The sequence below is a fragment of the Salvia splendens genome, chromosome 18 (genome assembly GCF_004379255.2).
Source record: "Salvia splendens isolate huo1 chromosome 18, SspV2, whole genome shotgun sequence".
NCBI classification, from domain to species: Eukaryota; Viridiplantae; Streptophyta; class Magnoliopsida; order Lamiales; family Lamiaceae; genus Salvia; species Salvia splendens.
Genome location: NC_056049.1, coordinates 21200273 through 21341398, shown reverse-complemented (window position 1 = coordinate 21341398; position 141126 = coordinate 21200273). Strand labels below are relative to the sequence as shown.

At 39.8% G+C, this 141126-nt stretch overlaps 18 protein-coding genes and 6 non-coding genes across 30 annotated transcripts; 14 read left to right on the top strand and 10 right to left on the bottom strand.

Annotated features, from left to right (window-relative positions):
• The first annotated feature begins 4957 nt into the window (after positions 1–4957).
• On the top strand, positions 4958–6002 carry LOC121776912 (aspartic proteinase CDR1-like). Its single transcript, XM_042174062.1, has 2 exons — positions 4958–5700; positions 5846–6002. Exons 1-2 carry the CDS (start codon positions 4958–4960, stop codon positions 6000–6002), a joined length of 900 nt encoding a protein of 299 aa, XP_042029996.1.
• A 2156-nt stretch (positions 6003–8158) lies between these two features.
• Positions 8159–9434, bottom strand: LOC121776911 (aspartic proteinase CDR1-like). Its single transcript, XM_042174061.1, has 2 exons — positions 8877–9434; positions 8159–8218 (listed from the first exon to the last, which is right to left on the bottom strand). Exons 1-2 carry the CDS (start codon positions 9432–9434, stop codon positions 8159–8161), a joined length of 618 nt encoding a protein of 205 aa, XP_042029995.1.
• A 2914-nt stretch (positions 9435–12348) lies between these two features.
• LOC121778041 lies at positions 12349–12509 on the top strand. Its single transcript, XR_006045610.1, has one exon. It is a non-coding gene; the product is annotated as a U1 spliceosomal RNA (small nuclear RNA).
• A 926-nt stretch (positions 12510–13435) lies between these two features.
• Positions 13436–13596, top strand: LOC121778005. Its single transcript, XR_006045580.1, has one exon. It is a non-coding gene; the product is annotated as a U1 spliceosomal RNA (small nuclear RNA).
• A 21135-nt stretch (positions 13597–34731) lies between these two features.
• LOC121776910 lies at positions 34732–35243 on the top strand. Its single transcript, XM_042174060.1, has 2 exons — positions 34732–35008; positions 35100–35243. The coding sequence occupies exons 1-2, from the start codon at positions 34736–34738 to the stop codon at positions 35241–35243; spliced, it is 417 nt and encodes a 138-aa protein (XP_042029994.1). The 5' UTR covers positions 34732–34735.
• Positions 35244–39144: 3901 nt separating this feature from the next.
• On the top strand, positions 39145–40599 carry LOC121776909 (aspartic proteinase CDR1-like). Its single transcript, XM_042174059.1, has 2 exons — positions 39145–39887; positions 40032–40599. The coding sequence occupies exons 1-2, from the start codon at positions 39145–39147 to the stop codon at positions 40597–40599; spliced, it is 1311 nt and encodes a 436-aa protein (XP_042029993.1).
• A 545-nt stretch (positions 40600–41144) lies between these two features.
• Positions 41145–44247, bottom strand: LOC121776908 (aspartic proteinase CDR1-like). Its single transcript, XM_042174058.1, has 3 exons — positions 43838–44247; positions 42358–42801; positions 41145–41970 (listed from the first exon to the last, which is right to left on the bottom strand). The coding sequence occupies exons 1-3, from the start codon at positions 44245–44247 to the stop codon at positions 41145–41147; spliced, it is 1680 nt and encodes a 559-aa protein (XP_042029992.1).
• Positions 44248–46234: 1987 nt separating this feature from the next.
• On the top strand, positions 46235–46395 carry LOC121778031. Its single transcript, XR_006045602.1, has one exon. It is a non-coding gene; the product is annotated as a U1 spliceosomal RNA (small nuclear RNA).
• Positions 46396–47321: 926 nt separating this feature from the next.
• On the top strand, positions 47322–47482 carry LOC121778004. The gene has a single exon (XR_006045579.1). It is a non-coding gene; the product is annotated as a U1 spliceosomal RNA (small nuclear RNA).
• Positions 47483–52478: 4996 nt separating this feature from the next.
• LOC121776608 (protein DETOXIFICATION 33-like) lies at positions 52479–53265 on the bottom strand. The gene is made up of 2 exons (XM_042173801.1): positions 52700–53265; positions 52479–52611 (listed from the first exon to the last, which is right to left on the bottom strand). The coding sequence occupies exons 1-2, from the start codon at positions 52876–52878 to the stop codon at positions 52527–52529; spliced, it is 264 nt and encodes an 87-aa protein (XP_042029735.1). The 5' UTR covers positions 52879–53265; the 3' UTR covers positions 52479–52526.
• Positions 53266–55469: 2204 nt separating this feature from the next.
• Positions 55470–55631, top strand: LOC121778000. Its single transcript, XR_006045575.1, has one exon. It is a non-coding gene; the product is annotated as a U1 spliceosomal RNA (small nuclear RNA).
• A 926-nt stretch (positions 55632–56557) lies between these two features.
• LOC121778003 lies at positions 56558–56718 on the top strand. The gene has a single exon (XR_006045578.1). It is a non-coding gene; the product is annotated as a U1 spliceosomal RNA (small nuclear RNA).
• Positions 56719–61733: 5015 nt separating this feature from the next.
• Positions 61734–62760, bottom strand: LOC121776583 (aspartic proteinase CDR1-like). Its single transcript, XM_042173781.1, has 2 exons — positions 62688–62760; positions 61734–62578 (listed from the first exon to the last, which is right to left on the bottom strand). Exon 2 carries the CDS (start codon positions 62525–62527, stop codon positions 62036–62038), a length of 492 nt encoding a protein of 163 aa, XP_042029715.1. The 5' UTR covers positions 62528–62578; positions 62688–62760; the 3' UTR covers positions 61734–62035.
• A 2424-nt stretch (positions 62761–65184) lies between these two features.
• Positions 65185–65637, top strand: LOC121776907 (aspartic proteinase CDR1-like). Its single transcript, XM_042174057.1, has one exon. It carries the CDS (start codon positions 65185–65187, stop codon positions 65635–65637), a length of 453 nt encoding a protein of 150 aa, XP_042029991.1.
• Positions 65638–67142: 1505 nt separating this feature from the next.
• Positions 67143–68489, bottom strand: LOC121776906 (aspartic proteinase CDR1-like). Its single transcript, XM_042174056.1, has one exon. The coding sequence runs from the start codon at positions 68487–68489 to the stop codon at positions 67143–67145; it is 1347 nt and encodes a 448-aa protein (XP_042029990.1).
• A 20932-nt stretch (positions 68490–89421) lies between these two features.
• LOC121776424 (glutamate receptor 2.7-like) lies at positions 89422–92691 on the top strand. The gene is made up of 5 exons (XM_042173599.1): positions 89422–89746; positions 89828–91152; positions 91242–91557; positions 91631–92040; positions 92115–92691. Exons 1-5 carry the CDS (start codon positions 89431–89433, stop codon positions 92589–92591), a joined length of 2844 nt encoding a protein of 947 aa, XP_042029533.1. The 5' UTR covers positions 89422–89430; the 3' UTR covers positions 92592–92691.
• Positions 92692–93303: 612 nt separating this feature from the next.
• Positions 93304–94709, top strand: LOC121776250. 2 transcript variants are annotated; one of them, XM_042173408.1, is made up of 6 exons: positions 93304–93637; positions 93716–93830; positions 93916–94097; positions 94163–94227; positions 94301–94450; positions 94518–94709. In XM_042173408.1, exons 1-6 carry the CDS (start codon positions 93406–93408, stop codon positions 94656–94658), a joined length of 885 nt encoding a protein of 294 aa, XP_042029342.1. In that variant the 5' UTR covers positions 93304–93405; the 3' UTR covers positions 94659–94709. The 2 variants fall into 2 exon arrangements, with proteins under 2 accessions (XP_042029342.1, XP_042029343.1); XM_042173409.1 differs by having other exon boundaries at positions 94301–94434; positions 94518–94605.
• A 129-nt stretch (positions 94710–94838) lies between these two features.
• On the bottom strand, positions 94839–97723 carry LOC121776248. Of its 2 annotated transcripts, none has more exons than XM_042173407.1 (3): positions 97586–97723; positions 95811–96463; positions 94839–95657 (listed from the first exon to the last, which is right to left on the bottom strand). In XM_042173407.1, exons 2-3 carry the CDS (start codon positions 96416–96418, stop codon positions 94976–94978), a joined length of 1290 nt encoding a protein of 429 aa, XP_042029341.1. In that variant the 5' UTR covers positions 96419–96463; positions 97586–97723; the 3' UTR covers positions 94839–94975. The 2 variants fall into 2 exon arrangements, with proteins under 2 accessions (XP_042029341.1, XP_042029340.1); XM_042173406.1 differs by lacking the exon at positions 97586–97723 and adding an exon at positions 97092–97548.
• Positions 97724–114421: 16698 nt separating this feature from the next.
• Positions 114422–116053, bottom strand: LOC121776190 (glycine-rich protein A3-like). 2 transcript variants are annotated; one of them, XM_042173343.1, is made up of 3 exons: positions 115905–116053; positions 115011–115308; positions 114422–114878 (listed from the first exon to the last, which is right to left on the bottom strand). In XM_042173343.1, exons 2-3 carry the CDS (start codon positions 115279–115281, stop codon positions 114679–114681), a joined length of 471 nt encoding a protein of 156 aa, XP_042029277.1. In that variant the 5' UTR covers positions 115282–115308; positions 115905–116053; the 3' UTR covers positions 114422–114678. The 2 variants fall into 2 exon arrangements, with proteins under 2 accessions (XP_042029277.1, XP_042029278.1); XM_042173344.1 differs by having other exon boundaries at positions 115011–115285; positions 115905–116041.
• Positions 116054–116885: 832 nt separating this feature from the next.
• Positions 116886–120801, bottom strand: LOC121777709 (pentatricopeptide repeat-containing protein At1g71490-like). Its single transcript, XM_042175053.1, is given in 3 exon segments — positions 116886–119915; positions 119917–120119; positions 120694–120801. Coding segments are annotated over 2 exon segments (2268 nt in total). The 5' UTR covers positions 120048–120119; positions 120694–120801; the 3' UTR covers positions 116886–117778.
• A 3137-nt stretch (positions 120802–123938) lies between these two features.
• Positions 123939–126269, bottom strand: LOC121775857 (protein TRI1-like). Its single transcript, XM_042172934.1, has 2 exons — positions 125892–126269; positions 123939–124227 (listed from the first exon to the last, which is right to left on the bottom strand). Exons 1-2 carry the CDS (start codon positions 126189–126191, stop codon positions 124102–124104), a joined length of 426 nt encoding a protein of 141 aa, XP_042028868.1. The 5' UTR covers positions 126192–126269; the 3' UTR covers positions 123939–124101.
• A 166-nt stretch (positions 126270–126435) lies between these two features.
• Positions 126436–130578, top strand: LOC121775789 (RNA polymerase sigma factor sigB-like). 4 transcript variants are annotated; one of them, XM_042172841.1, is made up of 8 exons: positions 126436–126842; positions 127544–127824; positions 128017–128203; positions 128288–128619; positions 129202–129432; positions 129561–129701; positions 129809–130009; positions 130093–130578. In XM_042172841.1, the coding sequence occupies exons 1-8, from the start codon at positions 126752–126754 to the stop codon at positions 130372–130374; spliced, it is 1746 nt and encodes a 581-aa protein (XP_042028775.1). In that variant the 5' UTR covers positions 126436–126751; the 3' UTR covers positions 130375–130578. The 4 variants fall into 4 exon arrangements, with proteins under 4 accessions (XP_042028775.1, XP_042028774.1, XP_042028773.1 ...); XM_042172840.1 differs by having other exon boundaries at positions 128270–128619; XM_042172839.1 differs by having other exon boundaries at positions 128017–128619.
• Positions 130579–133930: 3352 nt separating this feature from the next.
• LOC121776224 (putative cyclic nucleotide-gated ion channel 8) lies at positions 133931–138085 on the top strand. The gene is made up of 8 exons (XM_042173384.1): positions 133931–133967; positions 134123–134324; positions 134640–135207; positions 135436–135648; positions 135741–136051; positions 136667–136778; positions 137011–137247; positions 137326–138085. The coding sequence occupies exons 2-8, from the start codon at positions 134266–134268 to the stop codon at positions 138067–138069; spliced, it is 2244 nt and encodes a 747-aa protein (XP_042029318.1). The 5' UTR covers positions 133931–133967; positions 134123–134265; the 3' UTR covers positions 138070–138085.
• A 99-nt stretch (positions 138086–138184) lies between these two features.
• On the bottom strand, positions 138185–139572 carry LOC121776225 (50S ribosomal protein L3, chloroplastic-like). Its single transcript, XM_042173385.1, has 2 exons — positions 138998–139572; positions 138185–138607 (listed from the first exon to the last, which is right to left on the bottom strand). Exons 1-2 carry the CDS (start codon positions 139539–139541, stop codon positions 138318–138320), a joined length of 834 nt encoding a protein of 277 aa, XP_042029319.1. The 5' UTR covers positions 139542–139572; the 3' UTR covers positions 138185–138317.
• Positions 139573–141126: the final 1554 nt, after the last annotated feature.

Here is a 141126-nt window from a genome sequence, read left to right as displayed (position 1 = left end):
TTGGCGGTGTGTCTGATTGGGATGCAGCTCAACCAGGACGTGATACGTACTTTCAGAATTATCAATTTATGGATCCGGTGGGGGAAGAAGAGGGTCCGGAAGAAGAGGGCGGGGAAGAAGAGGGCGGGGAGGAACATGACGAAGTAATATTCCGACCACCGACCGCGGGATCCTCACGACCATCAAGTACGATTGGGAGGGCTATGCAGAATGTATTCAGGGGATTTTCAACAAGGAAGAACAAAGGGAAAGCTCCGACAAAGTTCACGCCTCCATCTAGATAGATTTCGGTCATATGTTGGTATTTGTGTCTATTGAAACAGGCTGTGATCGTAAGTTGATTTTTGAACATTTTTTATATGATGAAACATAAATAGTGTGAAATGTTTTCTATGGTGGAATGAACAATATTATGATTTTGATAAACAAATATAAACAAATATCGTCATATGCCCAAAACATGTTTCAAAAATCAACATACGACCACACCGGGCGAAGTGGCTGGAGTCGATACAAATTTACATAAAATCGCCCGACCGGGCAAAGTTTCTGGACTGAATAGTGCGTGACGAAATTCACCCGGTGACGCATAACGATTATGCGTCGTTCCGTGGTGACGCATAACAATTATGCGTCGTTCATTGGTGACGCATAATAGTTATGCGTCACTGGGTGAATGTCGTCACGCACTGTTGAGTCCAGAAACTTCACCCGGTCGGGCGATTTTATTTTTCTAAAATGCCCGGCCGGGCGATTTTATGTAAATTTGTATCGACTCCAGCCACTTCGCCCAGTGTGGTCGTATGTTCATTACCACATCATCCGATACTCCAGAAGGACGACTTGGTAATTCACGAAAGAATCTAAACCCACTAGGATTGTATTCCGGAAGTGGTTGTTCACCTTGCATAACAGGTTTACATGGTACTATCTCATCATCAGAACTAGCACCGACATCATCAGCACCATCACCATCACTGACATCGGGGTCTGGCTCTGTCTCAGATAGTGGCCTTGGCTCATCAAGATCATCTGCAACATCTACCTCATCATTCAATCCAACACCAACATCAGCAACATCTACAACATCTCTCTGCTCATTCATACTACGATCAAAGCTCATTTGATCCACCCTCGCAGATGATCCAATACCACAGTCAAAACTCATTTGTTCAAACCTCGCAGATGCTCCAATACCATAATCAACAACTGGTGGGATTTCTGCACTCCTCACCGGTGAATACTCAACAAATAATTCAATACACCCACTTGAATTTTGAGCATTGTTGAACATAAACATTACACTTTCATCATTGCAAATCACAGAATATGTATAACTCATACCGGAATCATAGACTATACATTGTCTCCATAATAATTCAATTGTGTGTTGGTTCATATCTATTCCCATCGCATCACAGATCATTGCTACCAACCCAGAATAGGAAACACCTGAATTTAATATGATGGAGCTCCTCGCACGAGGTGGTTCATAACCAATACCCATATGTGGTAGTTGAACTACTCTACCACCTCAATACAAACTCACAAATACTTGCATGATTTATGCATAAAAAACATTTAAAACAACGACAATTAGGGACATTTTTCCTACAAGCCCTAATTTGTATAAATTGGGTAAAACTAACAAATGAAAGCACAATAAACATGAATAATGATGAATGTAGCTAAATTGATTAACAAATTACCGGATCTTATGGAGAAATCGCCGGAAATCGCCTGAAAACGCCGGAAATCGCCGAGAGAGGAAATGAAAGTGTGTAAAAGTGCGTTTTGTGAGCTGCGTCTGCCTGTAGGGCGTTAAAAGCCACCTTAACGACGCATAACCATTATGCGTCGTTCTTTAATGACGCATAACCATTATGCGTCGTTCTTTAATGACGCATAACTCTTATGCGTCGTTAAGCGAGGCATAATCCTTGTGCGTCATTAAAGAACGACGCATAAGGGTTGTGCGTTTCATTAAGAACGACGCACAACCATTATGCGTTGCTCCCTCAATTAGAATGAATCTATTCTCCTTCATTAATTTGGAATTCCATTATTTTTTAAGCACAAAAGAAGAAAGAAGTCTGTAGATTCGCCCCTGTCTTGGACTAAATTAGTTTTACTAAATTTTATATTGATGTTTGGTTACTTAGATTATGTCTAGGATAATTTTAGTATTGTTTGGTTAATAAGATTGAACAATTAGTACAAATTTAAACTTATATCCTATATTAAATTATAAATCATTTTTAATTAATTAAAACTTCTTACTTTGAATTAGTGATTAGTAATTAAAGATTAAATTAATTAATAATTGCTTTGAATTAGTGATTAGTAACGGACGAAAAATAAATCAATTCTTTGTTAATTATTGCAACCCCATTAATTTTATTAATCAAGAAGCAATAAAATAATTCCAATAAAGCTCATCAATTAATCCCAATAATTGAATCACCCAATTTCATTAATTCAGAAATTAGTAATTAACGAAATCAAATAAAAATGATATTAAAATAAAATTCGAATCGACGAGATGTCCTCGCCTCTGTGCACGCAACTCTGTCCACCGCCCCACCGGTCGCCGCCCACTGCCACCAGAGCAATGGACCATCCCTACAGACAAACTGAAAAAAATCTAACACATACACATAATCGGCAACTTCTTCCTCTTTTTATCGGCGGACTGGAGGGTAATGGCGACCGTCGCAAGTCGCGACGGGGAGGGACAACAAGAGAGAAGTGAGATGAGGGATGGGGATAAAGGAGTTGGAATCTTTAAGAGAGAAAATACATAGGCTGAGATACAGAAGAGAGAAGAATGATGGGGGAAGTGGGGATGAATGGTGAGAGAATTTTAGAAAAGAGAGCAAAATAGACCGTAATATTAATATAGTCGCAGGGGTAAGGATGTGATGAATAGTCAGATCTCATTAGTGAAAAATGGAACTGAGCAGACGGGCTTTGACGCGGGCTGTTAAGTAGTCACATGCTGCATTTTTTATGTGTATTGGAAACCGAACAACAGATTAAAGATAGAATGAGATTGAATCTTGGTCCAATCAGGCCAAGCGAACAAGAACGTGGTGTATTAAAAATGTTAACACAACACAATGATAATGATAATGAAATGTCAACATAAACTTAAGTTGATATTTTAATGCATTGTGTTGATCTTAATATTTAAATGTCAAATATCAACACAAATATGTGTTGACATTTTTAATATACTATATTGATAAGTTAACAAGTTAGCAATTTAAGAAAAATTAACATTATAACGCACCCCTATATAGTATTCTTCCTTTTAATTTTTGCCACAAATGAGTCTCACTAATATGATTACCTCATGTATAAAAAGATTTGACAATACTAGTATAGTACTAAGTTACTAACGGTATGCTTACGTACCAACATCCACATTTACTACTCCATGAATGCGTAGCATTAGAGATACAGTATAAAGTATAATCTGGAACCATCTGTAGTGACTATCGAAAGTGCTACATCTCATTCCATCTCAACAATTAATATGGACCAATCTTTAGTTAACAATCGAAATAAATATATTTAGCATCTTCGATCGCTCCATTCTTAGGTCAACTTTCCATCCATATAGGGATGTCAATGTAACCCGAACCCGCGGGCCGGCCCGAATAACCCGATAAAAATACAGGGTTAGGGTTGTAATTTCGCAGCCCGAATTTAAAATCGGGCCATTCGGGCTGACCCATTCGGGTTGTCGGGTTAGGCGGGCTGACCCGTTCGGGTTACGGGTTGGCCCGTCGGGTTGAAGGCTTCTGTACAGCGAGCAGTTTTTGTAACGGTCATAACTTTCTCTACAAAGCTCCGATTGAGGCGTGTAATATATCCACGCGAAGCTCTTTCGAAGACGAAGAGAATGACATGTATTAGAGGTTTATCAGACTTCAAAATCGCGAGAAACATTGACTCAAACAAGGCTGCTGCACATCCACATATTTTGTGTACATTTTCTAATCAATTTTCTATCATTTCTCAACAAACATATAAATATACCAAAATATAGAAATATAATCAAAATCATCCAAAACAACCCTCTAAAACATGCAAAATCCAAATACGTCAACCGACTATATAAGATCATGAAAAAAATCACCATGTGGTTCATGGATTCATAAATACTCGTATATAAAAGCTTTCTTTTAGTATATTTCCAATATAATAGTGCAAAGTGTTTTGACGCCGCTTCTTCATTGAATTATGCGTACTTTGATGATTCTTAAAACAAAGATAAATTATTATTTGACTTATTTACAGCTGGAATAAATTAAATTTAACCAATCATAATTCAAGAAAACTTAGAGTTACTCCAATTAGCTAGCATCTTGATAATTCACTCTTTAACAATTCAAAATATTTTTGTTACATCTACGATGCACTCTCACGTTATGAAAAATTTATTTAATTTTCTACGAATTGATTTATGTTTGAATTTTGAAACAAAGTGTTGATTTATATTTTAAATACATAAACATAAACATACTATTTATAGATATTTTGTAAATAATTATGTAATGAATAAGTTATTTAAATTTAAATAACTTAATCTTTTTTTAAAATATTAAAGAAAATTAAAAATATGTATTTCATTGTTGAATGATTAATTAAAAATATGTATATAATTAAAGAAAATTTTAAATACATATTATTTTTTAAAAATATTAAAAGAATTAAAAATACGCATTAGCCCGAATAACCCGGTGGGTTAGCCCGAAACCCGAAGGGTTAGGGTTAGGGTCGAACTTTTATAACCCGAAAAAATCATAACCAGAATAGCCCGTACCCGAATGGCCCGACAACCTGAACGGGTTGGCCCGAACCCGAACGGGTTGACCCGATTGACATCCCTACATCCATATAAAAAAAAATACACACCATTCATAAAAAACATCTCCCCCCCAAAAAAAACATGGCCAAACCCCTAAAGACAATCATCTTCATTTCTTATGTCACTCTATTCTCCTCCCTTTCCAAATGCAAATCCGACCCCTTAGCAAATACGACCACCACCAAAGGCTTCTCCACCGATCTCATCCACCGAGACTCCCCCGACTCCCCCCTCTCCGATCCTTCACTATCGCCTTGGCAGCGCCTCGCCCAGGCCAAGCAACGATCCCTAGCCCGCGCGAGCATCTTCACTGACCGGCTCATGCAACGAAAGTCGATTGAATCAACCATCAACGGCGTCCACGGAACATACCTCATCCGATTCTCCATCGGCACTCCTCCCCACCACACGATCGCCGTCATGGACACCGGCAGCGAGCTCATATGGACGCAGTGCGAGCCCTGCACGAAGTGCATGAAGCAGCTGTTCCCAGTCTTCAGCCCGGTATCCTCCACGACGTACAAGGATGTGCGGTGCGACTCCCCACGCTGCGGCACGTTCGGGCGCGCGTCCGTGTGCGACAAGAGGCGGGAGAAGTGCGTCTACAACGTGCTCTACGGCGACAATTCTTACTCCAGCGGCACCGTCGCTACGGAGACGTTCACTTTTGCAGAGAGTAGGGGTGGAGCGTTGCATTATTTCAACAACATCCAGTTCGGATGCGGACATGACAACTACTTCCATTTTGCAAGCACCATTCCATCTGGAATTGTGGGGCTCTCCGGTGGAAAATCCTCACTGCTTAGTCAATTTGGTTACGACAGGTTTGTTGTTAATTCCTGTCATCATCTAATGATATGCACCGGATAATATGTAGAAAAGTGTTTTTTTTAATCAAATGTACGAGACCAATTTGGAATTTTAATTAATTAAAATATGATTTCCTAATATAGTCCATACATCTTTCAGTTTCTCCTATTGCCTCACAACATACGAAGATCGTAAAAAGGGGAGCAAGCTGCATTTCGGCGAAGACGCTGATGTCACCGGCAGAACAATGGTGTGGACGCCGATGACCGAGATGAACGTCCCGGATTTGTACTTTGTGACCCTGGAAGCGATCTGATACGATCATATCCCACAGATCATATCCCTATTATTTAGTTGCATATTTGATTCACCATATCTTTCCAATTTATATTTAGATATTTGTTTCTTATTCAATAAGTTAGGCTAGTCTTATAAATATGAGTATTTGTTTTCATTCTCATTCATTCAAGAAATAAGATCATTTACGCAATTTACTTTCTTCTTCTCAAATACCCTAATTCTTATCGTTGTTGATCGTCGGGCAAAGGTTCCCGCGACTTCACGGAGGAATTCGTGCGAGGTTAAGGAGTACGTCCTTAACAACTGGTGCTTTCATCGCGAGCTCAATCTAGCATGGCGAATCGGGCTGGAATTCGCGCAGAGCCTATCGTCGGTTCGGACGCCGGAACCACCCGCGGGCTGGAGGCTTCACCGTCGTCAACCGGTGCGCTGGATACGACGGCCTTGGCCTTTGAACACGTACTAGCGTCGCTGGCCCGCATAGAGGCGCGACTGGATACATCTGAGCGGCGGAACTCCGTCGCGCAGCCACCGCCAAGGCCCGATCCGAAGCCTCCCTATTCTGATTGGGCGAGGCAGAGACCAATTTTGACGACGACAACATCAGTTTCGTCACAATCTAACCCTGATCCACCATGTTTGGATTGGCAACGTGGGAGAGAGAATTCTGGGCAGAGCGCGACAGTCGTTCAACCACCGCCGCTGCCGGAACCAAACCCACCAGATCCGGATTGGCAGCGAGGGAGAGAGATTTTTGGGCGGCAGAGCGCGCTCGTGATGTCGGTGACAGCCGTTTGGTCCATTCTGCAATTAAGTTTTGGCGGCGGTCCCTCATCTCATGGACAGCAACACGCTGCCCTACTTGGAGCGTCGCTGTGGGACCGATACGGGGTCAACGCCCGGCAGAGTCGCGGCAGGCAGGCGACGGCATGGGACAATCCCACGCATAGACTGGACATTCGACCTGGGAGACACGCGACGGAGTGGGATCGGTACGGCGCAGATAACGATGGATTTCGGGGGAGACGCGCGACAGCGTGGGACAACCCGACGCATAGGATGGACGAGCCTGAGCCGCCCTATGAGGAGTGGCAGAGGGGCCGAGGGGACACGGGGAAGCATCGCCCGATCATTTCTCCAGCAACGTCCGTCGATTCACTTCAGCACCTAGGGATCGTGGGCTCGTATGTCAGAAACGTGATTCACCAGCCGTGTGATCGTTACGGCACTGATGTCGAGGCTTTTTTAGGGCGCCGATTCACGGCCTGGGATAACCCCGCGCAGAGGGAGAATGCTGCTGGAATCCACACTGTGGATTCTGATTATTCCAATCCCTCGAAGCCTAAGGATACTTCTGATTCCAAGGTTATAGCAACGCTAGGACCTCAAATATCCGAGGTGAATATATCAAGTGGTTTCCCAAAGATTGGTGATAACATTCAAGTTCTTAATTCCTCTCGAGGGAAGCCATGTTGCGAGGGTATTGTTTCAAGAGGTCCTCATACGAAATGTGCAGTTTTGAATTCTTGCACCGATCCCGAGTCTCTGCAGTTGCATAAGGGGGAGGGAATCGACACTATTCATGGTAAGAAAGATGAGATATCACCAATAGTTTCACCCTTGAAGGATGATTTTCACATAACCGGAGACGACGATATGGGGAAGGCTATAACGAAGGTCCTTGAGAAGAATTTCGAGATAGATGAGGACATGTACTCGCAAGCACTTCTGTTCAAGAATCTGTGGCTCGAGGCAGAGGCTAAACTGTGTTCCATCAGTTATGAAGCTCGAATGAGGATTCAGATGGAAGGCATCATGCTCAAAGCTCCGAAAGAGGATGAAGGTATTGCGGATGTGGCATCTGAACCTTGCATTTCTCCAGATTCCTTTTCAAGTGAGGGAAGACGCTCAGTTGTGCGGCGTGCGTTTAATTATTATTGCAGTGTTTCATTGTACTACCCATAATTAATCTATAGCTTGTGTCAATTTATGGTTTAATTAGAGCTAGTGTTGATATTTATATGGATGACCACGATTGCCTTAATGAATATAGGGGTTTCTTCTATCAATTACAATTGCTGGCCTTGTTTGTACTTTTATACAAGTCATGTAAAAATAACAAAGAGGGCATAGCTATTAAGACTGATGGATGAGTTTGAGATGTAGAAAACATCAATGAATGACAAAATTCTCAAACGTGGAGTTTAAGCAAGGAAAGTAAGTCGAACAATACTGTTAGAAAAATGAAAAGGTGTAATATTAGCGATCAGTTTTGTAGTTACATACATACCCCAAAATTGTTGAGCTAATACAAAAATTAAAGAATTAATGTATTAATAAAGAGATGGGATTGTCGAATTAAGGAATGCAGTATAACTTTTCTAGTGCCATGATGTATGAAGCAATAGATGAAAAAGTAATCTAGTGGGTATGGCCTTAATAATTTCATAAATTTTGCTAGATTGTATTGTGTTGCTAATAATTTAATCAATTTTGCTAGATTGTAATGTGTTTCTAATCAATTTAATTGCCTTCGTGAGGCCATCGTGCTCCTATCCTACGCACGTGTGTATTAAAATTAATAATCACTATATGATTTTTATCAATAAAAACAATCACTTTTTGTAAGACCGTAAAATTTGGTTTAGAAGAAATTCATTTTATCAATTAAAAAATTGGCTAATACGTATATTAGGAACTTTCGTCGAATAATTCTTTATCAACAATAGCGATAATTGTTAAGCATAAGTAAATAAAGTTCTTTATAAGACCAAAATGTTAGTACAAAATATTTAAGTTGATTTGGCGAATATATATATAAGTTGAATTGGAAAGAAAGTATGAATTCATAGAGGATTGCAGTGGTGCAGTGAGTAGGCTTGAAAGACACCGTCTTCCCATAAATCGGCGTAAGACCCGCCGGCGCAAACGCAAGGCACATAGCGTTCTTGGCCCCCATTATAATACCCTTCTTGGTAGACATTATAAACGTGTTGTGTGCCTTCAACTTCACATCCGCCCCTTTGAAATGCACCGTGATTTCCGGAATCTTCGCCTCTGCATCCTTTATATTAGTAACATCATAACACAACTTCATCTTCTTATGCGGATCTTCGATCTGCTTCAGGCTCACCTGCTGCTTCAACGCCGCCTCGACTTTACCGTACAGATCCCTCGGGAGGAACGTCAGCGTCGTCCCCGAGTCGATCACGATGTTCCCTTCTAGTACCGATTTCTTCGATGAATCCGAATCGAACCTTTGGCTTCCAACGCTCATCCCCACCAACGTCAAGTGGTAGAATGTGCCTGTGTTTTTAGTGACGATCGGCGTCGTCACAACTCCGGCGCCGGACACCACGGCGCCGTCGCCAAAGTGCATCTTGCAAGCCTTTTGCGCCGACGTCGGGACCAGGCAGAAAGAAAAATTCCAGCCGATTGAAGGCCCCATCTGCCGGAGCAGCGACTCCTACAATGATGTTGCTGAACGACGCGGTCGGACCTAACGAGAGGGTTTCCTGGGCCACGTCGCCTGTGCTGACGGAGTTGTCACCGTACCTGATATGTATTAATTAGGGATTAATATATATTGGAGAGAAATTATTACTCCATCCGTCCACGAAAAATACTACATAAAATCTCGTGCCGGAATAGAAATGCTCCACTTAGAGCATGACGGAGGGAGTATAAGATACTCTCTCCGTCCGCCATTAAAAGTCTTATTCCTTGGCGGCACGAGTTTTAAGAAATGTGAAGAAAAGTGGGTGAAAAAGAGTTAATAGAATATGAATCTCACTTGTATATATTAGTTTTCAATGAAATGTGAGTGGAATGTGGGACCGAGACTCTTATTCGCGGATGGAGAGAGTATTAAAATTGTATAAAATCGTATGATGAATATGAAATGGTTCATTTACAGTATCTTGAGAGAAGTATAAATTTCTTTTTGTTGTTGTTTATAATATTATGAATACACTTTATAATTAGATTATATTCTTATCTGTAAAAATATTTTTATACTATTTATTTTATATTATTTGCTTTAATATATTTAGCTATTAATATATCTTCATTATTTGAAAATCTTTTGTTTCGTGCATAGCATGGATGATAAGCACTGCACTTATGTCTAATATCAATATATAGCTAGTAATTGTTCAAAATTTTGGGGGACCATGGCCCACCACGTCCTTACTAGCTTCGTCCTGCCGAAAAGGTTACCCTTTCAAATTGAAAATATCGAATACATGCCATAGTTTATTTTATATTGAATTACTAGGATGCAGTCAAAGCATGGTTTTTTTTTTGCCTTTCAGTGCTCACTGTCTTTAACTTGAAATCTTCCACGTTGGAACGCTAGAGAGACACCAAATATAATCAAGAGTAAAGTATTATTTTGGTCCTAAACATATGACCGAAATACGAAGTTGGTCCATAACATTCACTTTTGAAAATTGAGTCTTAAACAAATAAAATGGTCGTCGGATTGGTCTTTTTATGACGATTCCGTCAAAAACTAACGGTAAAACGACGATTAGTGAAATTTTGACTAAATTAGAATATTACTTTATAATTAATTAAAATATAGTAGAAAATAAAAAAATAAAAAATCACTTTTATCCGTTGTGAATTTCTTATTTTTTTGACAATGAATTTCTTTTTTTTATTATTATTATTATCATTTTTTATTTTTTATTTTCTATTTTATTTTATTTTAATAACTCATGGATTAATATTCTAAAATAGTCAAAATTTCACTAATCATCCGTTGACTATTAGTTTTTGACGGAACCGTAAAAGGGGACCGATCCGACGATGATTTCATTTGTTTAGGACGCGATTTTAAAAAAATGAACGTTTTGGACCACTTCATATTCCAGTCATATGTTTAGGACCTATATAGTATTTTAGTCTATAATCAATCATGAAGATATTGGCGTAAGCGATAACTAAGCTCCCACATTCCATGTTTTGAAAGAAATTGCCTACAAGTATGATCAATATTAGGGATGTCAATGCAGCCCGCAACCCGTGGGCTGACCCGAATAACCCGCCAAATTTATAGGGTTAGGGTTGAAAATTTCTAGCCCGATAAAATTACAACCCGATTAGCCCGCACCCGATTAACCCGTAACCCGTTAGGGTCAGACCCGAAAACCCGATAAAATTTCTATTGTTCTATTTGTTTGACTCCGAATTGGACAATTTCATTGATTATTTTTATAATATAGATAACTAAAAAAACAACATTCAATTTTATATTAAACATATAAATTATATATTAAATTTTTATTAATATAATAATAAATAAATAAATTAGAAACTTCTTATTCATTAATAAATATTTAAATTTATAAACATGTTTTAAAACATGCTTTAAAATATTTAAATTTATGTTTTATTTTACACAAATCTCAAATATTAGTATTTGATCATGTTTGTGTTTGAGTTTAAGTATAAATCTCAAACTTATCATAACTAAATATTTATATTTTATAAATATAACTAATTTTCGTCATTATTTATTGGATTAATCGCATGTTAATTTTATCGGTAGCAACCCGATTAACCCGCTGGGCCAGCCCGAAACCCGAGCGTTTAGGGTTAGGGTTGAACTTTTATAACCCGAAAAAATCTCAATCCGATTGGCCCGCACCCGATTGGCCCGCAACCCGAGTAGGGTTGGCCCGAAACCCGGTGGGCCGGCCCGATTGACATCCCTAATCAATATAGTTTCACAATACCAGTCCAACGAGAAATGGCAGAACAACTGAAGCTATTCAGAACATGGTCGAGCCGATAAGCTTTGAGGGCAGTGCTAGTTCTCAAGATCAAAGATGTCGACTACCAAACTGTTTCTGAAGATTTGAAAAAACAAGAGTTACAATCTCATACACAAAGAAGGTACCTGTTGTGCTTCACAATGGGCCAACCCATTTATGTGCCCCTCGTTATTCTTGAATACATTGATAAAGTCTGGAAGCAGCCTCCTCTCCTCCACGAACACTCCTACAACCGAGCCATGGCTTGGTTTTGGGCCAAGTTCGGAGATGAAAAGAGAACGTAGATGACAATCAAAATGTGATCTTGCTTGGAAAGAGAGCTTAGATGACCATATTTATATAGTCTGTGATGAACTCTTGACTTGTTTTGCTTCTCTATTCTCTAACATCAGATTTTGCAATGATAATTAATATCAGTCCTCGTTTTATTTAGACTCATCACTCATGCATATAAGGAGAAATATGTTTCAAGAGTTTGAGGGAGGGGAAAAGGATGTTGACTGGTACTATCCCACATCGGTGGGAGAGAGAGAAGGGAAAGAAACTGGGGATATAAAAGAAGGTGGAGTAGAACCTAGATACATACTTACCTGGACGGGGTCAATGGGCGATCCATAAGACCCATGGCCTAGGTTGGCGACCTCCATTGCACTCGGGAGGGGCGCCCGCCTAAGGTCGGCCCAAGTGGTCGAGCCTACGTCATAATTTGTGTCAGAGGGGGCCTGCGTTCGCGCGGCCCCTGCCCATATTAGTCTAATCTTTTGCTCCCCTGCTCGGGTTTGGTTCCACAGATTCCTGAAACTACCGTTTTACGCAGGAATAGAATTCTTGAATCAAAATTTGTAAGATAAATTAAATCGGAAAATAGATTTTATTTAATTGTATTTGAATCATTAAACTCTTCTGCTTCAACCAAGAGAGTCCGAAACCTGAGTATTTGATTAATGAACTCTTCAGCTTCAACCAGACCATCACAGAAGATCAATTATGCAGAGGCTTAGTGTTCAATTATGTTCTCTTGTTGCTTGCCTATGATATAAAAGCACAAGGCAATGAACTTAGAAAGTAGGTAAATCTGGTATTATACCTTCTAATCTTAGTCTTTTAAAGCATTTCTAAAACCAAGAATACACATGTCAGAGTGGCTGCAAAGAGATGCTTGAGTTCTCCATGTAACTGTATCTCGAAATTTCATCTTCTCAAATTTCACATGTTGGAAAGATTGAATAATTTAAGGAGGCAATCAAAATTATGTGTTGTTGGTGTTTAGGATGTAGACTAACGATCACCATACTCCCCGTATGATTATTAATCTTCCGACCAGGAATCATTTGCTAAGTGTTCAACTAGCTATAATTTGCCATCCTTGTATCTGTTGTGTATGAATTAAAGTATTACTACTGTTATCAGATGATCTTGAACATAATTGATGATCAGCTGTGACATGATAATACAGATCAACTCGTCGAGATGCAGAGTTTTCATAACATAAGTCATAAGAGGATGAGGAATATATAGAAAAGAGTCGTAGGGAGGAGATAAGGATTTGTGGAGAAAAAATGGGTGTAGTGTAGAGTTTTATTAGCAAAAGAGTATCTCACATCGGTAGGTGAGAAGATAATAGAAAGAAAGTAGGCAGATAAAATGGAGGCGAGTAGCACCATGAAAACTACTTACCTGGACGGGGTCGATGGGCGATCCATAAGGCCCATGGCCTAGATTGGTGAACTTCATTGCACTGAGGATGGGCGTCCGTCTAAGGTCGGCCCAAGTGGTCGAGCCTGCGTTATAATATGTGACAGAGGGGGCCTGCGTTCGCGCGGCCCCTGCCCAATATCTAGTTATAATATTGAAGTAGTATTCTTGAATCAAACAACCGTAGGAGAGTGAGTGAGGACTCTCTTGGACCTCGTCTCTTTCTCATATGAGCAGAGAAATATCTTTTTGGATCGTTGCTTCATTTATAACAGGACACTTTTACTCTCTTAAATTCATATGTTTGGAAACGATGTTTCGATCCTAGAGATTTATTTTCTGCATTTGATTAGGAAGTTAACTTGTATGCGCTTGACAGTCAACTTGAAACATGCGCATGAATGAAAATTTTCACAAATATTGGCATAGTGTTCTAGACCATGACATAGAATAAGATCAACTATGCACGTCATAGTGTTCCATTTCAGGCACAACATTGTGTGTTCACATTTTATTACTACTCCCTCCGTTCCGTGATAGTAAAGACGTTTCTTTTCGGCATGCGGTTTAAAAAAATGTGTTAAGTGAGTTAAATAAAGGAAGAATAAAGTAGGAAATGAACAAGGTATAGATGAAGAGAGAATAAAATAAGAAAGAGTAAATTAAGTGAGAAGAAATTTTATTAAAAAGATAAATGACTCCACTACAATAAAACGGATGGAGTATAAAACTAGGATTCACACTTCACTAATTTTTTTATCCATTTGTTTTACATTTCTTAATATACACGTCGAGGCAAAGTAAAACACAAAGTAAAACACGTAATTATTGTTGAAATGATGTAAGAAATCTTCATTAATACTTTACTAAATAAAACACGTAATGAGGGGGAAGTATAAGAGTATATTGTTGAAATGATGTAAGAAATCTTCATTAATAGTACTTTACTAAATAGTATTATCATTGTCAATATATGAGAAGGGTCCAATTTTTTTTCATAGTATATCTATACATACGCACACAATATACTGCTGATAGTATTATTCTAAACGATTCATACAATTTTCTTTAAATTTCAACAATCCAATTTCCCTCATGTAAGATTTGATAGTATTTAATTAAATTCTATCATAGTTATGATTTATGAATCGGTGTAAATTTTCAATATTTAGTTAAAAGTAGTAATTTTTTGTTATTTATACATTATACAATTTTCAATAATTAAAAAAGATATAACCAAATCAATTAAGTCGTGGTATTGTAGCTTGATCTGGGGTCAGGGCTGACTCAAGTTTTAATTGAAAAAAATTTGGAGAATGAGAACGTGATAGAGTTTTTGATTGAATCGATGCTATTATGCTAAATAATCTTACAATAATTAAGAATATTAAAATCAATCGTAATTCACACAATCAATTCGACAAATTTATATAGACATTTTACATAACCTATAAATAATAGAGTCGTGATTAAAAAAATATCAGTGTAGTTAACTAAATTAAATAGCTTAGTCGTTACTAAAAATGGCGGCAAAATCCATAATCCACAAATCAAATTCCACATCTTACGTAGCCCTAATCTCCCTCATTCTAATCGCCACCACCGCCGGTTTCACCACCGAGACTCTCCCCAGTGTCCTTCCTACGACACCTCCCTCCCGCCGTCGCAGCGCCTCATCAACGCATTGCACCTCTCCGTCCATCGCGCCGGATTCCTCAACCGCCGGATTCCTCACCAGAGACGTAGCCGTTTTATCTTTGGGGACGAAACGCCAATCCGAGAGCACTACCGGGGCGTATCTCATCTTGCGGAAAGAGGACTCCTCGACTCGGCTAAACACTGTTCACGGTTTTCTGTTTCGATTTTTACATTGTAATTTAGTTTCAGTTTTCCATTCTGTATTCCTTCTTTTGGGTTGTATTACGCCCGGCTTATATCTTGTAATCCCAGAAACCAACAAATTCTCCTATTGCCTCGTTCCAATTGAAGATCAGATTCACTCAAGCAAGCTGAATTTCGGCGGTGAGGCTGAGGTTTCCGGCGGCGGTGAGGTGTCGACGGCGATGGTGGTGAAGAAAGGGATGGAGGCATTCTACTAAATCGATGGAAGGAATCAACGTGGGGAATAAAAGGCTTGATTTCAATGGCGATGAGAGAGTGACGGTTAAAGATGAAGGATTTGACAATATCCTTGTGATTTGTCTTCCTTATTTATCATATGTCCATTTCCTTAACGTATATTCTGTCAAATTATCCTTTGAAATTAGCTCCATAATGTCACGACCGCCCAAACAAGGGGGTACCACAACGCGGCGATCGTGACCGACATGCATGGACAACAATTTAAAAGAACACCTTACTTAAAAGATTTTAAGGTAAAGTTTTTTTGAAAAGACCTAAGATAAAATACTTTAAAAAAAAAGATAACGGAAAAAAAATTTAGACTTAAGAAAACACAACAATTAAATAACTAAAGTAAAGCAAACATTAACTCAAATCCCGAAGAATACCATTTTCAAAAGGCGACGTAAACACACGTTTAAATCCTAAACCACCATACATGTTCAAACACAAAAACATAAAGATTAAGGTCTTAAGACACAATTTAAAACATAGCAGCGGATAAATAAGGTTCAAGAGAGTCAAGGATCACGCCTATGTATGACGACACAACGTATCCTAGGGTCCTTAGCCAGCTCAACATCCACCGCAACATCCCGCTCAACCTGCAAAATTTTTAAAAGAAATTGCAGGGCTGAGTACTTGTTGTACTCAATGGGCTCATGCCGAAAACATTTATATAGTTATGTCATCCGTACCAGTGATCTCGAGTTTTTATACGTAGTAAAGAAAATATCACGAGAACACAAAAAAATGTTTCATAGACTGGCCAGTCAAATAATCTCCCCACTTTTCACATCAATCCAACAATCACAACCACAGTGCGACGAAAGTGTGGCCACACTATTCGCCCACGAGACCGGCCGACTTGCAAGGACGGCTCACGATCCCACCAGTGTACACAGCCCGATAGGATTTACGGCCCTACTCGGACCCGAATTCATTTCACGAAACAGCCATATAGCCTAACGGAGTAAACTCATACGAACTAGGCATCAGGCACACAATCTCATAACAAAAACAGTCCATGGCATGACATAACAGTTAAACCACCCTTGTATCTCCACATAATATTTTTCGGGAAAAAAAAGAGGTTTGAAAAGAAAGCCCACCTCGTTCTCTTAGTAATTCACAACCCAACTTAGCAACTCTCGATCCTCGAGTTTACGAGTACCCAACACTCTTGTCAACGACAACACAAGTCAGCCTCACACAACATTATTTTACTATGCATGTCCTATCGTCTCTCTCTCAACGTTTTCCTCAATTTCCCAAACCCAACATACATCTCAAAGGTGTAAAACACACGTAACACATTTCAACTTATCACAAGTGATTTCAACATTTAAGCACATTCCTTGGACATACATGCATCATACAATACTTTTAAACTTGAGAAATAAGTGTCATTTAATCAAGGCAGAAAACTGGCAGAATTGCGCGACCGTTTTGTAAAAATCACTTTAAATTCACCCGACCTCAAAACATGCTAAATTTTGGTCACGATACAGAGGACACATTCAAGTTCATCCATGAAAATATTCATATCGAAATCACGTCATTTAGTCAGTCATATCACATATTGAACTCTCTGGTCGGAACATACAATTTCTGACAGTATTGCGCAGTTCATTTGAAAAATTCACCATAAATTCATACGATGCCCAAAAAGGCTGAAAATTTAACACAACACAGAAGACACTTCACATTTTCATATAGTTTAAGAATCACATCGATCGGAGGTCACTTGGTCAGTCAAACAGAAAACGAAACATTCATGGCGAGAACTCACGTTTCTGGCAGATTTGCGCAATCAACTTCAAAGATTTATTAAAAATTCATTTTTCTATAAAACAGGCTGAAAATCACACGAGACACAGAAAACACCTTGAAGTTTACTCAGTAAAACTTTCATAGCCAAATTCGTTCGTTTGATGGGTCGAACACAGATCATAAATCACTAGTCGTGCATCACAGATTTCTGGTTCAAGTTCGAAAATAGGGTTTTTAAAACATCCACAACAAAACACCGATTCTTCATGCTCGAGAACACACATTCATGCTCACACGTTCCTCATTCACATATTTGCATACAAACACACATCATTCACAAATATTTCGATCCAACACCCATGATTTCAACCAACAATGCAAAAATCAAACAAGTTCTTATGAACACACAATTTCCCTCCCGTTAAAACTTGTGATCTATCAAACCTACCCTCTCTACATGCATGTAGGACTCAAAACATGGTTCAAAAGAGAAGGAGGAGGAAAAGTGTGCGAATATACCTTCCTTTGACAAAACGAATCGGTAGAAACGTAGAATGGAGCGATTCGTCGGAGGTTCTCGAAGATAACTTCAACGGATTGCAGGAACAAGGGTTGGATGGAGGATTTTTGGAGGTGGGAGAGTGGGAGAAGATGAAAAAAAACGTGTGGGAGAGGGAGAGAAGAGATGGGGCGAATTTTTGAGGTGAGTGGGGGCTAGAGTTTGATTATTTGCTATTTATTTGTTAGGTTTAAAATCCCACACATAAGGAATTAATTAAATTGTGGAGAATTAAAATATAGATTAAAGAATAAAAATCCAACAATTAAAAGAATAAAATAGGCATGTGGGAGAGTGGAATTTTCGAAAATTCCATGTACACAACAAGGAATTTATTTGGTATTTTTTTTTCTTGGAGAATATATTCATAACTTAGGAAATAAAAATAATGAATATAAGGGAACAAATAAATTAAATCTCCAAGTAGGAAATAATAGGGGTGGGGGCCGAAAATTCTTGGGTCATTGCACAAGGAATTTATTTAAATCCCCAATTAAATAGAATAGGATTTAAATTAGGTAATTTCTTTATAGGAAAAAGGCCCCCACAAAATAGGCAACAATTAATTTAAATTCCCACAAGGAAAAATAAGCATAGGGGCGTGTGATATGGAGGAAAATAAAAGGAAAATATTCACACCCCCAATTAATTAGACATAGGAATTTATTTGAATAAAAAGGGATTCCACAAATTAGGAAACAATTAAAATATCCCTCCAAAATTTCTTGGAGGAGCCGAAAACTGCTAAGCTCAAATAGCCAAGGAAATATCCCAACTCTCTATCTATTTTGGGTGAAGGAATAAATTTTAACATGATTTAATTGGATTAAATTCAAAGGAAGTGAGTCAATAAAGCACCAATTAAATCAAATGAAAATAATTCTTTCTCCTATATGAGATTTTCGAACACTCCCAAGGAAAATAAAATGGAGTTCGAATTTCATGTAGTACTACTTAGGGGTCATTTGGTTTGGATTTAATTTGGATAAGTATCTCAAAATAATTAATTAAATCCACAAAAAGAAGTACTATTTTAATAATTAGGAAGGGCCGAATATTTCAATGAATCGACTCGAGAAAGGATAAATGCATGATCCTATTAATCTTTTCCCCACATTGGAAAAACGATAAAATCTCAAGCTCATCATTCCACAAATACCACGGCAATTTATTTCACGCAAAGCACTTAATCACATAAAATCAAACGTTTAAAAAAAAATTCCAAAATTCCAATAACATAATAAAAAGGGTCACAAAAGTTTGGGATGTTACATCATTCCCCTCTAAAAATAAATTTCGTCCCGAAATTTGATCGTCTCACACAAACAGCTCGGGAAACTTTTCTTTCATCTTATCATCTGACTCCCACGTAGCTTCCTCGGGGCCATGGTGCTTCCGCAACACCTTCACGGACGCTATCGTCTTGTTCCGTAGCTCTTGTACCTTTCGATATAGGATTGCTTCGGGCATTTCTTCGTAGCTCATGTCGGGGGTTAGGATCACTTCCTCTTGGTGAATCACATGTTTGGGGTCGAACACGTACTTGCGCAACTGCGACACGTGGAACACGTTGTGCACGTTCCCAAAGCTGGGAGGTAACGCCAAACGATACGCCACAGGACCTACTTCGTCGATGATCTCGTACGGTCCAACAAAACGCGGTTTCAGCTTGCCCTTCACTCCAAATCTCACAACTCCTCTCGTCGGGGACACTTTCAAGAACACTTTGTCACCAACGTCGAATTTGATTTCCGTTCGACGCACGTCAGCATACGATTTCTGCCTATCTTGAGCTTCCTTGATCCTTGCACGGATTTGATGCACAATTTCGGTCATCTCCTTTATGGCGTCGGGTCCTAACATCTTTCTCTCGCCAACTTCATCCCAATAAAGTGGGGATTGACACTTCCTGCCGTACAAGGCTTCGTACGGAGCCATATCGATCGTCGCTTGATAGCTATTGTTGTAGGCGAATTCGACCAATGGTAGAACCGTTTCCCAACTTTCTCCTCGATCTAAGACAACTGCTCGCAACATATCTTCGAGTGTCTGAATCGTCCTCTCGGACTGCCCATCCGGTTGCGGGTGATATGCAGTGCTGAAGTTCAGTTGTGTGCCCAATTCGCGTTGCATACTCATCCAAAACTTTGATGTGAACTTCGTATCGCGGTCGGATACAATGGTCTTTGGCACTCCGTGCAATCACACAATCTCGTTCACGTAGAGCTTTGCTAGTTTGTCCGCGCCATAAGTAATCTTAATCGGTAAGAAGTGCGCGCTTTTAGTAAGTCGATCAATGATCACCCATATCGCAGTGTTGCCCCTCTGTGACCTTGGCAAACCCGTCACGAAATCTATAGCTAGATGCTCCCACTTCCATTCAGGAATTTCGAGCGGTTGCAACTTCCCATATGGCCGCTGGTGTAAGGCCTTCACTTGTTGGCATGCTAGACATCGTTCCACATATGACGCTACATCCCCTTTCATCCCATTCCACCAAAATCGTTGCTTCAAATCCCGATACATCTTCGTGCTTCCGGGGTGTGCGGTGTAAGGTGTGTCGTGCGCTTCACTCAAAATCTCCTCTTTTAGCACCTCATCGCTTGGCACACACAATCGTCCATCGTATGTCAAGGCATTATCCGCCTCCTCGAGGTAATGATCAATCTTCTCGGCTCTCACTTTCGCGCGTAATTCCTCCAACTTTCCATCACATCGCTGGGCTTCTATGAGTTTGGTTCTCAAATCTGGCTCAATCACTAGTGTCGCCAATTTTGCACCTACTGTCTCGGGCGCTTTCACTATATCCAAACTCATCTTGTCAAACTCGTGAATCAAAGCTTCCTCTTGCGTTAGGAAATAAGCTAGTTGAGGTTGGTTCTTCCTACTCAAGGCATCGGCGACCACGTTCGCCTTGCCTGGATGGTAATTAATACCGCAGTCATAGTCTTTCACGACCTCTAACCAACGTCGTTGTCGCATGTTTAGCTCCTTCTCCTCGAAGAAGTACTTGAGACTCTTGTGATCGGTGTAGATTTCGCATCTCACTCCATAGAGATGATGTCTCCAAATTTTCAGTGCATGCACCACTGCTGCTAACTCCAAATCATGCGTCGGAAAATTCAACTCATTCGGTCTCAGCTGTCGGGAAGCATATGCTATCACATTCCCATCTTGCATTAACACACATCCTAGTCCTACTTTCGACGCATCCGTATAGACGGCGAAGTCCTTGTCGGGTTCTGGTACCGCTAGGACTGGTGCCGTAGTCAATTTCTCCTTCGATTATTGGAAACTCGCCTCGCACTCTGGCGTCCAAACTACCTTAATTCCTTTCTTTAGTAGTTGCGTCATCGGTCTCGCAATCTTAGAGAATCCCTCGATGAATCGTCGATAATATCCCGCCAATCCCAAGAAACTGCGGATTTCACTAGGCGTTTTCGGCGATTTCCAATTCTGTACGGCCTCGACCTTTGCTGGGTCTACTTGAATCCCGTTTGCCGTCACAATATGACCAAGGAAGTTCACTCGAGTCAACCAAAACTCACACTTACTAAACTTGGCATAAAGTTTCTCCCTTTGCAACATTTCCAACACTGTTCGTAGGTGTTGTCCATGCTCCTCTTCGTTCTTCGAGTATACCAACACGTCGTCGATGAAGACTAACACAAACTTGTCAAGATACTCGTGGAAAACTCGGTTCATTAAGTCCATGAAAACGGCTGGGGCGTTGGTCAGCCCAAATGGCATCACGACGAATTCGTAATGGCCATAGCGAGTGCGAAAAGCAGTCTTAGGCACATCCTCTCGTCGGACCTTTAGTTGATGATACCCTGATCTCAAATCCATTTTCGAGAATACGCCCGCTCCTCAAAGTTGGTCAAACAAGTCATCAATCCTAGGCAGTGGGTACTTATTCTTCAAGGTCATCTTGTTGAGCTCACGATAGTCGATGCACATCCTCATCGTCCCATCCTTCTTCTTAACGAACAAAACTGGCGCTCCCCATGGTGACACACTGGGTCGAATGAAACCCAAGTCTAACAGTTCTTGCAACTGGACCTTCAACTCGGCCAACTCCTTAGGGGCCATTCGGTATGGCGCCTTTGATACTGGCGCTGACCCTGGTTCTAAATCAATGGTGAACTCCACCTGTCTGTCGGGTGGCGGTCCTGGCAAGGCTTCGGGGAACACCTCGGGAAAATCTCGCACCACTACCACGTCTTCCACTCTCAATTCTTTCTTTTCTTCCCCATTCAAGTATACCAGATACGCCGGACGCCCTTTTCTTATCATCGTAGTTGCTTGCAAAGCAGAGATTATGGAGGTTCGCCGGTTCATGGAGATCCCATACACTATAGTCGGCTCTTCGTCCGGGGCTTGAAAGGAAAGCTGCCTCTCTTTACAGTAAATCGTTGCGTGGTTCTCGGTAAGCCAATCCATTCCCAAGATTATGTCTACATTCTCCAAAGGCATAACGTGTAAGAGTTGAGCCACTACTCTTAGTTCTCCTAACACAAACTCTATGTTCGAGCAAGTTCTCACAATATCAATCAGTCCTCCAACCGGTGAAGACACATTCAAACTCGATTCAAGCATAGCAGTAGGGAGTTCTAAGGTATTCACACATGACATGGAAATAAAAGAGTGCGAAGCACCCGTATCAAACAGCACAATAATAGGCAATTGTTGGAGCTTTCCCATACCTGCCAAATTCTCCTTGCCCTTGTTGGCTTGGGGTTCCTGCCCTAGATTCCCCTTGAGTGCATATGCCCTTGCTTACTGTGGGGCCACTTGTCGGATTGGTTGAGGCTGCTGTGGTGGCCTCTGTCCTTGCCCATTCTTCACTCTACCTTTGTTGTTGTTTGGGCACTTTCGAGACATGTGCCCGTTTCCACCGCAGGCGTAACACCGAATGCCTCCAACTCGGCACTCCCCAACATGATGCTTGGAGCACCGATTACAGTAGGGTGTTCTCTGCGGGTTTCCTCTCTGCTGTGGCACAATTTGGCGCCCATGATTCTGCGGCTGCCGAAAAGTGGAAAAACGCCTCTTGTTGTCAAAAGGAGTTCGACTTCCCTCCCACTTCCTTTTGTCTCTAAAGTTCGCTGGGGGTGCAGACGGTGCAGGATTTGTTATCCTCTCATTCTTGGGCAGTGCTTCCTCCACATCTAAGGCACAGCCCAACACCTCGGAATAAGGAATTCCCCTCCGACTAGCCACTGCTACCCTTATCTCTGTCCTAAGGCCGGAACGGAACTTCGCAGCCATCTTCTCGTCTGTATCCACCAATTCTGGCGCATAACGCGTCATCTCACATAGGGTGCGGTCGTACTCTGTGACCGTCATACTTCCTTGCTTCAACGTGTGGAACTCCACTACCTTCGTCCGCCGATAACTTTCCGGAACATACTTGTTGTAAACCTCTTCCTTAAAATCCTCCCAAGTAAGCGCCTCACGGCGAGCGGGGTCCATGGTTCTCTTCTTCGTTTCCCACCAAAAGTCAGCGGGTCCTGTCAGCTGATACGTCACGCAGGCCAGGCGTTCCCTGTCCGTGCATCCCATAAACTCAAAGATACGCTCAATGTCGCGTACCCATGCCTCCGCCTTCGGGGGCTCTCCCAATCCATCGAACTTAGGTGGGTTCTCTTTCCGAAAGGCTTTGATGTACTCCCTTTCGTTTGGTTGGGGTAGAGGTGGTGGTGGAGGCGGGGATGGATTCCCGACACTTCCTTCTGTCTGTTCCCCCATGTTGTTCTCCACACGCGGACCACGTCTACGTCTTGGAGGCATGTTGATCTAAAACGCAGGTTAGCACCGTTGTGAGTACATCGTTATCAAAACACCACCACTTTCATGCATGCGTACAGTACAATAAAAACACAAGTACTTAAAGGCATATAAAAAAGGGAAACTTCCATAAACAACGTGGAAAGGAAAAACAAAAGCATTCGTTCGGAAAAACAGAAAGGTACTACTTCCATCGTCTTAACAACTTAAGGGAATAGAAACAACACCACCCATCTATCTAGTGCTAATATCCTCTTCCGGATCTTCTTCCTCTTCCGGGTCTTCTTCCTCTTCCGGGTCCTCTTCCTCTTCTACGTGGTACTCATCAATCATACGGAGATCTTCTTCGTCATCCATACTATCATCCGTGTTAACATCCACGTAGTCATCTTCGAAACCCGGGACCATGCCTTCTTGTGGTACGGCTTCTCTTACTGCCGTTGGTTTAACCTCGATCACATCTTTGTCTTCCCAAAAGGTCTCATCTTCTTCTTTCTCTGTCGATGGTGGTCGCTCGGAACGTGAGTCAATCAAAGCACAGGTTAAGGCCTTTAGAAAACCTTTCATGTCGCCGGCCATCATCTGGTTTCTTGGTTCGTACCACGTGAACCGACTGGCTGTTGTTTCCATCCAAGGCTCCCAATTGTCGGGCATCAACTCAATTAGTCTCCTTATGCCACCATAGGCCGTTACATGGTACCCGCAGACATCTCGCCATAGGGTCTCAAAACAGGCAACAACCTCTCTCAAGGCTTTGTCTTCCTCTCTCTCATAGTGGTCGTAATCGTATATCGCTTGTCGCATTCTGGCACTATACTGACTGCTCTTAAGCGCGGTTCGTTTCGTTCGTACCATCTACGTGGAGACGAAAATTTTCTTTTAAAACACCAAATTGTATTATTGTTTGAAAAAGTTGTTAAGTTTGTCGCGTGGTTTGAAAATTTATTGTTGTCTTAACGTATTCATATCATCTCGATATCACATTTGTACATACAATACATGTCTAAATTATCACGCCAATCATACTCGTATTCCATGTAATCATGCTATTACAACATCATATTTACGCACATCATTCATTCACATGCATAAACCTGTCAACGTCATATCATATCATCCTTGCATACTTCCAACAATTTAACCATACCTTACTTTCATCGGTTGAGCGTGATGCTTTGGATGTTGAGCCTTCGTGACACTTCTAGTCAATTAAGGGTTCGCTAACTTAGACTTAAAGTGAAAGAAGACTCTCGGACCAGAGCGAAAGAAAAAAGCTCTGATACCACTCTGTCACGACCGCCCAAACAAGGGGGTACCACAACGCGGCGATCGTGACCGACATGCATGGACAACAATTTAAAAGAACACCTTACTTAAAAGATTTTAAGGTAAATTTTTTTTGAAAAGACCTAAGATAAAATACTTTAAAAAAAAAGATAACGGAAAAAAAATTTAGACTTAAGAAAACTCAACAATTAAATAACTAAAGTAAAGCAAACATTAACTCAAATCCCGAAGAATACCATTTTCAAAAGGCGACGTAAACACACGTTTAAATCCTAACACCACCATACATGTTCAAACACAAAAACATAAAGATTAAGGTCTTAAGACACAATTTAAAACATAGCAGCGGATAAATAAGGTTCAAGAGAGTCAAGGATCACGCCTATGTATGACGACACAACGTATCCTAGGGTCTTTAGCCAGCTCAACATCCACCGCAACATCCCGCTCAACCTGCAAAATTTTTAAAAGAAATTGCAGGGCTGAGTACTTGTTGTACTCAATGGGCTCATGCCGAAAACATTTATATAGTTATGTCATCCGTACCAGTGATCTCGAGTTTTTATACGTAGTAAAGAAAATATCACGAGAACACAAAAAAACGTTTCATAGACTGGCCAGTCAAATAATCTCCCCACTTTTCACATCAATCCAACAATCACAACCACAGTGCGACGAAAGTGTGGCCACACTATTCGCCCACGAGACCGGCCGACTTGCAAGGACGGCTCACGATCCCACCAGTGTACACAGCCCGATAGGATTTACGGCCCTACTCGAACCCGAATTCGTTTCACGAAACAGCCATATAGCCTAACGGAGTAAACTCATACGAACTAGGCATCAGGCACACAATCTCATAACAAAAACAGTCCATGGCATGACATAACAGTTAAACCACCCTTGTATCTCCACATAATATTTTTCGGAAAAAAAAAAGAGGTTTGAAAAGAAAGCCCACCTCGTTCTCTTAGTAATTCACAACTCAACTTAGCAACTCTCGATCCTCGAGTTTACGAGTACCCAACACCCTTGTCAACGGCAACACAAGTCAGCCTCACACAACATTATTTTACTATGCATGTCCTATCGTCTCTCTCTCAACGTTTTCCTCAATTTCCCAAACCCAACATACATCTCAAAGGTGTAAAACACACGTAACACATTTCAACTTATCACAAGTGATTTCAACATTTAAGCACATTCCTTGGACATACGTGCATCATACAATACTTTTAAACTTGAGAAAAAAGTGTCATTTAATCAAGGCAGAAAACTGGCAGAATTGCGCGACCGTTTTGTAAAAATCACTTTAAATTCACCCGACCTCAAAACATTCTAAATTTTGGTCACGATACAGAGGACACATTCAAGTTCATCCATGAAAATTTTCATATCGAAATCACGTCATTTAGTCAGTCACATCACATATTGAACTCTCTGGTCGGAACATATAATTTCTGACAGTATTGCGCAGTTCATTTGAAAAATTCACCATAAATTCATATGATGCCCAAAAAGGCTGAAAATTTAACACAACACAGAAGACACTTCACATTTTCATATAGTTTAAGAATCACATCGATCGGAGGTCACTTGGTCAGTCAAACAGAAAACGAAACATTCATGGCGAGAACTCACGTTTCTGGCAGATTTGCGCAGTCAACTTCAAAAATTTATTAAAAATTCATTTTTCGATAAAACAGGCTGACAATCACACGAGACACAGAAAACACCTTGAAGTTTACTCAGTAAAAATTTCATAGCCAAATTCGTTCGTTTGATGGGTCGAACACAGATCATAAATCACTGGTCGTGCATCACAGATTTCTGGTTCAAGTTCGAAAATAGGGTTTTTAAAACATCCACAACAAAACACCGATTCTTCATGCTCGAGAACACACATTCATGCTCACACGTTCCTCATTCACATATTTGCATACAAACACACATCATTCACAAATATTTCGATCCAACACACAAGATTTCAACCAACAATACAAAAATCAAACAAGTTCTTACGAACACACAATTTCCCTCCCGTTAAAACTTGCAATCTATCAAACCTACACTCTCTACATGCATGTAGGACTCAAAACATGGTTCAAAAGAGAAGGAGGAGGAAAAGTGTGCGAATATACCTTCCTTTGACAAAACGAATCGGTAGAAACGTAGAATGAAGCGATTCGTCGGAGGTTCTCGAAGATAACTTCAACGGATTGCAGGAACAAGGGTTGGATGGAGGATTTTTGGAGGTGGGAGAGTGGGAGAAGATGAAAAAAAACGTGTGGGAGAGGGAGAGAAGAGAGGGGGTGAATTTTTGAGGTGAGTGGGGCTAGGGTTTGATTATTTGCTATTTATTTGTTAGGTTTAAAATCCCACACATAAGGAATTAATTAAATTGTGGAGAATTAAAATATAGATTAAAGAATAAAAATCCCACAATTAAAAGAATAAAATAGGCATGTGGGAGAGTGGAATTTTTGAAAATTCCATGTACACAACAAAGAATTTATTTGGTATTTTTTTTTCTTGGAGAATATATTCATAACTTAGGAAATAAAAATAATGAATATAAGGGAACAAATGAATTAAATCTCCAAGTAGGAAATAATAGGGGTGGGGGCCGAAAATTAATGGGTAATTGCACAAGGAATTTATTTAAATCCCCAATTAAATAGAATAGGATTTAAATTAGGTAATTTCTTTATAGGAAAAAGGCCCCCACAAAATAGGCAACAATTAATTTAAATTCCCACAAGGAAAAATAAGCATAGGGGCGTGTGATATGGAGGAAAATAAAAGGAAAATATGCACACCCCCAATTAATTAGACATAGGAATTTATTTGAATAAAAAGGGATTCCACAAATTAGGAAACAATTAAAATATCCCTCCAAAATTTCTTGGAGGAGCCGAAAATTGCTAAGCTCAAATGGCCAAGGAAATATCCCAACTCTCTATCTATTTTGGGTGAAGGAATAAATTTTAACATGATTTAATTGGATTAAATTCAAAGGAAGGGAGTCAATAAAGCACCAATTAAATCAAATGAAAATAATTCTTTCTCCTATAGGAGATTTTCGAACACTCCCAAGGAAAATAAAATGGAGTTCGAATTTCATGTAGTACTACTTAGGGGTCATTTGGTTTGGATTTAATTTGGATAAGTATCCCAAAATAATTAATTAAATCCACAAAAAGAAGTACTATTTCAATAATTAGGAAGGGCCGAATATTTCAATGAATCGACTCGAGAAAGGATAAATGCATGATCCTATTAATCTTTTCCCCACATTGGAAAAACGATAAAATCTCAAGCTCATCATTCCACAAATACCACGGCAATTTATTTCACGCAAAGCACTTAATCACATAAAATCAAACGTTTAAAAAAAAATCCAAAATTCCAATAACATAATAAAAAGGGTCACAAAAGTTTGAGATGTTACACATAATTAGTGGGATTTGCTGTAGCATTGAGTTGTATATAATTGTGCTCCCTTCAGCACATAGACATGAGAGAAAATAATGATCAAACTTAGTTGTGCCCATCGTTCTTTCATGGCACCAGAGCAGGTTAAAGATCAATCAGCTTCCGCATATTGATCATCCTTATATCCATTACATTGATACACCTTTTTTCTCCTTCTCTCATCCCCTTCAACCATATGACAAAAGGGGAAGAAACATCTGAAAAAAAAAACCAATGGATTGGCTGTGGTCGACGTAATGTCACCATTTTTTATCTCCGGTTCCGATAACCCCAATATTGTTTTCACGAGTGATCTCCTCCATGATGGAAATTATACAGATTGGGCTGATGAAATAAGTAATGCCCTCTTTGCAAAAAATAAGTTTGGCTTCGTTGATGGATCAATCCCTATTCGAGAAGAATGATCACCGGAGTTATTATTGTGGAAACGATGCAACGCAATGGTTCGAGGTTGGTTGCATAGTTCAATGGACAAAGAAATTCGCAACAGCGTAAAACATGCGAAGACGGCACGTGAGGTGTGGGAAGATTTACAGGAGCGTTTTGGAAGTGAAAGTGCGCCTAGAGCGTATGAACTAAAACATATCTTGTCTCTCACTCGACAAGAAAATATGTCTGTTTCAGCATATTACACCAAGCTCAAGGGATTGTGGGATGAAATTCAGGCAATATCACCCCTTCCTAAGTGCAAGTGTGGCGGATGTACTTGTGATATTAACAAGCAACTTATAGCAATGAAGGAGAAGGAACGTCTCTATGAGTTTTTGATGGGTTTGGATGAAAGCTTCGGAATTGTGAAAACTCAAATATTGAGTACGAAACCAGTGGTTTCCCTTGGAGCCTCCTTCCATCTTGTGTCTGAAGGCGAGAGACAAAAACAGATTTATGCTACTGGAAAAACAAGCGTTGAGGCAGAAGCCTTTCAGACTCAATCTGCTCGTCTTAATGACAAGAATTGGAGGGAACCCAAAGAAAATAGGCGTGAGCCCAAGAAGTGCACACATTGTGGGAAACTCTATCACTCAGTTGAAGAATGTTATGAAATTGTTGGCTACCCAAAACAAGGGGAGAGGGGTGGACGAAACAGTGGCAAGAAGGAGGATTCACGCTACAAATTGAGAGGCGCCAACAAATCAGCACACATGGCAGCAGGCAGTAGCCCTCTTCCGGGGATAACAACTGAACAATATTCCAAGCTTGTGGAATATTTTAGCATAAGTGGAGACACCTCGCAGGTAGCACGTGAAGAAAATCCTACATCCGCGAACATGGCCGGTAAGATAAATAACTTGAACTCATGGATAATTGATTCAGGGGCAACTGAACACATAACATGTGATAGCATGTTACTTGAGAACCAAACGAGCTGTGGAACTGAAATACCTGTCAAGATTCCGAACGGAGAAACTGTTCCAGTCAAGAGCATTGGGAATGCAAACCTACCCAATGGATTAAAACTAAACCAAGTTTTGAATATACCTGACTTCAAGTGCAACCTGCTTTCCATCAGCAAATTGACAAGAAATTTGAATTGTGCTCTCACATTCTTTCCGGATTTTTGTGTTATGCAGGACTTACCTTCGAGGAATCTGATTGGGATGGGTAGGCATTGCGATGGTCTCTACCTCCTGGAACCGACTATCAAGAAAGGTACTGCTCTCTCAGTCAAAGTAGACTCGAAAACTTGGAACAAGAGATTGGGGCATGCTTCGAGTTTAAAAATACAGCAGTTAGACGGTTCCTTTAGTAGTTTTGGAAAGAATAATGAACACTGTGACTCTTGTTTGCGAGCCAAATTGACTAGGCTTCCATTTCCTATCAGTAGCATACAAACCACTTCATGTTTTGAACTCATTCATTGTGACATTTGGGGTGGTTATCGTACTCATTCGCTTTCAGATGCTCATTATTTTTTTACTATAGTTGATGATTTTAGTAGAGGTGTGTGGGTGTTCCTTATGAAGCATAAGTCCGATGTGAGTCATTTTTGATCTCCTTTTGTAATATGGTGCACAAACAATTTGGTAAATATGTCAAAAGGATTAGATCAGATAATGGGGTTGAGTTTCAATCTAAAAGCATGATTGATTATTATGGAGATAATGGAATTATCCTTGAAACGTCTTGCACTGATACTCCACAACAAAATGGGATAGTCGAACGAAAACATAGGCACATTCTAGAAATTGCCAGGGCATTACGTTTTGAAGCTGAGTTACCCTAGAGTTTTGGGGGGAATGTGTATTGACAGCTACTTACATAATCAATCGATTGCCCTCTAAAGTTCTAAAACACAAAACACCTTATGAAATTTTGTTTGGAAAAACACCATCTTGCCACCACCTTCGCATATTAGGCTGTTTAGTTTATGCCAAAGATACTAAGAAAGGGGAAGATAAGTTTGGAGAAAGGGGGAGACGTTGTATTTTTGTTGGGTACCCATACTCTCAAAAGGGCTATCGAGTTTTTTGACCTTAAAACAAAAAAAATTTTCACATCCCGTGATGTTAAATTTGTTGAAAACATCCTCCCTTTCAAAGAATATGGGGTCGAAGGTGTCATTATCAGTGATGTTAACAAGAAAAGACAAATAGAATGGGAAGAAGATGATGAGTTACTGACTGGAGTTGGAAGAAGTGCAATGGATGATTCGAATGGGTCTAACTCTGTAGATAGCACGCCTATGGAAGACATTAGAAATCAGCCGACCCAAGTCGTTGCAAGTGACAGTCGGCGAGATAGTGAGGGCACACGGAAAAGTGAACGGACTAAGTACCAGCCCAAACGACTTGAAAACTATGTCATGGATTTGCCAAAGTCCATTGACCATTCACAGCCCATCGCCAATTCAGAAACCTCTGAGGTATATCCTTTAGCACATTTTGTCTCTTATGATAGATTTTCTAATAATCATAAGGCTTACCTTGCTGCCATCACCTCTCATGATGAGCCAAAGTTCTTTTATCAGGCCGTAAAAGATCCCCGATGGTGCGAGGCAATGAAAAAGGAAATAAAAGCCTTGGAAGAAAATGGTACATGGATATTAGTATCATTACCGCCTGGAAAGAAAGCTATTGACTCAAAATGGGTTTACAAAATCAAATATAAACCCAACGGAGAAATTGAGCGCTACAAGGCGCGATTGGTGGCGAAGGGATTCAAACAAATTGAGGGGATAGATTTCCATGAGACATTTGCGCCAGTGGCAAAACATGTCACCGTGAGAAGCCTACTTGCCATTGCCTCCAAGAAAAATTAGGTGATACATCAATTGGATGTTAACAACGCCTTTCTACATGGTGATCTAGTGGAAGATGTATACATGAAGATTCCACATGGGTTTGCAAAGGAAGGAGATACCCGAGTCTGCAAATTACAAAAGTCACTTTATGGTTTGCGTCAAGCCTCGAGAAATTGGTACCATAAGTTCACTCGAGCCTTGGTCGATATTGGCTTTCGTCAATCAAGAGCTGACCATTCATTATTCATTTTAAGAGAAATGGAGTTTATGTGGCTGCACTCATATATGTTGATGATGTCATATTAGTTGGAAATGATGCTCGCAAGATCGATGATGTAAAAGAGGATGATGTAAAAGAGTATCTGAACAAGTTGTTTAGCATAAAAGACTTGGGGCCCTTAAAATATTTCCTTGTGGCCCTTAAAAATTAAAGATAAAGTTAGAATACCAAGTATTGAATATATTAATTGACATATCATTTCATATTGGCATATCGCTAACTTGGGGATGATCCGTTGCTAACTTTTCTTAAGTTGTCAACTTGATAACTTATCAACGTAGTGCCTGTTCGGTTGGAAAGATAAAATAATAATGAGATTCAATATAGGATAAGTTAAGATGGGCCTTGTCTTGGACCAGGGGCGTAGCTAGGAATTTGTAGAGAGGGGGACAAATTTTTATACGAAGGAATTTTAAGTATTTTTGAGGAGGCACATTTAGTAAGAGATTGAATGAAATAAAATTTATAATAGGTAATATATATACATGTGTTGGAAAATGAGGAGGGGCAAATGCCCCACCTAGACATAATGTAGATTCGCGATCAATTCTTTTTTTGGTAAAGGACTTTAATTGAATTCCATTTTAATGAAGAGCATTACTTGTATTTCGCCTCAGGGAGTGACACATAAGAGTTATGCGTCACTAACAGAAAGACGCATAATAATTATGTGTCGTTAGTTATTGACGCATAATCGTTATGCGTCGCTAATAAACGACGCATAAGGGTTATGCGTCGTTAGATATGACGCATAACCATTGTGCGTCGTTCATTAACGACGCATAACTCTTATGCGTCTTTATTTAGCGACGCATAATTCTTATGCGTCGTTCGTTGAGTTTTAAACCGGGCAGAAGGCAGAACCAGCCAGAAACGAACGCGCAGAAGCAGGGGACGAAACCAAACGACGAAATCAAGCGATTTCCGACGAATCCGAGCAAAATCCGGCGAATTTCCACCATTTTGCAACCATATTCCGGTAATTGTTCTTCAATTTGGCTAAATACATCCTTTAATGTTTAATTTGGGCAGGTTTTCCGTAATTTAGTAAAAGTAGGGTTTTTTTATTAAATTGATGGATTTTTGGTATATTTTTGTTGTTTTGTTGTATATAATTAGGGATTATGATGAAATTATGGGTTATGATGAAATTGATGGAATTTTTGGGCGACTTTCCGTAATTTGTGTATTTCGTATGGATTTAATTTAGTAAAATTAGGGTTTATGATGAAATTGTTGGATTTGTTGGTCGATTTTCCGTAATTTGGGTATTTCATACGCATATAATTGAATGGGTAGAAGCAATTGATTAAGTTTTTGTAATTGTGCCCCTTTTGGTGGGCGATTTTATGTAATTTGGGTATTTCATATGCATATATTGCGCCCCTAAGTTGCAATTTAGTTAGCTTGTTGAGTTGTTATGAAAAAAATTGAATCATGGGTGAATGTTTTGAAGTAGATGGCATCTGCAAGTTCCGAACAACAGTTATGCTATGGACCTGAGGATCCATCACTACTGTTTCATCAGAACGAACATATTTCAGGCTCCTTGTTGGCGAATGGCACAACAAATGTGTTGAGAAGTCGTAGGACGGATAGTAAGGTGTGGGCATTGCCAATACATGAAAATGTGATGTATTGGCTAGATGTATGGGGGTTCAGAGGCGTGGTTGAATGTGGAAGGCCGATGAGGATGGACAATGAGCTAATAACGGCCTTGATCGAGCGCTGGAGGCCTGAGACACACTCTTTCCACCTTCCAGTTGGTGAAGTTACTGTAACCTTACAGGATGTGCATAGAGCAGACGGTCGTGTTTTCACTGGCCGTGACTACCCTGTTGGATTTGAAGATTGGTCCAGCAAGTGTAGAGATTTGTTGGGATGGATACCTGACGCAGAAACCGAAACGAAGCACGGTGGTTTGTTGATGACGTCTCTGATCCACCAAGCGACGATGTCGTTGGGTGATGGGCTGCCTGAGTATGCATACATTCAAAGAGCACATATACATCCTCTGATCTTGTTAGGGGGGCTTATTTTACCGGACACCACAGGGTGCAAGGTCCTCTTTATGTGGTTAAATGCCTTAGACGATCCGGTAGATGTGGCTAATATCAGTTGGGGTAGTGCTGCTTTAGCATACCTGTATCATTATTTGTGCGAGGCTTCGATAGGCAGACATAGAAGAGATGTGGGTGGACCTATGGTTCTCTTGCAGCTGTGGGCCTGGGAAAGAATGCCTACATTGAGGCCAGCCTTCTTGATGTCGCCTATGCACACGCCGTATACCCCGTGTGGAGCCAAGTAATGTTTTTGTTTAAATTAACTCATATAATTATGTATTATGTTGATAACTTTTGACATTAATATTATGTATAGGTGGCACGGAGTTACTGAAATTGGAAATGCTCCCCGACATTCAGTAGCTCATTATCGTGATCAGTTATCACTGATCCGTCCTGGCCAGGTGAAATTTATTTGTGTTGTCTTAGTTAATGAATTTATTTACTATAGTATGAAATTAATTGTGTTTTTTATTTTATTTGTTTGTAGTTTTATGTGGACACCCTATGCACACTGTATCATCCCTGAGTACTGCATTGATTCGACTGCATCCTACTTGTACGATACTTATTTGGTGTGCTGGTCATTTGTTGAGGCACACGAGGCTGGACGCGTTTCCTGACAATTTAACCGCTACCATCGTATTCCTCAGTACTGTGATAGGATGCTACATAGCTCCGGCCATTTGAGTAAAAGTCACCGTCGTGGGAGGAAGGGCGCTGATTGGGCTAAGGTACATAAGTTCTTCATTGATGAGTGGGACTTGCGCCACGACAGGTTCCAAGCAACTTTTGACCATGCAACGACGACAATGGATGGTCGCATTAATCCGGGCTATATGGCGTGGTACAATAGGATCACCGTGTCGTACCTAGTTCAACCTGGGACACAGTCAACTGAAGGGATGAACGAGGCAGCCCCTTCTAATTTATTGGCGGTATGTGATGTTTTTGTATATAAAAATGTCTTTAGTTTAAAGTTTGTATTGCTCACCGTGGTATGATGTCATTTGTATTTGTGTTATCTAGGTTGAGACCCTTCAGGTGATATGGCATTTGACCTCTGAACATGACACAGACCCTCGGTTACGGCAGATTCGAGAAATGGCTGCTTCGGCACTTCGTGCGATGAACCATGCTGATGCGATGGAGTATCCATCTTCTCAACGGTGAAATGTGGCCATGCCGCCACGCCCATCAACTTCTCTTCGTCATGGACTGCCGGGTGTCCGGACGGGTGGGCACGGGATTACGCGACAGCATAGGTTGTCGCAGCAGCAGCAGCCGCAACCTGAGTATGCGGTACCAGAGCCCTAGAGTCAGGAGTACGATCCACCAGGATGGTCTCAGCTGAGTGGTGCAAGCCACGAGCCCTCGCAATGGGGAGCACGCGCGTCATGTGATTCATTCTTTGGCGGTGTGTCTGATTGAGATGCAGCTCAACCAGGACGTGATACGTACTTTCAGAATTATCAATTTATGGATCCGGTGGGGGAAGAAGAGGGTCCGGAAGAAGAGGGCGGGGAAGAAGAGGGCGGGGAGGAACATGACGAAGTAATATTCCGACCACCGACCGCGGGATCCTCACGACCATCAAGTACGATTGGGAGGGCTATGCAGAATGTATTCAGGGGATTTTCAACAAGGAAGAACAAAGGGAAAGCTCCGACAAAGTTCACGCCTCCATCTAGATAGATTTCGGTCATATGTTGGTATTTGTGTCTATTGAAACAGGCTGTGATCGTAAGTTGATTTTTGAACATTTTTTATATGATGAAACATAAATAGTGTGGAATGTTTTCTATGGTGGAATGAACAATATTATGATTTTGATAAACAAATATAAACAAATATCGTCATATGCCCGAAACATGTTTCAAAAATCAACATACGACCACACCGGGCGAAGTGGCTGGAGTCGATACAAATTTACATAAAATCGCCCGACCGGGCATTTTAGAAAAATAAAATCGCCCGACCGGGCGAAGTTTCTGGACTGAATAGTGCGTGACGAAATTCACCCAGTGACGCATAACGATTATGCGTCGTTCCGTGGTGACGCATAACAATTATGCGTCGTTCATTGGTGACGCATAATCGTTATGCGTCACTGGGTGAATGTCGTCACGCACTGTTGAGTCCAGAAACTTTGCCCGGTCGGGCGATTTTATTTTTCTAAAATGCCCGGCCGGGCGATTTTATGTAAATTTGTATCGACTCCAGCCACTTCGCCGGGTGTGGTCGTATGTTCATAACCACCCACATCATCCGATACTCCAGAAGGACGACTTGGTAATTCACGAAAGAATCTAAACCCACTAGGATTGTATTCCGGAAGTGGTTGTTCACCTTGCATAACAGGTTTACAAGGTACTATCTCATCATCAGAACTAGCACTGACATCATCAGCACCATCACCATCACTGACATCGGGGTCTGGCTCTGTCTCAGATAGTGGCCTTGGCTCATCAAGATCATCTGCAACATCTACCTCATCATTCAATCCAACACCAACATCAGCAACATCTACAACATCTCTCTGCTCATTCATACTACGATCAAAGCTCACTTGATCCACCCTCGCAGATGATCCAATACCACAGTCAAAACTCATTTGTTCAAACCTCGCAGATGCTCCAATACCATAATCAACAGCTGGTGGGATTTCTGCACTCCTCGCCGGTGAATACTCAACAAATAATTCAATACACCCACTTGAATTTTGAGCATTGTTGAACATAAACATTACACTTTCATCATTGCAAATCACAGAACATGTATAACTCATACCGGAAGCATAGACTATACATTGTCTCCATAATAATTCAATTGTGTGTTGGTTCATATCTATTCCCATCGCATCACAGATCATTGCTACCAACCTAGAATAGGAAACACCTGAATTTAATATGATGGAGCTCCTCGCACGAGGTGGTTCATAACCAATACCCATATGTGGTAGTTGAACTACACTACCACCTCAATACAAACTCACAAATACTTGCATGATTTATGCATAAAAACATTTAAAACAACGACAATTAGGGACATTTTTCCTACAAGCCCTAATTTGTATAAATTGGGTAAAACTAACAAATGAAAGCACAATAAACATGAATAATGATGAATGTAGCTAAATTGATTAACAAATTACCGGATCTTATGGAGAAATCGCCGGAAATCGCCGAGAGAGGAAATGAAAGTGTGTAAAAGTGCGTTTTGTGAGCTGCGTCTGCCTGTAGGGCGTTAAAAGCCGCCTTAACGACGCATAACCATTATGCGTCGTTCTTTAATGACGCATAACTCTTATGCGTCGTTAAGCGAGGCATAATCCTTGTGCGTCATTAAAGAACGACGCATAAGGGTTGTGCGTTTCATTAAGAACGAGGCACAACCATTATGCGTCATTCCCTCAATTAAAATGAATCTATTCTCCTTCATTAATTTGGAATTCCATTATTTTTTAAGCACAAAAGAAGAAAGAAGTCTGTAGATTCTCCCCTGTCTTGGACTAAATTAGTTTTACTAAATTTTATATTGATGTTTGGTTACTTAGATTATGTCTAGGATAATTTTAGTATTGTTTGGTTAATAAGATTGAACAATTAGTACAAATTTAAACTTATATCCTATATTAAATTATAAATCATTTTTAATTAATTAAAACTTATTACTTTGAATTAGTAATTAGTAATTAAAGATTAAATTAATTAATAATTGCTTTGAATTAGTGATTAGTAACGGACGAAAAATAAATCAATTCTTTGTTAATTATTGCAACCCCATTAATTTTATTAATCAAGAAGCAATAAAATAATTCCAATAAAGCTCATCAATTAATCCCAATAATTGAGAATCACCCAATTTCATTAATTCAGAAATTAGTAATTAACGAAATCAAATAAAAATGATATTAAAATAAAATTCCAATCGACGTGATGTCCTCGCCTCTGTGCACGCAACTCTGCCCACCGCCCCACCGGTCGCCGCCCACAGCCACCAGCGCAATTGCCCATCCCTAAAGACAAACTGAAAAAAAAATCTAACACATACACATAATTGGCATCTTCTTCCTCTTTTTATTGGCGGACTGGAGGGTAATGGCGACCATCGGAAGTTGCGACGGGGAGGGACAACAAGAGAGAAGTGAGATGAGAGATGGGGATAAAGGAGTTGGAATCTTCATGAGAGAAAATACATAGGCTGAGATACATAAGATAGAAGAATGATGGGGGAATTGGGGATGAATGGTGTGAGAATTTTAGAAAATAGAGCAAAATAGACCGTGAGATTAATATAGCCGCGGGGTAAGGATATGATGAATAGTCAGATCTCATTAGTGAAAAATGAAACTGAGCAGACGGGCTTTGACGCGGGCTGTTAAGTAGTCACGGGCTGCATTTTTATGTGTATTGGAAACCGAACAACAGATTAAAGACAGAATGAGATTGAATCTTAGTTCAATCAGGCCAAGCGAACAGGAACGTAGTGTATGAAAAATGTCAACACAATGATAATGAAATGTCAACATAAACTTAAGTTGATATTTTAATGCATTGTGTTGATCTTAATATTTAAATGTCAACATAGTTTATTAAAATATCAATACAAATATGTGTTGACATTTTTAATATACTATATTGATAAGTTAGCAAGTTAACAATTTAAGAAAAATTAACATTATAACGCACCCCTATATAGTATTCTTCATTTTAATTTTTGCCACAAATGAGTCTCACTAATCAGATTACCTAATGTATAAAAAGATTTGACAATACTAGTATAGTACTAAGTTACTAACGGTATGCTTACGTATCAACATCCACATTTACTACTCCATGAATGCGTAGCATTAGAGATACAGTATAAAGTATAATCTGGAACCATCTGTAGTTGACTATCGAAAGTGCTACATCTCATTCCATCTCAACAATTAATATGGACCAATCTTTAGTTAACAATCGAAATAAATATATTTAGCATCTTCGATCGCTCCATTCTTAGGTCAACTTTCCATCCATATAAAAAAAATACACACCATTCATAAAAAACATCTCCCCCCCCCCAAAAAAACATGGCCAAACCCCTAAAGACAATCATCTTCATTTCTTATGTCACTCTATTCTCCTCCCTTTCCAAATGCAAATCCGACCCCTTAGCAAATACGACCACCACCAAAGGCTTCTCCACCGATCTCATCCACCGAGACTCCCCCGACTCCCCCCTCTCCGATCCTTCACTATCGCCTTGGCAGCGCCTCGCCCAGGCCAAGCAACGATCCCTAGCCCGCGCGAGCATCTTCACTGACCGGCTCATGCAACGAAAGTCGATTGAATCAACCATCAACGGCGTCCACGGAACATACCTCATCCGATTCTCCATCGGCACTCCTCCCCACCACACGATCGCCGTCATGGACACCGGCAGCGAGCTCATATGGACGCAGTGCGAGCCCTGCACGAAGTGCATGAAGCAGCTGTTCCCAGTCTTCAGCCCGGTATCCTCCACGACGTACAAGGATGTGCGGTGCGACTCCCCACGCTGCGGCACGTTCGGGCGCGCGTCCGTGTGCGACAAGAGGCGGGAGAAGTGCGTCTACAACGTGCTCTACGGCGACAATTCTTACTCCAGCGGCACCGTCGCTACGGAGACGTTCACTTTTGCAGAGAGTAGGGGTGGAGCGTTGCATTATTTCAACAACATCCAGTTCGGATGCGGACATGACAACTACTTCCATTTTGCAAGCACCATTCCATCTGGAATTGTGGGGCTCTCCGGTGGAAAATCCTCACTGCTTAGTCAATTTGGTTACGACAGGTTTGTTGTTAATTCCTGTCATCATCTAATGATATGCACCGGATAATATGTAGAAAAGTGTTTTTTTAATCAAATGTACGAGACCAATTTGGAATTTTAATTAATTAAAATATGATTTCCTAATATAGTCCATACATCTTTCAGTTTCTCCTATTGCCTCACAACATACGAAGATCGTAAAAAGGGGAGCAAGCTGCATTTCGGCGAAGACGCTGATGTCACCGGCAGAACAATGGTGTGGACGCCGATGACCGAGATGAACGTCCCGGATTTGTACTTTGTGACCCTGGAAGCGATCAGCATGGGCAACAAGCGGATCGAATACCACAACCCCGCGCTGCTCGAAGGAGGGAACATCGTCATGGACTCGGGGACCGTGTTGACCGTTCTTCCGGTAAATTTCTACGACGACGTGGAGGTGGCGATAGCAAACTCGATCAGTCAAAGGGCTGTGCGGGATTACAAGGACTGGCGGCTGTGCTACTCTGACCCGTTTGTGATGCCGAAGATAACGGTGCATTTTAAAAAGGCGGATGTGGAGTGGAAGCATGAGAATGTTTTTATCAGAGTGAGTCCGGATTATGAGTGCTTGGCGCTGCTGCCCAAGGAAGGCTTGCCTATTTACGGTAACGTTGCGCAGGCCAACTACTTGGTGGGATTTGATATTAGAAATAAGCGTGTCTTATTTAAGCCCACTCAGTGTGGAGTGTAGTTATAAATTTTTGTGCTTGAGGGGAAGACGAATTTGTGATGAATTTAGACCAACATGTTATGACGTTTTAGTTATTAAATGAAACATCTAATATTCGCTTTTGATTAGAATGTGAAAATTTATTAAAAAGGAAAATAACTCTACTACTATGGAATGGAGAGAGTAGATGAAGAATTGGTTGAAACAACATAGGAGAGAGACAGATGAGATTAAGCAGTGTATTAAACTATATTGTTAATTACTTCTTAGATTTTAAATATTGATAACATAACTAGTTAAATATATATGTTGTGTTAGCTATAGATCAAATCAATAATTATATTACGAGTAATTTTCATTTTATTAACTATTATCTCCATTCTATTTTCACTTCGTTTATTAGATTTTCAAATAATAAGTAAATTATAAAGTAATTACTAATTTTTAAAAAATATTTAAATACGACTTTTAAAAATAAGTATTTATTGAAGTACTTATATGTATTGTATGGAGTTCACAAATTTCATTTCTTGGATTAATTGCTGGTAGGGACTTGACTCTTTCTCCTAAATGGCAGTGGTGCAATCAGTAGGCTTGAAAGACACCGTCTTCTTCACCAAATCATACCCGACCTTGAAATTCATCTGCGCTATATTCCCATAAATCGGCACAAGATCCACCGGCGCAAATGCAAGGCACATAACCTTCTTGCTCGGCATTATAATAGACTTCTTCACCGTCATTATAAAAGCGTTGTGTCTCTTCAACTTCACATCCGCCCCTCTGAAATGCACCGTGATTTCCGGAATCTTCGCATCCACATCCTTAGCATTAGTAACATCATAACACAGCTTCATCGTCTTATGCGGATCTTCGATCTGCTTCAAGCTCACCACCCGCTGCAACTGCACCTCGACTTTACTGTACAGATCCCTCGGGAGGAACGTCAGCGTCGTCCCCGAGTCTATCACGATGTTTCCTCCCAATATCGACGTCGACGATTCCAAATTGAATCTCTTGTTTCCGACGCTCATCCCCAGCAACGTCAAGTAGTATAAGCTGCCTGTGTTTTTTAGAATGATCGGCGTTGTTGCAGCTCCTGCGCTGGAAACCACGGCGCTGTCGCCGAAGTGCATCTTACTCGCTTTCTTCCCCGACGACGACGATGGGACCTGTAGGCAGTAAGAGAATCTCCCGCCGATTGAAGGCCCCATCTGCCGCAGCAGCGACTCCCTCCCGCCGCCGAGGCCCACGACCCCTGATGTTCCGGGGCTGAAAGTTCCCCGGGTCATGTGGCTGCACCCTACAACGATATTGGAGAACGACGTGCTCTGACCAAACGAGAGGGTTTCGAGGGCTAAGTCACCGATGCTGACAGAGTTGTCAGCGTACCTGATACGTATTAATTAGGGATTAATATGTATCGGATATTAGAGTGGAGAGCAGAAGGGAAGAGAGTTGAAGAATGAAAAATATACTATACTCCCTTCATCCCCCATTATGTGTCACAGTTTTTCATTTTGGCTAGTCCCTTATTAATTATCTCACTTCATTTTTACTTCTTTTACTAGTATATAAAAATAGACTCATACTATATATATCACTAACACTTTCAATTCACATATTACATTTATTAGTCAAAATGAGACACATATTATGAGACATGGAGTGATAATATAAGACAAGAGACATATTTATAATAATGTGGTTCAAAAAAGATCTAATATACTATAATAAGGGAAATAGATCAAATCTAAATATCCGTACTACTACTAGTACCTGAGTACGAAGCCGCAGCCGCCGTTGGATCCTTCGCAGTTAGTGTTCTTGACGATATTGCATATTTCGGTGCGGCAGGGAACTGATCTGTAGGTGGAGGAGCGGGTCGGGTTGAAGAGTGGGGAACTTTTCTTGTTGCAGCCCTTGCAGGGGTCGCATTGTATCCATGTGAGGTCGCTCCCGGTGTCTGCAACGGCTAGGGTTTCGACTTTGGGGGTGCCGAGGGCGAACCGCATAAGGTATTCGCCGGTATCTGGGACAATCTCTGTGGAGGCTGATTGTGGGGAGTGATGATCTGCACGGATTATTAGGGTTTTGGAGCGGTTGAATGATCGTTGCAACACAGCTTCTACGCGGTCGAAGGGTGAAAGGAGGGAGGGGGATTGTAAGGAGTCTCTGTGAATCAGATCAATGCTGAAACCAGCTGCTTCGGTTGTATGGAAGCTGGGATTTGAGATGGCAAGGGTTAAGGTTATTGCAAAAATTAGGTAATTATTATTGCAGTGTTTCATTGTACTACCCATAATTAATCTATAGCTTGTGTCAATTTATGGTTTAATTAGAGCTAGTGTTGATATTTATATGGATGACCACGATTGCCTTAATGAATATAGGGGTTTCTTCTATCAATTACAATTGCTGGCCTTGTTTGTACTTTTACACAAATCATGTAAAAATAACAAAGAGGGCATACCTATTAACACTGATGGATGAGTTTGAGATGTAGAAAACATCAATGAATGACAAAATTCTCAAACGTGGAGTTTAAGCAAGGAAAGTAAGTCGAACAATAATGTTAGAAAAATGAAAAGGTATAATATTAGCAATCAGTTTTGTAGTTACATACATACCCCAAAATTGTTGAGCTAATACAGTACAAAAATTAAAGAATTAATGCATTAATAAAGAGATGGGATTGTCGAATTAAGGAATGCAGTATAACTTTTCTAGTGCCATGATGCATGAAGCAATAGATGAAAAAGTAATCTAGTGGGTATGGCCTTATTAATTTCATAAATTTTGCTAGATTGTAATGTGTTGCTAATAATTTAATCAATTTTGCTAGATTGTAATGTGTTTCTAATCAATTTAATTGCCTTCGTGAGGCCATCGTGCTCCTATCCTACGCACGTGTGTTTTAAAATTAATAATCACTATATGATTTTTATCAATAAAAACAATCACTTTTTGTAAGACCGTAAAATTTGGTTTAGAAGAAATTCATTTTATCAATTAAAAAATTGGCTAATACGTATATTAGGAACTTTCGTCGAATAATTCTTTATCAACAATAGCGATAATTGTTAAGCATAAGTAAATAAAGTTCTTTATAAGACCAAAATGTTAGTACAAAATATTTAAGTTGATTTGGCGAATATATATATATAAGTTGAATTGGAAAGAAAGTATGAATTCATAGAGGATTGCAGTGGTGCAGTGAGTAGGCTTGAAAGACACCGTCTTCTTCACCAAGTCATACCCGATCAAGAAATTCATCTGCGCCATATTCCCATAAATCGGCGTAAGACCCGCCGGCGCAAACGCAAGGCACATAGCGTTCTTGGCCCCCATTATAATACCCTTGTTGGTAGACATTATAAAAGTGTTGTGTGCCTTCAACTTCACATCCGCCCCTTTGAAATGCACCGTGATTTCCGGAATCTTCGCCTCTGCATCCTTTATATTAGTAACATCATAACACAACTTCATCTTCTTATGCGGATCTTCGATCTGCTTCAGGCTCACCTGCTGCTTCAATGCCGCCTCGACTTTACCGTACAGATCCCTCGGGAGGAACGTCAGCGTCGTCCCCGAGTCGATCACGATGTTCCCTTCTAGTACCGATTTCTTCGATGAATCCGAATCGAAAATTTGGCTTCCAACACTCATCCCCACCAGGGTTTTTTCTTTTTTTATTCTAGAATAGAGATAGCATTCCTTGCTTGTACTGAACTTTTTTTTTGTTCCGGGTTTGGGAGAGACGCATGACCCTCATGCGTCTCCTTTTAATGAGACGCATGACGATTATGCGTCTTTATGGGAGACGCATGAGGGTCATGCGTCTCTCTTTTTTTTCGGTTTTTTTAGACGCATGATCCTCATGCGTCTCTAATGCGTCTCTAATTTGCCAGCCACAACCTACTGCCTAGCTGCTTCACCAACCCACTGCCTACATTTTTCAGCTACGGGGTAGGTTTCTGAGGCTTTTTTATTTTAAATGGTTGAAAATGAAGTTTGATCATAGATGTGTGGTAGGTTTCTGGGCGCCAGTACAATATATTTACTATATTCCTTATAATTACTATAAATGTTTTGGTAACGTCACACACTGAAAAATAGATTTTTGTGACAATTACATGTTTGAATTTGGTCATCTCTCTTGAGAGAGAAATCTATTTATAATTAAGTCATAGATAATAATAATAGTTAATTACTATTTGAATACAAAACGGTATTTTTGTAAAAAATATGTATATTAATTAATGATAATGTTTGTGATTCTTAATATGAAATGGGCTACTTTACACATGACATTACTTGTTGTTACTTGTGTTTTAGTGTTGTTGTTGTAACATAGAATGTTACTTCAATTGTTTCTTATGAATTTTGATTCATATGATGGCCAACGGACATATGAAAAGTCTTATTCCTTGGCGGCACGAGTTTTAAGAACTGTGAAGAAAAGTGGGTGAAAAAGAGTTAGTTATATATGAATCTCACTTGTATATATTAGTTTTCAATGAAATGTGAGTTGAATATGGGACCGAGACTCTTATTCGCGGATGGAGGGAGTATTAAAATTGTATAAAATCGTATGATGAATATGAAATGGTTCATTTACAGTATCTTGAGAGAAGTACAAATTTCTTTTTGTTGTTGTTTATAATATTATGAATACACTTTATATTTAGATTATATTCTTATGTGTAAAAATATTTTTATACTATTTATTTTAATAACTCATGGATTAATATTCTAAAATAGTCAAAATTTCACTAATCATCCGTTGACTATTAGTTTTTGACGGAACCGTAAAAGGGGACCGATCCGACGATGATTTCATTTGTTTAGGACTCGATTTTAAAAAATTGAACGTTTTGGACCACTTCATATTCCAGTCATATGTTTAGGACCTATATAGTATTTTAGTCTATAATCAATCATGAAGATATTGGCGTAAGCGATAACTAAGCTCCCACATTCCATGTTTTGAAAGAAATTGGCTACAAGTATGATCAATATAGTTTCACAATACCAGTCCAACGAGAAATGGCAGAACAACTGAAGCTATTCAGAACATGGTCGAGCCGATAAGCTTTGAGGGCAGTGCTAGTTCTCAAGATCAAAGATGTCGACTACCAAACTGTTTCTGAAGATTTGAAAAAACAAGAGTTACAATCTCATACACAAAGAAGGTACCTGTTGTGCTTCACAATGGGCCAACCCATTTATGTGCCCCTCGTTATTCTTGAATACATTGACAAAGTCTGGAAGCAGCCTCCTCTCCTCCACGAACACTCCTACAACCGAGCCATGGCTTGGTTTTGGGCCAAGTTCGGAGATGAAAAGAGAACTTAGATGACAATCAAAATGTGATCTTGCTTGGAAAGAGAGCTTAGATGACCATATTTATATAGTCTGTAATGAACTCTTGACTTGTTTTGCTTCTCTATTCTCTAACATCAGATTTTGCAATGATAATTAATATCAGTCCTCGTTTTATTTAGACTCATCACTCATGCATATAAGGAGAAATATGTTTCAAGAGTTTGAGGGAGGGGAAAAGGATGTTGACTGGTACTATCCCACATCGGTGGGAGAGAGAGAAGGGAAAGAAACTGGGGATATAAAAGAAGGTGGAGTAGAACCTAGATACATACTTACCTGGACGGGGTCAATGGGCGATCCATAAGACCCATGGCCTAGGTTGGCGACCTCCATTGCACTCGGGAGGGGCGCCCGCCTAAGGTCGGCCCAAGTGGTCGAGCCTACGTCATAATTTGTGTCAGAGGGGGCCTGCGTTCGCGCGGCCCCTGCCCATATTAGTCTAATCTTTTGCTCCCCTGCTCGGGTTTGGTTCCACAGATTCCTGAAACTACCGTTTTACGCAGGAATAGAATTCTTGAATCAAAATTTGTAAGATAAATTAAATCGGAAAATAGATTTTATTTAATTGTATTTGAATCATTAAACTCTTCTGCTTCAACCAAGAGAGTCCGAAACCTGAGTATTTGATTAATGAACTCTTCAGCTTCAACCAGACCATCACAGAAGATCAATTATGCAGAGGCATAGTGTTCAATTATGTTCTCTTGTTGCTTGCCTATGATATAAAAGCACAAGGCAATGAACTTAGAAAGTAGGTAAATCTGGTATTATACCTTCTAATCTTAGTCTTTTAAAGCATTTCTAAAACCAAGAATACACATGTCAGAGTGGCTGCAAAGAGATGCTTGAGTTCTCCATGTAACTGTATCTCGAAATTTCATCTTCTCAAATTTCACATGTTGGAAAGATTGAATAATTTAAGGAGGCAATCAAAATTATGTGTTGTTGGTGTTTAGGATGTAGACTAACGATCACCATACTCCCCGTATGATTATTAATCTTCCGACCAGGAATCATTTGCTAAGTGTTCAACTAGCTATAATTTGCCATCCTTGTATCTGTTGTGTATGAATTAAAGTATTACTACTGTTATCAGATGATCTTGAACATAATTGATGATCAGCTGTGACATGATAATACAGATCAACTCGTCGAGATGCAGAGTTTTCATAACATAAGTCATAAGAGGATGAGGAATATATAGAAAAGAGTCGTAGGGAGGAGATAAGGATTTGTGGAGAAAAAATGGGTGTAGTGTAGAGTTTTATTAGCAAAAGAGTATCTCACATCGGTAGGTGAGAAGATAATAGAAAGAAAGTAGGCAGATAAAATGGAGGCGAGTAGCACCATGAAAACTACTTACCTGGACGGGGTCGATGGGCGATCCATAAGGCCCATGGCCTAGATTGGTGAACTTCATTGCACTGAGGATGGGCGTCCGTCTAAGGTCGGCCCAAGTGGTCGAGCCTGCGTTATAATATGTGACAGAGGGGGCCTGCGTTCGCGCGGCCCCTGCCCAATATCTAGTTATAATATTGAAGTAGTATTCTTGAATCAAACAACCGTAGGAGAGTGAGTGAGGACTCTCTTGGACCTCGTCTCTTTCTCATATGAGCAGGGAAATATCTTTTTGGATCGTTGCTTCATTTATAACAGGACACTTTTACTCTCTTAAATTCATATGTTTGGAAACGATGTTTCGATCCTAGAGATTTATTTTCTGCATTTGATTAGGAAGTTAACTTGTATGCGCTTGACAGTCAACTTGAAACATGCGCATGAATGAAAATTTTCACAAATATTGGCATAGTGTTCTAGACCATGACATAGAATAAGATCAACTATGCACGTCATAGTGTTCCATTTCAGGCACAACATTGTGTGTTCACATTTTATTACTACTCCCTCCGTTCCGTGATAGTAAAGACGTTTCTTTTCGGCATGCGGTTTAAAAAAATGTGTTAAGTGAGTTAAATAAATGAAGAATAAAGTAGGAAATGAACAAGGTATAGATGAAGAGAGAATAAAATAAGAAAGAGTAAATTAAGTGAGAAGAAATTTTATTAAAAAGATAAATGACTTCACTACAATAAAACGGATGGAGTATAAAACTAGGATTCACACTTCACTAATTTTTTTATCCATTTGTTTTACATTTCTTAATATACACGTCGAGGCAAAGTAAAACACAAAGTAAAACACGTAATTATTGTTGAAATGATGTAAGAAATCTTCATTAATACTTTACTAAATAAAACACGTAATGAGGGGGAAGTATAAGAGTATATTGTTGAAATGATGTAAGAAATCTTCATTAATAGTACTTTACTAAATAGTATTATCATTGTCAATATATGAGAAGGGTCCAATTTTTTTTCATAGTATATGTATACATACGCACACAATATACTGCTGATAGTATTATTCTAAACGATTCATACAATTTTCTTTAAATTTCAACAATCCAATTTCCCTCATTTAAGATTTGATAGTATTTAATTAAATTCTATCATAGTTATGATTTATGAATCGGTGTAAATTTTCAATATTTAGTTAAAAGTAGTAATTTTTTGTTATTTATACATTATACAATTTTCAATAATTAAAAAAGATATAACCAAATCAATTAAGTCGTGGTATTGTAGCTTGATCTGGGGTAAGGGCTGACTCAAGTTTTAATTGAAAAAAATTTGGAGAATGAGAACGTGATAGAGTTTTTGATTGAATCGATGCTATTATGCTAAATAATCTTACAATAATTAAGAATATTAAAATCAATCGTAATTCACACAATCAATTCGACAAATTTATATAGACATTTTACATAACCTATAAATAATAGAGTCGTGATTAAAAAAATATCAGTGTAGTTAACTAAATTAAATAGCTTAGTCGTTACTAAAAATGGCGGCAAAATCCATAATCCACAAATCAAATTCCACATCTTACGTAGCCCTAATCTCCCTCATTCTAATCGCCACCACCGCCGGTTTCACCACCGAGACTCTCCCCAGTGTCCTTCCTACGACACCTCCCTCCCGCCGTCGCAGCGCCTCATCAACGCATTGCACCTCTCCGTCCATCGCGCCGGATTCCTCAACCGCCGGCAGCGATCCAAATTGGAGCCGCAGCCGGATCTCACTAGCGGCGGCGGCAAGTATCTCGTGAAATTCTCCATCGGCACCCCGCCCGTCCCCACCGTCGCCATCGCCGACACCGGCAGCGACGTCGTTTGGACGCAGTGCAGCCCCTGCCTCCGCTGCATTAACCAGAGCCTCCCGCTCTTCAGCTCCCGCGCCTCCGCCTCCTACGCTAGAATCCCCTGCAAAACCCCCACATGCGACTCCCCTACGCCAGGATTATTACATATAATAATTCTAGTGGACTAAGATCGGCTGTATAGCCCACACGCGCGCACACATGCGCGTTGCCGTGAGCCTCGAGCCCGAGTCCGTGTCCTTGGACTGTTCTTTGGGCCTGGTCGTGGGGTTCGGCGGGATGACTCTTTTAGCCTGACACTTCGTCAGTATGTCGTGGTAAAGCCTCGTAACGGTCGGCGGTTACAGACTCGCAATGATGACAACCATCATGACTGGTTGACCCCTGCAGTGGACTAAGCCTATAAAAGCTCTTCGTTACAGACTCGCAATGATGGTTACAGACTCGCAATGATGACAGCCACCATGACTGGTTGACCCCTGCAGTGGACTAAGCCTATAAAATGGTTACAGACTCGCAATGTTGACAACCATCATGACTGGTTGACCCCTGCAGTGGACTAAGCCTATAAAAGCTCTTCGTTACAGAATCGCAACGATGACAGCCATCATGACTGGTTGACCCCTGCAGTGGACTAAGCCTATAAAAGCTCTTCTAGCTACCCTGCAGTGGATTAAGCCTATAAAAGCTCTTCCCTCCCTGACACCTCGTCAGTATGTCGTGGTAAAGCCTCGTAACGCTCGGCGGTTACAGACTAACAATGATGACAACCATCATGACTGGTTGACCCATGCAGTGGACTAAGCTTATAAAAGCTCTTCCAGCATCATGACTGGTTGACCCCTGCAGTGGACTAAGCCTATAAAAGCTCTTCCCTCTCCTCCATCCAGTTTCTGCATTGTGCGCTCTGCTGATAGCGGTGCTGCTTCACCAGAGACTTAGCCGTTTTTTCTTTGGGGACGAAACGCCAATCCGAGAGCACTACCGGGGCGTATCTCGTCTTGCGGAAAGAGGACTCCTCGACTCAGCTAAACACTGTTCACGGTTTTCTGTTTCGATTTTTACATTGTAATTCAGTTTCAGTTTTCCATTCTGTATTCCTTCTTTTGGGTTGTATTACGCCCAGCTTATATCTTGTAATCCCAGAAACCAACAAATTCTCCTACTGCCTCGTTCCAATTGAAGATCAGATTCACTCAAGCAAGCTGAATTTCGGCGTGAGGCTGAGGTTTCCGGCGGCGGCGAGGTGTCGACGGCGATGGTGGTGAAGAAAGGGATAGAGGCATTCTACTACGTCGATGGATGGAATCAGCGTGGGGAATAAAAGGCTTGATTTCGATGGCGGTGAGAGAGTGATGGTTAAAGATGAAGGATTTGACAATATCCTTGTGATTTATCTTCCTTATTTATCATATGTCCATTTCCTTAACGTATATTCTGTCAAATTATCCTTTGAAATTAGCTCCATAATTAGTGGGATTTGCTGTAGCATTGAGTTGTATATAATTGTGCTCCCTTCAGCACATAGACATGAGAGAAAATAATGATCAAACTTAATTGTGCCCATCGTTCTTTCATGGCACCAGAGCAGGTTAAAGATCAATCAGCTTCCGCATATTGATCATCCTTATATCCATTACATTGATACACCTTTTTTCTCCTTCTCTCATCCCCTTCAACCATGACAAAAGGGGAAGAAACCTCTGAAAAAAACCAATGGATCGGCCGTGGTCGACGTAGTGTCACCATTTTTTATCTCCGGTTCCGATAACCCCAATATTGTTTTCACGAGTGATCTCCTCCATGATGGCAATTATACAGATTGGGCTGATGAAATAAGTAATGCCCTCTTCGCAAAAAATAAGTTTGGCTTCGTTGATGGATCAATCCCTATTCCAGAAGAAGGATCACCGGAGTTATTATTGTGGAAACGATGCAACGCAATGGTTCGAGGTTGGTTGCATAGTTCAATGGACAAAGAAATTCGCAACAGCGTAAAACATGCGAAGACGGCACCTGAGGTGTGGGAAGATTTACAGGAGCGTTTTGGAAGTGAAAGTGCGCCTAGAGCGTATGAACTAAAACATATCTTGTCTCTCACTCGACAAAAAAAGATGTATGTTTCAGCATATTACACCAAGCTCAAGGGATTGTGGGATGAAATTCAGGCAATATCACCCCTTCCTAAGTGCAAGTGTGGCGGATGTACTTGTGATATTAACAAGCAACTTATAGCAATGAAGGAGAAGGAACGTCTCTATGAGTTTTTGATGGGTTTGGATGAAAGCTTCGGAACTGTGAAAACTCAAATATTGAGTACGAAACCAGTGGTTTCCCTTGGAGCCTCCTTTCATCTTGTGTCTGAAGACGAGAGACAAAAACAGATTTATGCTACTGAAAAAACAAGCGTTGGGGCAGCAGCCTTTCAAACTCAAGCTGCTCGTCTTAATGACAAGAATTGGAGGGAACCCAAAGAAAATAGGCGTGAGCCCAAGAAGTGCACACATTGTGGGAAACTCTATCACTCAGTTGAAGAATGTTATGAAATTGTTGGCTACCCAAAACAAGGGGAGAGGGGTGGACGAAACAGTGGCAAGAAGGAGGATTCACGCTACAAATTGAGAGGCACCAACAAATCAGCACACATGGCAGCAGGCAGTAGCCCTCTTCCGGGGATAACAACTGAACAATATTCCAAGCTTGTGGAATATTTTAGCAAAAGTGGAGACACCTCGTAGGTAGCACGTGAAGAAAATCCTACATCCGCGAACATGGCCGGTAAGATAAATAACTTGAACTCATGGATAATTGATTCAGGGGCAACTGAACACATAACATGTGATAGCATGTTACTTGAGAACCAAACGAGCTGTGGAACTGAAATACCTGTCAAGATTCCGAACGGAGAAACTGTTCCAGTTAAGAGCATTGGGAATGCAAACCTACCCAATGGATTAAAACTAAACCAAGTTTTGAATATATCTGACTTCAAGTGCAACCTGCTTTCCGTCAGCAAATTGACAAGAAATTTGAATTGTGCTCTCACATTCTTTCCGGATTTTTGTGTTATGCAGGACTTACCTTCGAGGAATCTGATTGGGATGGGTAGGCATTGCGATGGTCTCTACCTCCTGGAACCGACTATCAAGAAAGGTACTGCTCTCTCAGTCAAAGTAGACTCGAAAACTTGGCACAAGAGATTGGGGCATGCTTCGAGTTTAAAAATACAGCAGTTAGACGGTTCCTTTAGTAGTTTTGGAAAGAATAATGAACACTGTGACTCTTGTTTGCGAGCCAAATTGACTAGGCTTCCATTTCCTATCAGTAGCATACAAACCACTTCATGTTTTGAACTCATTCATTGTGACATCTGGGGTTGAACCATATAGCATCAGAATGACAATGGTGTAATACCACAATTCCAAGCTGCCAATCAAATCAATAATCAAACCAAAACAAAAGTAGTAAATCTCAAATCCCAAATAACTAAAACTCAAGCTAGCAATGAGATTACCACAACATAACAGCCGAGGCCAGCGACAGCTTAACAAACCCCAGCAGCGACTTAAACGCCGCCACCGAAAACCCGGTCCACGACTTCTTAAAACAACCGCACAACACATAACCAACCTGCGCCAACACCACCACCCACCACGACACATTCTCCGCAATCGCCGCCCCCGCCAGCCCCATCCCGAGCCTCGTGATCAGCACCCAATTCAGCACCACGTGGAACCCCAGCCCCAACACCGATATCACCGTACATACCTGAACTCACCTGCTGCTTCAACGCCGCCTCGACTTTACCGTACAGATCCCTCGGGAGGAACGTCAGCGTCGTCCCCGAGTCGATCACGATGTTCCCTTCTAGTACCGATTTCTTCGATGAATCCGAATCGAACCTTTGGCTTCCAACGCTCATCCCCACCAACGTCAAGTGGTAGAATGTGCCTGTGTTTTTAGTGACGATCGGCGTCGTCACAACTCCGGCGCCGGACACCACGGCGCCGTCGCCAAAGTGCATCTTGCAAGCCTTTTGCGCCGACGTCGGGACCAGGCAGAAAGAAAAATTCCAGCCGATTGAAGGCCCAATCTGCCGGAGCAGCGACTCCTACAATGATGTTGCTGAACGACGCGGTCGGACCTAACGAGAGGGTTTCCTGGGCCACGTCGCCTGTGCTGACGGAGTTGTCACCGTACCTGATACGTATTAATTAGGGATTAATATATATTGGAGAGAAATTATTACTCCATCCGTCCACGAAAAATACTACATAAAATCTCGTGCCGGAATATAAATGCTCCACTTAGAGCATGACAGAGGGAGTATAAGATACTCTCTCTGTCCGCCATTAAAAGTCTTATTCCTTGGCGGCACGAGTTTTAAGAAATGTGAAGAAAAGTGGGTGAAAAAGAGTTAGTAGAATATGAATCTCACTTGTATATATTAGTTTTAAATGAAATGTGAGTGGAATGTGGGACCGAGACTCTTATTCGCGGATGGAGAGAGTATTAAAATTGTATAAAATCGTATGATGAATATGAAATGGTTCATTTACAGTATCTTGAGAGAAGTATAAATTTCTTTTTGTTGTTGTTTATAATATTATGAATACACTTTATAATTAGATTATATTCTTATCTGTAAAAATATTTTTATACTATTTATTTTATATTATTTGCTTTAATATATTTAGCTATTAATATATCTTCATTATTTGAAAATCTTTTGTTTCGTGCATAGCATGGATGATAAGCACTGCACTTATGTCTAATATCAATATATAGCTAGTAATTGTTCAAAATTTTGGGGGACCATGGCCCACCACGTCCTTACTAGCTTCGTCCTGCCGAAAAGGTTACCCTTTCAAATTGAAAATATCGAATACATGCCATTGTTTATTTTCTATTGAATTACTAGGATGCAGTCAAAGCATGGTTTTTTTTCCCTTTCAGTGCTCACTGTCTTTAACTTGAAATCTTCCACGTTGGAACGCTAGAGAGACACCAAATATAATCAAGAGTAAAGTATTATTTTGGTCCTAAACATATGACCGAAATACCAAGTTGGTCCATAACATTCACTTTTGAAAATTGAGTCTTAAACAAATAAAATGGTCGTCGGATTGGTCTTTTTATGACGATTCCGTCAAAAACTAACGGTAAAACGACGATTAGTGAAATTTTGACTAAATTAGAATATTACTTTATAATTAATTAAAATATAGTAGAAAATAAAAAAATAAAAAATCACTTTTATCCGTTGTGAATTTCTTATTTTTTTGACAATGAATTTCTTTTTTTTTTTATTATTATTATTATTATCTTTTTTTATTTTTTATTTTCTATTTAATTTTATTTTAATAACTCATGGATTAATATTCTAAAATAGTCAAAATTTCACTAATCATCCGATGACTATTAGTTTTTGATGGAACCGTAAAAGGGGACCGATCCGACGATGATTTCATTTGTTTAGGACTCGATTTTAAAAAATTGAACGTTTTGGACCACTTCATATTCCAGTCATATGTTTAGGACCTTTATAGTATTTTAGTCTATAATCAATCATGAAGATATTGGCGTAAGCGATAACTAAGCTCCCACATTCCATGTTTTGAAAGAAATTGGCTACAAGTATGATCAATATAGTTTCACAATACCAGTCCAACGAGGAATGGCAGAACAATTGAAGCTATTCAGAACATGGTCGAGCCGATAAGCTTTGAGGGCAGTGCTAGTTCTCAAGATCAAAGATGTCGACTACCAAACTGTTTCTGAAGATTTGAAAAAACAAGAGTTACAATCTCATACACAAAGAAGGTACCTGTTGTGCTTCACAATGGGCCAACCCATTTATGTGCCCCTCGTTATTCTTGAATACATTGACAAAGTCTGGAAGCAGCCTCCTCTCCTCCACGAACACTCCTACAACCGAGCCATGGCTTGGTTTTGGGCCAAGTTCGGAGATGAAAAGAGAACTTAGATGACAATCAAAATGTGATCTTGCTTGGAAAGAGAGCTTAGATGACCATATTTATATAGTCTGTAATGAACTCTTGACTTGTTTTGCTTCTCTATTCTCTAACATCAGATTTTGCAATGATAATTAATATCAGTCCTCGTTTTATTTAGACTCATCACTCATGCATATAAGGAGAAATATGTTTCAAGAGTTTGAGGGAGGGGAAAAGGATGTTGACTGGTACTATCCCACATCGGTGGGAGAGAGAGAAGGGAAAGAAACTGGGGATATAAAAGAAGGTGGAGTAGAACCTAGATACATACTTACCTGGACGGGGTCAATGGGCGATCCATAAGACCCATGGCCTAGGTTGGCGACCTCCATTGCACTCGGGAGGGGCGCCCCGCCTAAGGTCGGCCCAAGTGGTCGAGCCTACGTCATAATTTGTGTCAGAGGGGGCCTGCGTTCGCGCGGCCCCTGCCCATATTAGTCTAATCTTTTGCTCCCCTGCTCGGGTTTGGTTCCACAGATTCCTGAAACTACCGTTTTACGCAGGAATAGAATTCTTGAATCAAAATTTGTAAGATAAATTAAATCGGAAAATAGATTTTATTTAATTGTATTTGAATCATTAAACTCTTCTGCTTCAACCAAGAGAGTCCGAAACCTGAGTATTTGATTAATGAACTCTTCAGCTTCAACCAGACCATCACAGAAGATCAATTATGCAGAGGCATAGTGTTCAATTATGTTCTCTTGTTGCTTGCCTATGATATAAAAGCACAAGGCAATGAACTTAGAAAGTAGGTAAATCTGGTATTATACCTTCTAATCTTAGTCTTTTAAAGCATTTCTAAAACCAAGAATACACATGTCAGAGTGGCTGCAAAGAGATGCTTGAGTTCTCCATGTAACTGTATCTCGAAATTTCATCTTCTCAAATTTCACATGTTGGAAAGATTGAATAATTTAAGGAGGCAATCAAAATTATGTGTTGTTGGTGTTTAGGATGTAGACTAACGATCACCATACTCCCCGTATGATTATTAATCTTCCGACCAGGAATCATTTGCTAAGTGTTCAACTAGCTATAATTTGCCATCCTTGTATCTGTTGTGTATGAATTAAAGTATTACTACTGTTATCAGATGATCTTGAACATAATTGATGATCAGCTGTGACATGATAATACAGATCAACTCGTCGAGATGCAGAGTTTTCATAACATAAGTCATAAGAGGATGAGGAATATATAGAAAAGAGTCGTAGGGAGGAGATAAGGATTTGTGGAGAAAAAATGGGTGTAGTGTAGAGTTTTATTAGCAAAAGAGTATCTCACATCGGTAGGTGAGAAGATAATAGAAAGAAAGTAGGCAGATAAAATGGAGGCGAGTAGCACCATGAAAACTACTTACCTGGACGGGGTCGATGGGCGATCCATAAGGCCCATGGCCTAGATTGGTGAACTTCATTGCACTGAGGATGGGCGTCCGTCTAAGGTCGGCCCAAGTGGTCGAGCCTGCGTTATAATATGTGACAGAGGGGGCCTGCGTTCGCGCGGCCCCTGCCCAATATCTAGTTATAATATTGAAGTAGTATTCTTGAATCAAACAACCGTAGGAGAGTGAGTGAGGACTCTCTTGGACCTCGTCTCTTTCTCATATGAGCAGGGAAATATCTTTTTGGATCGTTGCTTCATTTATAACAGGACACTTTTACTCTCTTAAATTCATATGTTTGGAAACGATGTTTCGATCCTAGAGATTTATTTTCTGCATTTGATTAGGAAGTTAACTTGTATGCGCTTGACAGTCAACTTGAAACATGCGCATGAATGAAAATTTTCACAAATATTGGCATAGTGTTCTAGACCATGACATAGAATAAGATCAACTATGCACGTCATAGTGTTCCATTTCAGGCACAACATTGTGTGTTCACATTTTATTACTACTCCCTCCGTTCCGTGATAGTAAAGACGTTTCTTTTCGGCATGCGGTTTAAAAAAATGTGTTAAGTGAGTTAAATAAATGAAGAATAAAGTAGGAAATGAACAAGGTATAGATGAAGAGAGAATAAAATAAGAAAGAGTAAATTAAGTGAGAAGAAATTTTATTAAAAAGATAAATGACTTCACTACAATAAAACGGATGGAGTATAAAACTAGGATTCACACTTCACTAATTTTTTTATCCATTTGTTTTACATTTCTTAATATACACGTCGAGGCAAAGTAAAACACAAAGTAAAACACGTAATTATTGTTGAAATGATGTAAGAAATCTTCATTAATACTTTACTAAATAAAACACGTAATGAGGGGGAAGTATAAGAGTATATTGTTGAAATGATGTAAGAAATCTTCATTAATAGTACTTTACTAAATAGTATTATCATTGTCAATATATGAGAAGGGTCCAATTTTTTTTCATAGTATATGTATACATACGCACACAATATACTGCTGATAGTATTATTCTAAACGATTCATACAATTTTCTTTAAATTTCAACAATCCAATTTCCCTCATTTAAGATTTGATAGTATTTAATTAAATTCTATCATAGTTATGATTTATGAATCGGTGTAAATTTTCAATATTTAGTTAAAAGTAGTAATTTTTTGTTATTTATACATTATACAATTTTCAATAATTAAAAAAGATATAACCAAATCAATTAAGTCGTGGTATTGTAGCTTGATCTGGGGTAAGGGCTGACTCAAGTTTTAATTGAAAAAAATTTGGAGAATGAGAACGTGATAGAGTTTTTGATTGAATCGATGCTATTATGCTAAATAATCTTACAATAATTAAGAATATTAAAATCAATCGTAATTCACACAATCAATTCGACAAATTTATATAGACATTTTACATAACCTATAAATAATAGAGTCGTGATTAAAAAAATATCAGTGTAGTTAACTAAATTAAATAGCTTAGTCGTTACTAAAAATGGCGGCAAAATCCATAATCCACAAATCAAATTCCACATCTTACGTAGCCCTAATCTCCCTCATTCTAATCGCCACCACCGCCGGTTTCACCACCGATCTCATCCACCGAGACTCTCCCCAGTGTCCTTCCTACGACACCTCCCTCCCGCCGTCGCAGCGCCTCATCAACGCATTGCACCTCTCCGTCCATCGCGCCGGATTCCTCAACCGCCGGCAGCGATCCAAATTGGAGCCGCAGCCGGATCTCACTAGCGGCGGCGGCAAGTATCTCGTGAAATTCTCCATCGGCACCCCGCCCGTCCCCACCGTCGCCATCGCCGACACCGGCAGCGACGTCGTTTGGACGCAGTGCAGCCCCTGCCTCCGCTGCATTAACCAGAGCCTCCCGCTCTTCAGCTCCCGCGCCTCCGCCTCCTACGCTAGAATCCCCTGCAAAACCCCCACATGCGACTCCCCTACGCCAGGATTATTACATATAATAATTCTAGTGGACTAAGATCGGCTGTATAGCCCACACGCGCGCGCACATGCGCGTTGCCGTGAGCCTCGAGCCCGAGTCCGTGTCCTTGGACTGTTCTTTGGGCCTGGTCGTGGGGTTCGGCGGGATGACTCTTTTAGCCTGACACTTCGTCAGTATGTCGTGGTAAAGCCTCGTAACGGTCGGCGGTTACAGACTCGCAATGATGACAACCATCATGACTGGTTGACCCCTGCAGTGGACTAAGCCTATAAAAGCTCTTCGTTACAGACTCGCAATGATGGTTACAGACTCGCAATGATGACAGCCACCATGACTGGTTGACCCCTGCAGTGGACTAAGCCTATAAAATGGTTACAGACTCGCAATGTTGACAACCATCATGACTGGTTGACCCCTGCAGTGGACTAAGCCTATAAAAGCTCTTCGTTACAGAATCGCAACGATGATAGCCATCATGACTGGTTGACCCCTGCAGTGGACTAAGCCTATAAAAGCTCTTCTAGCTACCCTGCAGTGGATTAAGCCTATAAAAGCTCTTCCCTCCCTGACACCTCGTCAGTATGTCGTGGTAAAGCCTCGTAACGCTCGGCGGTTACAGACTAACAATGATGACAACCATCATGACTGGTTGACCCATGCAGTGGACTAAGCTTATAAAAGCTCTTCCAGCATCATGACTGGTTGACCCCTGCAGTGGACTAAGCCTATAAAAGCTCTTCCCTCTCCTCCATCCAGTTTCTGCATTGTGCGCTCTGCTGATAGCGGTGCTGCTTCACCAGAGACTTAGCCGTTTTTTCTTTGGGGACGAAACGCCAATCCGAGAGCACTACCGGGGCGTATCTCGTCTTGCGGAAAGAGGACTCCTCGACTCAGCTAAACACTGTTCACGGTTTTCTGTTTCGATTTTTACATTGTAATTCAGTTTCAGTTTTCCATTCTGTATTCCTTCTTTTGGGTTGTATTACGCCCAGCTTATATCTTGTAATCCCAGAAACCAACAAATTCTCCTACTGCCTCGTTCCAATTGAAGATCAGATTCACTCAAGCAAGCTGAATTTCGGCGTGAGGCTGAGGTTTCCGGCGGCGGCGAGGTGTCGACGGCGATGGTGGTGAAGAAAGGGATAGAGGCATTCTACTACGTCGATGGATGGAATCAGCGTGGGGAATAAAAGGCTTGATTTCGATGGCGGTGAGAGAGTGATGGTTAAAGATGAAGGATTTGACAATATCCTTGTGATTTATCTTCCTTATTTATCATATGTCCATTTCCTTAACGTATATTCTGTCAAATTATCCTTTGAAATTAGCTCCATAATTAGTGGGATTTGCTGTAGCATTGAGTTGTATATAATTGTGCTCCCTTCAGCACATAGACATGAGAGAAAATAATGATCAAACTTAATTGTGCCCATCGTTCTTTCATGGCACCAGAGCAGGTTAAAGATCAATCAGCTTCCGCATATTGATCATCCTTATATCCATTACATTGATACACCTTTTTTCTCCTTCTCTCATCCCCTTCAACCATGACAAAAGGGGAAGAAACCTCTGAAAAAAACCAATGGATCGGCCGTGGTCGACGTAGTGTCACCATTTTTTATCTCCGGTTCCGATAACCCCAATATTGTTTTCACGAGTGATCTCCTCCATGATGGCAATTATACAGATTGGGCTGATGAAATAAGTAATGCCCTCTTCGCAAAAAATAAGTTTGGCTTCGTTGATGGATCAATCCCTATTCCAGAAGAAGGATCACCGGAGTTATTATTGTGGAAACGATGCAACGCAATGGTTCGAGGTTGGTTGCATAGTTCAATGGACAAAGAAATTCGCAACAGCGTAAAACATGCGAAGACGGCACCTGAGGTGTGGGAAGATTTACAGGAGCGTTTTGGAAGTGAAAGTGCGCCTAGAGCGTATGAACTAAAACATATCTTGTCTCTCACTCGACAAAAAAAGATGTATGTTTCAGCATATTACACCAAGCTCAAGGGATTGTGGGATGAAATTCAGGCAATATCACCCCTTCCTAAGTGCAAGTGTGGCGGATGTACTTGTGATATTAACAAGCAACTTATAGCAATGAAGGAGAAGGAACGTCTCTATGAGTTTTTGATGGGTTTGGATGAAAGCTTCGGAACTGTGAAAACTCAAATATTGAGTACGAAACCAGTGGTTTCCCTTGGAGCCTCCTTTCATCTTGTGTCTGAAGACGAGAGACAAAAACAGATTTATGCTACTGAAAAAACAAGCGTTGGGGCAGCAGCCTTTCAAACTCAAGCTGCTCGTCTTAATGACAAGAATTGGAGGGAACCCAAAGAAAATAGGCGTGAGCCCAAGAAGTGCACACATTGTGGGAAACTCTATCACTCAGTTGAAGAATGTTATGAAATTGTTGGCTACCCAAAACAAGGGGAGAGGGGTGGACGAAACAGTGGCAAGAAGGAGGATTCACGCTACAAATTGAGAGGCACCAACAAATCAGCACACATGGCAGCAGGCAGTAGCCCTCTTCCGGGGATAACAACTGAACAATATTCCAAGCTTGTGGAATATTTTAGCAAAAGTGGAGACACCTCGTAGGTAGCACGTGAAGAAAATCCTACATCCGCGAACATGGCCGGTAAGATAAATAACTTGAACTCATGGATAATTGATTCAGGGGCAACTGAACACATAACATGTGATAGCATGTTACTTGAGAACCAAACGAGCTGTGGAACTGAAATACCTGTCAAGATTCCGAACGGAGAAACTGTTCCAGTTAAGAGCATTGGGAATGCAAACCTACCCAATGGATTAAAACTAAACCAAGTTTTGAATATATCTGACTTCAAGTGCAACCTGCTTTCCGTCAGCAAATTGACAAGAAATTTGAATTGTGCTCTCACATTCTTTCCGGATTTTTGTGTTATGCAGGACTTACCTTCGAGGAATCTGATTGGGATGGGTAGGCATTGCGATGGTCTCTACCTCCTGGAACCGACTATCAAGAAAGGTACTGCTCTCTCAGTCAAAGTAGACTCGAAAACTTGGCACAAGAGATTGGGGCATGCTTCGAGTTTAAAAATACAGCAGTTAGACGGTTCCTTTAGTAGTTTTGGAAAGAATAATGAACACTGTGACTCTTGTTTGCGAGCCAAATTGACTAGGCTTCCATTTCCTATCAGTAGCATACAAACCACTTCATGTTTTGAACTCATTCATTGTGACATCTGGGGTTGAACCATATAGCATCAGAATGACAATGGTGTAATACCACAATTCCAAGCTGCCAATCAAATCAATAATCAAACCAAAACAAAAGTAGTAAATCTCAAATCCCAAATAACTAAAACTCAAGCTAGCAATGAGATTACCACAACATAACAGCCGAGGCCAGCGACAGCTTAACAAACCCCAGCAGCGACTTAAACGCCGCCACCGAAAACCCGGTCCACGACTTCTTAAAACAACCGCACAACACATAACCAACCTGCGCCAACACCACCACCCACCACGACACATTCTCCGCAATCGCCGCCCCCGCCAGCCCCATCCCGAGCCTCGTGATCAGCACCCAATTCAGCACCACGTGGAACCCCAGCCCCAACACCGATATCACCGTACATACCTGAACTCACCTGCTGCTTCAACGCCGCCTCGACTTTACCGTACAGATCCCTCGGGAGGAACGTCAGCGTCGTCCCCGAGTCGATCACGATGTTCCCTTCTAGTACCGATTTCTTCGATGAATCCGAATCGAACCTTTGGCTTCCAACGCTCATCCCCACCAACGTCAAGTGGTAGAATGTGCCTGTGTTTTTAGTGACGATCGGCGTCGTCACAACTCCGGCGCCGGACACCACGGCGCCGTCGCCAAAGTGCATCTTGCAAGCCTTTTGCGCCGACGTCGGGACCAGGCAGAAAGAAAAATTCCAGCCGATTGAAGGCCCCATCTGCCGGAGCAGCGACTCCTACAATGATGTTGCTGAACGACGCGGTCGGACCTAACGAGAGGATGAGGAATATATAGAAAAGAGTCGTAGGGAGGAGATAAGGATTTGTGGAGAAAAAATGGGTGTAGTGTAGAGTTTTATTAGCAAAAGAGTATCTCACATCGGTAGGGCGTCCGTCTAAGGTCGGCTCAATTGGTCGAGCCTGCGTTGTAATTTGTGACAGAGGGTTCCTGCGTTCGCGCAGCCCCTGCCCAATCTCTAGTAAAATCATTTTTGTTTAAAATCTCCATTTGTATTTGTTGGAAAAATTCTACAGGCTTCCATTAGTTGTGATGCATAATTTTGTTTGCAAAAGGAAATTGTGATGTTGAGTATCCCACATTGGTTAGAAAGAAGGGAAAGATAAGGCTTATAAAAAAGGACGAGTGCAAGTTACATACATACTTACTGGATGGGGTTGATGTCTGATCCATTGGGCCTAGTTTGGTGACCTCCTTTGCAATTTAGGTGGGGCACCCACCGTAAGGGCAGCCTGAGTAAAGTCGATTCGGAAGTTACTTGTATGCGCTTGACAGTCAACTTGATGTGCGTATGAATGAAAATTTTCACAAATATTGGCATAGTGTTACATAGAATAAGATCAACTATAAAGTAGGAAAAGAAAAAGGTAGTAGGTTCATTTTCACAAATATTGGCATAGTGTTACATAGAATAAGATCAACTATAAAGTAGGAAAAGAAAAAGGTAGAGTTTAAAAAAAATTGTGTTATTTAAGTTAAATCAAGGAAGAATAAAGTAAGGAATGAAAAAGGTAGAGATAAAGAGAGAACAAAAAATTGTGTTAAGTGAGTTAAAAAGATAAATGTAGTTAAAAGTAGTAATTTTTTGTTATTTATACATTATACAATTTTCAATAATTAAAAAAGATAGAACCAAAGGACTTTGACCAATAATACTTCCAACGAGACATTTAATTTTGTGAAATTAAATAATATAGCGTCGATCTACGTTCGGAGTAGAAGTGAGTTAATTATCCCACATTGAAAATAACAATCTTATTAAATAAGTATTTAATAAGTAGGAATGTAATAATTCTAGTGGACTACGATGGGCTGCAGAGCCCACACGTGCGCACACGGGCCGCCGTGAGCCTCGAGCCTAAGTTCGTGTCCTTGGACTGTGCAATGTTGTTTTCTACTATAAATTTTAATGCAAATCGTGTTTCGTCCATCTTCATTAGAAGATGAGATACAAATAAATTAAATAAACGATCCACTTGTTTATTACTATTCAACAATTTATTTAGAAGCAATAAAATAGATTGATGTAAATAATCAACATTAGGGCTCGGTGCTTGGGTGAATCCGTGTCCTTAGGCTGTTCTTTGAGCCTGGTCGTGGGGCTCGGTGCTGGTTGGTCTAGTTCTTTTTAGAGCACCAACGTTTCCATGTCAACGAGCCAAGTGGGATGACTCTTTGGGGACCCGGCTGGTTGGTCTCTTTGGGCCTGGTCGTGGGGACCCAAGGCTGGTTGGTCTAGTTCTTTTTTAGGGCACCAACATTTCCACGTTTCCATGTCAACGAGCCAAGCGGGATGACTCTTTGGGGACCCGGCTGGTTGGTCTAGTTCTTTTTAGAGCACCAACGTTTCCATGTCAACGAGCCAAGCGGGATGACTCTTTGGGGACTCGGCTGGTTGGTCTCTTTGGGCCTGGTCGTGGGGACCCAAGGCTGGTTGGTCTAGTTCTTTTTAGGGCACCAACGTTTCCACGTCAGCGAGCCAAGCGGGATGACTCTTTGGGTCTGGTCGTGAGACTCGGTGCTTGGGTTCGACCCAAGGCTGGTTGGTCTAGTTTTTTTTAGAGCACCAACGTTTCCACGTCAGGGGATGACACCTCGTCAGTATGACGCGGTAAAGCCTAAATGGCTGACACGTGATGAAGTCTACGTCGTGAACGAACCTAGACTCGCAGCGTGTCCCGATACGTCCGTCCAGGGTCAGCTTCTCCAGCTCTCGTAACGGTCGGCGGTTACAGACTCGCAATGATGATATGCGATGACAGCCATCATGGCTGGTTGACCCCTACAGTGGACTAAGCCTACAACCATTATGGCTGGTTGACTCTTGCAGTGGACTAAGCCTATAAATAGGCTAGCCATTCGATGCATTTCTACACTAATTCACAAGCATACACAGGATAAGCTCTATCCCTCTCTGCATTGTCTTTTCTTTCGAAGCTATGTCCTCTCCTCTATCCAGTTCGCCGGAGCTCTGCTGATAACGGTGTTGCTTCATCAGAGATGTAGCCGTTTTATCTTAGGGGACGAAACACCAATCCGAGAGCACTACCGGGGTGTATCTTGTCTTGCGGAAAGAGGACTCCTCGACTCGGCTAAATACTGTTCACGGTTTTCTGTTTCGATTTTTACATTGTAATTCCGTTTTAGTTTTCCATTCTATATTCCTTCTTTTGGGTTGTATTACGCCTGGTTTATATCTTATAATTCCAGAAACCAACAAATTCTCCTTCTGCCTCGTTCCAATTGAAGATCAGATTCACTCAAGCAAGCTGAATTTCGGCGGTGAGGCTGAGGTTTCCGGCGGTGTCGACGCCGATGGTGGTGAAGAAAGGGATGGAGACTTTCTAATACGTGACGATGGTAGGAATCAGCGTGGGGAATAAAAGGTTTGATTTTGACGGCGATGAGAGAGTGACGGTTAAAGAAGGAAAGCTTATCATCGACTCCGGAACTACGGTGACGATGCTGGCTTTGCCTGTGTATGAGAAGGTGATGAAGGCGGTGAAGAGCGTGATCAAATTAAAGCAGATTCCGGATCCGAGTGGGATTTTGGATTTGTGTTACTCTTCGCGAAGCCGAGAGAGGGATTTTCCGGTGATCACGATTCATTTGACGGGGGCGGATGTGAAATGGGGATTTGAGAATGCTTTTGTGATGACGAGTGATGAATCAGTGTGCTTTGCTGCTCAAGCCATGGATTATGATGGATTTTCTATTTTGGGTAACTTGGCGCAGGCCAACTTTTTGGTGGGGTTTGATCTTCTTACGAGAACGGTGTCATTTAAACCTGCTGAATGTGGAGGGACCTGAGACTTAATTTTGGAGTATATTTATAGCAAAATATTCTATATACTATAATTAATACACAGTGAAAATTTTGTCATAATATTTGAAAGTCCTCATTTTTATCAGTAATAGTAGTATCAATTTCATCATAATCTTATACCCTGACCGGCCTGACCTTTTAAACTTGTAACAATTTTATCTTGAAATTTCACTTCAATGTTGAATCGGAGTATTATTTCTCTTAAAATCATAAGTTTAATTAAGATGAGATACTAATATTTCGTTTTAATATTTAATTTAGAAAAAGTTACCTCAAAAAACAATTAATGATATTGATATAAGTAGAAAAGTGATACTAATAAAATTGATAAATTTAAAAAATTGAATTAATATTGACAAATTTAAAAAATTGAATTAAAATTGATACAACTGTTAAAAACTGGAATAGAAATGATAAATTTGATTAAGTAATTGGAATAGAAATTATAAATATTACTATTAAAATTAAGTTGGCATAATTTGATATTGCTGGCCGAGAAAAATCACCGTATAGTGTATTGGATATTGCTGGCTGAGAAAATTTACCCTTGAGCATTTTTTATGATTGCCACATGGCAGCTGATTATTCGTCCACGTGTACAAACGATTGGCTAGGAATGGTGGTATGGTGTTACTTTAAGAAGAGTTGTCATTTTAACGCACCCCTTATATATATTCTATTAGTATATATAAGTAAAATAAAATAAATTACATATATATATCATATGTTTTTTTTCGGTTTTCGGTTTTTCGGTTTCGATTTTGTGGTTTTTCGGGTTCGGTTTGGATTTTGAACTAAATTCGGTTTTTCAGTTTTGGTTCGGTTTTGAAAAAAACCGAACTGAAACTCGAATGCTCACCCCTATATACGATGGATCCTTATTTGATTTGTCTAATATGCACTTTTACGAGTGGTCTAATTTATATCCGAGATATCTATCTGCATCCAAAAAGGATGGCGTATGCGGCATCCTCTTGAGGACAACGACCACATCTATAATTGTATTTAATCCCGATCTATGTACCCATAACTGTCACTAAGAACATTATATATATGTCCTTGAATGAAACCTCTATTATAATACTAGTATGATATTTGGTGTATGAAATTGGATTTTGTTTTGTACTCCCTCCGTTCCTTGTTAATAGAGGCATTTCTTTTCGGCACGGAGTTTAAGAATAGTGTGTTAAATGGATGGTGAAAAAAGTAAAAGAGAGTAAAGTAAGAGAGATGAAGAGAGAATAAAGTAAAAAGAAGAATTACTTTTTGCTAAAAATAGAAATGACTCAATTAACTTGGAACTTCCCAAAATAGAAAAATGACTCTATTAACATGGAACGGAGGGAGTACTATATTAGAATTCTAATACAAATTTGATAGTTTGATATTTCCTTGTTTTAATATCTTGAACATTGTTTAATTCTTCATCACTTAGTAAATAAACATGTAATCATTCGTATCCCCTTTATTTAATAGTCCATCATCCACTTCATGCTTGGCTACAATCAGTTGGCTTAAACGACACCGTCTTCTTCACCAAATCATACCCGATCAAGAAGTCCATCTGCGCCAGATTCCCATAAATCGCAATCCCCAAACTAGTCGACTCCGCAAAGGCAAAGCACACCGAACTCTCACTCGTCTTAACAAAAGCGTTGTAAGCCTTCAACTTCACATCAGTCCCCTTAAAATGCGCCGTGATTTCCGGAATCCTGCTCTCAAACTCCTCCGTCGCAGGGTAGCACAGCTTCAGCTGTCTCGCCGGATCCGCGATCTCCTTCATTCCCACCTCCCTCTTCACCGCCGTCTCCACTTCCCGGTACATCTCGCTCGGGAGGAACGTCAGCGTCGTCCCCGAATCTATGATTATGTTCCCTTCCCCCGATTGAAACACGTCGCCGCCTTCATCGCCGCCTTCGTCGTCGTCCGACGACAACGGAGCCAGGTTGAATCTCTTGTTTCCAACGCTCATGCCTTCCAAAGTCAGATAGTAGAAGGTATCCGGCGACTTGGCGACGATCGGAGTCGTCAAAACCCCCGCGCCGGAGACCACGGCCTCGTCCCCGAAGTGCATCTTGCTCGGCTGGCTCGACCGCCCGGATATCGGGACGAGGCAGTAGGAGAATTTCCCCTTAATCGAGCTCTGCATCTGCCGGATCAACGACTCTTTCCCGCCGCCGAGGCCGACGATCCCCGACGCGCCGGCGCCGAACGTGCCCTGGTCGACGTGGCCGCAGCCGATGATGGTCGCGGGGACGGACTCGTTGGCGCCTAGGGTTAGGGTTTCGGTGGCGAGGTCGCCTCTGCTGTAGGATCTGTCGCCGTACTGGATGGAGTAGTTGCAGACGCCCTTGGCGCCGCCGCAGGAGGTGCTGCGGACGGATTTGCACGTGGGTGACGTGCAAGCGACCGGCTTGTAGGTGGAGGATTTGCTCGGGTCGAAGATTGGGGCCTTCTGCTTGAAGCATTTCTGGCAGGGGGCGCACTGCACCCACGTGAGGTCGCTCCCCGTGTCGGCGATGGCTAGGGTTTCGACTTGGGGGGTGCCGAGGCCGAACCTCATGAGGTACTCGCCGGCGTCGGGGACAATGTCGACGGAGGCTGCTTGTGGGGAGTTGTTGCCACCGTCTCTGAGGATTAGGGTTTTCGCGCGGTTGAATGATCGTTGCACGGTGGCTTCGACGTGCTCGAAGGAGGATTGGAGGGAGGGGGATTTTAGGGAATCTCTGTGGATCAGATCGACGCTGAAACCTGCTGCTTCAGTTGCGTGGAGGATTGAGGTTAGGGCTAGTGCACAAGCTAGGGCAATTTTGATGAGTTTCATTGTTCCAGACATGATTGATCTTGTTATATGTTGTTGTGTTACACTAATGTGTGTGTTTGGGTTTATATAGTTGAACAGTTTTTTATGTTTTAGTAATGATGTCGATGGACAAGATACTCTCTTGGAATAATGGTGTTCTTGCATAAATGAAAGTTACTACCATTGCTTGTATTTTGTTATTGGAAATCCTCAGATAGAGTACAGCTTTAAATGCTTGATAATAGATAGAGATATTCCTTAAATGAGTGATGTCATGGTTTACTTCAGGATATATCACTCTAATTTTGGATTTTCTCACCACGTCCTCTGTAATAGGACTAAAATGAATGAGTCTATATAGAACACCACAAAGTTTTTTAAAACTAAGGAGAATCATGCAAATGTGATTCTCATCACTAATAATAAATGGAATCACTCTCCACTAAATTTTTTAAACTTATTTTCATTCATATTTCTTCAAAATCATACTAAATCAAAAGAAAAGTTCTAATTGTAGATTGAGAATACATAATATTTTAGGTAGGGATAACTGCCTTAAAAGTAATCAACTTTGCCCAAATTCCGGTTTTTCCCACGAGCTTTAAAATTGGCGTATAAAGTCACGAACTTTGCATTTTGTCTAGTATTTCCCAACCCGACCCGACTCTGTGTTTTTCGGCAGCTCAAAATCCTATGTGGCATGCCTGAATATTGACGTGTCCGGCATCGGAAAATCGTAAAACGACGTCGTTTCATCCCTTTTCAAAGGCCCAAAATGACGTCGTTTCACGCACAACCATCTGCGGCTCCAGCCCCTCCGACAGGCATCGCCCCACGACGGCCTCCATGTCCTCGGGGAACAGATTGTCGAGTAACCCGTCAGTGGCGGCGACCACGACGTCGCCGCTCTGGACCTCCACCGCCATCTCCTCCGCCGCCCCTGCCCCTCTCTCAACCTCCCCTCGAGCTGATAAGGCGCGTTGAACCCCCACACCTGCGCCGGAGACCTGCTCCGAGGCCCCACCGCCAAAGCCAGAGGCGGTTGAAGCTCCTCTCATTCCACCTCCCGCGGCGGAAGAGAAGTCTGCAGTTGATGACTGCAAAGCCCTTGCCACAGTTGAAAGTAATTCCCTTGAATTCGACCTCTTACTTGTAATTCAGGCTAAATTATTGCATGAATTGAACTGATTTACAGTTGGTTCAAAACTATTGATTTCCTTTTCTACTGAAATTTCGACGTTATTTTGGGGATAAGTTGTATGAGAGGAACAATTACTTTGTGAGTAATTTCTGTTTGTATCTGAAAAAATTGAGGAGAGTAAACGTGATCACCATGGAGCCGCTATCGCCGACGTTCGCCGCCCGGAGGCGGTTTCCGGCGAGCGAGAGGATGCAGACGGTGCTCGATCTGAATTCAGCCGAATTCACTATTTTGTTATTTGTTTTAAAATTTTATTTTTTAAATTTTTTTTATTTTTTCACATTCACTAAATGTTGTCCATCTAAGCAGCCACGAGACGCCACGTCATTTAAAAACGACACATCAGCTCACCATTTCGCCGGAAAACCAATCATGGGAAATCGGCGACAAAATGCAAAGTTCGTGACTTTATACGCCAATTTTAAAGCTCGTGGGAAAAACCGAAATTCGGGCAAAGTTGATGACTTTTAAGGCAGTTATCCCTTTTAGGTACTACTATTAGCTATTTGTTCCCTTCCTAGCTAGGGGAATATATATTTATGTCGTCATGTATTTTCTTAGTACTATCTGAGTTGAATCTTATTTTTTTTTGGAATGTTCCAGCTAAGTTAAGTCATTACATTTTTTTTATAAAAAATAAAACATCCAATCAATCTTACTTTATTTCATTATCTACTTTTCTCTCTTTATCTTTCATACTTTATTCTTCTCTGCTACTTTTCAACACAATTTCTTAATCTCCAATTCCAAAAGTTTTTTAAAACAAGGGTGAAAAATCATGCAAATGTGATTCTACTCACTTTATTAAAGACTCACATTTTATTATACTCCCTCCGTCACCATTACTTGTCATTTGTTTCTTTTTCAGTTCATTCTCACATTCCACTAACTCATTCATATCCACATTTAATTATAAAATCAATATAAAAAAATAGAACCCAAATTCTAGTAAATTTTTCAACTTAACTTTCTTTCACATTTCTTAAAACTCGCGCCGGATCAACTTGTAACACTTACTGGCAGACTAATAGCGTACTAGTTATAGTAATATACAAAATGGAATCATACTCTCCTTATTTTGTAAGCTCATTTTCTTATACATTTCTTGGAAATATTACCAACTTAAAAGAAAACTTTTAATTGTAGATTAGGAGTACATAATATTTTCGTTTACATTTCTTGGAAATATTACCAACTTAAAAGTAAACTTTTAATTGTAGATTAGGAGTACATAACATTTTCAGTACTAGCAATATAGGTATGCCGATCATATGTATCATTTTAATAGCAATATACAATATTGTTATGCTAAAAATTGATATTAGGTCCTATCGCATTTAGAAAATTTTCCCATCTTTGTCCAAATTATCAATGTACGTCCAAGGTCAAGGATAGTTAAACCACTACCCAACCTTACACTTCTCATATGTTTCTGAATTAATCCATTTTTATTTCGCAGAGAATGCATGTGTATCAAAATGGCCAAATAAAACTTCAAGGATAAAATTGTGTCAATATTAAATTTACTGAAGACTAAGAAAATGTAAATTTAATCATTTAATTACGGGACACAATTTAATAAAGATTTTGTGTTTGAGAGGAGTAGATCAGCTTTTCTTGTAGATCTTGACCGTCCAATCAAGATCTCAGTGTTTGCGAGGGAAAGTTTGATGAGAAGCAGTTGCAGAGTGATTTAAATCCCTCCGCCAATTCATTCATTCTCAGTCACAACCACATTACTCTCCATTTCGCAACCAAGAAAACAGCCATGGATTTTTTCCAGTGCATCAAGCTCTTCACTTTCTCTCTGCTCCTTTCTTGGAGCTGCGCCGCCGTCCCCCACCGGCCGCCCTCCACAATGCTCGCCGCGGACACCCTCCGCATCAGAGGCTACTCCATCTTCGCATCCCTTCTCGTCTCCATCTCCTCCACCTCCAACTTCTCCGGCACCCTCCTCGCCCCGTCCGACTTCTCCTTCTCCTTCGCCTCCACCCGCATCCTCAACCACCACCGCCCCCCGCCGCGCCCCTCCATCCCCGTGTTGCATCCTTTTTCTGGTATCAAAGATGACACCACACGAAGAGCTCCAATCGATCACTACCTCCATGATTTGATGCAACTTAAACCAAAATCAAATGCACAAATCGATAGAACGGATGAGCACATGATAGGATGTTGTATCCTATCGATCAGCAATAGAGCACTCGAACGATTATGAAGAACAAGATAAACCCTAGTTGAGGTGCTAGGGGTCGATTTCTGCCAGAACCGGGAATGAGAATAAGTTTATACTTTATTTCTTAATGATTTGAAATACGATAGAATTCTATTATATAGAATTCTAAACCCTAACACATGTCTTGCTAATCAAGAAACATAATTAAAATAAAAGATTACAAAAGATATGGAAAATAAATAAACACAACTACCTAAAATAAAAGATACGCTAAAATATTGGAGATATCTTCGACGAAATTTGCTAGATCGAGGACTGTAATAAAGGAGTGCTCATTTCAGTTGGAAGAAGCTCGGCTAGAAAGGAGTTCGGTAAGCTCGGCTTACCGAGCTGGAACTAGCCTGGAACTAGCCGAGAAGAAGAAGAAGGCAGAAGTCGGTAAGCTCATCGGTAAGGAAGCTCGGTATGGAAGCTCGGTATGGAAGCTCGGTAAGGAAGCTCGGCGTTGAGCTGGAATGGGCCGAGAAGGAAGAGTTCGGTTGTAAGCCGAGAAGGAGTTCGGTCTTGAACCGAGGAAGGAGTTCGGTCTTGAACCGAGGAAGGAGTTCGGTCTTGAACCGAGAAGGTAGAAGCAACCTAGCCGAACTAGCCGTTGGAGCAGCAGTTAGTTAGCTGAGATGTAGCGGTTATTCTTCTTGCTTTCTTGATTCTTCTTGTAGTTAGTTAGTAGCAGTTGCTACTTGATTATAGAGCTTTAAATAGCTCACCGTGTATGTAGTTTAGAGTAGAGTTTAATCAATAAAGAGTTTTCCAGTTTTCTCTCCAAGATTATCATCTTCAATACTCAAAGTGTGAGTGTGTGTGTTTTCTGCATTGTGTGATCTCATACAACAGTGAGTGTGTGTGTGATCGTATTGAGTGTGTGAAAGCCTTGTGTGTGCCAATCATAACAAGTGGCGCCGTCTGTGGGAAAGGGATATTGAAACTGATTTGCAGAGGATCAAACGGTTTCAGAGATGGCAGCAAGGCTTGATGCAGAAAAGTTCACAGGCAAGAATGATTATGGCCTGTGGAAGATGAAGATGAAGGCGGTTTTAATTCAACAAGGCTTGGCGGCAGTTCTTGCAAAACCAGAGGAGAAAGGAAAGGCTCCAGTGCTTGATGAAAAAGCTCAGGCAAAGATGGAGGAGATGCAGCTCAAGGCACATTCTGCAGTGATTCTGTGCCTTGGAGATAAGGTCTTGAGGGAAGTTCAAGAAGCCAAGACTGCGGTGGAGATCTTGGACAAGTTAGATGAAGTTTACTTGGCCAAATCCTTGGCTAACCGGCTGTATCTCAAGAAGAGGCTGTATGCCTATAGTTTTTCTGGAGATAGGTCCATCATTGAGCAGCTAGAGGAGTTCAACAAGATCATTGATGACCTGGGATCTGTTGATGTCAAGATCTCAGATGAGGATAAGGCCATTCTCACATTGAATGCCTTGCCTAGCTCGTATGACCAGCTAAGTGATGCAATTATCTATGGAAGAGATAAACCTATCACCTATGCAGAAGTCTATTCAGCCTTGATGGCCAAAGAACTCCAGAAGACAGCCAACAGAGGCTCTGCAAGCTCCAATGTTCAAGCTGCAGAGGCCTTGAATGTGAAGAAGTTCAAGAAGCAGAACTTCAAGAAGAAGTTTGAGGGCCCTAAACCCTCAAGTTCTGATGCTCAGAAGGAAACCAGAGCCTGCTATTGGTGCAAGAAACCTGGACATTTGAAGAAAGATTGTCATGCATGGAAGAGAAAGATGGCCTCTGAGGGACACAATCAATCTGATTGTGTGGAGAGTGCTGATCCCCCGGCTCAACTCATGAATATCAGTGATAGTGGGGTCAGCCATAGGTGGATAATGGACTCGGGGTGCAGCTTCCATATGTGCCCCAATAGAAGCTGGTTTCATGATCTTCAAGAAGCATCGGGTACGGTTGTTCTTGGTAATAACCACATCTGTCAGATCAAAGGAATAGGGAAGGTAAAGCTAAGCCTACAAGATGGCTCTATAAAGATCCTAACTGGGGTGAGGTATATTCCAGAAGTGAAGAGGAACCTCATTTCATTGGGAATGCTGGAACAGAAAGGGTTCACCATATTGATGAATCAAGGAAAATTGTTTGTGAAATCTGGAGATGCAGTGATGATGGAGGCTGACAGAGAGCATATTCTCTATTATCTGAAGGCTAAGGCTGTTGATGGAGAAAGCAATGCAGTGTCAGATGATTCCATAATGCTATGGCACAAGAGATTGGGCCACCCAGCCGAAGGAAGCTTGAAAGAACTCATCAAGAAGGGTCTGATCTCTGGAGATTTCAACAAGATGGACCCCTGTGAGCAATGTATACTTGGAAAGGCTAAGAAGGCACCCTATCCTACAGGTATTCACTCTTCTACAGCCCCTTTAGACTACATACATAGTGATCTTTGGGGGCCTTCACCGGTGTGTTCAATTGGTGGAGGAAAGTATTATCTAGCTATCATTGATGACTATACAAGGAAGTTGTGGGTATATATTCTTAAAGAAAAATGTGAAACACTCACAAAGTTCAAGATATGGTGTAAGGAGGTTGAGCTAGAGAAGGGTAGAAGTGTTAAATGCTTAAGGACAGACAATGGCCTAGAGTTCTTGTCTGCTGAGTTTGATCTGTTTTGTAAAGAGAAGGGTATGAAGAGGCACCGGACTGTTCCTGGTAGTCCTCAGCAAAATGGTGTTGTGGAGAGGATGAATAGGACAATCCTAGAGAGGGTGAGGTGCCTACTTCTTGGGTCTGGTTTGAGCAGCAGATTCTGGGGTGAGGCTGTGTATACAGCAGCCTATCTCATCAATAAATGCCCATCTACTGCCCTGAAATCTGAAACTCCTGATTACATGTGGTATGGAGCTCACAGTGACTACTCAAAATACAAGGTGTTTGGGTGTGCAGCCTATGCTCATGCTAGGCAAAGTAAGCTTGAAGCTAGGGCTCTGAAATGTATCTTGCTGGGGTATCAGAGAGGTGTTAAGGGGTATAGGCTCTGGTGTATTGAGCCCGGTAAGCAGAAGGTCTTGGTGAGTAGGGATGTGGTGTTCTTGGAGGATCAGATGCCATTCCTGAAAGATAAGCCGGACTCCAATGAAGATGAGGGTGATTTCTTCAAGGTGGAGCCTGTGGGGGTTGGCCTAGGAGCAGGTGGAGTTATTGACTCAGGGAGTGAGTCTGATTCAGATAAAGAAGAGGCTCCAACTCAGGGCAACCAGGCTGGTGAGTCTATATCAGACTCTATCAGGGATTATCAGCTTGCAAGGGACAGAGTTAGAAGAGAAACAAGGCCACCAACAAAGTTCTCTGATGTTGTGTATTATGCTCTGTGTGCAGCTGAAGGTATTGATGGTGCAGATCCACTCACATATAAAGAAGCTATGCAGAGTAAAGATAGAGAAAGATGGATTGAAGCCATGAATGAGGAAATAGAGTCTTTACTCAAGAACAAAACATGGATTTTGGTGGACAAATCCAAGCTGAATACAGATGGAAAGGAGAGGAAGCTGATCAGTTGCAAGTGGTTGTTTAAAAAGAAGGTAGAAACCACTGATAAAGACAGAATCAGGTTCAAGGCAAGGCTGGTGGCTAGAGGCTTTACACAGCAGGAGGGAATCGATTTCAATGGAGTGATTTCTGATTTTGGTTTTGACCAAAAGACAATGGTGATTCATTGTGACAGCAGCTCAGCTATGTGCTTGGCTAAACATCCGGGTTTTCATGAAAGGAGCAAGCACATAGACATAAAGTTGCATTTCATTAGAGATGAGATTGAAAAGGGGAGAGTGAAGGTGATTAAGATTAACACCTTGCACAACCCGGCTGACATGCTAACAAAGTCTCTAGGTAGAGACAAGTTTGATCATTGCAAGAAATTGATCAATGTTTGTGCAAGAACTGAGATGAGCCCTCAGGTGGAGAATTGTAATAAAGGAGTGCTCATTTCAGTTGGAAGAAGCTCGGCTAGAAAGGAGTTCGGTAAGCTCGGCTTACCGAGCTGGAACTAGCCTGGAACTAGCCGAGAAGAAGAAGAAGGCAGAAGTCGGTAAGCTCATCGGTAAGGAAGCTCGGTATGGAAGCTCGGTATGGAAGCTCGGTAAGGAAGCTCGGCGTTGAGCTGGAATGGGCCGAGAAGGAAGAGTTCGGTTGTAAGCCGAGAAGGAGTTCGGTCTTGAACCGAGAAGGTAGAAGCAACCTAGCCGAACTAGCCGTTGGAGCAGCAGTTAGTTAGCTGAGATGTAGCGGTTATTCTTCTTGCTTTCTTGATTCTTCTTGTAGTTAGTTAGTAGCAGTTGCTACTTGATTATAGAGCTTTAAATAGCTCACCGTGTATGTAGTTTAGAGTAGAGTTTAATCAATAAAGAGTTTTCCAGTTTTCTCTCCAAGATTATCATCTTCAATACTCAAAGTGTGAGTGTGTGTGTTTTCTGCATTGTGTGATCTCATACAACAGTGAGTGTGTGTGTGATCGTATTGAGTGTGTGAAAGCCTTGTGTGTGCCAATCATAACAAGGACCCTATCAACTCTCCCGCCGTTGAAAACCACCTTGCCCTCAAGGTGGGTCATGAATTAAGAACATGAGTGGCTTCATTTGGATATCCCTAGCAATGCCGGAGTGTGCGGGCGGGGTAGTGAAAGCTGCCCACTCTGATCCATCCTGTGTGATAGGCACAACAACAATATATGCAACTTGGATGGTTTCAACCCCCTTGAAAGCTCCCGGGTCAAATATGCGAACTCCCTGGACTGCACCTAATCGAAGATCTTCACACCTCTGTTTGCTATCTCCATGATAGGACACCTCCATTGTCTTGAAACCCAACAAATCCAAGAAAATATTATGTACCTCAAGATTAAGCGGAAAGGACGGTGGAATTGGGAATGTGTCAATTTGCTCACTCAAATCTCCAAAATCAAACATACTCTTCCCCACTTCAAGCATAGTCCTGGAGTCCACAATGCAAGTAGAGATGCCCACCGGTTCCGGTTCCGAACCGGAACCGTGGCAATATTCCCGAACCGAAACCGTCGCAATTCGGGTCGCGGTCCGGTTCAGGTTCAAGATATTTCGAACCGGAACCGTCACCGAACCGGCGGTTCGGGACGGTTCGGAACCGGCGGAACCGCCGGTTCGGGTGCGTATATCGAGGCATGGGGGATGGGGCCGGCGGTGGCAGCTTTTCAGCAGCAAAATCGGCCGGAACCGCCGGTTTTTCGGCGGTTAACCGTGAAAACCGGCGGTTAACCGCCGGTTCAGTGGCTTTCGAGGCGGCGCGGAACATGAGGCGACAATGGCGCAGCTTTTGCAGACGGTTCGTTGACCGAACCGGCGGTTTTATCCCGGAAACCGGCGGTTCCGGCGGTTTTCCGCCAAAACCGCCGGTTTTGTGAAATTTCAAAAAAAAAAATTCAAATTCGAATTCTTCCATTTTCCCCCTCATTTTTATCTATAAATACCCCCCTCTATCCTAGACGACAAAAGGAGCAATCTCTCCGCCAAGAACATGGAAGCCACTATGTTACTTGACGCTTGGGCAAAGGCGGACATGAGAGCATAAGAGCCGGATTTCGACTTCCGTGTAGAGAGTGATGGTGAAGAATTTTCTTCCGATGGCGATGACGAGGTCAGAAGCGAGAGCACTCAACATTAGCAATGAGTCGACGGGGGGCGGTGAACGGCGAGCACAGCCGACCAAAAAGGTAAGCAAGGTAAGAGAACTACGTGGGCTTTGATTCCTCAATAAAATTGTGGATACGTAGGCACCTCAACTTAAATTTGAAAAGTTTAACTTCGAAAGTTTAAGTTGAGCTCAAGCCCTTTTCAATTATTTCCCCCCCCCCCCATTTCATGTTTTTTTATTTACGTTCCGAGTCCGACGACACTTGTAAATTATATTACATTGTTGTATCACTGTATGTATTGTAATTGTAATGTATCGTTGTTGCGGCTAAGTTATACTTGAAGATCATTAAAATATATTCCCCATTTGATAAGTATCTTATTGGTGAAAAAGTGGGTATCTTTGGGGCAGATGGTACTGGAACACAAATTTATATATGAAATCTGGATGAATGAGGATCAGATTATAGTTTAAAATGGGAAGCTGGGTTAACTGGCCGCCAATGAACCCAGCTTCCCATTTTAAACTATAATCTGATCCTCATTCATCCAGATTCCATATATAAATTTGTGTTCCAGTACCATCTGCCCCAAAGATACTCATTTTTTCACCAATAAGATATTTATCAAATGGGGAATATATTTTAATGATCTTCAAGTACAACTTAGCCGCATCCTGAATGATCTATGAAAATTCTTCTCGGAATCAACCCTTTTTTCTTACAAAATGTTACCCATTTTCTAAGCAAACACATATCAGCACGCCATATACACATTGCTGCATTTCTAATAGGGGCAATTTGATCTTCCAAAGCAATCAATGCATCTCGAACACACATAGTCAGAACATTATTCAAGCATCTAGCATGGAAAAAATCAGAACAAACTATCTATTAGTGCTAATTTTTTCCATGCTAGATGCTTGAATAATATTCTGACTATGTGTGTTCGAGATGCATTGATTGCTTTGGAAGATCAAATTGCCCCTATTAGAAATGCAGCAATGTGTATATGGCGTGCTGATATGTGTTTGCTTAGAAAATGGGCAACATTTTGCAAGAAAAAAGGGTTGATCCCAAGGTAAGAGAACTACGTGGGCTTTGATTCCTCAATAAAATTGTGGATACGTAGGCAACTCAACTTAAATTTGAAAAGTTTAACTTTGAAAGTTTAAGTTGATCCCAAGCCCTTTTCAATTTTTCCTTTCCTCCCCCCCCCCATTCATGTTTTTTTTATTTACCTTCCGAGTCCGACGAGGCGACGACACTTGTAAATTATATTACATTGTTGTATGTTGTTGTATTGTATACTTATGTATTGTAAATTGTAATGTATCGTTGTCCGTTACAACTCAAAATCAATAAAATTTATTTCATTTTCTCCTTATTCGTCTTATTTGTGCTTGAATTATGCATTGTCTTGTTCCGATTTGTTGTATAAAGCCAAATTTCAAATTTAAAAAAAAAAAAATTGAACCGCGAAACCGCCGGTTCGAAAACCGGAACCGCCAAAACCGCCGGAAAACCGCTGGTTCCGAACCGGAACCGGAACCGCCGGTTCTGCCTCCGCAAAACCGGAACCGCCGGTTTTCGAACCGTGGGCAACACTAAATGCAAGTACCTGCCACACTCTCTATGGGATCATCTCTTGTCTTTTTCGAAGGGGTCAAAAGAATTTGGGGTAGCAACTCAATAGATGAAACTGAGTTGGCATTTCCAGAACCTGGCAATCTCCACCTTGTGCGACAGCTTCTGTCCAAACATGTCACAACATTGCGCGGAGGGATCGAACGACCATCGGAGGCGAGTGGCTGTTCAAATCTGAACAATTCACGATCACCAACAGTAAGCAGAGATTGTTGCTCTAGATGGGGCCTCTTTAAAACACTATATAATGGTGTAGTAGTTTCTGTATATTGTGGATCTTTCTGTGGGGATCTTACAGAATGGGAAACGTCCGGACCATTAACCCCATCGCAAGGAATAGCAACAAAACTTGGCTCTATTGAGAGATGTGATGAAACTGAAAGAGCAGCTCCATCATTGAGAGTTTTGACAATGCTAGAAACTTTATCAGCCACCAATTCCAGCGGTAATTCTGTTGAAACCCCCCTCATACAATTCCGAATCGAACACGACAACATTGTTGGCATCCACAGTAACCTCAGACTGATGCCAATGATTCGCTATCTGGGAATCCGCATCCACACCCATAGAACATGTACCAGTTGGCAATTCAACTTCAATTACAGCGAGGGTAGAATCTCCAGCCTGATACGCGTCTGCTCTATTTGTTTCCAAACACCCATTAACAGGAGCCTCAGTTTGATGAACATGATTTACTACAATTGAAACGTCGTCCTCAATTAAATCTGAAGCAAAGTGCACATTCAAAGGTGGGGTAAAATGATGATAGACCGCCACTAAGAAATCCTCCCAACCTTTGTCGGAATTATTATCCGTCCAGTATGCCATCCAATCGGACTCCGGGTGATCGAACAAGTATTTTGTAAGATAAAGACGATCGTCTAGTGGTGTTTAGTGGTGGTTATAGTACTTTTGGATCTTACGGATCCAATCCGGGGCATTCTCTCCGTCGAAACGTGGTGGTTTGAGGCGTGGCATGGAATAAGACTTGAAACCCATTGGCTCCTGAGTTACCGATGGAGGGGACGACCAAAGCTACGGAGGTGAACGCTCGTCAAGGCTTTCCGGCGCCTCCTCGGTATGCTGTCCGAACTTGGCTAGAAATTCGCCGTGAGCAACGACTAGACGACGTAAGTCCATGAGAATCTCGAGAGCATGTTGTTGTGATTCCATAGTTCGTCCAGAATCTGGCGGAAGTGGATTGGAGAAACAATTTGGAGGGAGATTGACCGTAAGTGTGACTTGGATAGAATGGTGGGTTGTGCGTGTGAGGGAATTAAAAAATGAATTTGAGGGAGAGCGGTTTTGAGGGATGAGAAAAAGAAAAGGCGTCTGGTTGGAGAGGGGGAAATCTAGCTTGAATTTGGAGAGAGTGATTGAGGGATGGAGGAAAAGTAATCAATGGAATCACCAATTGATAGGATGTTGTATCCTATTGATCAGCAATAGAGCACTCGAACGATTATGAAGAACAAGATAAACCCTAGTTGAGGTGCTAGGGGTCGATTTCCGCCAGAACCGGGAATGAGAATAAGTTTATACTTTATTTCTCAAAGATTTGAAATACGATAGAATTCTATTATATAGGATTCTAAACCCTAACACCTGGCTTGCTAATCAAGAAACATAATTAAAATAAAAGATTACAAAAGATATGGAAAATAAATAAAGACAACTACCTAAAATAAAAGACACGCTAAAATATTGGAGATATCTTCGACGAGATTTGCTACATCGAGGACCCTATCAGCACACCAATCAAATACACCCCAAAACCAGAGAGCACACCAAAACAATAATTTACGAAGACAGAAATGCAGAAATCGAATGATATTGAATTGATAATCAGCGGATAAAGAAATGAACGATTCAATAGGAATTGATAACGAAAAACAAGATAGAAGTAACCAAGGTAAATACTATGGATCCACGATCCTAGCCCAAGCGCTCAGCGCACACACCATTTTCATGAATCGAGTTGTTATTCTCTGCTCCTACTTATAGCCAGCTCCCCTTTCTATTCATCTCCTATTTCTATCTCTGAGTAGTTAGATAGTAGCTGCTCCACGTGTCCTTAATATTCGCTGACGTGGCATACCCTCCCTTCTCAAATTATGATAGTAACATTCCATCCCCCATAAGATTCCCTGTCCGCAAGGAATCCCCAAACCAAGCCTCTCATGTTTCATCTTTACAGTTGGCTTGGGAAACCAAATCGACACCAACAAATCAATGTCACTAAGCTGATACGCCTTCTTCATCACACTGCTGTTGCTAGTGCTCTTCCCAACAGCCACGGTCTCATGACTAGCAGCCTCGAGAATGGGAATGGATTTCCCTTGTAAGATATCCCTAGTAAAGAAGAAATATGCCATACCCGGCCTCCCCCACAATCCATAACACGTGAAGAATCTCAATTCAGTGATGGAAAAGCCCATGAATGTAATTGTAAGTATGTGCAATCTCCTTACCAGCTTTCTTAGTTGCAGCATACAACCTTGCAAGCTAATTAGTCTCATCCCTCTCTGAAAACGACACATTGGTGTTCAATCCATACACGGAGCTACTCGTAGCCCACACAGTCGAAAGCTGGGGTTTTATTGAGCCAGTCATATTGCTATGCACGTAATAGCTAGGATTCTCCATGGCATAACGAACTCCGGCATGCGATGCCAAATGAATAGCATGAGTAAAAGACACAAGTTCAAAGAGCTTTTTCAACAGAGAAACATCATCGATATCTCCCTCAACGATGTAAATCCCTGTTTGCTCTAATGCTGCAGCCCTCTCATCCATTTCCACGTACTTCCCATCGATCCTTTGACACGCAAGGAGATCCCCTTCCAGCGAAACCATCTTTGAACTCTCCTTGATAGCCATGAGAATGGAAGACTCTTGCTGGAAGAGCAGCAAAGCAAAAAGATAGTTGTCTTTATTTTCATTCATTCTTTCCCAACGATCATGAACCAGAGGTCTCGGCATCCACCCAATCCCTGATAGTGAACCCCATTGTGATGGTTCAGTGCCACTCTTATCCAAAGCAATCGAAACCTCTTCAGAGACCTCCTTATACGTCTTCCCCAAGTCCGTGGTCTCTTCTTCATAGCCGACTCTACTAGCAAACTTCATAAGATTCATCTTCACCTTGGGCTTAGGATTCCAAACTGATAGCCTAACTTCCCTCACCACAATCAAGGTGACAACAAGCTCCCTTGTTATGGCATTTTGTACTACAATTGCTAGAAACTTTGTTTCCTTGAATTTCTAAGATATTGAAAAAACCATGGAATTTAAATCCTCCTCAATCACTTCACCATGGTGTGCCATGAGCTTCATCTTCACCATAGGTTTAGGACCCCAACCCGACAGCCACTTCAATGGAAGGTAATAACTCCTATGCACCATCAAACTTGCAGCGAATTGTGCAAAGTTAGTGTAGTCGCCCTTTTCCTTGCCAAAAATTGTAAGATTGTCTACTACATGCTCCATCCTTTTCAATTCTCCACTCTCCACCTCAAAGATTTTGTTAATCCTAAAGGCATAATAATCTCTATCAAGTAACCAACCTGATTCCTCCTCTACAGCCACATGAATCTGGTCCTCCCCTGCCGTAGCTGATGCCCGTCGCACATTACCCTCACCACCCATCTCTTCATTATACTGAGCTATGAACTTCAGCTTCACCATAGGCCTCGGAAACCAATTAAGCAGCCACGACAGTGACAAACTATAAAATGTTGAGATAGGTAAACCCACAGTCAGCTCACTCGCTAGCGCATTTTGCCGAGCATGTGATAGGCGTTCAGTCCCCATGAGTTTATCCTGCTCCAATTCCCTCCCCTTGTTCACCTCCGTTGATTTCCCGTTGTGAGGCACAGACGTAAATATCCCCATCTCCTCTGTTTTCTGCAATAGAGTCATCGTTAGCTCTAAAGATTGAATATCCTCGGTTTCCTTCGACACTCTTGCGCAATCCTCCACTCTGATCTCCAACCCTGTATCCATTTCTTCATATCCCCCAGTGCTATGTTGCTCCATTAGATCCTCATCAGCAATTGCTCGATCAACATCGATTAATTTCTGAAAATCCAGATTGTCGGAGAATTTAGGAAGCTCCAATTGTGATTTGCAGCTGCCGGAACTCGCATCCCTTGTCTCCATCGTCGAGCGCAGATCTTGAAGTGACCTCAGTATCTTATCTAATTTCACCTCTTGTTCTTGCTGGATTTTGCGGATCCTCTCCCATAGACTCTCCCACTCCAAAGATGCCCCTATCCTCTCCCATAGACTCTCCCACTCCAACTCTCTCTTCTCCGGCTCTGCCAATTGTGTCGGCGACATCATTGTCCGAGGAACGTTAGCTCTAGATACCATTTGTTGCATCCTTTTTCTGGTATCAGAGACGTCACAACACGAAGAGCTCCAATCGATCACTGCTTCCATGATTTGATGCAACTTAAACTAAAATCAAATACACAAATCGATAGAACGGATGAGCACACCAATCAAATACACCCCAAAACCAGAGAGCACACCAAAACAACAATTTACAAAGACGAAATGTAGAAATCGAATGATATTGAATTGATAATCAGCGGATAAAGAAATGAACGATACAATAGGAATTGATAACGATAAACAAGATAGAAGTAACCAAGGTAAATGCTACACATCCACGATCCTAGCCCAAGCGCTCAGCGCACTCCATTTTCATGAATCGAGTTGTTATTCTCTGCTCCTACTTATAGCTAGCTCTCCTTTCTATTCCTCTCATATTTCTCTCCGTTGGTAGTTAGATAGTAGCTGCTCCACGTGTCCTTAATATTCGCTGACGTGGCATACCCTCCCTTCTCAAATTATGATCGTAACACCCCGTCCTCTACCACACCCTCCGCCCTCCCCCCGCCACGTGGCCCACCATCTCCTCCCGCGACGACGGCGACGAGCTCCGCACCTTCCACAACAACAACTGCCTCCACCTCTTCAAGAGCCCCCGCGCTGCCCAGGTCCCCATCTCCTCCTCCCCCTTCACCAACCCCATCACCACCGTCAAGATCCGCCAGCCCGACCTCTACGTTGACGAGCACCTCATCGTCCACGGCATCGACGGCGTCCTCAACCCCACCTTCGCCACCAGATGCTCCCTCGCCCACCGCTTCCCCACCGCTGACGCCGCCCCGCTCCAATTGAACCGCATGTTTCTTGAGCGCGCCATGAGGGCTCTGCGCCGGAAGGGCTACAACGTCGTCGCCTCCGCCATGCGCGTGCGGAGATCGGATCTGCTGCCGCTCACATGGGTCACTGTCCTCGCAGTTTCCGACGTGCACCTTTTCATGACGCCGGGGAGCTTCCGATACAATTTCCGCCACCACGTCATCCCCACGCGCCAGCGCTTCGCCGATCTCGCCAGGATGTCGGCGGTCGGAGTCGAGTTCTACACTCTGTTCCCGAACAAGAAGGTCCACGTCGTCTCCGACGGCGGCGCCGTCTCTGTGGACGGCGTTCCGGTGGGAAGGAGGGAGGTTTATCGTAACCACTGGATGGTTGTTGTTTCCGTTTTGTCGTCGTTAGACGACGTCGCTGATTCGGCTCCACCGCCCACCGCCGCCGATTCGGCTCCTTCTCCGCCTCCAATTCCCGCCGATTTCATGAACAGCAATTTTCCGAGGGTTCCGTCTCCAGCCCCTATTCCTAGGGTTTCTGCTCCGTCCCCGGCCCCAATTTCTAGGGTTTCTTGTAACGGCCAATCACCGAGATATCTTTCTCCGGCTCAATTCCATGGGGCTTCTGATGACGACGAATCACCTAGAGCTCCTTCCCCGGCTCCGATTCAGGGGGAAGAGTTCCTTCTCCGTCGCCGGCGGAATACGAAAGTCCGGTAGTATCTCCGGAGGCCTCTGACGGTCCAACCGATTCCGATTGGGTCGGGGTTCCATCTCCTGCGGCGGAGGTCGAGGAAGATGGTGATGATGGTCCGAGCACAAGTCCATCGCCGGCTCCAGAAATTGAGGGTGCGGAAGAACCAGTGAGATCACCGGTTCCGTCGCCGGCAAAAGATGACTATAATGCTGTAAACTGCGATTTAAACAGCGTGATATCTAACGGCGTTGAAGGAGGGGATCTGTTATGTCCGGAGAGGCAATTGCTGGAGGCCGGCGGAAATGACGTGGAGGGCTACCAGCCGTTTGATGCTGAAGATTTGCCCCATCTCTACTCCCGATTCTTGCCACGTGGAGTCTCTTTCTCTTTTTTTTGTTGGATATAAATGAGCAATATATTGAATTTCTGAACATATTGTTACCAAATCATGAGATTTAGATTTTTTTTTCCATTACTGCTTTTTATTAATTCGTTGATGAATGTTATTGGTAATGGGAACCTTCATTCAATCACAATTGCTGCTGTTTGAAATCTGTAATGAAGTTTTAACGTGCAATAATAATCAATATTAAAGATGTTGTCAAATGCTCAATCAAGGCCATGTTGTGAAATATATTGGATGCTTATTTTTCTTATTATTTTAGTATTATTATAACTTTATAATATGATAATGTATTTTAATTTTACAAAATGAAAAATTAAAATTATTGGAGGACCTTAGAGAGACTCTCGAAAAACCACCTCAAGACAATGAGATGCATCAAACACAAGATGATACCATAGTTGCATCACCTCTACCTCAAGAAGATCATAGTGATATTCCTGAACCTTCTCACATGCAGAATGAACAGCCTGAACCATCTATGGACTTAAGCAAGCTTCGAGGAGAGACAACATGATCTTCTTACGTAGACAAGTTGCTAAGGCGCTTCTCAATGGAGAACTCTAAGAAAGGTTTTCTTCCTATGGGACATGGCATTGTATTGTCAAAGAAGGATTGTCCTTCTAATGACAAAGAAAGAGACAACATGAAAATGATCCCGTATGCTTCGGCTATAGGATCTATTATGTATGCCATGATTTCTACTATGCCAGATGTGGCCTATGTGCTTAGCATGACAGGCAGATTTCAGCAAAATCTCGGTGAGGAACATTGGAAAACTGTTAAGACTATTCTTAAGTACCTTAGAAGGACTAAAGAATATTTCTTAGTCTATAATGGACAACCAGAGTTATCAGTTACTGGGTACACTGATGCTAGTTTCCAAACAGACCATGACGACTATAAGTCTCAGTCTGGATATGGTTTTATCCTCAATGGTGGAGCAGTGAGTTGGAATAGTTCCAAACAAGGTACAACTGCCGATTCCACCACCGAAGTCGAGTATATTGCTGCATCTGAAGCTGCCAAAGAAGCTGTTGCTTTGTTAGAGTTCGTTAAAGAACTGTGTGTCATTCCGAGTGCCAATAGTGCAATACATTTGTATTGTGACAACACTGGTGCTGTTGCGCAAGCAAAAGAACCCAGAGCTACGAATAGGAACAAGCATGTTCCTAGAAGATATCATCTGATCAGAGAAATAATTGAAAGAGGTGACATAAAATTAGAAAGAGTACCCACTGATGATAATTTGGCTGATCCTTTCACCAAACCGTTATGTATAGCAAAACACAACAAGCACTTTGAGAGCTTAGGTGTTAAGCATCTTGGTAGATGACTTTGAATCAGTGGGAGTTACAGTTTTATATGTCTTAGAAACATTTTGTGTTGGGACAATATTACTTGATCACATTATATGAAAATTTCATTTTCTATGGGTTTTGTGCACTTATTGGAATAATTGTTTTAAATGTTTGATTTTATTCTAAATATTTGTTCCCTTGAATTATGACTGTCGTTAATGGTGTGAGACATTAATGATATATTATAATTCTAAAATAGCCCTAACCAATGATCATCAAGAATGGGATATTGATGATATGTTATAGGTTAGCATGGGGTTTGCATCACATTCTTCGAGAATGTAGTTGTTCTCACAACTATGAGATATTAGATACTCGTGATGGACACATGGTATACTTTGGAGAGTATTGGTATACCCTACTATTAAACTGTTTTGTTGAGTGTCTACAGTTTATTAGTACATGAAGTATGTAATAGTTCTTGGATCTGAGGTCATTACACATTTTGTTTGTTGAGTGGTGTGCTTTGACCTTGTACAACGCTTTGCCTCCCCTCGGAGGATTAAGATACGGACTTGTGTTGGGTACATCATAAGATAAATGGAAATGGTATTTGAGCCAAGAATGAGATTCATTCCTCGATTAGAATTTCGAGAGAACACTCAAATTCTCTATATTACTTGACCATTAAGTCATTGGCCAATGCAAAGATATATTCAATTAAAGTAATTGAATATGATCGAATGGGTCATTTAATAAAGATGAGATAAAGTGATTGAGCTATTTGGATGACACATGACAAATCTTAGGCTCAATCGGGTGGTTCGTGAATGAAAGGATGTTACTATAAACTTTGTGTAAAGGCTTGTTTACCGGATTCACGTAAACGTCCTTCATATATCGAGCTACGCTGTCAACGCAGTCTAGGAGTTTTGTGCAGACTTCGATTAGATCGTCGTCGATAATGAGGGCCTAAAGGGTCACACTATAAGTGTATTTTGGATCCGCTCAAGGGTACAAAGTTGGAACTGCGTATTATATCTAATGCTAGTCCAAGTGGGAGATTGAAAGGATATGGGCTAGATTAGATTAATATGGATTAAATAATTATAGTTGGGCTACAATTATAATTAGTCCATAAGCCCAACAATCTAATAACCCTAATGACTCTTTGTCTATATATAATGGTTATTTATTCTCCATTGTGGAAGAAGAAAAATAGCGTAACATTAGAGAGAAAATACGTAAAGCTTTGTAGAGAATTCCTAGCTTTCTCTATAGAGCGATTGTACCGAGGAATTGTTCCTGCATCGGATCAGAATACACGTGGACCTCGATAGTAGTGGATTCAACTTGCAGGACACAATCGTAGAAGAAAACAACACAACAAGTAAGATTTAGTTTCGTTGTGTATTACGTGCTCAACTTGCAATATGATTATGAATCTAGATCTGTTATTCTTGTCTGCAATTTCCGCTGCGCTCATTAGATGAATACAAGAATTCCATAACAGAGATCACCGGTTCCGTCGCCGGCAAAAGATGACTATAATGCTGTAAACTGCGATTTAAACAGCGTGATATCTAACGGCGTTGAAGGAGGGGATCTGTTATGTCCGGAGAGGCAATTGCTGGAGGCCGGCGGAAATGACGTGGAGGGCTACCAGCCGTTTGATGCTGAAGATTTGCCCCATCTCTACTCCCGATTCTTGCCACGTGGAGTCTCTTTCTCTTTTTTTTGTTGGATATAAATGAGCAATATATTGAATTTCTGAACATATTGTTACCAAATCATGAGATTTAGATTTTTTTTTCCATTACTGCTTTTTATTAATTCGTTGATGAATGTTATTGGTAATGGGAACCTTCATTCAATCACAATTGCTGCTGTTTGAAATCTGTAATGAAGTTTTAACGTGCAATAATAATCAATATTAAAGATGTTGTCAAATGCTCAATCAAGGCCATGTTGTGAAATATATTGGATGCTTATTTTTCTTATTATTTTAGTATTATTATAACTTTATAATATGATAATGTATTTTAATTTTACAAAATGAAAAATTAAAATTATTGGAGTAGTGGTATCATTACAAAACGCTCATTTGCGAGCACCGATTTGCTTGGAAATAGGGCTTTTTTGCTCACAGATCACCTATGGCGAGAGGTATAAGCTATTAAAATTATATAGATATGTCATATAGCTTAATGGAAATGGTTGATTACTCTAATCTTAAAGTTATTATCAAATCCCAAAATGTACTATAATTAAGGCTAAAATAGGACACTTGAGAAAGAAAAAAAAAAGGTTGTAATAAGTTGGGTTTCCTGTCAACAAGCTAGAAACTTGGAATTGACTTCAATTCCAGAAGCTCAACTTCTCTGAAGGGGCAGACCTCAAAATTCAGTCTTATACTAATTCACACTAAATACTCCAAAAAATATTTTTTGTAACTAAATGTAGACTGGACTAGACTAGTCAGCATCAACTGAATTGAATCTAAACACAATCTTCCAAAAACCATAAATTCAAGAATTGGTCAGAGCTATCACCAATTCAGCAGACTTTTACCAGCCATGAAAATATTTTAGTATCCAAGAAAAAAAATGTTTGACAAGTCTACACATTGCAACATATTCTGCATTATATCACTGACTTAGTAATTAAACGCGTATTTACTTATGTTCCAATTTCTTGCTAACAAATTTGCATGATCAATAAGTGTTTATATATGTTTTTCGCTTCAACACTTTTCACATATGCTTTACCAATGCAGATTTCAAAATGCTCTTTGCATCTGTTGATGATCATGATCATTTTTGTTGATCAGTCAGACGGTTATAATGCAATTGCCGCAAAGGCTGATGTGGGATTCATTCTTGATCTTAACCAAACTGTTGGAAAAATCATAAAGACATGCATTTCTATGGCGATTGATGATTTCTACTCAGAACAAAGTTTTAATACTATGATTGTGCCTCATTTCAGAGATTCCAGCAATGGCTCTGTAGCTGCAGCTTCAGCTGGTAATGCTAATGCTACTTTTTTCTTTTTCTTCTTGATTTTCTTTTTAAGTCAATTCTTGACTATAAGATGTTTTGTTGCAGCCATTGATCTGTTGAAGAATACTCAAGTGATGGCAATATTCGGGCCACAAAGATCCATCCAAGCAGATTTTGTGATAGACATTGGTGATCAAGTGAGAGTTCCAATCATATCCCAAGCAACGAGCCCGTTGCTGTCGCCTACAGAGTCACAGCACTTTGTTAGAGCATCGTGGTGCTCTTCTTCGCAGGCCAAAGCGATTGCTGCAATTGTGAAGAATTTTGGTTGGAGGGAGGTTGTTTTCGTGTACGAGGATACGAATTATGGGAGTGGTCTGATGCCATTCTTGTCTGAGGGTCTGATGCAGATCAATGCTTTGGTTTCATACCAAAGCATTGTGTCTCCTTCTGCAGGAGATGATCAAATTCTTCTAGAATTATTCAAGCTGAAGACTATGCAGACCAGGGTGTTCGTGGTGCACATGCTCCCGCATCTTGCAACGCATTTCTTTAAGATGGTGAAGGAGGCTGGGATGATGAGAGAGGGGTATGCATGGATCATTGCTGATGTTTTGACTAGTTTGTTGGATTCTGTGAGTTCAGAGACTATTGAGGCGATGCAGGGCGTGCTAGGTGTTAAGGCGTATGTTCCAAGATCCAAGGAGGTGAGGAGGTTCTCGAAAAGATGGAGGAAGAGGTTTGATAGGGAGAATCCAGAGATGAAGAGGACAGAACTTAATGTTGTAGGATTGTGGGCTTATGATACTGTAACAGCATTGGCTGAGGCAGTCGAGCGCGTGGGAGTGGCATCCCCACGGTTCAAGAAGCCGGTCGAGAGTTGGAATTTGACAGATTTGGAAGCAATAGGGACTTCAAACAGTGATCCATCTTTTATCCATTTGATCAGAAACTCCAAGTTTAAAGGACTGAGTGGCAATTTCAATATAAGCAATGGGCAACTGCAGCCGTCTGCGTTTGAGATAGTGAGTGTGTATGGCAGAGGAGAATGCACTGTTGGATTTTGGTCAGAGAGAAATGGGATTTCAAAGGAGCTGAGGTGGGATGATGAAGTTCAAGAAAGGGGGAATCTTGGAGGAATCTTGTGGCCGGGGACCACGAGCATCGTGCCTAAAGGCTGGGAGATTCCAACAAGCGGGAAGAAGTTGAGAGTTGGAGTGCCTGTCAAAAAGGGCTTCACTGAATTTATCAAAGTTGAGAAGAATCAAGAAAGTAAAGCCGTTAAAGCAACTGGTTTCTGCATTGATGTTTTTGAGGAAGTCATGAAATCAATGCCTTATGCTGTTCAATTTGAGTATATCCCTTTTGAAACCATTGATGGAAAGAGTGGTGGGAATTATAATGATCTTGTTTATCAAATATTTACTGAGGTAAATGTAAATCCCATAAAAATTTGATTCTTTTGGCCCTTTTCTTGCATTGTGAGTACTACTAACTCTCTTTACTTATGTTATCACAGGAATATGATGCAGTTGTAGGAGATGTCACCATTGTAGCTAACAGATCAAGCTTCGTCGATTTCACCTTCCCTTACACAGAATCTGGTGTCGCAATAGTTGTCCCAATCAAGGATCAAGAGAGGAAAAAGAATGCTTGGATATTCATGAAGCCTCTCACAACAAGCCTTTGGCTAACCATAGGCGCATTCTTCGTCTTCACTGGATTCGCCGTTTGGGTTCTTGAGCATCGCGTGAACAAACATTTCCAAGGCCAACTAATGCAGCAAGTTGGGATGATCTTCTGGTTCTCTTTCTCAACACTTGTTTTTGCACATAGTAAGTCCAAAAACATATACTGCCTTTTCAGCCCTTTTTCCTTTGATTTAACTAGTTTGGTTTATCATAACAGGGGAGAGAGTGAAGAGCAACTTGACAAGATTTGTGTTGATTGTGTGGGTATTTGTGGTGCTGGTTCTAACGTCGAGCTACACTGCAAACTTGACCTCCATGCTAACGCTGCAGCAGCTGCAGCCCAAGGTGAACGAAGTGGATGATCTGGTCAAGAATGGTGAATTTGTTGGCTACCAAGAGGGCTCCTTTGTGAGTGGATTCTTGATGGATAGCATGAATTTTGACAGCTCCAAGTTCAGGATTTACAGCTCGTTGGAGGAGTATGACGACGCCCTCTCCAGAGGCAGCAGAGACGGAGGAGTAGGCGCAATTGTTGATGAGCTTCCTTACATTAGGCTCTTTCTTTCAAAATATTGCCATAAGTATACTATGATAGGACCAACTTATAGGACTTCTGGCTTTGGATTTGTAAGTTAGTGTTCCCTCTCTCTCGCTTATTCCGTCTCTCTCTCCATCAATAATTGAGCTCATTAACAATGCAGGCATTTCCAAAGGGCTCACCACTACTCCCTGATGTTTCAAGACAAATCTTGAAACTGAAAGAGGATGATAAGATGTTGGTTATCACAAGAAAGTGGCTCGGAGACGAGGAAGGGTGCAGCAGTCCCGGTGGGGCTGTGATCGCCTCTGAGAGCCTCACTCTGGACAGCTTTAGGGGGCTTTTCCTCATTGCAGGGCTATCATCATCATCTGCTCTAGTTGTATACTTGTGTGTGTTCATGTATGATAATAGGTGTATTTTGACATCCACTTGTTCATTCAAGAAAAAGATATGTGATCTTGCTAGGGTGTTTTGTAAAGAGAAAGGCCGCGATTTGCTGTCAACCGCAGCAGATGGCCGCGGCCGTGGGGAGAGAGGAGTTGCTCAGAGTCAAGAAGGGATGTTTTCACAAGATGATGGGTTCTCAACAACTGAACCAGCAACTCCTATACATGATAACCACATTCAGGCCAGCTAGTTCAAATGGATCAACATTCTTTGTTTTAGGTAGCAGTGAAATTGATAGTTTGTGAAATGATACATTCATTCCTTGTTTTAGGTTGCAATGTTATTGATAGAATTTGGATGGTAGTCGGTAGAGTCATAGTTTGTGAAATAGCACTATTACTGTTGAGTTAGCAATGGAATTGAACAACAGAAGCTCATCATATCTACATAGTTAAAAAATTATAAATAGAGTCGATACTAAAATATAAATCAACAAATATTTAGTTGTGGTGTTACTAGACTGAAGTGTGACAACACCTTAGTTCAACAATTCATTACAAACATTACAAATAAAAATACTTGCATAGAATATTTTGAGACTGACCCATGTGCGGCCCATATATAACCTCATGGGCCATGTTTATATTTTCCCAAAAATAAGCCCATTATGGACTCACAAATATTGTAACTACTTTAATACTTATATCGCATTAAGTTCATTCTCTATATTTCAAATTAAAATATAGTACTGCAAATTAATTTCAAAATCATGAATATAGTATATAATTTATTCAAAGTGATTTATATTCCATTAATTCTCTATACATATCTAAAATGCTTGCAAAGTTTTATTGTGAAAGTTAACCGCTTTTCCAACGGTCACTAACCGCTTGTGCCTCTCCCGCTTAATGTATTCTCACAGACGCCTCTTTTCACTTTTTTTACTCAATTCTTCTCTCCTCTTTTCCCCCAATCTGAGGAAGAAGCCAACCACACCGCCGTCAACGCCAACGCCAACGCCACGAGGCGTTGCCGCCTCCTCCGGCGCCACCACTCTTCCTAAAATGGCAGACTCAACCTCCCTGTTCCCTTTCCAACCCCAAGACCAAAACGACTTCAACTTGGACGACGACGATCTCTTGGACACAGAGGATCTGTTTTCGGATCCCGTAATTTGGCAAGTTTGCAATGATTTAACCGGAAACTCACCGCCTCTCAACCCTGCCTTCCTCCAACCATTGGCTCAGTATAACTGCGCTTGCTGTCAAATCCTTCGAGAGATCACTCACACCAATGGTGATTTCAATCATTTTGTTTTTCAATTCATTTCATCCCATTCCACCGTTTTCAACTTGTTACTTTGATTTTTTATAGGCATCAATTTGAAGCGGCTGGAAATTCATGGAGTGTTTGGGATTATCACTCACGCTCTTCTCGGGATTTATGACTGTGGCTCGTCTTTGCAGACCCAAGATTCCCAAATGTTCGAGTGAGTTTCTTGCTCGTTTAACGCGGAGAAGCCTAAATCGAAAAAAATATGATCACTCAACAAATTAGATATTTGATTGTTGTAGTTTTCACAAGGAGAGCACGGTGACGGTGAAGAATTTCTTGGTGGAGTATTACGAGGTTTGTAGACGAGAAGGGTACAGTCCGATGCAAGATCCTCTCTCGACCTTCTATGAAGCTCTTAGCGTTGGATTCAACCAACCAGATAACACGCCTCATTTTCTTCAATTCACACCAGATATGACAGGTTTGCATCATTCAATACAGATAGAGTACTAATCCAACATCACATCTCATTGTGTGTAAATGCAGGTGATTTTCAAAGTGAGCAGTTGAATGAAGCAGGAGGATCCATGAAGATCCCCCTTGCTATGCAGGTTGTTAAACATGTGATATAATATGTAATATTTTTAATACATATTGTTGTTGAAAGTTTGGTGTTTGGTGCAGAGGGAAAGGACTAGAAATCTAGGGCTCAATGACTTTGTAGAATACTTTCATCTTCCGATCGAAGAAGCTGCTCGGAAATTGAATATATGCCCTACAGTCATGAAGAAGATCTGCAGAAAAAATGGTGTTGTAAGGTGGCCTTATAGAAAGGTCTCTCTTCTTTTCTGTCTGTTTGTGTATAAGTGGTGAGATCTCTCACATCAATGTGTTATTGCAGATAAAAAGCATTGAGAGAAAAATATCAAAGTCTGAGAAGGCTATAGAAGAAAGTGCAGGTGAAGAAAAAGCCAAGGCTTTAGAGGAACTACAGCAATACAAGATACAACTAAATAACATTTATGCAGAATTCACAAAGTAGCATTCTTATTTTTTGTGGGGATAAACTAGATTGTTAAACTCCCTCAAATACCTAATTCTGTAAATACATTACTCTGTATATATTTACACACTTGTAAGTTGTAAGTGTATTTTCAAGGTTTTATTTTGTTTGTTTAAAATTCACCTTCAAAAATTAACAAAAGCATAAAAAGGAAGAAAATGCAGACAGAAGAGGGATGGGATGATTAATTAGCAGTAACACAGTAGAATCCACATCCAATTCAAGTTGATTCTGTACAAAAAGTGGTCCAATAATCAGAGGAAACTATTTTCTTAGATTGAATAGTATCACCTTCTTCACCAAGAATGATTGCCTCTTCGGATCTTTCTACGGAAGGGTGCGCACGCCTCGATGCTAAGGTCGACTGCTGCAGCGAGAGCCATGAAGATGGCGGCGTCCTCGACACACGTGACGTGTCTCATTGCAAGCTGCACCCGGGGCTTGCTCGACTTCCCTTCCCCCTGCACCCTACAGCTCATGACGAACCCACCAGCCACCGGGCTCAGCCCTGCGAAGTCCCCGCTGCTCTGTGGGCTCGGTAATGGCATTGCTGCAGCGCGAACCTGTCTGTCGGTATCTATGAAGAACTCCCCACCTTTCTCTGCGTTGATTAGTATCTCCGACATGAGAAAGTCGCCACCTTCCTGCCCTTCTGAGAAGACGTGGAAGCGGAAGCAGATGCAGTCTCTGATCCCTCCTCGTTCACGCCAGGCTTCGAGCTTCCCCCACGGCTGCCAGCTCTCGGAGCTGCACGGATCAGGGCGGACAATTAGCCAGGCTCCCGGATTGGACTTCGCCACCCAGTCACCGCCCGTTGCTGGCACGAACGGGGTTGTTATGAAGGCCGCTGCAACTGCTGAGCCCGATAGGTCGTGTATCTTCACCCTCCACCCCTTGCGCTCTCGTCTCCCCGTGTCTTGGTTCGAACCATCGGCTGTATATGACCAGAAGTTGCTTAGCGGATCTACCTGGGAAGCCCTGTGAATCATTTATCAAAACAAGAAACCACTATTCATTCATTTTCTATAACACAACAAGCAAGCATTCATTTATCAAAACAAGAAACAACTATTCCTTCATTTTTTAAAAAAGAGTGAAATTCAAGCAAGCATTTTTATCTCACATTATTACCTGTCTCGAGTAAACTTGCAGCTGAAAATAGGCTGCGTGACATTGCCTTGAAGCTGAACAATTTGCGGGCTCAACTTAGTATCGCCTTCGAATTGGAAAACGTATCTAGGATCAGGGTCCAGCTTGACCCGTAGATGAAGTTCGGCTCCTGGTTTACCAGTCTCATGCCTGTTCTTGCCAATGCCAATCCAGCCATTGAAGAGAATAACCGACTTCCCTTCGCACCATTCGGGGCCCACATTCAACTTAAAAGCTCCAATCTGTTGCCTCTTGACACCAACACCACAATGGCTCCCCTTCCTACCCGTAAACACAGCTATCTCGAGCCTCGCATTGGAGGCATAGAAACATCCAGGTGCCAAGAGTGCTTTCAAGTCGGATTCTTCGAGATAAAAGCTGGACGAGACACTGTGAGAATTAGGAGTTGCTTCAGGAGATGGCATAAAAGGGATTGGTGTTGTCTGCACAGGGAAGCCGCGGAGGCGTATCTCACATACACATGGAGAAGAGAACGAACAAATACCAGAATTTTCTGCGGCTGCTGCACTTCCGGGAAATCTAATCCCCAGACACCCAATAGACAACCTCATAAAAGCCTGAGGATCCATTCCTATAACTCCATTTCTTCAAAGATTCTTTCTAGCATAAGCAAGCTGTTACACCAACTACTCATAATTAGGATGATCACAATCACATATGAATGTTATGCAATAACCAAGGAAAATTAAAACAGTCAAGAAATAAATGTTGCACTCTTATTTGAAATCAGCCTTTTTCAAGCTCGAGATACATGTATCATCATGTGTTTTGTCTTATGAAAAAACACATCTTTCATGTAAAAGTTACTCGAAAAAATTGAAAAGGTCAATGCAATTATATAAAAGCAGAACAAACTACCAATCAATTACTAATGTTTTGTAATCAAAACTCTAAACCGGCTGCATAAGTAGCAAGAATTTTATATGAAAAGTAAATGGAGAAGATGAAAAGTAACCATAAACATGATTTATACCTTCTGTGATGCTACAAAAAAATGCAAAAAAAGCGTATAAGGAATGAATTTAAACATCTATTTTCGCTTTCTTCTTCATGGAAACTTGCTTTAGTTCACAAGACTTGGAAACAATAAATTACACATGTAAAAAGCATAACTTCATAGAAAGTTAAAACTCACACAAGAAGAGTCAAATTCCTTCAAAACCCATAAACACATTTCAAGAATTAAAAAATAATGCAACAACACAAAGTTTTTAAAAAAAGGAGATGATGAAAACAACCCACCTTGAAAATTGGTACTACTTCTTCTCCTCCTTATCAAAACACCCACTTTCACTGTTTCAGGAATTTTCCCAAGAAAAAAGCTGCTAAATTCCCCACACCCACAAAATTTTCCTAATAAAGCAAGCTTCAAGATTGAGCCTTTTCACCCTTTCTTCAACAAAACAAGGAGGCCCTCAAATGAGGACTCTTTTCATCGCTTTTTCCCCTCTTTTCCCTTTTGCAGATCCAAGAAAGATAATGCAGAATTATGAAAAGAGAGGATCTTTGGTCATTAATGATAGAACCAAAGCACCAACCACGCTTGCAAAGAATAATTCACATAGACTATGCAGAGACCACAAGAAAAATGGGTACTGTTTGCGAATGAATGCGTTGTTGGGGTTGAAGAAGTGGAGTTTATGGTGTGTGTGTCTCAACATACCGTCTGCGCGCGGTTTTAAGAAGGAAAACAACAAACAATAAATTAGCGGAGAAAGTAAAGGCATATTTATTACCTTATTAAATATCGTCTACTTAAACTGTCAGACCCAGCTTTAGATTTCACTTCCATAATTAACTGTTTCTGTTAAACAGAGGAGTAGTAATAATTTCATACAGATTGCACAATAAATTCATTATTTTTCGGCTCAAATAATGGGACACGCCACTTTTTATATAGTATAACCAACATTCTATATTTATAAAGACTAAGCAAAAATATCATTGGTGTTTCTTCTATGCAACGTCCTTTTCTTCTAGTATTTTATTTACTTATATTACTAAATGTTGGCAAGTACAAATAGAAGTGTAGATTGGAAATGGATTTTAGGCAAAAAAGAAACGTATATGTAAAGTTGACTAAATATTACACCGTCCGACAATATGAGTCACATATAGTGTGGACGCGAGTTTTAAAAAATGTAAAGAATAGTTAATTGAAAAAGTTAGTGGAATATGGGGCTCGCTTTTTTATATTACTTTTATACTCCATAATAAAATGTGAGTGAAGTGAGTTAGTGGAATGTGGACATACTTACCATTTATAGTAAAGGTGAATGTGACTCTTATTGTGGGACGGAAGGAGTATTTTGCAATGAAATACGTTACTTGTAAAATTAATACTATCTCCTTCTATGAAAAATAGACAAATTTATAAATGACACGAATTTTAATGCGCAACTATAAGTAAGAGAGAAAGAGGAAAAAGGTAGTGAAAGTAGTGTTAATGAATTGTGGGAACCAAATTTAAAATGATGTGTAGGGTTGGTTAGTATACGTTCAAAACTTTTCGTATTTAGAATTAGTTCAATTTTAATGAACGACCAAAAATGATAAAATTAATCTATTTTTTGTGGACGGAGATAATATGACTTAATTCGGTGCATAATTTGATGGATTGAGTAAGTTAAAATAATCAAATGATTTGGGCTAATACTTGGTTTATAGCGAATGATGTAATGTTAATAGATATACTCTAATTTCGTCTAAATCTCACGTTGTATCTTATGGTAAATATATCTAACAAAATTCTAAATTGACCTACTAACAAACCACACCTTAATGTATAACATCTTATCCTAAACATAATAGTGAATAAAAAAAGAACATACAAAGTAAGAAGAAAGGAATACTTATAGGTGGTGTTCGGTTGCCAAGATAAAATAATAACAAGATATAACGTAGGATTGAGTTGTGAGATTATTTTAGTCATAGGGGGTTAGCTATGACTAATTATCCCATGATTATCCATCTAGGATTGAGTTGGAGGATTGAATTTCATGAACCAAACACACCATATATTTAATCTCGGATACAATCTTACAAACCGAACACTCCCATAATATACTATTAGTCCAGCTAGCTTTCTACTTCTAGCAAGTTCTTTCTATAATATTTTGGGGATAAGAATAGTTTGGTTGGTAACAAGTTGGTAATGGTAGAATTTTAAATTGCAAATATTCTAAATTGAGAGTAATATTCAAGAATATGTTATTATTATATACACACATATAGAGACAAATGTATGCATAGGGCGTATGGTGGAGGAACTTGGATACAGCTGTAACCAGCACTTTCTAAATATTGGAGACAAGGAAGCCTGTGGATGGGAGAATAACTTCGTTTTCCAATTTCTCCCAAAATATATTAATTTGACCTAATAATATTGTTTAAGAATTTAGGGCAACTCTGATGTTGGGTCACATATTTTTAAAACCGAAAATATAACAATATATACATGTCCATCTAATAATATGGAGTATAAAATATAGTTCCTTCCTTTCTTTATGCATTAAAAAATGTTCAAGTCAAATCTGACGAGCATCTTGTTTGTGATCGGAAGTGAATGCAGAAAAAAATATTTATATAGCCTGCTTTTATAATCATATTTAATTATATAAAATTTGAATTAACTATAAAATTTCATTAAAGAAAAAAAAGATTAATAGGCTTTAATTAAGCTTCTTTGTCTTTTTGCTTTGTGTAATATAATGACAACAATAAAATAACAATCAAACAACATAAGATTAATTGGCCGGAAAGAAAAATAAACAACAACAAACTTATTTTACTCAAAATAATATCACATCCTTAGGGCAAATACAATTGATTTGTTAGTTTAATTAATCATGACTTTTAATGGTTCTCATAAGATATTCTATTTGTTTCGAGTAAGAATTTTAGATATCAAAAGCATTTTTTTAAACAACAAGATGGCATCGCCCTAAAGTTCAAATAGTAAGTATAATGTCTAAAATAACATAATTGACACTTTTATTTTCGTATTCATACTGATACATATGAAAATCATATATAACGTCTTGCAGAAAGTATTGCATTATGTCGCTCTATGCAATTATTAGTATATATTTAGTGCGTATATTATTGTGTGGAAGTCTTGATATTAAAATATGTGTGTTACAGCTAATATGAAGATGTTAAAACTAATGATCAATCCTTTTAAATGCTTCGCTAATAATGATCAATCCTTTTAATCAAAAGTTGACTGATTCATACATGATTCGGATTAAAGTTGACAAAGCAAAAATATAATAGCTTGTCGTTCAATTATTGCAACTAAGATGGTTACACACACCACTATATTTGTTTTAAGGTAGTATTTTCTATGGTTTGAAGTGATATAGTATTCCCTCCATCCCACAGAGGATGTCATACTTATAATCTTGTAGGTCCCATAAAGGATGTCATATTTGTAATCTTGTAGGATGACATGAGATTTTAGGAGGTTTTGTTTTATATGTTAAATTAAAGAAGAAAATATATTTATATTAATGTGAAAGTGAATTTTTTCAAAAATAGAAATGTGACATCTTCTATGAAAAAATTAGAAATGAAAGTATGACATCTATTATGAGACTGAGGGAGGGAGTATTATTTTCTTTGATATATTTGTCTCAAGCGCCAACCAGGCTTGGTTTATCACTTTGGATTTGACAGGGGTTTTAATATAAAATTAGTAGAGTAAGAGAGAGGTAGAGAGAAAAAGTAATTAAAGTATTGTTAATGGAGAATGAGTCTCACCTCATTAGAGAGAAAAGACTTTTCAAAATTAGAAAATGCATATTCTTGTGGAACAGACTAAATATGAAAGAGTGCATATTCTTGTGGGACGGATGGAGTATTGAGAAAAGTGAATGGAAGAAAGTTAGTAGAATATAAGTCTCACTTGTATATATTAGTTTTAAACAATATATGAGTGAATGGGTTAGTGGGAATATGAGGTCTCTTACAATTTATGGTAATTATAAATGAGTTAGTGGAATATGAGTTCTCTTACCATTTATGATAATTATGAACCGGGACTTCTATTTGCGGACGTACCAAAATGGAAAAACGGACTCCTATTCGCGGATGGAGGAAGTATTATGCATTAATTACATTTTAAATTGATAAAATAAATTAATCATATAATATATCACAAATTTAATAATAGGAATATGCATGGTCATTTTTATCATGGATTTGTTATGAGATTATATTTTAATTCAATTTAGTTTGATGGATAAAATGACCAACTCAGAAATTAATGGGCAATTACAGACTTACAGTAGGACCTTTGATTGGCAAGAAGAAGATTTGGTGAGAATATTAAAACTAACTATGAAAAAAAGGAAGATTCTACCAAGAAAAATAAAACATGGGACGAAATATTATTAAAACATTAAGATTCATGTAGCAAATGTCATTTTCCTAGGGGACCATTGTTTTATGAAATTAATTTGTTTCACCAGCAATAACTAGTGCTTGGAGACATCTGCGAAATTTTGGGTTCTCTTTTCACCTTTATTTTGTTGTTGTTGGTCTTTTTTACTTTTGTATTTTTCTTAAACATGCTGTTATTGGTCTATGCTCATAAACTTTTCTTCTCTTCAAGTCTCGAAAGCTGATTGGTGTGAATGTGAATTGGAGAGACAGATATTCACTTAAATAAAAATAGTGGAATTTGATGATTAATCCTTAACCAATGTTTTGAAAACCGGACCGGCAAGCGAACCGGCAAAGCTACTGGTTCACGGTTCAACTGGCCGGACTGTTTTACTGTAGCAAATATAATTAAATATATTATATAAATACATCAAATTTATTATATAATAAAATGTAGTTTTGATCAAATTCATATATATAAATATATAATTTAGTGAATAATAATATATTATTAAACTTAATTGTGGATAAGTATAATTAAATTTTAGTGAAATATAAATATAATTATATATATATGCACCTAATATATTAAAACTTATATTTAATTAAATGTATATATATGTATATATATATATATATATATGACAATATTCAAATTTAGTGTAATAAATTACTATTAAAGTTTATTAAATAAAAAAATATATATTAACATATTTTATTTACAATTAATCATAATTAATTAATCATTTTATAAAAATAATAATTAATCATAGAATGAATGAAATTTATTCATTGATTATAAGAATAATTAAAGGTAATGTTATATCACAACAATTGTAGTGGTGGAGTGGTAATGGAGTTGGACTTATACACAAGAGGTATGTGGTGAATCCCATTGGCCTCAAATTTTGGTGTAATTATTGAAAACCGGTTCAACCGGTTGGCGGTTCCCGGTTGAAAAGCACGGTTCATCCGGTCCAAAACGGCTCAACCTCCTGGCGGTTTAAAGTGGTCAACCGGACCGGACTAAGCACCAATTCGTGGCAGAACCGGTCCGACAGGCCGGTCCGGTTTGACAGACTGGTTCGGTCCGATTTTCAAAACAATGTCCTTAACCACATGATGCCAAGAAAATGGCCAACGAAAAAAAATTCTTTTTGTTTTGACTTTCGGCTCTTATAAGCTAATCGAATACTCCTATTTGATTATATTAACATCTTTTTACAAAAATTTATGACGAGGAATTTGAAGTTTAATAGGTAAGACAATCTCCAATTATTTACACCAAATTCAAATCCATTTTTGAGTATACGTCACACTAAAAAGTAGTTTTACTCCAACTATTTACACTAAATTTAAAATTTACACAATTTTTGAGTTTTTGTCTCATAAAATTTTGCAGTAACACCATATTTAGTGTTGTTTTACAAAAAACACTAAAAATGAGTTTGAATTTGATGTATGGTTAGAGAAGATTTCTACACCAAAACTCATTTTTAGAGTATGGTTAAAGACGGTCTAATGGTCGATCAACTTTCTAAAAGATGCACTCTATGCATGTGATAACTTATATATTGCCTAATCACATTATCTGAAATTTTCGGTAGTAAAATTATTTGAAATATTCTAAAACATATTTGAAAGATAAATTTATGGTTCGAATATATTACTAAATCTCATATGTATATTGATTTGAGGATGGACTACGATACAACAAGTACTTATAAATCTAACCTACCGCATAAGAAAAATATATAATCGGTCTTATCGATAAGCCTTTCTTACAAAATGAAATGTTATGAAAAAATGGCGAACGATAGTTCATGATACATAGCAAAAGTACAGACAACAAAATAAGAAAATAAAATCCTAATCAAGAGCCTAAAACACGAGAACAACATTTAAGAGGCGGTGAAAAAACCATGTCTGCAACTATAAATCTAAGGGCATCAGCAGTGGGGCGCCCTAAGGCGCGCCCTATGGCGGGCCACGTAATCAGTTTTATCCTCTTTCCCCCCACCTGCAGTGGGGCGCCCTAAGGCGCGCCACATCATCATTTTATTGTTTTGTTTAATTAATTTAAATGTTTTCAAATAACAAGTAACGAGTAAATAAAAAACATCTAAATAACAAATGGCGACGCATTAATAAAAAAAGTTACACCATTCAACTTACAAAAAAAAAACAACTACGTCGGTGCAATTCCCAACTTCCGACGCAGCTCATCGATTAACGCCCGGAGATATTCGGCTTCGTCGGGGTCGGTACACTTCTTGAGGGCCTTGTGCGTCTGCAATAACGTCCTCGCCATCGACGCTGTTGCCAACGACTCAAACGCGGTGGCCGTCTGGGTCGGGAGCGTTTCCGGGAACGGAGATGGGTTTGCAGCGGTCGAGGATGAGGTCGCGGCCGCCTTCCCCTTGGCCTTCGCAGCCTTGACGCCGGGAGGACACCGGTGTGCCGGAACTCCCTTCATCCACGTACGTCCGATTGAGGTCAACCGGGTGATTGCCGCTGCCGCTGCTCGTGTAATCACCAGCTTCGGTGGTCAACCAGGTGATTGCCGCTGCCATCATCCGCGTCGATCGTCCGCGTAGCCCACAGTGGGTCAGACGATGGCTCGGACGATGGCCTATAGTCCGCGGCCATCGTCCGCGTAGGCCGCAATGGGGCGGACGATGGCGCGGACGATGGGCATCGTCCGCGCTATACTCCGCGCCCTTAGTATAGGGCGAGACGATCGTCCGTGGCCTATGTCACGCACCCGCAATGGGGCGGACGTTGGCGGGCGTGGACGATGCGCGCAATCGGGCGTGCCATCGTCCGCCCCATTGCGGATGGCCTAATACAACAACAAAGCAATTTGAAGAAGCCCAACAAAACAAGATCGAAACCAGAAACAAAAGTCAAGTGCTGGAGTATATATGAATAGCAACAGAGGATATCCACATGTAGTTAAAAAAACATAAATTAAAATAGCAAGAAATAGAAATGTGAAGGTAAAGAAAAAAAACCTCTAAACGTACTGGAGTCAACACACTTTGGTCTATAGGGATATGTTATATGACTATTGTAAATGTGTAAATAAGTATTAACGAATTTAAGATAATCAATCCGATAGTTAACAGAGTTGGCAAAAGTTCCACGTTGACTCATTAATCTAAAAAGGTAGTGCTAATATATTTTAGAGTAAAGGTCAATTTTGGTCTTAAATATATGGCCGATATACGAATTTGGTTCAAAACATTCACTTTTTAAAAAATGGGTCCATAACAAATGAAATTCGTGTCGATCTGATCTTTTTTTACGGTTCCGTCGACGGTCAACTGTTAATTAGTGTTTTGTTGACCGGATTAGCCATTTTTTACTGTAGCTATTCTTTTATTTTTTTAAGAAAATTTCTGAAATATTTGTACAATAGAAAAACCTTAAATGAAAACATGAATCAAAATTAATTTTTTTTATTCTCCCTCTCTTTCATTTCTTCTTCCCCGCACCACCAAGAACCTAATTTTCTTTCTCTGCAACTTGTTCCAAAACCTGTCGGGCTTGTCGGATATGGAGAGGTCGCACTGTTGCAGGAGTTCCGGCGACAGCGACAGCCCATCGACGAGACGAAACTGTCACCGTCAACCTCAATTACCGTTTCCGACGAAGCAATTGAATTTCGATTAATTTTGAATCATGAATGTAAGCCCTTGAATCTATGTTCCATAATTCCGATAATGTTGAAATGCATATTAAGGTTTTGAAACTGGATTTGAAACATCCACATATCATTATGGACTACAATGCCGTCGAAGATGAAGCAGAAAAATAGAACAAAATACCGTCAAACTAGTCCAACAAATTCATTATCAATATCAAATATGTCTTGAACATTTGCAATAATTAGATGACTAATAATCCGAGATTAAGCCTAATCGGATCAAAATTTTGCTAATCGACAGTTGACCGTAAAAAATTAACGGAACCGTTAAAAATGGACCGGATCAACACGAATTTCATTTGTTATGAACCCGTTTTTCAAAAAGTGATATTTTGGACCAAATTCGTACATCGGTCATATGTTTAGGACCAAAATTGTTCTTTATTTTATATTTTATTTGTTCAACAATTGCTGAATGTGGATAAATATATGTAATAAAAAATTTAGGACCAGAATTATGATAAATATATGTAATAAAAATTTTAAAGAAAAAGTAATAGACATTTATTTTAGTTTTAAAATTATTGATAAAATTTCTTGAAGTTACAAGTAATTTTCGCCAAACTTACTCACAAATTGCAATGTTTTAGATTGAGAAGTTTGCAATATTTGATTGCGGTTCACGAGTCGAACTTTTATCGTGCTCCTGTAAGAATTTGAGTGTAGCTCATTTCACTTCAAATCTACTTGGACCTGTGTTTATTAATTTATTTATAAAGTTTGATGCACAGTTCCATAATTCTCGAATTTAGGTCTTATTTCTATAATTTTGCTTGAAATCAAATAAACTTCAATTAATTTTAATGCATGTATGATTTGACCCCCCCCCCAGTTGGAATTCTATCCATTGACTTATAAAAGACTGCATTTATAATTCTCCCATTAAATTCATTTCTCATTGACTTTCAATTTTCAAGATTTTCAATAGTCATAAATATAATAGAGTAAAATGTGTATATAGATATTATAATTCAGAATTACGGTGATGAAATATTTGCAACGGCAATATGCTATTTTACTTGTATACTACTATTCATAGATTACAAATCGATTTTTTCTTAATCTCGACATCCATAATATAGGAGGCTAGGAGCGACATATATATACTATCCATTTTTCTCATTTGTTATTTTTAATTATATATTTATAAATTTTAAATAATTTTATTTGCAAATTGAAGAAAAATATTATGTTTATTAAAATTTAAAAATTGCATAATCAAAAACTTTACATATAAAATAGACTCAATTCTTCCTAGAGACCTTGAATAAACATGCGGCACTTTTCCTTTTAGTTCCTCATCAATATCAAACAAGTGATCTCCTCACAAGAATAAGCCAACTCTAGGGGCTTAGAGCATCCACAACCGTGCTCTTGCCAGCGGCACGGTTGTGGGCCCGGCCCCACTTTTTCTGCCTGCTATCTGGCAAGAGCACAACACCCACAGTTGTGCTATTCCGCAAGGACGAGCACAATTAATTTAAAATTCAATTAAACAATAACATTTCCATAATAATAAAATTCATTAAAAAACCTAAATAAAATTACAAATGACAAATAAAATAAAAACGACATAATTAAAATCCTAAAAATTAAAAATTACACAATTAAAATACTAAAAATTAAAAAAACACTACTCGTTGCCGAATTTCGCCCACATGTGGTTGATTAGGTCTTCTTGTAACTGAATGTGGGTTCGGGTATCGCGCATTGTGTGCCTTGTCTCGATCCTCTGGCCAACCGTCGTATGCTCACCTCGGCGTGGGGGAGACCTCGCTGTTGAGCTTCCGGCTTCATCCTCGTCGTAGAAGCTAGCCGCCCTCGGCCCTTTGTCGGCTATAATCATGTTGTGTAAGATAATACACGTGAACATGATGTCGGCGATATTATTCACGTACCACAGCCGAGCCGGGGCCTTCACTATGTTGAATCGGGCTTGAAGGACCCCGAAGGCTCTTTCGACGTCTTTCCGCGCGGACTCTTGACGCTGCGCAAAAAGAACCCGTCTCGGGTTGTGCGGGTTGTGAAGCGTCTTCACGAACGTCGACCACCTTGGGTAGATACCATCGGCGAGATAGTAACCCATGTGGTATGTATTTCCGTTGATGGTGAAGTCGATCGCCGGTGCTACACCATTCATCACATCATTGAAGAGTGGTGAAGAATAGAGCACGTTCAAGTCGTTGTTGGCTCCGGCAACGCCAAAATATGCATGCCAAATCCATAGGCGGTAGTCGGCGACCGCCTCAAGGATAAGTGTTGGGCCGCCGCCTTTGTGACCGCTTAAGTGTTGCCCCCTCCAAGCATTCGGGCAATTCTTCCACCTCCAATGCATGCAGTCAATGCTGTCAAGCATTCCGGGGAAGCCATGGACTGATTCGTGAAGACGAAGCAACCGTTGGCAATCATCGGTGCTGGGTGCCCGAAGGAATTCATCCCCGAAAGCTGAACGAACGTCCTCGCAAAAATTCTTTAGACAAAGGATTCCAGTGGACTCACAGATATGCAAATACTCGTCGAAGATGTCGGCCGTTTGCCCAGTAGCGAGTTGTCGGATGGCACACGTACACTTCTGCAACGGCGTGATACTTTGCCGGTCGGCTGCATCTGGACCTGTTTGGAAGAATTCAGCACGTGCGGACAATGTGTTGACAATTCGCATGAACAAGAGCTTTGACATGCGAAAACGGCGCCTAAAGTAATCTGCCGGAAACCGCGGCTGGTCGGCAAAGTAGTCGGCAACGAGCCTTTCGTGCGCTCCCTCCCGGTCACGATGGATGTAGCGGCGATTTGATCTAGTTCGTTGAGGAGGAGGAGCGGGGGTATTCGCCGCGACATATATGCTTCATAAGCGGCACGATGTTGTTCGTAGTATTCTTGTTCTTCGCGCTCCGCTTCCGCCATAATATGGGTGAAATCCATTTGAGGTTTTGAGTGAGGGATGAATGTGTTGATAGTTTGTATGAGAATTATGAATGAGAGATGAATGAGAGATGATTTGATGTGATAAATGGATGATGAATGTGTGTATTTATAGATGATTTTGGGGAAAAAAATAAAAAAAATTCAAAAAAATTCAGAAAAAACGGGAAAAAAACGGCCATATTTTTTGGATTTGGAAAATATATTTTTTTAATTTTTATCATTATTTACAATTAAATACCGATTTTTAAGTAAAAAAAAATTGAAGGCAACGGCTATGCCGTTGCCCAATCCCGTGCCGCCACGTCAGCTGCTCGCTGGCGCGGCGGCGGCGGTCCTTCGCCTTGCCAGCGGCGCGGACGGCGGTGGCGACCGTCGCCACCGTTGCGGATGCTCTTAAGCCCCTAATGAACTATTTTTTTAATATTTTCTTCTATAAGTTCTTAAATTTATTCAAATGCTGCAGGCCCGACCGGACCCCAAGTATGGTCCGGCCCCTCCTTTCTACCATGCACCGTGGATGGCCTAAAGTATGCTGAAGTTGGATTTTTCAGCTCAAAATCATTATCATTATTTCGCACCCCAAAATATAATTTTTAGATATGACAGCGTGCTACACTCGTTGCATCCCTTTGCACGTAGAGCGTGTAGCACGCCCCTTCCACCCGTAACCTGTTGTTGATGCCTATCTTGCGCATGCAATGCATCCTTTCCATGTCCATGAAAATATATCCAAATTTGAAAATCGAAATTGAACTTGTAATTTGTAATTGATATAAAAAAACAGCTAGTTTATGAGTATTTTATCTGGATAAGAGATGGATATTGCTATTTGCCTTCCCACTATATTTGTGGCTCCCATCTCAGTGTCAATATTCCACATACGGTCATTTTGTACACAGAAAATATGATAAAAATGAATATACTAGTTATAAATAGGAAAAATAGATGGAATAGATAATGGTAATTAATGAAGGACAAGTGAAGTAGCGGCGCAAAAGGGCCCCACTAGAGCGACTTTGCCGCCAAACCGCACATGCCGCTTTATGACCCAACCAGCGCTTCTTCCAACTCCCAACGCTTTCTACTTCCATACCATGTGAATACGTTTTTCTTTCTTTTTCCATCTTTGTACTAATATTATAAATAATGATATTGACATTAAATAAATTATGATCATATTAGAACGATAACATGTTAGTAGTATTAATTTATCGGATTTATCGGTTAATTACTTATGGATTAGTGAATTGTTTATCTTCCTAGCGAGAAATTTCGTTATTTGGGATCAATTACGCTGACCTTTTTAAATTAGGGGTTAATTTCGCTGACCTTTTAGAATATGGGATCGAGGCGTGCGTATTTTTCAGAATGAGGGATTTCTGATTTTTAATGTTTTTTCTATTCTTTTTTCCTATTATTTATTTCCCATCATTTATAAATGGACTAAACTACCCTTTTCAATTTTTTTACCTAAACTCTAATAAATCAGACGATCATTTAAGAGATTCGTTAATCTTTTGAATATTTTCTCTTTTAATCTTTTCCATATACAATGATATAATAATATTAAAATTTTGATAAATCAACTGTCTTTGTGCGTGAACTATTCGAGTGTCTATTAAATAACAATTTTGTTCATAAAACAATTTATCATCATTATTTTGGATTGAAGAGACTGCGGGGGAAGAGAAGAGTGGAGACGCAGACGGAGACGGCGAACAGCAGAGGCGCCCCGTCGAGGAGGGTGGAGACGGGTCTAAAGTAAGGAAAAGAAGCAGCAAAGGTGATTATGTTGATTTATTAGATTTAGATAAAAATATAATAAGGGTAGTTTAGTCCATTTATAAATGATGGAAAATAGATAATAGGAAAAAAGAATAGAAAAAAGATTAAAAATTAGAAATCCCTTGTTCTGAAAAATACGCACGCATCGATACCATATTATGAAAGGTTAACGAAATTAACCCCTAATTTCGAAAGGTCAGCGTAATTAATCCCAAATAACGAAATTTCTAGCTAAGCTACATGTTCTTTAGTTCATGAACGAATATTATTAGTTTAGTTAATAAAATAAGCAAAAAGCTTTCCCTTTTGTTACTAACACGTGTGCCAATTCTTCTGATATACTATAAAATAATATTATTAGTTCGTGTTTTTAAAATTTTATAATTTAATAGTAATATTCAATGTATGTTAAAAAGATAACATAATTTATTGTGGGATGAAGCGCTCACATGGACACACACACACACACCTTCAACGAGTTTTCACAAGTATTTGTTGCACTTTAAAAAACTCATCAAATATAAGAATTTATTAATGCAATTCAATTCAATTCAATTCAATCCAATTCAATTTTTTTAAAAAACAGCAATCATAGCACACTTTTATAAATTGTCCTAGGTATATGTTCTTGTAACTTTGGAGAATTATTAATTTCCCATACTATAACTGTCTTCCCAAAACTTATTTAATTTAATTTATGTACAAGTTGTTAAGTATTGATATGATTAATACTCTAATTATAAGTATTTCTTACTGTAATTAATACGGCGGAAGCAGCTTCAAAGCATCAATTAATTATCTATGTCGAGGTATTGATAAAATAAACTACTACTAAATACTTATAATGCAACTAATAGGGAACATTACAAGGAAAAGGTATGGTGGAAAAGTGGAATTTAATCAATTACTAATTGTTTGATACATGTAATGGAATTTTTCTCGAATTAGGTGAAGATTTATTTCTGTGAAATGTTTGGTAGATTCATTGCGCGAAATAGTGTATATATATCCCTCGAGATCCGACAAAGTATGAGGGAAATAGTTGCAAACCCATCATTTTGTTCATTGGATTCCATCTTATATTCCAACTTCAATGCGAAAAGAAGATACCTAACCTAATACTATCTAGATTTGAAATCTCAATGTTGACTACAAATTTACATGTGCATGTAAATGAATATCATGTTAAGTCATATCAAAATTTTGATACATCCCTTTGGTATATACAAATATCTATCTTAGATTATGTTAAGATGACAATCCTTCTTAAAGTGATAACGTACCACCAATCTCGTGCTGCCACATGACACGTTATCCAACAATATTAGAGGTGTATCCAGCAATATTCATTTAGTAATCGTTTACAGATTGCATAATAGTAATATGTGGATGGCAGTGTAGATTATTGAGTATTGCAGTATAGACATAAAATGTTTCAGTTGCAGTATATATATAGACATATTGCTTTTTTCATACCGTTATTTTGCATTATACACAATAACACAATACTCAGCACTGTACACTGCAATCCACATAATACTATCATGCAATCTGTAGAAATCCGTCTAAAACGCTTACTATGATATTGCTGGATACACCTCTAATATTGCTGGATGGCTTGCCACGTGGCAGCACGAGGTTGGTGGTACGTTGTCACTCTAACTATGGTAGCACCCTAATACTCCCTATTCTATCTTATCTCATATCTCTATGTGAGTATATATAAAGTGATTGGCTAAATACGCCTAAATAGACGAACTTTCAATTAATTCTGATTCTTCCTAAGAACTTTCATACTATTGTCAATTTTTGACAAATTAATGGCGTTGTGATTTGCTGAAGTGGCAAATTAATGCAATAAAAGTATTATAAATATCCAACTATATTAGTACATTTGTCATTTAAACTATATAGACATTTTTATGTGTCAATGAAATGATATCTTTCCATAGAGCAAAGATCATATCACAAATATCTATATTAGGGCAGTGAGGGTCTTATTAGGATGCTAACTAGCTTAATTTACTAACTTGTCAAACTTTGTAATATGTATACAAAAAATGTTATCTTTTATGTGCAATATTGACAAATTAGGAAAGTGAATAAATTAAGTTAGTTAGCAATTAATGATCCTAAAGCAGGGAAATTGTAATTGAGTTTTGACATTTTTTATATACAAAGTTGACAAGTTAGCAAAGTTAACAAATTAAATTAGTTAGCAATTCATCATATCTCAATCCCAATGTAAGGAAATGTAATTGAGCCCTCAATGAAACAAATTGTCATAACTCATAACAAAGATTTAGGATATGTCTACCTTTTGGAGAAGAAGAGGATGGTAAAGAAATGTGAAAAGGTCGATGGAGACTTCAACCTCCGACCCCCAATTCCATTTCAAGTAAGTTGTATAGTTAGATTGGTATGTGAACTGCTTGTTTTAAATTGGATATCCTAAATATAAATGAGATATTGGTCCCTAAAATTACAAATTTTGGTATAGTTTTAGTATTTTCTACGAACTTTAAAATTGGTCTAAAATATCATATTCTTTGCATTCCGTGTGTCATTTCAACTTACCTAAATAAGCTATATTTGGCAAAAACTTATTTTATATGGCCAACATGAAATATTTATAATATTTTAGAATATTTTTAAGTTTTTAGCAAGTAGGATAAAAAGGCACGTCGAAAGTCATGTGATTTAGTTGTGTCAAATAGGATAAAAAAAATCAATGTACGTTAGTCAAATATGATGATTGATCTGCCATAAAAAATAACAGACGTAAAGTTTGTGATATTTTACGTAAATTTCATGAGAAATAGAGTTGCATAATTTGACCAAAGTTCATATTTGAAGGACAAATATAGAGAAATGTATATTTTGGACAAGCAAGATTGGTTTATTTTTTCCCTTTGAAGCACGCAACAGTATAATCTTCTCTCTCTTAATGTAGACTAGCTAGGAACATAACCAAACACGATGCTTAGTGCTAATCTTGATATATCCTCCCCAAACAGAGGGCAGTGTCTTTAGTGAAATGTTTATGTTTTAGTTCACCATTAATATATGTTTATTTATTTTATATTCCCTCCGTCCCAATAAATATAAAACATATGATTTCAGGCACGATATATTTATATTCATCCCGTCCCAATAAATATGAAACATTTGGTTTCTGGCATGAGATTTTATGCAATATTGTTTTGTAAATTAATGAAGTGAGATAAAAAAAAAGTAGAAATAGTGTTGTTTTCATTTAGAAAACGTTTCATTTATAATGGAACAATAAAAAAAGGAAAACATTTCATTTTTAATAATCAGATGGAGTATAATTTAACGTTGTGTTGGAATTGAAGGTTCAAATAAGTGATTAATTGTAGACTCTTTTATTACTGTTTTTAAGAGAGTGAAAATATTGCCTTGTTGAAATCTGTATTTGGCAGTCCATGAATCTACATGTAGCAACAAACCACCAGTGGCGGAGCCAGAGATTTCATAATGGGGGGTCCAAAATTAAACTTCAAAAAAAATTACATAAATTAAATTATAAGGTTCAAAATGTAAAAGTCAAATGCAATCACCTCATAACATTTGTCTTCTATTCTTCATCTTCTGAAACCGCTGCATAATAGTTTCATTGGTAACTTTAACAAACACATCCTTTTCGATGTAAGGAACTAAGCAATCATTCAATAGTTGGTCTCCCATGCTATTACGTAGAGAAGTCTTGATGATCTTCATTGCTGAAAAGGCTCTTTCTACTGATGCAGTGGCAACTGGTAAGATCAATGACAACTTAACTAATGAATAAACCATTGGAAAAACTTCATGTTTCCTTGTAGAAACCATCTTTTGAGCAAGACCACTGATTCCTGATATTTGTGAAAACTTTTCATCTATGCGCACATCGAAAATAAAGTTCTCAAGTTGACTTTTAAGCTCGGACAAAGCAACTTCAGAAAATTCAGAAGGATAATACCGTGCAAGACGAAGCAGCTTCTCCAAATCAAAATATTTTCTGTATGCAAGACGAAGCAGCTTCTCCAAATTCAGAAGGATAATACCGTGCAAGACGAAGTTCAAAATATTTGATATTTTCTGTATGCAAAACTATTAACACACACATCAAATAAAGAATTGGAGTTATAAAATTCCAACTACAGAACCACCGTAGCCATTGAATTACATAAGCTATCTTCTTTCTCCCCCTTTGAATTATTATTGCAGCCAAACAAAAAAACAACCTATGTAGAAAAATTAATTATATTTGAGTTTTGAATATACCTAGTTCTAGTTTACCAGATTTCAGACTTGGAACGGCAGAATGAATACGCTAAATTCAGACTTGGATTGGAACGGCAGAATGAATACGCTAAATTAAGAGGCACGATTCATATATATTTTGCTGAAACCTATCTCTAATATTATATTTATTATAAATTATCATTATTGTGAAATTACTAAAATACCCCTAAGTTTTTTAAGAATTAGTGGGGGGACCATGGGCCCCCTGGCCCCACCCTCCCTCCCTCCCTCCGCCCCTGCAAACCACTGCTTCATATACCCATCATAGAGAGAGATACTACCCAGCAAAATCCCAGATGTTGAGACATAAATTCCTAATAACCATCTCAGATATGATAGCAAGAATTGAAATATTTAAACAAAATTAGATATGTGGAAGTGCAAGCTTATAATAAGACACTATCTTCTTGAAACCCTTAAGAGTATAATACTTGTGTGCACCATGAAGAGAGAAACCACAATGTGTTCCAATGAAAGCACATTAGTTTGGATGAATATAGCATAGTCAGGAAATCATTCATGTTCAAGTACACAATACTATGTGCAAAACCCAAATCACAGATGTTCAGAAATTTCACCAACAAAATATTCAGTAGCTAACTGCATAACTCTGTACAGAACAATAATGGAAGAAATATGTTTGCGATAAGCAGGGAAATAACACGATGACAGTAGAATTGCCAGCAGCGAAACGAGACAAACAAGGGATGCTTTGTCGCATCACTTCCATCTTTTCATGAATTTGTGCTTCCCATACATGCCATGCTTCCAGCGCTTCCCAAACTTGCCATGCTTCAACTTCCCATGGTGGCCATAGAAACCACCATGAGGCCGGTGCATCCCATGAGCCATGTGGTGAGCACCATAAGCAGCAGCGGCTGCAGCTGCACCTCCGGCAAGGAGTCCTCCCATTCCATGCCCTGCATTCACACATGTCAAATTACACACCATAAAACCATCATTACTTCATTCTAAATCTCTCACACACCAGCAGCATTCGCAGTTTTACTTCTTACTCGTATTTAAATGACAACTCTTGACATAAAAGCTACCTGAATGAGATGCGCCAGGATAACCTGCCGGGGGAGGAGGAGGGTACCCTGCTGGTGGATACCCTCCGTGAGGATATCCATGTGGCGGAGGATACCCATATCCCGACGGTGGATAACCAGCTGGAGGGTAGCCATGGGGAGGATATGGTGCAGAAGGGTAAGCTCCATGGGGAGGATAATGTCCTGCTCCAGCAGCATACGCAGCAAGATTAGATAACAGCCCTTTGTCCTTGTCGTCCGAACCATCATGTTTGTTGTTTCCACCCTCCATCTTTCTTAATTTGAATCAAACACACAACTGAAAAACCAATTAACAACACATCATTCAATGGGAAGGTGTATCCTGAAAAGCTAATCCTCTTATATCGCTCTACTGCTTTTGGGGGTGTGAACACGATACACGAACATCATGCTTAAGATATCAATTATCACGCACAATTACGATGATAAGAAGGCATTTTAAGTGAATAGAATGAAAGATCATCATCCTAAATATGTACAACCAAACAGATTGGTTAACTTTTCAATAATCACGAATTCAGAGAAAGACATTCCAACTAATACTGACCATCAACCTAAACCCTTCCTTTCCTAACAAAGGAAACGTCATAATTTATTGAAAGACACATGATAACTGGAAACTTGCCATGATCAATCAGCAAATACAATAAACCACAGGCGATAAAATATAACAAAAGTTAGACAATCGTTCATAGGCTCACATGAATCAACAAAAACAAAATAAAAAGATTTTCCAGCGCCATTATAATCATAGTATATCAAAACATAAGTAAAAAAACAAGAAATACTATACAAAAATCAGAAACCCTATGAGTAAAGAAATCATAGCAGCATAAATTCATATATGGAACAATAACATAAAGCTTATTTCACCTGATTGGTTTCACCTAGGTTTAGTTTTTGCTTTTTTAATCCTTATCCGTTTTGGGGTTTTGCCTCTTTATAAGGAAGTTGGTTGAACAAAAAATATTACGAGCGATATACACTGATGAAATATACTTTTAATCAACCGTGGATCATATCGTATTAATTTAGTCACGCGTTTTTTTCACTTTATTAGGTAGGCTCTTGTTATCGCATAAGCACAAGTATTAAAACTTGAATATTTATGCATGGCATTTCTATCTTAGTCTCTAAGGTTTAATTATAATAATGGAAAAATGAATTAGTAGTATGTTTGTTTTTGGATTGCATGCTGATTATTACAATTCAACACGTAATATAATTGAAATAGCTCTGATAGATTTTCCTAGTATTGTTACAATCCAACACGTAATATAATAGAAATTGCTGCGATAGATTTTCCTAGTATTTGTTTCACATTGGCTTATAGATTTTCCAATCAAATTCCGTATCGACATTTCGTAATATTATAGAAATTGCCAACGAGATAGATTTCTTTTAGTAAGTCAGAAAATGAAATATAGTACAACGGGGCAAAAAACCCCCAATAAATCGTAAGCACCTAGAGTAAGTGAATTAATTGCTCACCAGTATTATCCAGATCACTTCGTTGGATTAAAAAATCGAAACCATCATTTTTTTGCGTCTAAATTGCGTGGTATCGTTATATGACTTTGTCATGCATTACAGATTTATATTTATCATAAATTATTGTATCCAAATTTGTGAAGATGATAGAGATAATAATAAAAATACGACACAGTTCACAAAAGTATTGATGCAATTTTATCTACATGAAAAGATGTAGGGAAAGAATCTGTAAATGCTACAAGTACGAAACATCCCAAATCAAATCAGCATCAACAAGATATTAATTACCCTATCTCCAAGAGTATTTTTAGCACGGTGGTACATAAGCTTAAAGTTCTAACACTTTAATTTAATTACACGTTTTAATCAATAATGCAACTGTTAATTTATTTATAGCTTTCCCATTGAATAGTTACATATAGATCAACACTGTGTCAACCATCAAACTAAGAATCAAACTAAGAAGGGATATTGCTCTTACAAATCCAAAACTTCTGAGTGAGTTTTCAGGTGTTTCGCTCACTCTCCAATCCCAGGACACATGCGGTACAGGATATCTTTCACAATCTCGAACCACTTGAGGGGGTTCCGGTGGAGCTTCTAAGGATGCATAATCTGCCACAATGGCAATATTTCGCTGCTACCATCTTTCTAACGTTCACAAGGCCCGGCCGAGAAGTCATGGTTATGTATCATAGCAGCAGCACCAATCAGAGTCACAAGATTAAACGCCACACTGTCACTGACAGGCAAGCATGGGAACAGGATGCTGCATTGATATTGCAGAAGATATCTCAAGTGTTTATCATTTCTTTCTTTTTTGCTTTCACATAGATGGCAAAAGATATTTAGACTTATTGCACATATTCAACATGTACTGCCTGCCTACTCATCATATTATAAAGAAGTGTAAACAATAAGCATTGACCTGAATGAACAATATCAATGTGAGAAGAGTGGCTGAAACAAGTAACCCTCATCCACAAACATAAAGCAACCTAGCCTTACTTTGTCTTCTGCTTATACTGAAACCTCCATCCGATTCTTATTGCATCTGCACAGACCAACTAGGTAGGACGACATGCCTAATCATGGAATAAATTTTGCCAGTAAACTTTAAAAATGAAAACAGTACCTCCTCTTGGTGACAATGCTCTCTTGGTGAAAAACAGTAAACAGGCCATTTTGATCAATTCAAAATTTTGATCAATTCAAGGGTACATAAGAAGCAGTTTACTCATATATATACCAATTCAGGAGTAATCATTTCCGTGTATAATTTCCTTGTCTGCTGCAGAAGCTGTGCAAGCTGCATAATCAACATCTTTCATTTGCTTAGTCAGTCCCCTTAACAAAAGGAAAATTTCAGCTGATTGGCTATTAGAAGTGTCGTCCACTAAGAAAGGAGAAACTCCAGCCCCAATATCAACCCAAGCACATCCAGGATCCTTTCTCACCCCCAAGTCCCTCATAAAAGACCTTACTTCGACTAGTTTGCTCCAACAACCAGCAGCAGCATACATGTTGGCAATCAAAACATAGTGCCCTGAATGCTGAGGCTTCAACTCAAGCAACTTCCCAGCTGCCCACTCCCCAATATCTTTATTCCCATGGACCAGACATGCTCCAATAAGTGTAGCCCACAGTTCCGGGGTTGGCTTAAAAGGCATACTTAATAGTATTTCTGTAGCTTTATTTAGTAATCCAGCCCTCCCATAAAGATCAACCATGCAAGAAAAATGCTCCAGTTTAGGAGAGATACCATATACAGTTTGCATCTTCTCAAAAAGTGATTGACCATGATTTACAAGACCAGAATGGCTACAGGCTGACAATACAGAAATCATTGCTACAGCATCCGGTTTTATTTTGGATCTTATCATTTCTTCAAATAGATTGAGAGCAACTTTACCATCTCCTTGTACGCCATATCCACTTATCATTGAAGTGTAGGTAACTGCATCTCTCTCATCAAGCAAATCAAACAGTCTTCTAGCAACTGAAACTTTCCCGGATCTTGCATAAGTATCAATAAGAGAATTCCAAAGTAGCAAGCACCCCCAAAATTCTGCACGCTTTGCAATATAGCAGTGGAGCTCTTTCCCGTGTTTTAGGTTAGCCACACGTGCACAAAGAGGTAAAATGCCTGCAAGTGTAACATAATTAGGTTTGAACTCCATATGAAATAATTCTCTGAACAGAAATGTTGCCTCTTCAGACCGATCCCACTGTGCGAAACCAGATATGATGGAGTTCCAGGATATTATGCTTTTAGCTTCTATTGATCTAAATACAGTGTAAGCATGCGTAAGGTCACCACAGCGAGAATACAAGGTAATCAATGCATTTTTTAAGTTAACATAGTCAATCGAAGAATTTCTAACTGCCAGTCCGTGGATTTCTTTCCCCAGTTTCAAAGAACAGATATGAGAGGAAGCACCTAAGGCAATAATCAGTGCTACGGGATCTAGATAACAGAGAGAAACTCTCATCTGACCAACTAATTCAAGTGCCCCCTTGAAGTTGCCAGTCCTCAAGCAACCTCCAGCAATGGTGTTCCAAGTTATAACATTTGATTGAATGCCAGCTTCTTGCATGCTCTGAAAAAGCATAAAAGCCTCATTCCACATATCCTTAGAGGCATATTCTGAGATCATTGAGTTCCATGAAATTTCATCCTTAATTAGCATTCCGTTGAATATACTCCGAGCAGTTTCCAGATCACCACACTTCCCATACATAGAGATCAGTGCATTCTGCACAAACAAGTCCGTGTTTAAAGAGCTAGCATCAATTGACATATGAACCTCTTTTCCAAAATCAAGATTTGATAGCTCGGCACAAGCCTTGAGAATAGATGGATAAGTGAAATTATCAGGTTTTATTTGCTTCTGACACATTTGTTTATATGCGAGAATAGCTTCCTCAAAATGCCCTCTTTTTACATACGACGAGATAAGGACATTCCATCGTAAAGGATTCTGACTACATGTATTCGCAGCTACAAAATGAGCATCGTCAAGGGAATTGAAAGCCGCATAGTGTGAAACAAGTTTTGGGACCAACACATGATTATGTTGGAGACCCCAAGTAATAACCTGGGCATGAAGCTGCTTCCCTTCTATAAGCAACTTGCGTTCAGTACAAGAAAACAATAGACAGGACAGTGAGTCCTCAACAAAATCACAAGAAGCAGATGCCAAGGCATGATGTTGAATAATTCGAAAAATCCTAAAGGCTTTGGTCAAATGGCCTTGGCTCGCAAAATGTTTCAAGGTTTTGTGTAGGCCTTCCACCATAAAATTATCATTTATCTCACTAAATCCAATGATATTTTCGTGATGCAAGTAAAACTGAGAATTGGTTTTCTTCAGGACGTCCACTGGTTTAATTCTCTCTCCAGTTGAATGGAATGCGTCTTTCAATTTGGTGGAAAGAAATGCCTATTGACAGCTTATGAAATCGAGATGACATACAATGCTTGTGACCCCTCCCATGCACATTTTGGCACAGATAACACATACAACATGCACGACTGCACCAACAGTTTGCCTTCCACCAGGATACCCTTAATAATATTAGCAGCTGTAGAAACTAATTACATGGAAAATAAGGCATCATTAACAATCTAATGTGATATCTAAAAAATCAAAGAAAAAAATTAAACTGGATGCAAAAGGCATCATCAAATCAAGTGGCACTAAGCTGACTTCAACAGCCATATCTAATTACTAACGAAAGCAATTTCCAGAACGCCTGAAAACTGAAAAATTGAAACTTGCAAAAAAGAATGCCCCAATAAAAAAAAACAGCGTAACACTTGATATTCTTCAGCTGAAGAGGGTTTAGCTAGGGAAACTAAAGCCATGCAAATGCCGCATGACCAAATCCGCCACAAACTAAATTAATAAATAAAAAACACATCAACATTGTGTATAATTGTAATGCATTATAGTTGAAGAGAAAAAAATATAATCAAACTTGAATACAGAATTTGGAAATCAACTGCGATATTGTAGGAAGCCAGACTGACAGATTTAATTTCACCTAAAGAAGATAAAACACAACCACTATAATCAAATCATTTTTTCTAGCCACTTCCTTCAACGAATTTGCAAACGACAGGAAATATAGATGTTAAAATTTCAAATTAGGAAAGTATATTAACCTGAACGTAGGTGGTGCCATGGCGGTGGGTGGCTGCCGGCGGAGGTTGCGACAGCGCTTCGACGGGGTGGTAGGTGGGTGGGTAGGGTTTATGATTTCCCAGAAAATAACTGAGAGGTTTTGGTTGAAATACATGGAGTATATTAAAAACGATGATAAAGAAACAGGGGAAATGAGTAATTTCTGAAATTTGAATATTTATAAATTAATTATTCTCTTCAATCTTCCTAGAAAGGGGTAATTATACAAAATGTTTTATTTTTATTTCAATTTTTTTAAAAAAATATTAAGTTTACATATTACATACAAAAATTGTTTTAAGTTAATACATTATTTATATAAAATGTTTTAATGTTATTTCAATTTAATATAAAAAGTATTAAGTTTATATGTTACATAGTACAAAAACTTTACTAAGTGGTTTAAGTTAATACATTCCGTTAAATATTTTAAACATGGTTAGTTAGTTTATAATTTGTCCAACTTATCAGCATAATTATAGAATAATTAGAGATTTAATACAATTAATCAGTCTAAAAAATAACAGTCAGTATCAATTCTTCCAACAATTGATCATGGTTTTAAAAAAATTGTTTCTCAATATTCTCTATTTTTTATAATGTTCTTTATCGTATAAAATAAGTCAATATTTCATCTTTATAAAATGGCTAATTTGAGCTTCAAACAGTTAATAAGTCAATATTTATTTTTTACAAAAAAGATTCAATATTTTTTATTGTATTCTCCATTGTTATATGAGAAAGGGTATAGTATTATTTCAGTCCTAAACATATGACTGATTTACGATTTTGGTCCAAAACATTCACTTTTTGACAATCGAATCCAAAACATACAAAAATGCTATTGAATAGGTCCTTTTTTGACGGTTTCCGTCATTTTGACGGTCAACCGTCATTTAGCTCAATTTTGACCTGATTAGCTGATTTTTAATTACTGTAGCTAATTTATTTATTTTTATTTTATTTTCGGATTTTACATTTTAAATGTTGAATGAAATTCTGAAAATGAGTAATATTAATCTATCTTTCTCCAACACTTCATTTCATTCAAATTTCTTCCCCTCTTTCTTCTCCCCCAAGAGCCCTAATTTTTTCCCTCCATCTCTGCAACAAACAAACACCTTCGAACATGGGGCGTTTGACGTGCAGCCGGGACACCGTCGACAACGACGGCGTTCGTGACTTCGGAGACCTCCGATTTAGCTACGCTTTCTACTATTGTAAGAAGACGGCGGCGCTCCGTATTTTCACCGGCCAACGCAAACCATCGAGGGGGAAGCTTTACTTTGTATGTGAGAGGAAGGAATGCAGTTTCTTCAAGTGGTGCGAGCCAAATCATGAAGTCGAAGCACGTGACTGTTCTTCGTCAACGCCTTCGGTGGTGCCGATTTTGGGGATTTGGCATTGAATTTAACCGAAATTAAGGATAAAATTCAGAAATTAGTGAATGTTTTGAGCTTTGGTGTTTGTTTTGTTGTTGTTGCAACACTTTTTTGTATGTTCAAGTAATTTGATGGAGTGTTTGAAAACTCTAATTTTTTGTTCCTATTTGAATTTTGAAGTGAATCCTTCTTAAAAAAATTGGTAGAAATCAAATTTTGATTCAATAATTGGACAAGCTTAAAGTACAAACTAAGTCCTTCATATAAATTATTTACTTTCATTTGGTCCTGAACATTTAACCACACCCATTGCAGATTTACAAGCTAAAAATTGAATATTTAGCAAAATATTGAACATAATATTAACCAACTAATAATCTCATATTAAGTCTAATTGTGTCAAAATTGGGCTAATTGACGGTTGACTGTAAAAAATGACGCAAACCGTCGAAAATGACCTATTCAATAGCATTTTCGTATGTTTTGGATTCGATTTTCAAAAAGTAAATGTTTTGGACCAAAATTGTAAATCGGTCATATGTTTAGGACCAAAATAGTACTATACTCTATGAGAAAGCTTAGACAATAAAATGCAATTTGTTAATTTGATGGTGAAGAGTGGTAGATTTTTTCCCTGTATTTTTCATTTTTGTGAGTAATAAAAATAATTGTTTGATATAATTAATGGAATGTTTTAATTTAAAACTTTTGTACAAATCTGAAACATTGGTGAAACTTTTTGTATGTATGATATAATTAGAAGTAACGGTGTTAGTGGGGACTTGACGTGACGTATTATTTTGGAACACTTACTAAACTTTTTGTATGTAATATGTAAACTTAATATTTTTTGTACTAAATTGAAACAAAGGTAAAACATTTTGCATGAACATGTAATTACCCCTCATGGAGTAGTTCAATGTATTAACTTAGGGGTGTTCGGTTTGCAAGATTGTATCCCGAGATTAAATATGTAGTGTGTTTGGTTGATATGGATCCCTATAGATTGTGATCCATTAACCCAAGAATTATACCATTTGATAATGTTTGATCTAATAAATTTTGTGGAATGGTTTTCAATTTCCCAAGTAATCAAAGATAAAAATCCAACAATATCCATTGAATAAGAAGGAAGATCAACAAAAGATAAGGTGGAATAAGAGATAAATTGTCATTGATGTAATAAGCTAAAGCACTTATATTATACTAACAAGCATCCATGGCTAAGCCGTCAAGAATCCACAGTCATCGAAGTATACCTCTACTTGACTCATGTTTCACTAAGAATTGATGGATTCATAATAATTGATGGATTCAAGCAACCTATAACTAGGAATCGGATAAGAAACCCTCAAAGAGAAGCAAATCTCTCAAGCATCTAATTTCAATCAAAGTCTAATTGGAAAATGAGAAAAATTACTATTTATAGCAAAGGCCCAAAATTCCAAAAGGAGTCCACAAAATCTATCTCTACAACGATACCCGGTTGGGTCAATTATGAAGGGGAAAAACCACCCGGCCGGGTGCCAATTTCAGACCCCTCTCTATTTCTTTCAGACCCGGCAATCCAGTTCTAGATTTCTTGTTATTGAATTTAAACGAATTTATTCGCATTGATCTGGTAAACATCATTGTCTCAGGTTGGTTCACCAGGGCTCACTTTCTCCGGCTAAAACAAATTGAAAAAGGTTACTATTATCTCTTTATAAGCATACATAAATCACTAGTCAAGACTCGAGATTCATGACTGTCAGATAATCAAGGTCTGTGTGTGTCTTGTGTGTTTGTGTATGTGAGTGAGCGTGTGTGTGTGTGTGTGTGAGAGAGAGAGAGAGAGAGAGGGAGACAGAGAGCAGGAAAATTTCATAACTGGATTAAATCATCCTACTTTTTTACAATGTCAAGCTAGAAACATAACTTAGAAGTCTCTACAAAAAAAAACAAATGTTAAGTAAGAACTTGGAAGCAACTTCTTCCAGAGGTTTGGACAATGAACCCCAGTAGCATTCAAGCCGACTTCACAAAATGGGAGGAAAGCAGCTTAGCGATCTCAAGAAACCCCACCTTATCCTTTCCTTCAAACAGCTTCTTGAGTGTGTCATCGCAAAAGATCTCCCTCCTATCTACCGGATTCTGCACAAAAAATGTCAAAGCATGAGTAAATCACTAAACAACATACTATACACAAACAAGCATGACAAGCCCAACTTACAAAAAATAAAGTTCATCATAATTCAATACTATTAACCAGTGAAATGCCAGCAGTGGGAATTTGAACCAAGTATTTAAATGATGAGTTTCACAGCCTAGATGAAGAACCAATCATCCAAATGAAGCACAAGCAATAATGCACTTCCACAGAGAATCACATCTTGTCAAAAGGCTGAAACGATAAGCCAAGTTAGGATTGTTTCTTTACAAGAGTGTTGATGCATTAAAAAGCTCAAATGAAGGGTCCAGTATTCATTGTTGCTGCTGCAAGTAGCATATTGGCACACGCCACACAGCACACAGCACACATCAGAGGGAGCAGGTAACCCCAACACTAAATGGACAAATGCATCCTTATTAAAGTACTGGAGCTACAAATCAACAAAATCAAATAATTTAAAATGATTAAGGTCAAATGTCAAAAAAAAAGAAAAAAACATCTAACGAGGCTTTCTCATCCCATACTGGATAAACATCTAAGCTTAGGTTTATACAAATACTAGTACTACTAAATAAGAGAAATGTCTTCAAAGAAACAGTGTTATATTTGAAGCTGTTACAGATGCAACTTTGCATGTCTTTAGCTTGAATAAAATAAAGTACTATGAGCTAATGGGAAATACAAATTCAGTTTATTTAGGTCATATGAGCTAATATGAAACACAATTATGCAAATAGGAAACAAAATTGTAGTTTCTTCTGGTCGTAATGAGATAATACATATGTTGTCTCAAGAAACAGCAACCATGTAGTTCTTGTTGAATCAAGGATGGCGTCTTAGAACCAGAAATTATTGATATTAACCAATAAAATATTCCCGGTCATTTTCTTAAATATTAGGAGCAACAAGATCACATTATCAAATTTTGTTTGTTGGGAGGGGCAGCGCTAACACTTGTAACAAAATTCATTCACACAAATGACATTTGACAGACAAAAGGAAATTAAGATCATACAGGGTTTGCCAATCTAATGAGTAAAGAAAACTGTCCTCTGATGTAGTATTCAGTATTCACACACTAAATCACCTGAAACCACACATGAGAATTAAATTGACAAGAACATACAAGTCAAAACATGCTGAATGCTGACATAAGCTATGTCTCAAGTAACATACTCCAATTTAAAATTTCACAATAACACAAAGTAAAAGAAATTGTCTTTGGCGAATTCACCAAGGGCTATAGTCATAGTGATCCTACTATTCAACGACTTCGACCATTTCCGAGCACCTCATAGTAAATTCAGGGAACAGTGTGCCTCAAGTTTGATGATAGAGACAAAGACAATAATCTTAGGTTAACTAGAAACCAGGTAACATTATCAAACAAACATCACATGCAATAAGCAAATGTTCAAAATATATTAAACCACAACAAACATTAACAGTCCAATCAATCCGATAATACAATTTCAGTGTTAAGAGTCCTTGCATCAACACAAACCCAAACGCACAAACACAGAGTAGAAGCACATGGCATGGACAATAGTAGTAGCACATCTTCGAATTCACACCCATTTCTCACACAGAAGATACAAATTAAAGACAGAAATATAATGTAGATTGAAAAATCCTGCAACAATACCTGAAGATTGTTTGCCTTGATATACGCCCAAACTTTCTTCACAGCCTCCACCCTAGAAATTTCAGTCTCACCCACAAAATCCTGGAGGGCCAACGATATCGGCTTCGCCTTCATTATCCCAGACGGCTGGGTTGGCTTCTTTTGCTTAGCTGGCTTTGGTGCTTTGGGAGCGGCGGCTGCGGCGGCGAGAGCTCTTTTGCTAGGGGGAGCTGCGGCCTTGGGAGCAGCAGACGCCGCGGCGGATCTCGCTGCGGCGAACAAAGCCCTAGAACCCCGGAGCAATCCATAGGCAGTCGACATTGCTGCTCTAGGGTTTGGATGCTGAGAGGTTGAGTTGAAAATGAAATTTACAGTGATGAGAGAAGAGTGCAGGTGCGATCTTTTCTCCCTCAGTTTTATTTTTGAATATTTTATTAATAAATTACTTTTGCCGCTCTGGTTGAAAGCCCAAAACTAATCGGGCTCAACGGCCCAAAACTAAGCCCAAACCGTACAAAAATCCCAATTTAAAATACGTAGAGAGAGAGAGAGAAGGCGTGGAGGTGGAGCCTTGCTGTAGTTGTCTTCCTTTCAACCTCATTTCTCAAAGGAATTGCCAGTCCTCTCTTATCCTTATTATTATCTCTTTCTACCTCTCTCTCTCTCTCTCTAGGACTTGCACCACGTAGAGTACTGAGTTTCTCTCGAGTTTTTGTATCTATATATCTCTCGTTTTCTGACTACTACACGCCTCCTTCAGCCAAATAGCATTGCGTCGTTGGCTCATCAGCAGTTTCATTGGAGTAGAAGTTGCGGAATTGCACGGGGAAGAATGTGTGGAAGTTTGAATATCTATTTATAAATGTGTATATAAGGGAAGGATGTCGTGCCTGCTACCGCAATTCAAGTGCTCGCCGGACACTTTTGCAGTCAACTACTTCAAGTCCCAGAGCTATTCTTCTATCCACTCGTGTTAGTGTTTATCGTTTGGAGACTTAAACTTATTATTATTTTTCCTTTTGAAGCTTTACAGTTATTGATTATGATGCATTCACCGTTTGTGTCTGTGAGGGAAATTTGAATGTGCTCAATTGAATTGGTATGCGGTTTGCCGGTTTTGGTTTCCCCTGATTGATAGCAGATTGTTTTAGGTATATCTGGTGTAGTACGTATTTTGTGTTGTGTTTACAAAATTCCACTTGTGAGAATTGAGATGAATAGGCTGTTCATCCTAATCGAGATATGGGATTTGAATTTTGTTATGTGTGGGGTGCGGATGGGTGATTTTATTGACAATATGGTTCGCCTAATCGCTGCGCCTTGGAGGCTTTGTGTTATTGGATATGATAAATGCCAAAACTTGATGTTTTAAAGCCTGTAAGATTTAAAGATGTTTGGCAACCATTTCAAATTAGATCTTGTTTGCTCTTGTAATCAGATGTTAAGGCCTAATGTGTCTTTTTTATGAAAGCAAGGGGTTCTACACTTTTCTATTATCTTGAAAATTCTCTTTGGTTTTATTTACAACTTGGTTATTGTGAATCTTATAAGAGAACGTCATATTAGCTCTATGCTATTGGTGACATCAAGCTCTTGATCTGGGAATTTTATGCTATTGGTGACATCAGGCTAATAGAACTGAGGATTTATTTTGGTAATGTACTTATTTGCAGCAAAGAGTAGAGAGGCCATCAATTTCCGGACACAATGTATCTTATCGGTCACATCGGTACCAACAGCCACAACATCATCAGTGCTTGAGTTGGAGAAGCTACAGCTATCATCATTAGAAGCTTTTCCTAGTTCAGCCGCTGCTGATAGATCATGGAGAGCATCGATATCAACATCTGCAATGCTTGAATTGGAGAAAGTAGTGTCTTTAGACACTCGTCCAATTCCCTTTGTTGCGGAGAGACCATTGGCATACGTTGGAGCAGTTGGCCCCCCATCTGAGGTTGGACAAAACACATTCTAAAGAATTAAGGCTGTGATAATACTTTTCTTATTTGATGGTTACACGTACAACGCTCAAATTAGAGACTGTCTTCAGCAAATTGTCTTGAATTCTGATTGTAGGAAAATTCCTGATTCTTTTGTTACTTAACCAGTTAGTATATCCTAATTGCTAACATTAATTACAATGCAGATACGGCTTGAAGCAAATTTGGATGAGGCGACTATTCTTACAAGGGAAGAAACTGTCATCACTGCTGCATCTGAAGCACTTGCTCTAGCTAAGGAGGCAGTCAAGTTAGCAAAAGATGCAGCAATGATGATCAGCCATCATAAATCCACCAAGTCAAGTAGCACTACCACTGGAATCTCCCGTGAAGGTAATTTAATGTTTGAAAAGAGTCACCTTACCTATCCTGCAGAAAAAGTTTTCACTGAAGCTAAAGTTGGCGAAATTGGGCTAGGGGGAAATTTTCCTGTTTCGGATCCCCTTGCAGAACCTGATGATGATGTGGAACCTAGTGCTGAGGAACTAGAGTTTCTCGAGTCACAACTATCTAATATTATAACTGTTAGATCAAAGCGTCAGACAGAACGAAAAGCCAGGAGAAGTAGGGCAGCAGAAAAGGCTGCAGCCAATATTGTGTCTGTGAAATCTGGTTCTTCAAGCCGGAAAAAGCGCTCTTCTGTGCAGGAAGTAGATTACTCTGATCCCTTACGTTACTTAAGGGGGACTACAAGTTCTTCTAGGCTACTTACTGCTTCTGAAGAAAAGATGTTGTCAGAAGGGATCCAGGTAGCTTTAGATTAATTTGGCTCCGTTTCATTTTTTCCCAAAACATACATTTATTTAATGTCATTTACCTAGAAATCATTTATTGACTGTGTAGAAGAATCGGCTTTGGTAGATCATTTCGTACATGTGTGATTTTAGAAAAATGCCGAAGTTAATATATTAATCAAATGATCTACTCCCTCCGTCCCATCTCAAGTGATTGACGGCTTTTCGACACGTGTTTGGAGAAAATGATAAATAAATAGTTAAAGTGGAGAGAAAGTAAAGTAAGTAAGAGAATAATGTAGATACGACTCTATTCTATATTATTCTCTCTCTTACTTTCTCTTCATTTTAACTATGTATTATCATCTTCACAAAACAACGGCAAAAAAAAATCAATCACTTGAGTTGGGACGGAGGGAGTATATTCTTTCAACTTAGCCTGGAGAAACTATTGTTAGCTGTAATAGTTACTGGGATCTTGCTTGGGTACTAATAAAAGTTCCTATCTTTTTTCTTTTTTCTGTTCTATAAGCCTCTTGCAGTGACTTGCTGGCTTATGTTGGTTTGGCGTTTAACACTTATTTACAATGAATGCAGGCTTTATTGAAGCTGGAAAAACTACAGGATGAGCTTACTCTACGTTTTGGCAGCCCACCTACTTTTGCCCAATGGGCGGCAGCTGCTGGTCTTGATCACCAAACCTTGCGGCAACAACTGAATTACGGTGTTCTATGCAAAGATAAAATGATTAAGAGCAACATACGGCTCGTTATTTCTATAGCAAAAAATTACCTGGGAGCTGGGATGAATCTTCAAGATCTGGTTCAGGTATTCATTACTTTGCCACCTCTGATTGAAAAATATGAAGTTATAATGAAGAAATGAAAAAAAAAACATATGACCCATTCGCCTCGTAGCCTGTCTTTAACTAAATGTTCTTATGGTTTCGCCCTCAGGAAGGGTGTCGTGGACTTGTGAGAGGTTCAGAGAAATTTGATGCGTCAAAGGGTTTCAAGTTCTCCACCTATGCTCATTGGTGGATAAAGCAAGCAGTGCGGAAATCACTTTCTGACCAGTCCAGGACAATTAGACTACCGGTAAAAGTTCTCCTACATTTTATTTTACCCAATGAATGACCGAGTGAGTGTACTGCTAAAATGGAGGCTTATGAAATCTAAATTTGCATGCTTTGCCTGCATGACAGTTTCACATGGTTGAAGCTACTTATAGAGTAAAGGAGGCAAGAAAGCAACTCTACAGTGAAAATGGTAGAGTTCCTGATGACGCAGAAGTTGCTGAGGCGACAGGGCTCTCCATGAAGCGACTTTCTGCAGTCATGTTGACCCCCAAAGCTCCAAGATCCCTTGACCAGAAAATCGGAATCAATCAAGACCTCAAACCCTCAGTACGTCCGAAAACATATCTCTTTGGCATCTCTATCCCTACTCCTTCCCGTCTCTAACTTATTTCTCCTTTTTCATTGTATAGGATGTGATTTCAGACCCTGAGGCAGAAACATCCGAGGAGTTGCTGATCAAGCAGTTTATGAGACAGGACTTGGCGAAGGTTCTCGACAGCCTGAATCCGAGAGAAAAGCAAGTTGTGTCGTGGAGGTTTGGGCTCGAGGATGGTAGAATGAAGACATTGCAAGAAATCGGGGAGCTTATGGGTGTGAGCAGGGAAAGGATCAGGCAGATTGAGTCTTGCGCCTTACGTAAGCTGAAGAACAAGAAGAGAACGAAGCACCTGCAACAGTATGTAATGGCATAGCAAACCCTCCTTGGTATCTTTGAATTAGTCTGCTAGAATTCTTGAGGCTTATTGTCTGGTTCATGTTAGAGAATACCACTATCATGTTTTCTTTAGCAGAATCATGTTAAAGAATAGTTTTTATCATTTGTGAATACAACATTTTTGTATAACATAAATTTTGTTTTTGTTTATGAAAAATATACTAGTATGTTGGATTCTTCATGCATGGCATATCTAGACTAGACTAGTGAATATTTTCTATTGACATTATTAAATTTATAAGTTACAAAAAAAATTAAGATAATGTTATTGAGGGGAGTGATCAATTGCTAACTCACTCTCTAATTGCTAACTATAACTAATTTAAGACCATAGGATTTTAAAAATTTAGTTGTCTAAAATTTGTCATGTGTAATTTTCGTTTTTATTAATTAAATCGAAAAAGATAAAAAACTATCAAATTAGGGTTTTGGATGAAAATGTCAATATAGTGCTTTGAAAATATCAACAGCTTTGAGAATGTCAACACATTGTTTTAAGAATGACATTCTAGATGTATTATATTGACATATTTTATATACTATGTTGACATTTATTGTTGTACGAAAAAATTGAAAATTTTCAAAAAAATTTCAAATTTTGATATCGGAACATATGCAAGTGAGATCTCGTTAGAATCCTTATGAAATTATCTTTAATTAGATATATGTTGTGCAAAAAAATAATTTAAATCGAGAAAGTTATATGTGTTTTAAAGTTATGTGATATTTTTCAAAAGTTAATTACAACTCATTTGTTGTAAATTGACTTTAAGGTCATCCGCAACGCTGTCACTTATCTGTCCCTTACATTACTATTCATGGGCCCCACTGTACTTTTTTACTCCATCTCTTAACTAAGGGACGGAACCTGCAACCCTCCATTTCTTATCCGTCCCTTAACCGTCTCTTCAATTACTATTCATTTAATTTCATTTTTTATTTTTATTTCCAACCAAATTCAATTAATAAAAACACACTTCATTAAATAAAATAAGATTACAACATAAAATCCTAAAAAAATATATAATTAAATTCGTGGCAAAATAAATAAAAAAAGACATAATTTAACTTTGTATAATTTGATGCTCTAAATTCATGTCAGATCATTCAACTCTGTATAATTTGATGCTCTAATTCATTTTCATTTTTTTTTATTTCCAACAAATTCAATTAATAAAAACACATTTAATAAAATTACAACATTACATTCTTAAAACAATAAAGCAAAACATAATTAAAAATCCTAAAAAAATTAAAAATATATAATTTAATTTTTTCCGCCAAATTTTGCCCAAATGTGCTCCATTAGATCATCTTGGAGTTGGGCGTGGGCGGTAGAGTCACGTGTCCTTGCCCGAATAGACATCCGTTCTTGTATAGACGGATGCACTCCACTTCGAGGCGGACTACTTGCGGTTGAGCTTCCGGGGGCTTCAGGGTCGAACCAATTTCCCGCCTCGGGTCCTTCGTCTTGGACAATTGTGTTGTGCAAGATTATGCACGTATACATGATGTCGACCATGCTCTCCATGAACCACGTACGAGCCGTGGCTTTGATAATATTGAAGTGCGCTTGGAGAACCCCGAACGCCCGCTCCACATCATTCCGAGTAGCCTCCTGCTTCTGCGCAAAAAGCGTCTGTTTTGCGTTCACAGGCCTAGTGCCCGTCTTCACGAAGGTTGGCCACTTCGGGTATATGCCGTCGGTAAGATAGTACCTCATTTTATAGCGCCGTTTGTTAGCGGTGAAGTTGATGACCGACGCTTTACCATCCAAAACTTCGGCGAAGAGGTCAGATTGGTGGAGCACATTTATGTCGTTGTTCGAGCCGGGGACCCCGAAGTACGCATGCCAGATGCATAGCTGGTAATCGGCAACGGCCTCGAGTATAACGGTGGTGGGTGCCTTTGTGGCCGCTCGTGTACGACTCCCTCCACGCCACCGGGCAATTCTTCCTTTGCCAGTGCATGCAATCGACGCTGCCAAGCATCCCAGGGAATCCGTGCACTTCTTCGTGAAGGCGGAGCAGGAACTGGCAATCTGTCGTGCTTGGCTTCCCAAGAAATTCATTGGTGAAGGCTGCTCGGACGCCTTTGCAGAATTGGATCAAGCACATTCTCTCAGTGCTTTCTCCAATGTGGAGGTATTCGTCGAACACATCCGCCGCTTGTCCAGTCACAAGCTGACGAATTGCTGCAGTACATTTCTGCAGCGTCGTGTGGCTGGGACGGCTGACGGCGTTGAACCTTTCTTAGAAGAACTCTTCCCGTGCTGCCACTGTATTTACGATGTGGAGAAATAGTTGTCGCCACATGCGGAAACGACGAAGGAAGTAGGTATCTCCCCACACCAGGTTATCGCAGAAGTAGTCGCCGACTAACCTTGCGGCGGCTTCCTCCCGGTTACGATGGATGTAAGTCCGGGAGCGTCTTTGGGGCGGCGCGGCTTCCTCCGCCACCCGGCGTCGATCTTCTTCAAGTGATTCTTCCATTATTCGATGCATTTGCTCATATGGATCCATTAGATCGATTAAATTTGGGGGAAGAATAAAAGAGATCATTTGAGATGAAAATTGGTGAGGAAAGAGAGATGATTTGAGAGGATTAGATGTGTGTTTGTGTGTGAAATGAGGATGAAATATGAATATTTATAGAGTAAAAAAATAAAAATAAAAAAAAGGAAAACGGTCGAAAACGGTAATATTACCGTTTTCGAATTTTTAATTTTTTTTATTAAATTCGAATTTAAAAAAAAATGAATTATTGCGTCAGCATGACGAAACCCACTCGCGGGCCGGCGAGTAGGCGTCACGCATGGTCCCAGCGCGCGTCACGTCGCAGAAGCGCGTGGCGAGACTCTCGTGCGGCGTCTCGGCATGACGGGTGATCCGGCGGGCTGGTGACGGGACAGGACGCTGCAACGCGTCCCGCGCCTGTCTCGTCACAGAGGAATGGGACTCGTGCCACCCGCGTAACGCGTTGCGGGTGGTCTAATATCCTTATTGACATTTTTTGTTAATCGTATTGACATCTCGGGGTTGATGATCTATGACCTTGATTTGAATATCTAAGGGCTATTATTTAATTGTAATTACCAATTAAGTATTGAATTAGCAATATAACACTCTCCAGATTATTGACTTATCTCAAAAAATATTAGTTTTGTATACTATTTGATTTCATCGTATGGAGAGAGTTCGTTTAATTCCCTTCACTTGGCGCGAAAATCACTCTCTCTCGCTCTCGCCCAACGGAGAGAGAAGATGTTACAGACATATATATATTTTTTGAATTTAGACACCGAAAACTTCTCTCTTTTGTTAATCTAATTACTCTGATAATAAATCTCACGCAAACAGTTTTTTCCCGCTGCATGTTCGGATAAGAAAATAATTTGACCCCTTTCAATTCCTTGTGATCCAATCAATCTTCTTTTCTTCCATTTCATTTCTGCATAATTCTTCTCCAGAAACTTGTATTTTTTTTTGGTAATTTACTTTTCTTTTTCTGGATCGCGTAGACCTATTAGTTGGTGGCTTTGGAGTTGCCCTTGATTCATTTCCTTTCCAGGTATGAGGAAATTCAGTGATCAAATACTGCAGAAATAACAAATTTTGCCTTGTTTCGCCAAAATATATGTGCTCTGTTTTTTTATCCCTGTAATTATTTATATTTCCCTTATGAAAATGGAATGTGTGTGTGTGTTTCTTTTATGGCTATCTCAGGCAAAGCCTGCTGATCAAACATTGGCATCGCGGGGATTTCTGGAGACGATAATTCATGATTCCGTGCGCAAGTTTAAGGGGGGTTCTTGTTTCCTTTTTGTTGAAAAGCTCGCCAAAATTCGCTATGTATTTGGTTTGCTACAATGTTCGACTCCAATTATAAGACACAATATATCGGTGGCCAAAAGGAGAAATTCGTAAGGTATCCATCATTTGCTCTACACTTTGGCGAAGATATGTTTTCGGTCACTTCATTCTATAGGTTCCAAAATGGTGTACAATATGATTATGTTTGATGTTTTTCCTTTTTTTGGAAGCCTTAAACTTGTGACTTTTTCGATTAGTTAGCTAGACTCTCGATTATTCGGGGAAGTCGCTCTTTTCTTAGTGTTCATAGCTCCCTCCCTCATTTGCAGGTGAAAGGGCAATCCATGTTTTGTTTTTATGAATAATATCACTTGGTACGTCTAGGAAAAATGACGATATGTTTTGTGTTTTGCCATGGTCTTCGACATAGGTTGGAAGGCTCCAATTCTTTTCGATCAGATATGGCTCAAAGGAATAGATGTGGGTTTAGCTTAGAGGGTTCTCAAGGACCTGCGACTACGAATGCATCAAAGTCGTTTAAAATGGTTCAAAAGGGATCTGAAGGACTTCTTACATTCGGCCGGTCACTGAAATCCGGAGTCACACGAGCAGTATTCCCAGAGGATCTCAAAGTTTCTGAAAAGAGGATATTTGACCCTCAAGACAAGAGTCTTGTGTTGTGGAATAAGCTTTTAGTTATGTCCTGCCTTCTTGCAGTATCAGTGGATCCTTTGTTTTTGTATCTTCCAGTTTTCCGGCCTGAGAAAATGTGCTTGCATATACACAGCAGTTTGGCATACACGACTACGACTCTGAGGACTATAATTGATGTCTTTTACTTTGCGCGCATTCTTCTCCAGTTCCGCACAGCTTATATTGCGCCTTCATCTCGGGTTTTTGGACGAGGTGAACTTGTGATTGATCCCAAAGAAATAGCAAGTCGGTATATACATCGTTATTTCTTTGTGGATCTCTTCTCCGTGCTACCTCTACCACAGGTATGTGCTGACCACTTAAATGCATAAAACATTTACTCAGTCAGTCATGACTTCTCCATAGAGGGTTACATACTTAACAAATTTGGTTTCAAATCATATTAATGCTTTTGATACCATGTGACGTTCTGCTTGTTTGATTTAGACATCCGGTGCTACCTATTTACTCCAGAAAGCTAGATAATATACAAAAAAAAAATGTGTAGTATATTTGAAATTATGCTTCAACAGGTTGTAGTGTGGAAATTTCTGCGTGGGGCAGAAGATTACGATGTATTGAGTACGAAAAAGGCTCTGGTGATAATTGTTTTTGTCCAATACATTCCACGGTTTGTGCGGTTTATTCCTCTTAGTTCAGAGTTGAAGAAGAGTCAGGGTGTATTTGCAGAGACAGCATGGGCTGGTGCAGCTTATTACTTGTTATGGTTCATGCTTGCTAGTCATGTAAGAATATTTCAAATTTCTGCTCAATGCTGTTAGTTCGAAAAATGTTGTGACATTTGCTCTTCAAATTTCTAAATGTCTTGATTCAACAGATTGTTGGGGCCTTGTGGTATCTATTTGCCATTGAACGCAGAGATACATGCTGGTACCGAGCATGCTATCAGAATCGTTATGATAATTGCGATACAAAAAATCTATATTGTGCCCATGAGGTCACAAACCTTGAAGCATGGAAAAACATCAGCTCGACGTTTATTACACCAATATGCGAAATAACCGATCAGGAAAAGTCCCCGTTCAAGTATGGGATATATGCCCAAGCTTTGTCATCTGGAGTTCTTGATTCTGAAAAATTTGTCTCAAAATACTTCTATTGTTTATGGTGGGGTCTGCAGAATTTGAGGTATTTCTATCTTAATACATGTCCTATATTTACTTTGTCAAGAAATCTGAGAAACCAGCAAAGAGAAGAATCATATTTAGTTCCATTCATATATATATATATAAATATATATGCTTTTGATGAATAACCAGTCAAACCAACCATCCATGAAGGATAATAAAATTTTCATCCATTCATTCCAAAATTCTATAGCTGTCTAGACAGAGCTATGTATGTTTCTGCAGTTCCCATAAATTCAAGTAATAACATGTGAAAATCTAATAGATAAAGGAGGCAGCCTAAGCTTGACTAGCCGCATGATAATGAGACTTCTTTTTCATGGATCATGTTTATTTCTGGTGACTGGAAATGCACTTCTTAATGTTACGCATCTGCTTCGATTTATATAGCAATCTTTAATCTGCTGTAAGTTGGAAAGAAACGGTAAGCTTTGGATAGTCGAGTTACTTTTTTCAGTGGTAACAATGAGAGGTTCAGTCCAGTTCAATATATATCTCACTTCCTTTATGAGTTCTACCTTTCTTCGTGCTCTATCTCTGCCAAATTGATCGAGACGACTCCCTACTTTAGTCCTCATAAAAGATGGTGACTACTATTATTTGAATTTCTCCTCAGCACACTCGGTCAGGGGCTTGTAACCAGCACGTATCCGGGAGAAGTTCTGTTTTCTATAGCAGTAGCCATTTTAGGCCTCCTCCTATTTGCTCTGCTCATTGGTAATATGCAGGTATATATACAGGCTTCATATTTCATAGTACAAACTTTTCTTTGGATGAACTCGAGTTAGTTTATAATCAGCATAATCTATTGCCAAATATCAGTCAATTAGATATCAGGTCAAATGTAAAATTCAAGTTTTTGTCACATATTTGACATTGCTAATTCAAGTTAATGTTGGTCTAAATTTATCAGATTTCATGCCTGAATGGTTGATTGATGGGTCCTTGTTTTGGCTGCAGACATATCTTCAATCTCTCACGGTTCGGCTGGAAGAGATGAGGGTAAAAAAACACGACTCGGAACAATGGATGCATCACAGAGTGCTACCGACAGAGCTAAGGGAAAGAGTGCGACGCTATGATCAATACAAATGGATGGAAACGAGAGGAGTCGATGAAGAGAGCTTGGTCCAAAACTTACCAAAAGACCTTAGAAGAGACATCAAAAGGCACCTCTGTCTCAATTTAGTTAGACGAGTAAGTATACTCTACTGATTAGACGACTGAGCTAGCAAAGCTTCCCATTCGATTTCATTTCATATGATAAATGTTCAGGTCCCTCTCTTTGCAAACATGGATGATCGATTGCTCGATGCCATTTGTGAGAGGCTTAAACCCAGTTTATACACAGACAACACATTCGTGCTTCGTGAAGGAGACCCGGTGGATGAAATGCTCTTCATCATCCGCGGCCGCCTGGACAGTGTGACAACAGATGGTGGGAGATCGGGTTTCTTCAATCGAGGCACCCTGAGAGAAGGCGATTTCTGTGGAGAGGAGCTCCTCACATGGGCTCTGGATCCTAAGGCTGCTTCCAACTTCCCACCATCCACACGTACTGTCAAAGCTTTGACAGAGGTGGAGGCTTTCGCTCTTACAGCTGACGAACTGAAGTTCATCACCAGTCAGTTTAGGCGCCTCCATAGCCGACAGGTGCAGCAGACATTCCGATACTACTCACAGCAGTGGAGGACTTGGGCAGCCACTTTTATTCAAGCAGCATGGCGTCGGCATTCAAGAAGAAAGGTTGCTGAGCTTAACCAGAGTGAGTGTGACGACAGTGGATCGGATTACAGCAGCGAAGATGATTACTATGAAGATGATGTGCAAGCTCGACTGATGGGTCCAAGCACCTCGTCGAGGACGGATACAGGTAGTTCTTCCAGGTTTAAGACAACCTTGTTTGCCACGAGATTCGCTAGCAACGCTATGCGTGGAGTCAGCAGAATTCGTGCCAAATCAGGTGCTGGGAAGATCAAATTGGCTAAACCACCTGAGCCTGACTTCTCTGGTAACTAGTTAGCTCCTGTGCTACATCATATTAGGCCAAAGGCATGATCTACCTTACTGGTTATTTGTGTAGGACTAATTCATTTTGAAGCAACAATTAAAGTAGCATTATTACTGTAATCACTTAAACATATATTGCAGAAAATTTCCATTCCTGTAGCCTCAAAAATGAATTCAACCAGCAATAACAAACTAGGCTCAATTCAAACAAGAATTTCAAAAGCTACTTACTGAAGATCATAGATTACAGAGTGAGGCTACTTTTGGGGGATATTCTTTCCCACGATTTTGGCCGGTGTGATGCGGAGCAGGTTGCCCGGTTTACCAGGAACGGCACCTTTGATCATCACGACATTGAGTTCATTGTCGATCTTGATAACCTTGAGCTTTCTGATCTTCGTCTTGGTGCCTCCCATTCTCCCGGGCATTTTCTTGCCCGGGTAGACACGTCCTGGAGTAGTTCCGGCACCAATGGAGCCGAGTTGCCTATGGCTCTTGGACCCGTGAGTCATAAGCCCTCTCTTGAAATTGTGTCTCTTGATTCCACCTAATAATAGTTAATATTAGCATACTCAAATATCAATTCACGAACACATCTCCAAAACAGATAGTTTTATATTCTCAACCAACAACATCCTTTTATGCATCTACGCTCCATCTCATCGAATATATTCAAATTATGGTGAATAATTTTTCTGTAATTACAGCTAAAATAATCACAGCTTCATCCTTTTATGTATCTATGCTCAATTTTATGTGTCTACGCTAAAATAATTATAGTTTCTTCTTCGCTTCTCCCTCCTACCGTTAAAATTTACTCTAAGGTCTCAATTATTGTAGCAATTGACATGTTGCGATTCAATTTCTAACCTAGATAGCAAAAAAAGAAGCAATGGCAGAATGATTGCAGCAGCTAATGAAAATCGCGAAATTGTACCTTGGAACCCTTTTCCAATGGTAGTTCCGGAAACGTCGACTAAATCGCCTTCCTTAAAAAGCTCCTCCAACGCCAGGCGCTGATTGGGCTCGAATCCTTCGACCGACTGCAGCCGGAACTCCTGCAAGTGGCGGAGCGGAATGATTCCGGACTTCTCCAAGTGACCGAGCTCCGGTTTAGTGAGTTTCCGGTCGCGAATCCTGCGGTAACCGACTTGGACGGCGTCGTAGCCGTCGGTGGCCTTCGTCTTCACCTGAGTGACAATGTTGCCCTCGCGGAAGCCGACGATGGTGACGGGGATGACTTGGCCGGTGTTGTCGAAGTAGGACATCATGCCTAATTTGGTGGCCATGAGGCCGATTCCGGCCTCCATTGAGGCGGAGATGGTCGGGGGTTTGGAGGGGGAGGCATTGAGAGAGAGGGAGGAGAAGCGCTTCAAGGGGAGGCGGAGGAGGAAGGAGGAGGAGGGGGTGGAGGAGGAGGAGGAGGAGGAGGAGCGCTTGGAGGTGGTGGGGATGGTTGCGGAGAGAGAAGAGATTGACATTGTTGATACAGAGAAATTTAGATTGGTTTCCTTATCCACTCCCCCAATTAAGAGAGCCTCGGTTGAATTGCAGTGCGCCTAGTGTTGCCCACGGTTCGGAACCGCCGGTTCCGGTTTGGTTGAAGGCGGAACCGGAACCGGTCCGTGAGGCTATTTCACGGTTCCGGTTCGAAAACCGGCGGTTCCGGTTCGGAACCGGCGGTTTCGCGGTTCGAATTTTTTTTTTTTAATTTGAAATTTGGATTTATACAACAATTTGGAACAAGAGTACAAGACAATGTATAATTCAAATAGAAATACGACGAATAAGGAGAAAATGATATCAATTTTATTGAGTTTGAGTTGTAACGGACAACGATACATTACAATTTACAATACATATACATCTACAACTACAAGTATACAACATACAACAATGTAATATAATTTACAAGTGTCGTCGGACTCGTGAACGTAAATAAAAAAAACATGAAAGGGGGGAAAAAAATTGAAAAGGGGCTTGAGCTCAACTTAAACTTTCAAAGTTAAATTTTTCAAATTTAAGTTGAGTTGCCTACGTATCCACAATTTTATTGAGGAATCAAAGCCCACGTAGTTCTCTTATTAACACAAGAGTGGGGTGAATGTAAATGAGGATAGAGGGGGGTATTTATAGATAAAAATGGGGGGGGGGAATGGAAGAATTCGAATTTCAAATTTGAAAAAAAAAATTTGAATTTACGGAAAACCGGCGGTTTTGGCGGAAAACCGCCGGTTTCCGGGCAAAACCGCCAGTTCCCGGGACAAAACCGTCTGCAAAAGCTGCGCCTTGTCTCCTCGTGTCTCGCGCCGCCACCGGAAACCACTGAACTGCCGGTTAACCGCCGAAACCGGCCGGTTTTGCAGCTGAAAAGTTGCCGCCGTCGGCCCCATCCCTGATGCCTTGATATACGCGTCCGAACCGGCGGTTCCGCCGGTTCCGAACCGTCCCGAACCGCCGGTTCGGTGACGGTTCCGGTTCAAAATATCTTGAACCTGAACCGGACCGCGACCCGAATTGTGACGGTTCCGGTTCGGGAAAATTGCCACGGTTCCGGTTCTGAACCGGAACCGGTGGGCATCTCTACTGTGCGCCTGAGTAAACTTCCCTGCATTTCGGTACAATGCTACCGTTTAATAGACTGGGCTTTATGAATATTAAAAGCCCAATTATTTACCCATTTATAGAATGGGCCTTTGTATATTTATTTTGAGACAATGTTAGCTTTACGGCTTTACCGATGATAAAAGAAATCTCAGATCAATTTAACTTTGTACAATTTCAAATTGATCGATTTGTATGAATTATAGCAAGTTTATGCATAATATTACTATTTTTTAGTTCAAATTTTGTGAATTCAGATCGTTATATCATATGTATTTATTTATGTTTCATGCATGGTCATTGAAATCCATATGAATTAATAAGCTAATTAATCAACTAAAACTTGTACCTGAACATTACGTATTTTTTACAGATATCAATTGACTGTTTGTAATGATATATTTAATACATTGGAATTCTCAATCTCGAAGATTTTATTAAAAATGGTTGAAGTTTTGATGA

Coding starts and splice junctions, on each gene's coding strand:
- LOC121776912 (XM_042174062.1), top strand. CDS start 4,958: ATGGCCAAACCCCTAAAGACAATCATCTTCATTTCTTATGTCACTCTA. Junction 5,701..5,845: donor AGTCAATTTGGTTACGACAG/GTTTGTTGTTAA, acceptor TACATCTTTCAG/TTTCTCCTATTGCCTCACAA.
- LOC121776911 (XM_042174061.1), bottom strand. CDS start 9,434: ATGGGGCCTTCAATCGGCTGGAATTTTTCTTTCTGCCTGGTCCCGACG. Junction 8,219..8,876: donor CGCCGATTTATGGGAAGACG/GTGTCTTTCAAG, acceptor TTTTTCTAACAG/TATTGTTCGACTTACTTTCC.
- LOC121776910 (XM_042174060.1), top strand. CDS start 34,736: ATGCTACATAGCTCCGGCCATTTGAGTAAAAGTCACCGTCGTGGGAGG. Junction 35,009..35,099: donor CCCCTTCTAATTTATTGGCG/GTATGTGATGTT, acceptor TGTGTTATCTAG/GTTGAGACCCTTCAGGTGAT.
- LOC121776909 (XM_042174059.1), top strand. CDS start 39,145: ATGGCCAAACCCCTAAAGACAATCATCTTCATTTCTTATGTCACTCTA. Junction 39,888..40,031: donor AGTCAATTTGGTTACGACAG/GTTTGTTGTTAA, acceptor TACATCTTTCAG/TTTCTCCTATTGCCTCACAA.
- LOC121776908 (XM_042174058.1), bottom strand. CDS start 44,247: ATGAGTGTTGGAAGCCAAATTTTCGATTCGGATTCATCGAAGAAATCG. Junction 42,802..43,837: donor CAGATGAATTTCTTGATCGG/GTATGACTTGGT, acceptor CTCAAATCCCAG/CTTCCATACAACCGAAGCAG. Junction 41,971..42,357: donor GGCTGCGGCTTCGTACTCAG/GTACTAGTAGTA, acceptor AATACGTATCAG/GTACGCTGACAACTCTGTCA.
- LOC121776608 (XM_042173801.1), bottom strand. CDS start 52,878: ATGGGGCTGGCGGGGGCGGCGATTGCGGAGAATGTGTCGTGGTGGGTG. Junction 52,612..52,699: donor GCCTCGGCTGTTATGTTGTG/GTAATCTCATTG, acceptor TTTGATTGGCAG/CTTGGAATTGTGGTATTACA.
- LOC121776583 (XM_042173781.1), bottom strand. CDS start 62,527: ATGGGGCCTTCAATCGGCTGGAATTTTTCTTTCTGCCTGGTCCCGACG.
- LOC121776907 (XM_042174057.1), top strand. CDS start 65,185: ATGGTAGGAATCAGCGTGGGGAATAAAAGGTTTGATTTTGACGGCGAT.
- LOC121776906 (XM_042174056.1), bottom strand. CDS start 68,489: ATGTCTGGAACAATGAAACTCATCAAAATTGCCCTAGCTTGTGCACTA.
- LOC121776424 (XM_042173599.1), top strand. CDS start 89,431: ATGATCAATAAGTGTTTATATATGTTTTTCGCTTCAACACTTTTCACA. Junction 89,747..89,827: donor TGTAGCTGCAGCTTCAGCTG/GTAATGCTAATG, acceptor GTTTTGTTGCAG/CCATTGATCTGTTGAAGAAT. Junction 91,558..91,630: donor AACACTTGTTTTTGCACATA/GTAAGTCCAAAA, acceptor TTATCATAACAG/GGGAGAGAGTGAAGAGCAAC.
- LOC121776250 (XM_042173408.1), top strand. CDS start 93,406: ATGGCAGACTCAACCTCCCTGTTCCCTTTCCAACCCCAAGACCAAAAC. Junction 93,638..93,715: donor AGAGATCACTCACACCAATG/GTGATTTCAATC, acceptor GATTTTTTATAG/GCATCAATTTGAAGCGGCTG. Junction 94,228..94,300: donor AGATCCCCCTTGCTATGCAG/GTTGTTAAACAT, acceptor TGTTTGGTGCAG/AGGGAAAGGACTAGAAATCT.
- LOC121776248 (XM_042173407.1), bottom strand. CDS start 96,418: ATGGATCCTCAGGCTTTTATGAGGTTGTCTATTGGGTGTCTGGGGATT. Junction 95,658..95,810: donor TGCAAGTTTACTCGAGACAG/GTAATAATGTGA, acceptor AATGATTCACAG/GGCTTCCCAGGTAGATCCGC.
- LOC121776190 (XM_042173343.1), bottom strand. CDS start 115,281: ATGGAGGGTGGAAACAACAAACATGATGGTTCGGACGACAAGGACAAA. Junction 114,879..115,010: donor TCCTGGCGCATCTCATTCAG/GTAGCTTTTATG, acceptor GTGTGAATGCAG/GGCATGGAATGGGAGGACTC.
- LOC121775857 (XM_042172934.1), bottom strand. CDS start 126,191: ATGTCGACTGCCTATGGATTGCTCCGGGGTTCTAGGGCTTTGTTCGCC. Junction 124,228..125,891: donor TCAAGGCAAACAATCTTCAG/GTATTGTTGCAG, acceptor TTTTTTGTGCAG/AATCCGGTAGATAGGAGGGA.
- LOC121775789 (XM_042172839.1), top strand. CDS start 126,752: ATGTCGTGCCTGCTACCGCAATTCAAGTGCTCGCCGGACACTTTTGCA. Junction 127,825..128,016: donor CAGTTGGCCCCCCATCTGAG/GTTGGACAAAAC, acceptor ATTACAATGCAG/ATACGGCTTGAAGCAAATTT. Junction 128,620..129,201: donor TGTTGTCAGAAGGGATCCAG/GTAGCTTTAGAT, acceptor CAATGAATGCAG/GCTTTATTGAAGCTGGAAAA.
- LOC121776224 (XM_042173384.1), top strand. CDS start 134,266: ATGTTCGACTCCAATTATAAGACACAATATATCGGTGGCCAAAAGGAG. Junction 135,649..135,740: donor GGTTCATGCTTGCTAGTCAT/GTAAGAATATTT, acceptor TTGATTCAACAG/ATTGTTGGGGCCTTGTGGTA. Junction 136,052..136,666: donor TGGGGTCTGCAGAATTTGAG/GTATTTCTATCT, acceptor ATTTCTCCTCAG/CACACTCGGTCAGGGGCTTG.
- LOC121776225 (XM_042173385.1), bottom strand. CDS start 139,541: ATGTCAATCTCTTCTCTCTCCGCAACCATCCCCACCACCTCCAAGCGC. Junction 138,608..138,997: donor CATTGGAAAAGGGTTCCAAG/GTACAATTTCGC, acceptor AACTATTATTAG/GTGGAATCAAGAGACACAAT.